This window comes from Pseudopipra pipra, chromosome 5, assembly GCF_036250125.1.
Source record: "Pseudopipra pipra isolate bDixPip1 chromosome 5, bDixPip1.hap1, whole genome shotgun sequence".
NCBI lineage: Eukaryota > Metazoa > Chordata > Aves > Passeriformes > Pipridae > Pseudopipra > Pseudopipra pipra.
In genome coordinates, this window is record NC_087553.1 from 936096 (window position 1) to 1076861 (window position 140766).

A 140766-nucleotide genomic window follows, 5' to 3' on the forward strand; every position below is an offset into this window, starting at 1 on the left:
GGAACTTCTCATTTTATCCATACATATTCTAGTTTTAGATATCCTAAAGAAATGCTCTTAATCACAGACACCTTGTATTTCTTCTGCACAACCATGATAATGATCAGGACATACCTCTGATATGCTCCAAACAGGAGTTTCCATCCCCTTTCTCCAGCGAGGAGCCAAAGGCAGAGCAGAAGGAAATCTGTGTTTAGAGGAATGGCAATACCATGTGGAAAGGCACAAGCAGTAGTGACCCTGTTTTGGTGTCTGTTGTTCTGCCTGGGCCCAGTCCTCAGACACCAATTCACAGCATAACAAGTGGATCCTGACAGGCTTAGGAAAAGCTGGAAGTTTCAGCTTGGGAAAAGCTGGAACTGTTCCAAGTGAAGTTCTCTCCCTGTCTAAAAGCAGGATTGCATAGAAAAAAGAGTGAAACTCCAGAAAAAACCATCACCCCAGGTACTTGCACATCCATTTCTAGTCAGAAGGACAGCACTCACCTCCCCCTTCTCCCTTCAGCCCTCATGTAGCTGAAAAGAAAGGGCAGGGGAGCTTTACCATGCTGTAGTCAGAAAACCCAAACACCAGGAGCTCAGGTACAAATCCCTTCAGTCCTGAAGTTTAAAATGCCCCATCTTGCAGTCACCAAGCTACAACTCTTGACAGAAGACTTTTTAATTTTCATAATCCAAAGAGAATAAGTCCCCCTCCTTGAAATAAGCATCAGTGAAAGGCCACCCAGTAATTAAAGTGATAGCAAACTACTTGTGTTAGAACAGAACCCTTATTTATTATCTGACACCATTTAACAAATTTACTGAAAACTAGGAAGAGAATAACCAGTGACAGCTTTGTGCTTATCCCAGATTGTTGCTACCACAGGACAGTTGCTTCTACATACTCAAGAGGTGTAAAGAAGGGCTTTGAATTTGGCATCAATGGAAAATAAAGCAGTACATATTCCTCATCAGTTCCTCTGGAGGAACACAGACACAACCAGCTCCGTCCTGTTTGTCTGACTGCAAGGAGCAGGTGAGGGCTGCAGTGATGCTTACTCCAGATGAGATGTCTCTATCAGACAACCTCTGACCAACTCCTGGACCTGAAGGGTCTCAAGGATTTTTTTCTTCATTCCAGGCATTTGATATTCACTGTTCATATGTGCTATATGCTATGCAAGGTGATTAACTACATCAAATCTCATTAGGACAAGGTATGATGTACTGCAAGACTTCAAAACAGCTGTCCTTAATTCATCAGTGCTGCTCATCTCCTGTTGCCTGGCTGTGTTCTGGAGCTTTTTTGGACTCATGTTGAATAGAAGAGACAGTCCTGTGGGTCTCAGCACATGGAGCAGTTCAGCTGCAGTCCCATCCTGGCTGGAATCAGGCTGGTCACTCAGAGCCCAACTGTGGTCTTGGGTCACTTGGCTGAGCAGTCTGAGGGGTGCACCTGGTCTCTGCAGAAGGACCTTCTGGTCTCCTGGTGGGCAAGAGAAAGGCTTTAAGTTCCAGTAGAGACTGAGCAGAGCTCACTGTCAGCACATTTCACAAAGGCTTAAATTTGGTACTTAAATCATTCAGCACCTCAGAGGCCCATAGATTTATTTTTTAAATGAACATTTGCAATGCATCCTTTGCTTTTCCATCTGTAACCCAGGACAGCCTGGCAGAGCTGAGTGAACCCAGAGCACTTGCATCACTTTCAAGTGACTGAAAGAGGGTGAAGCCCCAATACCCACTATTCCTAAAATTGAGTTAATTCCATCCCAAAGTTCAGTTTAGGAATCAACCAGGCCTCCTGGATTTCCCTGGGCAGGGGGCACACCAGGCTGGGAAACATGCACAGCTGTGTTAGACAGCTCCAGCAAAGCCTCACTCATTTATTGCAAGGGGTAACTTATTTCCTCTGGGCATGAGCCAAATAAAGTCAAGGCATTAATTAGGATATTATGCAATCTTTACGAATTCCTGCACTCCTTAAGAGTTTCCCAACTCCTGAATAGATGGAAAGCTGCAACATGTGAGAAAGAATATACAAGCTTTAAGTAGGTGCAAGTCCACTGGGTTTTTTTTTCCAGCAGTCCTTACTAAAGTCTGGCTTAAGTAACCTTACAGCTGTGTAATAATTCCAAGAGCTGCTGATCTTAGGGTAGGTCATGGTGACAGAGTATTTTCCCGTTACCAGCTTCAAGATGTGACCAGCACTGGTGTGCCATCCCAGACCAGAGCAGCAGCAGTGGATGGTGGCAGGGCTTGGGGGCTCTCAGTGCAAGCTGTGGGGTGCTCAGTACTCACATGACAGCTGAGGACACAGCAGCCAGGATCCCAGCAAGCAGGAGGAAGAGGAGCACACTCAGGATGGATGTGATGACAATCATGGCTCCGCTCCTGCGGCCAGGCCAGGTGTCAACTTGCAAGGGAAGTTTAACTAGGAGAGCATGGAAGGAATGTTCCTGGTCATCTCTTTTTGACCATGAGCACTCCCACCAAGCTGGTGATTTAGGAGAGGCAAAGTGATTATATCTGTACCTGAAGACATCAGTGATTTATGAGAAACAGGTTTAAGACTCAACGTCAGTATTTAAAGTTTATGAGCTCTGCTCAGCAGGTTTGCCATGAGGGCAAGTATCTGTATTCCTGAGAAATGTCAACAGCACCAAATACCATGATCTGCATCAAATCTCAAACTGCAGATACAAACCTTATCTTTACTAAAAGAATTGTTTTGAAGTACACAAAAGTAGAAAATTATTCCATATTTAGCTATTCCAATATTGAAAGGCTGAAAAGAATTGCTAAAACTTCAGGAAAGGACTAGCTGTTGCTCCTAGAGCAGTATTGTCCTAAGGCAAGCACAGCTATTCGAAGGAGCTGAGCAAAGCCAGACTTACCTCTTCTGGTTTTGATTGGATCAGACCAGAGGGTTTGGTCTTTCACAATCCCTTCAGTGCTCTCTACCAGGACATACTTAAACCTGCAGGGGGAAAAAAGTGTTAAATGAGGTATTGGTAATGGCCCCCTCACTACCAGGTTTAAACTGCTGGATTAGCTGGCCAGTCTTCAGGTTTTGTCAAAGCATTAGGTGGAGACAGTCAAAGGCTGCTGATTACTTCCAGAGACCTTACAAAGAACAGATAGAATTAATTATGGAAAAGCATTCTATGTTTTGTCATGCACAGCCTGCACTTGGTTCTTGTGAGCCTTGGCAGATGACAGATTCCCAACAACAGTTTTCCCCAGCTTGCTATTCCCTGTTTGAAGAGCTTTGTTATTTAGGACAGCAAGTGGTTCTGATTTCCATATGGAGGTCAAGGACTTTGTCCAACAACAGAGACCTTTGGCACTTTCCCTGCTAGAGGAGACTGTTGAAGAACCAGGCCAACATCAGATTTGGCAAAGAAATTACATTTCCAGTCCACGATTTCAGAAATGAAGAGAGAAGACAGTTTTTTGCAAAACTAAGAGCCCACAGACTTTTCAGAAGCATTTATGGCTCCATGTGACTGCCATTTTCACTCTGGTTTTAAATAGCTGGCAACAGCAAAACGAGTGTTTGGGTAAGGGCTGTCAGGGTGCCCCAATTCCCTGGATGGCTGGTTTCACCAGGCAGCAGGGTCAGGCAAGTCTGCAAGCTCCCTGGCCCTCACTGGGCAGTCTCCAGCAATATGAGGGGCTTCCTGGAGCTGGAGAACAAGGAGAACTCTGGCTGCCCAGAATCCCATCAGAACAAAGCAAGCAGAGCCAGATGCACATCTGCAGTTCAGCAGAATCATCTAATACAAAATACATGGTGAATAATCTCGACAACTTTCCAGTCAAACTCCTTTTCTACCAGCAGTTTCAAATGAGGTGCTGTCACAGAATTACATAGAAGTAGATCTAGCAGGTCACACAGGAATTTTCCTAGTGGTCCATGAATTTGCCCTGGCAGAGCTCGGCCCTGCTGGGGCACCACAGAGCACCCTCTGCAAGGTGCTAGAGCAAAGCCAGCCACCTTCATGGCTACACCTGTGATAGAGCACTTCAGTTATGGGCTTGTAATCCACACTTTACCTTTGCTGAGGAGCTTACAGGCTCAGTGCTGCATCCCACTGTGTTTTAAGAGGAGCAATCACCTTTTAAGAGCTAAGAAGGATACCTGTAAGTCGTGCCTGGTGCGAGAGGAGGGTTACAGACATCGAGGAAGTTCGGGTCGTACAGACAAGTCCCATCATCCCCAACTCTGAAGAGGTATTGTTTCAGGACATCAGAAACTTTGCTGACATCTCCTGCGTCCACAAGCCTGGGAGGGGATGCACAGCTGGGCACATGGAATGCAGCAGCCTTGTAGGGCCCGAGCTGCCCCCCGTGTGTCTGCTGGAAGGTGCTGTCCAGTGCTTTGCTGCTGCCCTCAGTCACCAGGGAGCTCATGGCACCTGCTGCAGGAGAGAGGCTTCTTAGCAAGGCTGTCCAAACAAGTCCAGCCCTTTCCATTCACCCTCTATTTGGTTGGCATCTTGCTCTTCTACCCCAGAACACTCCCAAGAGAAACCAAAAATGAGCTACCAGTTTGGCTGTGTCATGATCCCACCCCTTCCTGCATAGTTGTTGGTGAAGTTTTCATACTTGTCCCTCAAACTGTGAAGGATCTTGGAGCAATATTTGCCAGTAGCTACCCTCCCAAAATTCCTCTTTTCCCAGGAGAATGTGATGGAGCAGGAAGGAGGGTGGCAAAGGCTGCTCTTCCCACACATGGCTCTAATTCACATCCAGTAAATCCTGCCGTTCCAGATTTGATCCTACAGCCAAGGCAGAGCTCCTGAGTCCCAGCTCTTGTCTCCTGGCACACAAACCCTTCAGCCTCTGGTCACACAGCAGCTGGAGCCATCCCAGACCTGCATGGTGTAGGGGCTGCAGGAACACATGTGTACCTCCATCCCTGGCCAGCCAGGCACTCCAGTGCTTCCAGGGGAGTCTGAAGGCCCTCCCAGCTTCCAGCAAAGCATGACTCTGCATCCAGCAGGCTTTGGAAGCTTAGTTGCACCTCTCAGCCCTTCCCTGCTGCAAAGGCAAGGCACAAGTCCCAAGGGATGCTCCCAAGTTCTGTAACTGCAGGTTAATTTTTTCTGGAGAGCCCCTCCAACTGTTCAGTGCTGTCAGCAGCACAGGAGTGCCAGTTTTTCCAGAGCTGTGGTACAGTGGGAACCATTTCTGCCTGGAAGCATTCTGCTGCAGCAGAGTTCCTGCAAGTGCTGTGAGAAGTTTTTAGCTATGATCCAATGTGAAATTTAGCCTGTTTTAAAACTGACACATTTCTGGCACAGGTTCGAAATACAACTTAAGGGTCAGTGGTAAGTTAGAGGAGTTCTGACACCCCTCCCTTCAGTGGGAGCCAATAGCAGGAAAACAGATACTACCTAAGACTTTCTCTTCCCTTAGGTTTGTTTCTCCACATTATTAACCTTCTCACAGTTATGTTTCCCTGCTCTCCCAGTGTCCACTTTCATAACTCTTAGTCTGGCTCTGTGAACAAAAGTTGATGCATAAACAGGATGCTTCCATGGGAGGGTTTCTGGGGTTTGTTATGTTTTGTTTGCTTGTTTAGTTTTGTAACCTTAGTGGGTAGATCAAGTCTCATAGCAACATTAAGGATAGAGCCAAAAGCTACATATTACTTCTTCAGAAATCCTTTTATCCTCAAGCTTTCTCATGTGCTGATGCATCTCCTTACCAGATCTGAGCATAAGGTGTTAAGAAAATTAAGTTTTTTAAAATTTTTCCTTCTCCCTGCTCCAGGAGACATCCAAGGGTGAGCCAATGTCTTTCCCTGCAGACCAGAGACAAATCCAAACAAAATTCCTCCCAGTCTGTCAAGTAACAAGTTTGCATCTTCTTGCCTTCAAAGCAGCATTAGACATTTCTGTGTGTGGAGCCCATTTTGTACAGATTCACCCAACTGTGCAGGGATCTGGGCTGGCTGATGTCATTTCCAACACAAAGCATACTTGCAGGTGTATCTACTTGTCAGACTTACATCATTCTACTGCAATTGTAGCCTGGCTTAGACACACCAAGCTGTGCCCTCCAGGCACAGGGCAGGTCTCAGGAGGCCACCCAGCTGTCTGGGATGGGCTCTGTGCTCACAGCTTCCACCCACCCAGGGCCTGCTCCTTCCACTTGGTCCAGAGTGGCAACAACCAGCAGTGAAAGATTCAAGAGCTTTTTGCCTGTTGTCCAATTTCACTGCTGCCCCCTCAAGGTCCCTATTCCTTCAGAAAAAGAAGCTGCATCCGACATTCAGGGAGGAAGGTGTGACATAAGGAAGGCATTTATTCCTGCCAGCTCACAGAGCAGCTCCAGGTAGCATTCCAACAGCCTGCCAGAGCAGCAGGGATCAGGGGAAGCAGCTCCTGGCCACTGCCAAGCACTTATGAAATTCATTTTGTGAATGAAGCCATGGGCCAGGCATCTGTGACCACGGGTCTAGCATGACTTGCCTTAGTCTAAAAAATAAATCAATTAATTAGTCCTTGCAAGGGCTGGCAGATTTTTCTCCTTTCCCTGTTCAGGCTCATCCCCATCCAGCTGTGAAGGATTCCATGCAAAGGTCAACCAGGTAGTTACCTTCTGGAGAGCCATAATGCCACGTACCTGACTCCTTCATTGCATACAAGTAGATGGAGTAAGACTTATTTGGGTGCAGTGAGCTGTCAAACACACAGAAAGGTTTTTCTAGAGCAACTGTAGTAAGAGTGGGATTGTTTGTAGCAAGCTGAGGGGCTGCAATTTGAGGCTTCAGCCTTTGATCTGGAAAACAAAGTTACCAAAAAAGCATATTGAAAGAAACCAACAAAACCAGAAAATCTTTCTCTTCTCCCTGTGCAAGCTCTGACTTGAAAGAAGGGGTCTGGCTGTTCTAACAAACAACACTGAAGCATAAAAAGGGGAGGATGCAAATTGCAGCTGAGCAGGAACCAGCCCTGGGGCATTCTGAGTTAGGGGTTTTGCTTTAAAGCAAGGTGGGCAACCCAAGGATTTAGTGAGAGCAGGAAAGGATGTTGCTTCTCCAACACAAGGGCCACATCAGCTCAGGGGGACACAGTCAAGGCATCATTACAGGAGAGACTCAGATCCCTGTAATTAAGGTCCCACATACAGCCTCCTCCAGTGGCAGCACCAGCACAGTCAGTTCTGCAACCCTTTAGCAGAAAAGAGTGTTAATAAGGTTTTCAAGACCAAACTTACTAACATACAGAGCAAGAGATTTAGAAAAGCCTTGCAGAAAAGAAAACTGTCTGGGAGAAGCACTGCAAAAAGCAAGTGGTATTGAAAGGAAGTTAATGTCAAACACTTCCCCCCAGTTTCATTAGGGAAACTTTAACAGTCTTCCAGCAGAGTACTGGGCTGAATCCCTCAACTCCCAACACAGGTCCTACAGCAGAGAGAAGACACCCAAGACAAAGCAAACAAACAAACAAAAAACTAAGAGAAACAGGCACAAAGAAGAGCAACAAAAAAAGACAAGAGGCAGCACATAGATGTTTCTTACCTGCACACAGCTGTCCCAAGCAGCAAAATGCTACTACAATCCAAGAGCTGCCCATGCCTGAGCCCTCCAGAAACTTCCACAAAAGGAAAGACTGTTGGGATGCAGCCCCTGCTGAAGAGCTCCCACATCCACTGCCTCCCTGCAGGCAGCCACACCTCCTTGTCCCCACCAGGTGCCTGCAGGCAGAAGCTGCCCACCCCTTCAGCACCTCCCTATATTCTCAGTGCCCCCTCTGCTCAGGTGCTGCCAATCCCCCAGCCCTTACCTGCTCCAGGTGAGGAAGGTGTTGCAGCTTTTGTTTCTACCTGATAATGGGTACCACTGGAGTTCTCAGTGCTGTGGGTGTAAGGGGAGGAGGTTTTTCCCCACCCAAATCACTGATAGCTGGCTTGGCTCTTTACCTCCTTCTCTCTAAAAACTTGTGAAACTTCTCACGTAGAGAAAATTTGGAACTGAATATCTGAACCCTGCATTCAGTCTGTGCCATGGATGGTTCTCATCTGAGCAGCCTTAAGTGAGGTTACAATTGCCTTCTGAATTGTTTTCTGGGTTACATCCTGAAAAACACGAGCCTTCTGCTTCTGGTTAACCCTAATATGACTCAGGACAACTACATGAGGAGCAGAACCACTGGAAATCTGAATGTGACCTGTTGGACCGAATTGTTCAGCTGAGAATATTCCTGATGAGTAATTGCTGTTACAAATGGTGTATTACGTAAGAGCTCAAATTAAAAAATTATTAATCATCCACTTAAAATAGGCTGAGAGGAAAAAGAAAGTATCAGGGAGGTCTTACAGAATTAGTGGGGCTAACGTGGTGTCACTTGAGCAACTCCAGATTTACATGGGTATCATCACCCAGGTTACATTCCCAAATCCATCTCCTTTGTGGGTATAAAGGCTGTGGGCCCCAGAAATCTGTTTGAAATGTGTAATCAAATGGTTAGAATGCAATTTCCTCCCCATATGTGTCTCATTGCCCTCCGAATTCTGCACATCATCCTCAGTGTGTTTGGTCTGACTTTGCTCTCACACAACTTTTTAGGAAGAATATGGAATACAGGAGGCACCCTGGATCTGTGCTGCTGTAGAATAAGAAGGAGTTGTATTATTCCTTCACACTCTACAATGTACTCTAAACCTGTGCTGGCAAAAGTACTCAGGTAAATCAGATTAGGCCAGTAAAGATCTTACCCTTCTCTCTTTTATTCCCAGGAATCTGGTTTGTAACACTTGCACTGTGGTGTTAGTTGTACAAGCTTGGTGCTGCTCTGCTCGAGAGTTTTTATCCTTTAAAGCAGCACATAATGATGCACAGAACCTGTAAGGTTTCTGACTCCACAGTAAAGCAGAGTTTAACAACAGCAATATCTCTTTCTCCATCATAAAAGCAATACTTTCTCTAAACAGTTTCCTGTAAAACCAGATCCTGAATTCTTTAGACAAGTAACCCTTCCAGAGCAACCAGCAGTGGTTTTTTTTCCCCTTAGGACAGCAAATAGACACATTATATGCCTAATCAAATAAAAAATAGACAGCAGGACATATTGAATGGCAGAATAAAAAGAAATATTCTACTTTGTGGCATGCAAGCCACTTTCATGTGGTACAAAATACTCTTCCAACTTTGGTTAGAAAGCATTGCTCCCTCGTGCACTTTCTAAAGCATCAAAACAACAAACAGGGGAAAAAAGATACCAGTTTTAAGAATCAACTGCTTAAGGCTGTTGATCATAAGGAAGTTTTTGATTTAAAGATAGAACTTTTTTGATTGGTTAGTTGTTGTTTGGTTGTTTGGGGGGTTTTTTGGTCACAGGGTGACAGTTTTACCCAGTTTTCCATGTGGCAGTTTTTCTAAGCCATCATGTTTCAGCTGGGTACCAGCCCATCCTGTAGCAGAACTCCCCAGCCAGGAGGGACAAACTGCCTGTAAGATTCTAAAATTGTGGAGTTCACTCCATGCTCAAAAAAGGCTCGAACAAAGGTAGACAATGAACGTGACAATGAACTCTCTCAGCACCATCTGCACTGGCAGATGTGTCCTAAATCAGGGCCAGACCTCATCCTTGCTTACATTTGTGTGAATCCACATGAACTGCACGGAAGTCAAGGAAGCTGGTCTGGATTTAAAGGATGTTACCCTGAACAAAGGGAACCTCAGTATAATTCCAGTGTTCCCTGAAGGAAGTGCAAGAGAAGACATCAGTGCAAACTCCTATGTCTTCAGTTAAGCAACAATGACAATTTTCTTGCTCTGTGTTGCCTTGTGGGCAATTCTGGAGTCATTTATAGATGCCTCTGGACTCAGTTGGGATTTATTGCTCCATGACAACAAAATTTTCAAGGAAATGAAAGAGCATTATCATAGAATCATCTCATGCTGATATTATTTCTTTTTATAAATGGCTCAATTTAGATGTTTACACAGCAGAAGACAAAAACTGTATGTTTTAACTGAAAGAAAAATATGCATTTTAATTGTCGGGCAACAAAGCTGGTGAAGGGTTTGGAGCACATGTCCTGTGAGGAGCAGCTGAGGGAGCTGGGGGGGCTCAGCCCGGAGAAAAGAAGGCTCAGGATTGAGCTGATCATTGTCCAGCTCCCTGACAGGAGGGTGGAGCCAGGTGGGGCTCTGCTCCCAGGGAACAAGGGACAGGGAAGGAAACGGCATCGAGCTGTGCCAGGGGAGATTCAGGCTGGGCATCAGGAGGAATTCCACCATGGAGAGGGTGATTAGACACTGGGATGGGCTGCCAGGGGAGATTCAGGCTGGGCATCAGGAGGAATTCCACCATGGAGAGGGTGATTAGACATTGGGATGGGCTGCCCGGGGAGGCAGCGAGGTCACCATTCCTGGAGGTGTCCGGGGCAGGACTGGCTGTGGCACTCGGTGCCAAGGGGTAGTGGACTCTTGGCAAGGTGGTGCTGGGTCAGAGGTTGGACTCGGTGAACTCAGAGGTCTTTTACAACTCGATTGATTCCGTGGTTCTCTGATTTGTTTGCTGACTTAAACTCAAGGAGAACAAGGGAAGAGAAAGCCCACGTCTCCCTTGGAAACCCCCATTCAGTACAGTGGCAGCATTTCAACATATGTAACTGATTCGTACCTCAAGAAAATGAACTATTTCTTCCTTCCCCACCCCTGAGCTGCTCGATCGGGAGGGAATTCCTTACACCGCGTTGCCACCTGGCGGACTCAAGGGTGACTCGGTGCCTGCTCCGCATTTGGGGTCTGGGAGCATCGGGGGCTTCTTTGTTTTCCCCGTTTGCGATTTCTTTATTTTGTTTGCTGAGGAGAAACAAAAGGGAAGCCCAGAAAGTGTAACCATCGCAGGGAAGGAGCGCAGAGAGCATTAAAAAATGCGACAACATGGCACAGGCATCCCAGAATTTGTCAGCAGACAGGGAGTGTCTGATAACATTCACCCCCTGCACTAAACAAAGCCTGGCACATTTCTCTGTGCCTCTGTTGCCACCTCGGGCTCATCTTGCCTCGATTTTTCCACTCTTTTCCTTATGCTTTGGAGTTTTCAAGGGCTGTATGGAGTAAGTAAAAACCCCTGAATTTCTGCTGCTTAGGAAAAAAAAGAGTCAATAGACTCATCATAGTTTGACACCATTTCTATTAGAAATAGCAACCTCATTAATTTGCACTGACACCTAAAAGATTCTTTGAGAGACATTGCATTTTACACATTAGCAATTTGATCAACAGAAGAAAGATCTCAACAAATTAATGCCTCAAATAAACATCCCTTGTCCAATTTAATACTAAATGAAGCAATAAATTACCACAGTGAAACACCTGAAAATCTAAAGAGAAAAAAAAAAAAACACTCCTTGGGAATATCAAACATTGTTTTAACTGTATCTTTGAAGGGGAAAAGTTTGGCTGCAGAGGTGCTTCATTTCTAAATTGGAAAAAACCTTCTGGTCAGAAAAGCCTATGGAATTAAGAGATCATTTTCCTCAAAGAAACTACACACTCGTTTTAGGAGAACAGTCTTTCTGGAGTAGTATCTAAGGCCACAAGAATTGATTAGCTGAGAAAATTAATAGGTGTTTTCATACTTTGCACTTCCAAGGCATTTGGTGGCTAAAGATTTCCGTGCTCAATGCTCACACATGGTTGTGTCATTGCTACCTATAAAAACATCCTGGAACATGTTCAGCTCCAGAAAAAGGTCTGGAAGGTGAGAACTGACATATCTTTGGTGCACAGCAGGGGCATCCTATGGGTGCATTCCAGTGATGTAGGGCAGGAGTTTCAACATTTTTGTCACTTCATTTGCACATAACAATTTCTTCCACAGCCCTGCTGAAGTGGCCCGAGTGCAAGGAGCCGGAAACTGCCGTTTGTGCCGGGGAATGGGCACTGCTGAGGACATTGCAGGTGACACTAAAGCTGGCAAAAAATGTGTAATGGTGGAGGTAAAGCAACACACAAGCTGACCTTGGGAGGATCAAATGTGCAGCCAGCTGCAAATAATGCCCATCGGGACAAGGGAGGGAAACCTCGTCCCAGCGGTCACCGGGGAAGGACCGAAAAATCACCGGGAGGAAGGGACTGACCCCACAGAGCAAACTGCCGCTGGGAGGCAGGGACGGAGACAGCTCGTGTCATCCTCTGTGAGCAGAAATTGGGGGGTGTTTCTACTGAAATATTTGCACAACATGCTGGAGACCACTGGAAGCTATGTCTGCACAACATTCCATCAACTCGTTATGGCAAAGATTTCACTTTGTCCCAAAGTGCTGCATGGAGAGAGGACTTGGTTCCAGCGTGTGAGAGCCTCAGCAGGAGGAACAGACCAGGTGATCTCATCTCTTACTCTCATCTGTGAGAAAGGCGGGAAGGAACATGAAGCCTGGCAACCTAAATGATTCCAGGATTCTGAACAAGAATAATGTTCAGGTCACCTGAGAACAGTACCATCTAAATCAGTGTCATCTCTCATCCAGCCATTTCTCTGTACTGGAAGGGTTACAAAAGCTGAATTTATACCAGTAGAGATATTATTCTTCAGGCTTTAACCTTTAATATTCAGAATTTATTTCCTCACAGTACAGGATCCGATTCTATTTTTGCTTAGGAAATGTATCTCACTTTATTTCACATCCATTACTCTAATGGAGTTACTTCTGAGGTGAGCAACAGTTGGCCTTTAGCTACAATCATTTTTATTTTCTTCTAATTAATGATTTTTAGAGGTTTATACATTGCCTAACAAAACAAATTACTATTCATCTGTTCTCTAGAGACACTGCCTTTGACTGTGAGTTTTTCTAGATAAGGTTGTAATGTACTTTTCAGGAAGAGAGGGAATACTCTGCAGAGTCAGTAGAGGAAAAACTGAATTCCAAATCTTCAGCTCAAAGGCAGTGCAGCCAAAGTACCTGCTGTGCCAAGAGTGTCTTTGGGCACTTCAAGCACCAGAAGGAAGAAGTCAGGCAATCAAAGAATCCTGCTGCTGAACAATACTGAGGAAGGGAATTAAAGGAATATTAATTTTAATCTGGAAAATATGTAGAGCGTGGCCTGGGATTAATAGGGATAGCAGAACCTTGTTATTTTGATTTTTAATTAAGAAGACATTATCCAGGGAAATTATTTCCAATAGGAATGACTAGAGGTGACGTAATTTGAGGAAAAGTAGTTGTTCGTTCAGCTTCAGCTTCAAAGTAATCTTGAATGCTTTCTCTAGGAAGAAATATTGCTTTCTCTAGGTCCTCCTGGAGCAGTCCACCCTGCCTGCAGCAGCAGCTCAAGCCATCTCCTCAGCTGGCAGTGCCAGAGGAAATTCCCAATGGCTGTTCTGGTTTTGCAAGTAGCTGTGCACAGCTACTGGTGTTTGGTTATGACATGGGTGCTTTGCACATCAGAACAACTTCACATGTGTTCATCTTTTGGAACCTAAGCAGCTGCAGCTTTTGACTGGCACTTTAGCTGATATTTCCATATTGTCAACTTTTATACCTTAAAACTGTGTGTAATAGGGATGAGTTGCAGGTCATAGTGAGTTTGTAGTCACTATTGTATTATTTTGCCTTTTATTTCTTTGTGATTAAAAAGACCAAGTATTTTCTTCTCTTTTTTTCCACCTAGTCTTCTTCCCCTTCTGCTTTATTTTTATCCCTTTGTTTTCACATGTTCTTACTCAGCTCTGACACTTCCCAAGCTGTTGCTCCCTGAAGTCACATGATAATGTGAAGCATCTGGGTTAGGACAAAACATATATTTTGCTGTAATTTGGCCTATTAAAATGATCAGGAAAATGCAAAAGGGCTTTGCAACAGAAGCCTGGAGAGTTGCAGTCTGATCTCTGCCATGGGGAAATCTTTTAGCACCAAAACACAGAAGGCACCAACAGAAGTGAGTACAGTGTCAAGATTTTCCACAAGACAAGCAAAATCTACTAAGGCAAGCCAAGCTTTGTTGGTTTGTGAAATCAAATTAAGTCATCTCTTTGTGTGTGCCACAGGACTGTGTGGAGGGGTGAAGAGGGAACAGAGCAGTCAGATTTTACCTGGTGACCTTGTGCAGCCCTGCTCGTGCTCTCCTGCCTTTCAGTGCATGTAAAGGTCCTTTTTGCCCTTCACTTCCCCAGAACCTATTTTTAATTATCATCTATGCCCAGATTAAGAGTCTGTTTTAAAGCACAGTCTGGACTGAGATTGCAGAGAGAAGGTGACAGAAGAAAGTGACTCAGTAAGACCTAAAAAAGCAAACCAAATCCCAACAGGCAGAGGAAGTCAGTAGGAGAGTCAAAGCCCAGAAGTGCAGGCCCTCCAGCAAAGCACCCCCTGCTCTGCACTGCACTGGGTGGCTCTTTAAAATGGGATGTTTTGTCTTTAATAGAGAAGGAATAGGTAATTAAATGAAGACAACAGGAAATGGCTTCTGCTAAGTGATCTGCTCTAGGGAATGGTATTCTGGCAGAGAGAAGCTTCATCTTCCATGTAGTACCTGTCACTTTCTAGTTTAAGGAGAATTTAGGAAGATGCATTGGAGAACAATCAGATAATGTAGAAGGAAAGCTACTTGCTGTCTGTCTGATAGTGTTGTGCAATACCACAGGGATATCACTCATGGGCTTGAAACCTCAGAATGAATACTTTAATGAGGACATAACTGAAAATATCAGGGGAAGCATAATAGGTAGTGCCCTATGTGTCTCAAAAAATGACATCTATACCTCTTAAAATAGCTCTAACATCTTCTAGAGCAGGCAGACCTGTGCCACAGCACTCTGTGAGTTCAGGTGAGTGAAGAATAGGGGTTGAGGAATTGAACAACAAACATGTCACACCTCTAATAGTTTCTCAAAGCTTGACTGGGCTGGATACCAATAAACATGCAATATTTCTCAGGGGTAATGGCACATCCAGGTGATTTGGTGCATTTCTATAAAACGTCAATGAGGTCAAAAATTAAACACAAGAAGAGCTCAGATACATTACTGAGTACACAACCCATGATCTCCTCATGTTCAAACACCTGCAGTAAACAGCTAAAAGATATTTTGAAGAGGGGGAATTCTATTATTTTATGTATGAAGATACTGTTTTGTCAGTCTACAAGTTTTCTTCTTTTTCCCTCATCTTATGGCTGCAAACTGCACAGTGAAACAGCAGCAGCTGCTGAGAGGGGAAAGACACAGAGCCAGGATTAACCAGTTGGTTCAGAGAGAAAGGCTTCTTACTGACAAGTTATTTGTAATTTTTTCATTGGGTTTCTCCCAGTTCCTTCAGGCTGGTCCTGTAAAGCCAGACTGAATGACTAAGGACACTGGTGGTGTGAGCTGAGAGGACGATTCCAGCTCAGTGAGTTCATAAGCACAAAAACTAGCAGAGAGGCCACGTGCCTACATCTCTGGTGCCCCAGAAAAATGCAAGGAAAAGGTTTTGCTCTTGGTGTGTAGGAGATTTATCCTCCTTTCTGTGTGCTAGTGGTGGTCAGGCAGGGCACTGATGGGGACATCACTGCAAATTCTCAGCACACAAATGATTGGCAGACACGGGAGAAGCCAAAGCAGAAATGCAGTGATGTGTGTCAACCAGCTCCTGATAAACTCCCCTGGATGCATCCCCTGACCTGGCTCAGCCTCAGGCTGTCACGACTGCGTGGCTGAGAACATGCTTGCAATGATTACTAGTCTGGCATTTCAATTTAAGGGCGGTCGATTGAATCAGCTTAAGTATTAACCAATTTTGTCCCCATTTCAGCTAATTGGGATCTCAGCAATGGAACATCCCAGCCCTTTCACATCTTGTTACGGAGACATATTTCTGGCACAGCTGGATGACTGAACTGCTGCTCAAAACAGCCATTTTCTGTCAGCTTCTCCAGAATGATTCAGGGAGGGCTTTTTTGCCTTGTTTTCATGCCTGAGTCAGCATCTGGTAATTATTCTCTGCGTGTGCCTTGCCAAGCTGTTCTTGTCCTCTGCTCTCTGAAGTGGGTGATGAAGTGCAGTGGCATTGCAGGGAGGTGTGTCTGCCACAGACACTGCCCTCAGCACTTAATTCTCACACCCCAGTGCCAGGAGCAATGATCACTCTGCTTTGTGAGGAGCTTTCAGCCACTTCAGTCCCACCACACACCTTTTCCTGGTCAGCGTTTTCCTGAGCAGAATCTTGCTCAGGACTTTGTCCATTTGCCACTAATTTGCTCTGACAAGGCCTGAGGGAAGGTTACTCTTTGGGGATATTTTTTGTCGAAGACCTTTTTTGTTGACAAGTTGCAGAGCTCCTTAGATTGTCTGTGGTCAGGGCTGATGACAAGTCATTTTTCTCCAAAACACTTCCCAAGGTACTTTGATGAGCAGCTCTAGTTTTCACACTGGATAAGGAATCTGGCTGAGCTTGCTGTATGAATTAAATGTGTACATTTTCTGGCAGGACAATATGGAAAAGTTTGCATCGTGTTGGAAGTTTGGAGCCCTAGAGTGTATCCCTGACTCTGGAAAGGGAAAGTGGGATGTAGCTGGAGGTGGGATAACCTTCACAAATACATGTAATCTTTGCTGTGCTGATACTGAGGAAGCCTTAACACTTGCAACATCTTTCTGGACAAGCAAATCTGAAGTTTGCTGAGTGAAGACAGAAAGCTGTATGAAGGAAGAGGTGCAAGCTGAAGCCTCAAAAATGTCTCTAAAAGGTCTCAAAAATGCCTCTGGAAAAAGAAGCTGCAAAACCTCCCCTGTACAACATAATTTGGGAAAAAACAGTCCTAGGAAAAACAAGCAAACATGTGAGTCAACATTGTCAGGAAAGATGAAGAGGCTTCTGAAAGTCAACAATGTAAATTGCTTATTAAGGAAAGCAGAGTTCTGAGTGGCAAGTTTATATTAACTGGAAGACCTGTTACAAATAAACAAAGGAAAAAATAAGAAACAGAAAAAAACCAAGCCTGTGTACAAATCACCCTGCAGAGATGGAACACTGGCAAGCAGCACAGAAACCCAGTGATGCTGACAAGGAGATTCAACAGTTGGAGCCAAAACTCCACTCACATCACAAACAGAGCTGTGAAAAAGCCTTACAAAACATAAACCCAGTGCAGTTTCAGGTAAAGAGGAAAAGCTTTAAAAGAAAGCAGTCACAAAAAGCTGGAACTGGTAAGGTTATCAGTAAAGTCAGTTAAAAACCCTCTGAGAGAGGGGAAGCTTTCTCATCCATGTCAAACAGCACTTCCTTCCAAATGCCAAGGATGACCTAAGCACAGGCACAAGCTGTGCAGGCTTTGGGGCCCCTTCAGTTTTCTGCAAAGACAGAACTGACTTAAACAGAACTAAGGAACTGAGGTAAAAGTAAAGAAAGAGTAAGTTTTCTTTCCAGAAAACCAAGGCCCCACCAGATTTTGCCCTAAGAATAGTCATCAAGGAGATAATTGAATAGCAAAAGCCACCAAACCTCATATATTTTAGGAAAGCTTTTGACAGGCTTCAGCTTCAGTGTCAGTCTGGAACACCTCAAAGTGCTATGAAATCCAAGGAAAATAATAGGCATTAAAACTTTTATAGCAGGGCATAGCTTTGCATTTTAAGCGAACACGGCTTCAGTGAACAGTTTAACCCACTTAATTGGTGAGCAAATAATTACTTGAAATGTGAAAGTGTGCTTTTGAAAACTTGCTGTTCCATATTAACTCGCAGAATGGCTGAGGTTGACCCACTGCTCCAGCCAGGTTACCCTGAACTGGTTACCCAGGACTGTGCCCAGATATTCTGTTGGTATCTCCAAGGATGGAGACTCCAAAACTCCTCTGGGCAACCTGTGCCAGTGCTCAGTCACCCTCACCAGGTGGCTAAAAACTAATTCTCAGAAGTGTGGGGTGGCTGTACTTTCAGTGAATATGAGAGCTCATGACTAGTTAAAACTGTACTTGCCATGGATCCTAAACAGTTCTTTCTCTTTTAAAATTCAGATGCATTTCATGCCATTTTATGCTCTCTATTCAACTGGCAATTGAACAGACCTATTATAGACTCATATTTTTTATGGTGTGACTCACAATTATTTTAAAAAATCATTATCCAGGTAATGTAACATTATGTATTCTGGGCTTTCTGCAATTAGAGAAAGCTGCTGCCACTCTTGTATCAGTGTCTTTGCTTTAGCTCAGTGATCCTTAGGCTGTGTGCTTCCAGCAGTCTCAGACAGGGATTGTGGCTCACAAGCTAATAATGACTTTCAAAAATGCACCATCAATATCATTCTCGCTCCGTGATAAAGGAGAAAAAAACTGTGAAAAAGGGGGAAAAGAACCCATTTTTTCTCGTGTTCATGGCAAACAAACACTGCAGATAATAACAGTGCTGATTCAGGGGCCACTGCAAGCTGCACTAAATGAGCTGAGATTCTCTGAGGCTGTTGGTTGCCTTTCTCCTGATTCCTGGGGATGACTCCTGCCCTCTGGCCCTCAACAATACCTGGCTCACACTGGCTCCTCGTTTATATCCCAGGTTTCCCATTTGCTCTTGCATGTCAATGAAGCTTCCAAGTCCACCACAAAACCACCCTGTTTTCATGGGGCCTCTCCTGAGGTGCTGCCTTAGGATCTGAGGGATCTCCTAAGTTTGCCTGAGAATGACTGCCTTGAAGGGTGGAGGGATAATTCAGGAAACCCTCTCCTCATATATTTTTTTTTTTTTATTTAGGAAACCTTTTGATTAATAGACTTATTCTACCATATGATAAATGGGGGGGGAGGTTATTGTGTAGCAGGTTCAGTTGCCTTCTGGTTACTGACATTTCAGGGGGGCCATATTTGCACAGTAAAATGCCAGTTTTAAGAGACATCCTGTCCCAAAATATTTGCATCCAGTTTTTTAGCAATGCATAAATCCATGGCAAGTGCTCTGAAGAGAGGTTTTGCCCTCAGTATAAAAGAAGTCCCAATTCTTCCTATGTCAAAGCACCTCTAGACAAAACAACAATCAACAAGTGATGTTTCAGTAATATAACTTTTTAAATTTGGACACTTTACTGTAAATTAAAGTTTTGACTATTCTTTGGGGTTTTTTTCACTTATTTCTGTTTCTTTTTTTGTTGCTGTTGTTTTCAAACAGGAACAAAGTTTGCTATTTCAAAGTTTACTCCTGAGTAAATGTCCTTAGGAAATGTTTATCCACATTACACAAGGGGGAGTGGTTTTAAACTGACAGAGAGTAGGTTTAGATTAGATATTGGGAATATAGCAGCTGTCCTGTACCACTAAACCCCTTACTGGTGACACAGTGCCCATCTTCCTTTAAGAGATATTCGAGATTCTGTTAATGCTAAAAAGGCATTTTGGAAAGGTCTTGCTGGAAGGCATTATACACCTGTGAAATACTTGTATTTGCAATTATTATTTGAGTACCATCTTATTGCTCTGTGTATTTCTCTGCTATGTGAAGTTCCATCATTTAGGGAGTGCTTGGAAAGCTTCTGAACTGTGTTTGTAGCAGGTAATGAGGAACCCAAGGGAAAACAGGCTTTGTGCAAGTGGTCCCCAGCCTCTCTCTTCCCTCTCCAAACAAAATCAGAACCTCAGCACCCACTGCTCACAGTATAACATCATTTCTTTTGAAACCACCCTTCCATGTGAGCTGTCTCTTCTGCTGGAATAAATCAGCAGTGATGCTCCTAATGAGAAGTGCTGCACATGGCAGTGAGGTCTGAGCCTGGGCTTCAGGGCAGGAGAAAATGAATTTTGATGCAGACAACCTTTCTGAGCATAGTGCTGGCTGAGGTGAATTGAGATGACTAAACTGCACTGATTAGAAAGTCTGAAATATTCGTGTTTTTCAGGTGAAAAGAAACAAGGACACTTTGGGACAGTGGAACCTTTTTTTCTTGTTAGTACATCTGTTGTGTTCAGGACAACTCCCCATCTGTTTTAGCCTATTTTAAAGCTACTGGATGAAGTTAAGGAGTTTCTTGAGAAGCAGTGCAATGGAAGGGGTTGAAACGTAAACCAGGGCTGGATTGCAGCTGGAGGTGTGTGCTGCCAGTGGTAGGCAGGAACAAAGCAGGGATAAGACAGGAAGAGCTGAATATTTAGCTATGAAATGCAGTGAGTACAGCACTGTTGGCCATCTCTGCATTCCAGTCCCGCTCCTCTTAGGCTTTGGCTTCATGAGAAACCCTTCTAGAATACACAAAGGGCTGCACTTTGGGTGCAAGGGGTATTCTGCACACATTTTTTTCTCAACACAACATGTGCCCCTTCTACATTTTTAAAAAATTCTTTTTGGAACTAGACTAAGTTTACTAAATGACCCTGCAAAAAAATACTCTTGTGGTGTGACAATGCCAGCAGTGAAGGGTGAAACAGCGTGTCACCAATCAGCCCTGTTGTGTGCACGTGGGCCAAAGAGAAGAACCTCAGGCCAAATGTTCTGTGTCAGGTTCTTAAATCTTCATATTAGATTTAGCAACAACATGCTTCTGGAGCCCAAAAACCTTTTAGTATCTGGCCCCTGAATTAACAGCTTGGCCCTTGGAAGCCTAAGCACCTTAAGCATTTCTCAGACCTGAATATGTGCCACAGATCTTTTGAAAATCAAATCACAGTGACCAGGCCAAAATGGAACTTGGGGGTTCAAACTGTACTTTCCTGTTTGTAAAAATGTGGATATATACCTGTAATACAGAATCTCTCTCTTCTGGGGGGCTGCCAGTGCTCTCACAGTCTATCCAGGGAAGGCACAGGGTGGTCTATCCCCCTCCTTTTTCCTAGAGCTGAGCAGGGACACGCTGTCTGCCCCAGGTACTGCCTCAGGTGAGGGATTCTGGAGCAGAGTCTTTGCTGCACCACTCACCCCCTGCATGGACCCCAGTTCCCAGCTGCTCTGAGAGCCAGGACACAAGCCTGGGTAGGTTGGAAGGGGAGAAGGGGTTAAAGCCAATGCCTTTGTTATTCAGGTCAATCCTTTCATAGTCGCTCCAGGCTTCATAAATTCAGATTCCCCTTCGTGCTGGGCCAAGGGGAAAGGAGAGGGTGATACATCTTTAAGTACTGAGGATGAGATCACCTTCTTTTTATAGAAACTGAAATAATCCAAAAGCTGCACAGCAGCAGGCTGAGCACGTTTCTTGAGCTGCATAAAAACAGCACTATCTGGGAATTTCTTTCCAAATAAAAAGGGAGCACATACCCTGCCAGATCTTATCTTGAAATATGACTCTTGGACACTGCTTTTGTTTCTTGGAGAGAACTGGGGGGTTTGACTGGTTTTATGTTATTACTTCTTCAGTTATTTAATTCTATTTTTACAGTCATGAAAGTGAAAAACAGGTCCTGCTTTTTTCACCAGGTATGACTGAGAAATCATTAGAACAGTTTGAATCTCATCTCAGAGAGGAAAAGCCTGATGCAGTGATAGAGCAATTACTAGCCACAGAGATAAAGCAATAAAGCCCACATAGAAAAGTATTCTGCCCTAATACTTTGCATTTTCAGACAGGCACATAAGAAAAAGAGTGAATATTGTTCCACATGCAAAAACACACACAAACACACACACACACAGACACCCAGCCTGAGACTGGCAGAGGCCAGAACTGGGATTCCTGCAGAAGGGATGACAACATTACAGGGCATGTCTGCAGACGTGTTTGCCCCCCATAAACACCCCAAGAATGTATTTATTCTAAAATTAGAGTCCAGCAGGTGCCTCCATAAATCAGAGCAACGCCTGCATGTAACCACACGTCGTGCAAGCTGAGTGACATCACTTTGTTCTGACTGTTCTGTACCCTCATTGCTTACGTAAGTCACGCTACAATCAGCCCTTCTTGTGCTTCCTAATTTTAGGAAAGCTTTGGTAGCTTCGTGCAAGAGCTGGCTATGTTGGCAGGTTTGTCTCTGGCTGGTTTCATACCCCGTGGCTTTGCCTGGCAGAGGAGAGAGCTCACAGAAGGTGAAGTTATTTGAGCCCGTTCCTTTGGGGGTGGCCGGGTCGGGTCAGCAGCCACTGCCTGGCTCCCTGAGCCTGCTGCTCCCCCTGCCCCCTCAGAGGACAGGCTGCAACCAGGATTTCAACTCTTGGTATGAGTGGGGCTGCAGAGGGTGGGGAGTGAGAAGTGCTGAAGATCTGAAAGTGCTTGTGGAGTGAAGGGGCAAGGAACTGAAGCACTGCTGTGGGGTTCAGTGCCTCGGGTCCGGATCCCATCTCCCAGTCACAGGATCTCTGAGCCACGGAGGAAATAAGGCAGACATTCAGGGTGACAACTGTAAGGAAGTGTTTCTCTTGGTCATTATCAAACCAGGACAGTGACAACAAAAAAAACAGAGCACAAGGGTGCAACTGGGCTGCTGGATCCCTGTACAGACCAGAGGGAATCCATGCAGCTCAGGATATCCATTTCAGGCAAACCCAAACTGCTTAGAGGCCCCGTGCCTGTGTCCATTCAACTGTGCCCTGAGAGTGAGTATCCAGTGGGACAAGTCCTGGGAAGCCTGGCTGTCCTGGCCCTCCTGCAGCAGGGCTGGCTCCACACCAGCACTGAGGGCAGGGCTTCCCACAGGGAATGCAGCAGCCTTCCACTTTGCTAACTGGAAAGCTCTTCCAAAGCCAAGTCCTGCATGATCTATTTGGGGATGTGTAAAGCAAGGAACAGGCTGAGAGAAAGGACCTCCCCCGTTTTTTGAAGCCTCTGTGTGTGTGTGTGTGCACGTGCACTCCACAGTCAGCGTCACCTTGATTTATGGGTGCACTTGCTGAGCTTTCCCTGGTGCAGGCAGACCTCTGAAGGGGGGTATTACAGTGTGCTGGGTCCTTGTAGGAGTGGCGTAGAGCAGAGAACCTCAAAATGGAAAAGGTGGTTACAACAGAGTGTGAACTTCATTTCAGAAGCAGTGTGTTGTCCTGTAGCTGTCCTTTAGGCTTTCACTTTGATAAGGCTCTCAGAAATTCAGCTGTGAAATTTCACTCCACCTTCATTAACAGCCAAACCCCAAGTACGTGCCATGATAGTGCATAACTATACAATATAACCATCCAAGACACTTATATTAAAGATTTATGGTATTTACCAACACAGGGCTGGACCCTTAGCACTTTAGACTGGCACAGCTCCACTGGTACATGGCCAATGCATCCCAGCTGGGAGCCCAGCCTTCAAACCTTACTCCAAGGAAAGCCATTATCCATTTCAAGGAGGTTTTGCTGCTTTGCTCTTTTTTTGGGGGTCTATTATTTTGTAAAGGGAAGGCCCTCTTTTATGTACTCTTGCACAAAGCAAGGTATGTGTGTGATAACTTTGCCTTTGATTGGTTTATTTTAATTGCATTCTCTAAGTTTATAGCAGGAGAGTGTTTTGATTGCAAAAATGTACAGAAATGCTCAGATTACAAAGTCTTTAATTATAGCTCATGTTTTTATTTTTCCTCGGACCCTAAGTGTGTTCACAGAAACCAGATGGATTACAATCAGAAAATGGAATGATTACTGATACCTTGTTTTATCTTCAATAATCATTGCCTAGCTCTGTCTTACCCTGAGGAATTCAAACTCCTTCTACCGTGGAATAATCAGCATTCTTACACAAATTCTTATGGTTTTCGCCATAACTATCTGATTATTTCCAAACAAATAACCACATTTTCATAGAATCTGTGATAAATATTCATTTGATTGTTGGAAGGCTGAGGCACAGAAAGAATCATGAACAAATTTCCGCTCATCTGGAATACCCCATGTGAGAGAGCAGGAACTATATATTTTTCACCTCTGTTGTATTTTGTGTCATTTGTCCAGGCACAAAAACCTCAGACTTAATTTAGGCTGAGCTCTTCTCCAGGAGATCATATTTACTAGGTGAATACCTAGTTTCTGCAACATCTAAACCAGAGATATTCCAGAAAATTTGTTCCCTACCCAGTCCTAAATCAACTGAGCAACAACTAGGAAAGAGTGTACACTTGTGAATGTTTGTTTAAACAGTTTTGGGATTTTTTCGGTGTCATTTTCTAAAAACCAGTCATTCCAGAAGTTACATTATCACTTTAAAGCAGTCATTTCAAAGACATTGTGGCATTGCATTAAATAATTGACCTTTTTTGCTGCCCAGCTAAGATACTGATACTTTCCTAAACTTCAAAGCAGGGCCAATAAAAAGAAGGTACGTGAATATGTGAGGCATCTCACCACTGAACGAGCTTAATACCTCTAAAATGAAAACCTCTGGCTTTTTTTATGAAGGTCCGTTCTGTTGCACAGACAGGAATTAAAAAGCCCACCACAACCCCGGAGGCCAGCACGACTGATTCTCTGCCTTCAGCCATGGCTGAGGTGCTGCAGAGCCTGTGCTGTGATCCCTGTAAAGCCGTGCCTGGAGCGCAGGGGGGGTGTCCTCGGGCACTGCCCTGGCTGCTCATCACAGCGGGGATATCGGAGCAGGGACAGGCACTTCCCGCTTGGAATACCCTGCGGAGATGTGAGACGTGCTGAGCCATCCCTGGCAGGCCCCCCTGGCAGCTGGGTGCAGATGGCAGTGGCAGAGCTGGCGTTCCCACTCCAGCCTCAGCGGCAGGACAGCACCTTGACTTCGGTTTCCTCTGACTGTCACAGAACAGGAAAAGATGGAAAATTATCCTTGTGAAGTGCACTTACCCAGAGAACAGGTTTGGCCGAGCCCTGATCTAAGCTCCCGGTGATATTGTAGGTTCTGGGTTTATAAGCAGTTAATGGGAGAAAATGTGCAGAGCCCTTGTACTCTTCAGCAGAGTAAACGCTGCCCAAGCCCGGGCAGTTCTCAGCTGCTCAGGGCCAGCTGCATTTTCCAGTGGCACACGTGGCAGAGCAGCTTCCAGGCGAGCACAAAGTGCAGCTGAACTTGCCCAGGCAGAGCTGCCTGCAGTGCCATTGAATCTGAACCAGCTTGTTTTGAGGTACTTGTGGTATTTCTACACGTTACACACACTGTAGACATAGGGAATTCTTGGAGATGAAATTCTAAACCAGGTCCAGCACTGTTCCCGTGGAGTTACTTGACCAGTGCAGAATAAATAATGCAGCCATTTTTACTTGTTGCTATTTTCTGTCAGCCTTCCTTAGCGAAAAAACATGCACAGAGATGATAAATTGTGTTGTAGCTTCTTTCAGTTGTTCAGAAACCACAAACCATCATACATCTGTCTCTCAGCACACAGGAAATGAGTGTCTCCCAAACAGCCAGAGTTCAGAGCTGCAGGTTTATTTCCACGTGGCTCAAATACTGATGTCATGACAAATGTGTATTTTTTGAAGGAATTTTGTTTAAACGTAAAATTTCATCTCAGAGTCTGAAAGGAACCAATAGTTAACCATTTCTTTGATCAGGAAGAGCATCAAATGTGTCTCTCCATGTTTTTGTGTGCTCTTATCCATAGTTCCCAAGCTCTCTGCTGACTTTCGTGGCTGTTTTACACAGATTCTGTTATAAAGTAGCCTAACATTTTCTGCAATCCACCCAACGTTGTCTTCAGCACAGCTTCCACTACACACAGCTGTCTACCATGGGGAAGGAAACGTTCTTCTCTGGTATTGCCTCAGTATCTCCATTTATTTTGATTAGGTTTGCTGTAATCTCCACATCAGATTCACCTAATGGCAGCTATTAGCATCTCTCTGATTTATTTGAGAATGGTAATGAAATACATGAGTGTATTATAGCATAGAAACTGAGGAAAAACAGATCTACTGTTCCACCCCACTGAGGAACAGAACATAAATTACTTCATATTTTTGCACACAGGATATTTGCTTTTGTGCAGAAATGTTCTTGTGTCTAAGCAATGACCCAATATTTTTCAAAGAGCTGTATTAAACCAAAATCTCTTTATAACCAAAAATTATTGTATTTAGTTTAGAAACAAATCCTTTCATAAAGTTAGTAACAAATCTTTCAATTAGCCCTCAGTGTCATGGAACCCTCTCAGTGCTGGACCATTGGAGCAGCAGACCCAGGCTCCTCTACACCAGGATGAGTTTCAAAACAAAGTTTTATGTCTGCTTGCTTTCAAAACTTGTCTTATGTCTTTGGTTTGCTCATAAAGATGTGATAAAAAAAACATTTTGAGAGTTATCAGCCTGAGCTGTGAGCAGGGTTCCTTCTCCTCCTGGGCTGCAGGATTCACCCAGGTTTGACAGAAAGGCTGAGGCTTGCAGCCAGCTACGTGGAAGGCAGATTTTTATGGATGAAATGTCAGGTGACATCCCAGTTAAAGACCTGGCACTCTGGGATGCTTTTGTTATGACAGTTTCTTTATCTTGACTGCTGCCACGTGTGACTTCTGAAAGACTTCTGACATGTAATTTCTAAAGCTTTGTGCATAAGCAATAACTAGTGTGTTTAATCTCCTCAGGACAGGCACTCTCTTCCTTTCTACGTGCATAATAATAAGACCCAGCATAATTTAGTGCCTGTGGATGTTGTGTGGGATACTGGAACATCCAAAGCTATATCTGCATGGCATTTTCCCTTTAGTTGCATTTGAGAATATTACCCTCCTTCTTTTCATGCTGCCTAACAAAGAAATATGGTCCTCACAAGTGGAGTTGTCCCTTTCTGCCTGCAAAGTCTCACAGGTGTGTTTGCCCTGCACACAGAGTGCACTCAAGAGGAACTCTGGCAGCTGTCCATGACACTCCCAAATGGAAGCACTTGTCAGAACTAACACCCAGCCAGGCATCCATGGACAGGGAGTGAAACACTCACTAATTACCTCCCAAGCCTTCCCATTTCCTTGATTGAGCCTGGCACGTAGATCCAGCCTGTGAAACCAGCACTCTGCAGGGGCTTGGTGCTTGCATTAGGGACATCAGCTCTTCCTGACAGGAAATCACTTTGCTCCCTTAATGTTTCCACAAAGAACTAGTGAGAGGCAGGAAATCATTCCGTGAATTTGGCATCTGATGTTCACAAACTTCAGCAGTCGCTGTAATCAGCTGGGACTAGGTGTAAGAGTTGGCATGCACAGGAAAGCCTTCAGCTCAGAGCTGCCATTACAGCATGACTTGGCACTCCTGATGTGCAACACTGCCTGGAGAAAGGATTTTCCTGACAACCACACTTTGGGTGCATTGGCAGAGACAGCTGTGGAGGAGGAAGGGATGTTTGCAATACAGTGTTTTTTTTGGCCTTAGCAATCAAATCCACATTTCAAGAGTGAAAAGTTTCTGCCTAAATTCATGGCATCAAGTAATCCTCAATGTTCTATAAGCAATTAGATCTGTGAAATTCAAATTGATGTTCTTCAGCTTATTTATGTTTAATTTGCTAAGGGAAGCCTTTCTTCACTGGAAAGAGGCATCCCGCCTCCTGAAGTGCCTCTTTTTCCATTGCACTGCATCAGGAGAGGCAATCCCACAGCCTTCTGCCTGAGACAAGCACACATAAGCTCCCTAAATCTAACAGATGTCTCTACCTTTTAACCTGATCTGGGGAGCACTTTTTATAGTCTAAAATATTTGGCTAAGGAAGAACATGAGGGGCACCCAGAAACCGTGGATGGCCTGAGACTCTGCTGCTGCTGGGAACCATCTCCTCTGGCTCTGCCTGCACCCGTGTGAGCAGCATTCCCTGGGAAAGCATGGCAGTGTGCAGCTGGCCAGGGAACCACCTGCCACTAAAGGGAAGAGCACTGGACACTTCATGCCTTCAAATATCTCACTCTTTCCTCCTGCCAGGACCCAAATGCCTTACAGAGTAAGCTTGTCTACAAACAGTAAAGAAGCCTTGACTTCTAACACACACAGTCCCCCTGAAGCACCATTTGGGGGATTCTTTAGGCACTGCTAAAGGAGGCTACAAGCCCAGTTAAGATTTACACACACATAAATTGCCTTTAACAGGAGACAGTGTCTAAACAACGTAGGAAAACACATGTACACCCTTCAGAATTAAAACCATCACGTCCAGCCATGGAAAGCTCTGCTGTATTTCAAACAACCTCTGGTTTGTGTGAACTACCAACATGCTATAGGAAAAGGGAAAACTAAACTCATGTCACTACAGTTTGAACTGGTGAACCCTTGGACAAGTCATTACATATTCTAGACCTAGGGAGTGACACAGAAAAGAGAAAGAAATTAAACCAAAGTTGTTAACTTGATATTTAATCACACTGTCTTATAGGTTCCTCTGGAACATCAGTAGACAAAGGAATGTAACAAAGATAAGCCAACCATCAATTGCAGTACTCTAAGTTTCATGATTTAGGATAGCATTTTTGAACAATCTTGGACATTAATGGAATGTGAAAATATTGAAACCCAGGCATTTTGATATATCCCAAAAGCACTAGTTCCACTCCAACTCCCCCAAGAAGTTTGGCTGCATGAGCAGCATAAACTTGAAGATAAGCTGTCTCAGAGAATCTGAGCTTAGCATTGCCCCAGCTGTAAATACCAGGCTGATAGGAAATCCTGGGATTAGCTTAGACCTGCTCATATCAATAGGCTGGGAAGAGCTGACAGGTGAGGACAGGTCATGCAAACCTAGTTCATTTAACATTGACTATTTGCTTCTGCTAAACTTAGAATTATTTTTGGAAAGCATTTTCTTTCTCTCAATGTCCTGCTTCTGCTGGAGAAATTCCAAGGGCCAGCCTATACTTCCAGTCAGGGAAGTATTCCATGAGTGACATCACATTTACATGGATGGGGAAGCCAGAGCTCCAAAAAGAAGCTGGGTGTCACTGAACACTCCTGCTACTGTGATTTGTGCTGACACGTGGTGTATCAGGGACTAAGATGCAAGAGTCCTTACACTTTCTCCTCCCAGTCCACTGTTCCAGCTCTGTCATAAAGCTGTTGCCCTTTGTTGTCACCAATTACACCTGTGTAATTAATTAGGGTCTGTGCTGAAACACTCCTACTACTCTCCAGATTCCTTTCTCTGTACACAGACGATCTTCATAAAGACTGACTTGACTCTTCTGATGGGAAAAAAATATGAAGTTCTATAAGAGCAACCTAGCCTAAAAGTTGTCTTTCTGCCTCAGAATAAGCCAGCCAAACTGACAGGCAGCTTGTGCCACTGAGGCCAGGATAAAACCACTTGTCTGTCACACCTTACGGACTTAGTGCCCAAGTCTGAAACTCAGGAGTTAACTGTTTGTAATTCAGCTGGTTGCCCAAAATTAGGACTATTCGAAGTGACCACGAATTGTTGTGAACTCACTAGATGGGTACCTGTTTAATACATACAGGTATAATTTCTATCACTTTTTTTGCAAGAAGAGCAGGTCCCCCAATTTATGAAAACATTTATTGAAAGGAGTAATAACCCCTCTGGGCCCTAATAAATGCTTTACAAACCCCTAAACAGATGAGACCATTTTCACAGCTTAAGCTACCCCAGCTAATTGCATTTTCTCAGTTCACCACTGGTGGGAAAGGAAGATCCCATGGAGACAACTGAGTGGGCTCCATAGCTCAGTGTGCAGAAAGGCTGGTTACCTCACCTTGATTCAGCCTGCAGAAAAATGTGGTGGTGACTCATGCTCCAAACCAGCACCAACACACTGTAACAGCTGCAGAACCAGCTGCAAAATAACATCCCTGTTTCACAGGGCTCCTTTCCCCCCAGCTCTGACCAAACGAGATAACTGTGTTTAGACTCCAGAGGAAAAGGCAACGTTTCAAGTACTTTCATCTAAACATTAATAGTACCTTGAGCCTTCAGAGCTTCTGGGGAGTGAAATTTCTTTTGCTCTCTGCTCACAGATTCTTTCTGATTTTGCCTGTTATTAAGAATATTAACCAATGTTCATTGAAATTAATACTGAAATACTAACATAATTATGCAATAGAATATAATTAACATAGCACTAAAACCAGTTAAATAAAATTACTCTATTACCCAAATTGTGAGCTTTTCAAACACCCTTTCAGTTAGATATTTCTAAAAAAATTAAAGATTCCATCATTACCACTTGCATTCATACAGTTGTTACTCATACTCAAATTGGATTTTGGCCCAGAAGGTACACGCTAATTCGGGAATTAAAAACCTCATTTCCAAATTCTCACAGAATTATTTAGAAATTACTGCTGAAAAATCAGTTTATTTTTAGAAAGTTGTCACGCATCTTTTCCCAAAAAGAATTAAGGACTTAATCACTGCATTCTTTACAAACTGTGCATGATTTGATCGCTTCTCTGAAGAAGCAGTTTCTGTTATATCTGTGTTTTGGGATTTAATTTGCTCCTTTGAGCATATTCCATGGCAGTTAACTGATGGAGGCAGGGATAGCAGTGACCAGGGTGGGGCAAGGAAAGGGGGAAGGGCCAAAGAAAGCTGAACAGGCAGAACACCTCTGACTTCAGAACTGCACGACCTGAAGGACTCTGCTGTGCATTCAGAGGTGTAACTGCAAAGGATCATTTTAGCTGGAAAAAAAAGAATCTTGTAACATACTGTAGATAGAATTTCCAGTAACTTTAATCATATGTTTAATCCTGGGAGCAAAATTAGGCCTGTGCTGAACACTAGGAAGTTCCAGAAGTAATTTTGAATTATCTTTTGAGCCTTCCAATTTAACACAGTTTATAAAGGGGGGGCCCAAAACTGCCGTGTCCTAAGTCAGAACGCCTTGATGCAGTTAGGGAGGCAATTAAGGAAAGATTGCAGAATTAATTTTTGCATATAAACTGCCTGGATGGCCCACTGACTCATAGATATGCCTTCAGCAGAACACAGCAGGCTGCTGAAGATGGCAATACACCAATTTAAGACTAAAATAGGATTGGAATCTTTAATTTGCTTAATCTCTTCAGCACAAAACTTCATTTCACACCCTGTGTCTTTAAGCTAGATATAACATTCATTTGCCACATATAGCTGTTATTAATCTTAATTTCTTATTATCACTAAGGAAAGCCATGAAATAGAAGAGGCTACTTTGCGTGCTTGTAACAGGTTGGATAGAACTTGCAAAGCCTCAGAATTCCAAAGTGTGTTCCTGCAGGAGTTTGTGCACATACAGAGCTCAGGGCACACAAGTAGCACTGGTCTCTGACAAGCCCTCAGTAGCCACCCAGCTTTGGCAGGGGCAGGACTGTCAGGCAGGTGTAGCATAGGACTCATCCATCAGGCAGACATGGAAACACATTCAATGAGCCCATATCTGCTAACTTGAAAACTCATTTTCACTGTTAGATATTCACACCCCATGTGGTCCTATCAGCAGGCACTGCGGGCTTTCACTATTAGCTGCTGCTAAAATAAATACAGGAAGGAAAATACAGCCATGTATAAATAACTTGCTTGTCTTTTGTGTAGCAAAGCTGGCTGCTATTGCCTGGTGCAGAAGACACACCTCACAACATAAAGCCAGATGGTTATAGTGACAGCATGGTTCTAAGCACCCATGAAGAAGAGCTCTAGGAGCAATATGTAAAGATCAAATAAAAAGCCCCCTCCCCAGCAAGAGCTTGGCTGGACAGAGTGGTTTGTTGTTCTAAAATGTGCCATGGGATCTTTAATAACCAAAATCGATCAGTGTTCCAGATTTCTAACTGATCCTGATGGTGCTTAATCAATAGCCCCTTTAAGAAGGCAAACTTCATCTCCCCTGTTTTCTGATCAAGAGCTGTGATCTGCTAGGCAGACTATTCGGCTAGGGGAGCCTGCAGGAAAGAAAACAGCTGAGGAGCTTGTCTTTGTGTTTTGGTAGAAGCCAGAGAAAGCTGAAGGCAGGGCTGGGGGCTGAGTAAGGGCAGGAATAACTTTTCATTACCCCTGGCATAAATAACTCTCAAGAATGCATTTATAGGGCCAGCAAGTGACTGCAAAGCTCCATTTTCTCTGAAAAAGAGAACTATCAGTTTTAACAATGGAAGAGGTGCTTCAGTCCTGAGATTGTATGACCCCATTTTCCATTGCTTTGTGGAAAATACTAGATATTTTACTAGCAAAACGCTGTGTTGACTTCAAATCTGTCTCCTGTGTCAGTCAGCATAGGGGCCTTTCACAGAAAATACTCTTGTCTGTACCCATGTTATGGGAAATGAGTGTCTGATTATTAGTTTATGGGTGAGAGATTGTTAGTTTATCAGTGTCAGAAGTTGACATGAAACTGAAATTGGAAATATGGGGTAAATGTATGCTATTTTGGACAATGGCCATGCAGTATTTGAAAACTTTTCCTTCCTATTAAGCCATAGCAAAAAGCCCAGCTCTCAAAAGATGACAAGTCTCAAGTCCTCTGTCCCCTTTGCTCCTTCCCACCACCTGCAAGGCCTGCTAAGTTTCAAATGGGGCTTCAGAGAGAAGAGGCTGCCTCACCTTACAGTGTTTATTACAGGAGAGCACAAGGCAATCCTATAAACAGGGAGTGTTGAGCCAATTGTCTGCAGGAGAACTGAGCAGGTGGTTGTATTGCTGTCCAGCTGTGCTTAGAAAATCCTTCATTTCTGAGCTGGACGGGTTGTCCAGGATGGTTGATAGTCAGGGATGCGGGGTGGGCTGTCCCGGGATGACGGGTGATGTCAGGGATGCGGGATGGGCTGTCCCGGGATGACGGGTGATGTCAGGGATGCGGGATGGGCTGTCCCGGGATGACGGGTGATGTCAGGGATGCGGGATGGGCTGTCCCGGGATGACGGGTGATGTCAGGGATGCGGGATGGGCTGTCCCGGGATGACGGGTGATGTCAGGGATGCAGGAGGTGTTATCCCAGGATGACGGGTGATGTCAGGGATGCGGGATGGGCTGTCCCGGGGTGACGGGTGATGTCAGGGATGCGGGATGGGCTGTCCCGGGATGACGGGTGATGTCAGGGATGCAGGGTGTGTTATCCCGGGATGACGGGTGATGTCAGGGATGCGGGATGGGCTGTCCCGGGATGACGGGTGTGCAGACCCGCCTCCTGGGCGTGCCCGGGCGATTCCCGGCGCCGTTCCCTCCCGCGGCCGCTGTTGCAGGAAGCGGGGGAGCGGCGGGGCAGCGCCGGCGGAGCGATCGCGCCGTGCCGGCGCTGGGGCGGCGGCTCCCGGGGAATTCCCTGGCGGAGCGGCGCTGGCGGCGGGTCCGGGCGCGCTGCCGGCCGGGGCCGTGCCGGGCGGGCGGGAGCCGCCTGGGCGGGCGGCCTGCCATGAGCTCATCGGCGGCATGGCCTGCGCCCGGAGGGACGGGGAGGCGGACGGCGAGCCCGACCGCTCCCTGCGGCACATGCTGCGGGCGATAGCGGAGGAGCGGAGCCGCGCCGGGCTCCGCCACGACATCAGCGGCCTCGGTGAGTCGGGCGGGGCCGGGGGGACCCCCGGGGCACGGCCCGGGGTGCCCGCGGCGGGACCTGTTGTGTGCAGGGGCGAGGGCGGGGACCCGCCTGCCTCCCGAACCCCCGGGAGCCTCCCGGGCTCCCTCCCGGCTCCATTGTCTGAAATGCCCTTGGAGGAATACGGTCAGGAGGCACGGCGCGCATCAGCCCGTGTGGTGGGGTTTCGGTGTAGGCTGCGCATCGCCTGTTTTGGGATGCAGGCAGAGCGATTCCCGGTGCCTCTCGCCGGTGCTCTCCCTTGCAAACGCTCTCTGGAGATTCTGAGTCTGACGCCTCCCTCCTCTGAGTAAATGACTTCACGCCGCTTGCCATGGTCTAGTAAGCACAGAACGTTGTGGCTCTTGCTGGTCAGTCCGTTTTGTAAACCGCGGAGGTTTTATTTATTTACCGCCTTGTTTATTTACATCTGGTCCATGTACATTTCTCGATGTACGTGTCACGTGGCGTGGCTTTATTTGGCTTTTGGCAAAGCTTGTGCTCTGTAAAATAGAAGTTTGAGGTTGAAATTCAGTCCACTTTTGGTACACCAACTCCTGAACCAAAACACTTTGCATCAGGAAACTCTTTTGGCCAGGGTAATGGATAGAAATTATTCATTTTTATGTGCAGCAATAGAGATCATAGAAATCATTCCTCACATCCAGAACTTCTATCTACCTTATTCAAAACTATTGTATATCTAGAACTGGACCTGTGCTCCAAAGGGGTGGATGCCCAGAAGTCCTTGCATGGGCAGGGCTGGAAATGATGAACACTGATGTGCAGCACTTCTCTTGTTTCTTCCATGGGGCCTTTATTAATGGCTTCTCCCTCCTCAGCTCATTTATAAGGCCCTAAAAGTCTCCTCTGTTTCTGTGTCTTTGTTAAAAGCTCAGAAGAAGTTTTTATTGAGGTTTTATTGGCTGTGGGATGTGGATTGGCATGGGGAATCTCTGGTTCTCTGCCTGACCTCTATGCACTGTTATCTGCCAGTGCTTGCTGCGGTCTCCCTGGGGAGGAATGGGCTCTCTGTTCTTTCTTTTTGCTTTGCCACAGAGCCAAAGCTCGTGTGGACAAAGAGAGATGATTCTTGATTCTTTATGCTTTTTTCTAATGGAATTGGATCTGCTTTAGTGTAGTGTCAAAACATTACAGGGAGAAATAAAGTGTTGTGGTAAAGAAACTGTAAACAAAACAGGGGGAAAAGCCCACAAAGTCTAAATACCTGTGAGATTGCATTCATTGGAAAGCTGTTGTTGGGCATGTTTGGCCATATCACGTCTGGATGGAAGCAAAGATTCCCGGGAGCAGGAAAACCACCATCACTTTCTTTTGTTGAAATTGGAAAAGCCAAAAACTGTGGTGGCTGGTAAGACCATACAAATACTCCCTCTCTGCTTGTGTTTCAACACACATCCATAACAGCCCACGGTGGGGAGTCCTGCTGTGTAACTTTGGGATGATCACACAAGGAATAGGACAGTGCTGTACCTCTCTTCTGCCAGGTGAAGTCCTGAAAGCCTCAGGAGAACTGCCTCGGTTGTGGCACTGAGGGGCTGGTCCTGGCTGTGTGTCTGTCCCCGTGTGTCTGTCCCCGTGGGGAAATGTGCATTCTCTGGTGTGCTGCGTGTTCCCTGGTCTCCAGTACTGCCACTCCCAGGCAATGAGAGCTCTTTCCCCTGCACTGTGATTTGTTACTGGGCTAGTAAAGAGTTTAAATACCTCTCTGAGGGAGAACACTGAGCTTTTGGAGTGGTGCTCAGCAGGAGCTGTACATGAACAGAAGGTTATCAGGTGTAATTCTGTGGCTTAAATTAATGCATGTCTGCTCTGCACTAGGGAATGCTGTTGCAGGTGAAACCTGTTGTGAGTTTTTTCCGAGTTGCCTTCAAATCAGCTGTCAAAGCCTCCCATGGTGGCTTTTCCCTGAGTGCTGCTAACTCCTCAAGGATAAAATGAGACTCACTCTCCTTCTGTGTGTTTCCTTTAAGCCCCATTGAAGAAAGAAATTGCTGGTTTTGCTGACACTGGGTTTGGGTGAGAGGAATTGCTTTGTTTCAGGAAAAGCACGTAAGCATTTGGACAGGCCTTGTCCAGAAATGTAAATCCCCTTGCGTGGGATTTTCTGTAATGTCCTGTTTGTATCATGTAGAAAATGCAACCAGTCTGACATTGTGCTTCAAAATCACGCCTGGTGTGACTCCTCAGCAGGCTGGGAGGGGTGATGTGTCTCAGCATCTGCTGGATGTGGGTGTCACCAGCTGGGCAGAGCACTGCCCTGGTGTTGTGCACGGAGTGCTCCCTGTGAAATGCTGTTGGTTACAACATTTCTCTGGCAAAACATTTCCCCTCGGGGAGGGGCTGTCTCCCCTTGGCCAGACTCTGTGTAAAGCTCTGGAGTTACCTTTTGGCCAAAGCCCTGAACTGGGAGGATTTTATTTTTGGCTCTTCCTGAGACTACTGTGTAATGTTGTCAGATGCTTAATTTTCTTGTGTCCCTCTGTCCTCCAGTGACAAATTGCCCTGCTTTTAGTGCAGCAGAGTGTGTCTGGGGGGAGGTGTGACTGTGTTCATACCGGGGCTGGAAATGAGTAAGGAAATGGAATAGGTGGATCTGAACAATTGCTTGAGCTGTGGCTGCTCAGTAATGGAGATGTGTAGCCAGGCAAAGGATGAAGAAATAATAGGGATCCTGAAAAGCAGGATCTGGCTTCCCTTAAAGCAGCTGAAAGCTGGTGCTGCCAGGCACTGAGGTGTGTAGTGGGAACCTGTCCCAGGTGCCCGTGGAGAGGCCCAATACTCTCATCAGTCATGAAGTGTTCCCTCTGTTTGGTTTTCTGGGACTCCTGAGATTCCTGAGGACAGGGGGGTGGAGGAGGGAGTGCTTGGCGTGGGGGCAGCAGGAGGGGGAATGTTCATCCTCCTGGACTTGTTTGTGCAGCAGTGCACAAACCTCGGGGCTTGTCATGTGTGGGATGATTCATGGGCCACACTACCTTGATGAATAACTCCTGGAAGGAATTCTCCAGCCTTCCTGAGAGAGGGGAGGGTGAGGTGGCACACAGTAAGTGCTCGTGCCTCTGAGTGTGGGGAAAACATGATGGAAACATGACATGGGAAAACGGGGGTAGAAGGATGAACGGTGGAAGAAGTTTTTGGAAAGCAAAAGAGGTTAAAATGAAGAATTAAAAAGAAGAATTAATAATTTGGATTTGAAAGTACTACATTCGGGCCTTAACTTGTATCGTGGTGTGGTAACTCTTAATTAAATCATAATATTCAAGAAGGATCTATTTGCTTCTGTAACTTTGAAGAAAGTGTAGCCACAGAGTAGGCGGAGGTGCCTGCAGAGAACTTGCTGCAGCACAGAACTGGTTTGACAGGAGTCACTTTCTTGCAGACACAAAATATTCTTCATTCATGGTTCTTCCTGGAGTTAGTTCAGGGAGTTGTGCAGTCAAAGGTTAGAAGCCACAAAAGCAGGGAAGCTTTGTTTTCTTTTGATATATGGATAACAAGAGGGTATGAAAATCACATCTTCCTAACAAAAACTTGAGGGACATATACAACCAAATTCACCAGCTATGGATAATGTCCCCTGGAATGAGGCAATTTAATTTATAACAATTTTATTTCAGTTAAAAATACAGTTTTTATTACTTGTACCTTAATATTTGTAGCAGTTGTTTTGCCCTATTTATAAAGTGTTTTGCAACTAATGAACATGAAATGTTCACAAAAAAATGAATAGTCAAATACTGAAGAGGAAAAAACAGATACCAATCTAAGTAACTTATAAACAGTAAAATAAAACAGTGTTTATAGAGTAGCTTCCTAATAGGCTAAAAAAAAATCACAATGTTCCAGCCAGGAAGACTCTGTATTTCTTTTCAGGAAAAGTTCTGGAAAGTACAAATGCAAAGCGAGATCAGAACAGATTATTTAAATCAGATTTAAAGTAGGTACTTTGAAGTCAGAGTGATTTACCCAGCTCACCCTGGGTGTTGAACCTCAGATTTGTATGGGAGAAAGATGATTTTTTTTTTTTTTTGCCTGGCAGAGAAAACTGTCTGGGAGAGATTTGTGGGGTCAAGGATGCACGGAGACATTTGATGTGTGGCTGAGTGCTTGGATGGGGTGGGGTAGGAAAAACCACAGGAGGAGCAGATTCTGGCACCCAGTGGGTTTGGCCATGGGGTGGGAATGTGTCTGTGCTTATCCACCTGCCCCGTGTGCAGGAGCAGTGGGGTGAGGGATCTGTCTTGCTTTCGATCCCAGCAAGGCAGGGGGGCTCTGTGCCCTGGGATCCCATCCTGTCACTCCTACAGCCAAGCCCAGGGTATTTCAGAGAGCCCAGGTAGGATCAGATCGTGGGGAATGGCAGTCTGGGGTCAGCTCGAGGGCTGCAGCCCTCCAGGGTAAACACCTTTTTTCTGGTGGTTCATTTGAAATTCTGTTTTGGTTGTTCCTTAGAACCTTGTTCATGCTGATGTCACTAATGGCCTGTCAGGCCTTCCATCACTCACCACTGATGGAACCCTGTTTCCAGGGGATTTGTCACTTGGCTGGGAAGGTTTAGCTTCTGTCAGGAGCATGACAGACATTAATAACAATCAATAGCATAATGGACTCTTTATTACAGCTTTTACCTGTTTTTTGAGCTGTTGGGTTATTAGTTTGTTCTTTCTTTTTAATAGAGATGAAGCTTTATGGGATTTTTCAGGTCCTGCTCAGGAGTGTACAGGTTCAAATTGTGAGAGTCAGACTGGAGATGCCGAAGGAGGCAAGATTATTTACGTGCCAGCAGAAGTGCTGGATACCCAGTTTTTTGAAAATGAGTCTCTCTGGGTGAAATTATGAATCTGTAAGCCTGGCAATGGGAACAGTCCGGGTGCTTGGAAACACCCATCTCTTATGTCCATAGTACTGTAGTTCCAGGTGCTGGTTTTGCTGTTCAAGCAAAATCTTGAGTAGGGCACTAAGGTGTAAGTCCGTTTGGAAGTTTGGGTTCTGGGTTGAACTGTCATGGGAGGTCTGTTTTAGGGATTAGGATACAGCTTAACTCTGAGGTTGAGAACAGATCTTTTAAAGGTTGGACAGCGTGTCTGTGGATTCGTTCTGAGAAATGAGAAATTGAGTTTCCTGAAGGATGAAACATGTCCCCCCTCTCACCACCACTGTTCAGGGTGCTGATGAACAGCAGAAACTCAGAGGATGCAAACTTTTCAAGAGTTGAAGTACGTGGTGTCTTGTGTTCCAGCTACACTCCTGGAAAAATAAACCCCTGCAGTTAAGTAGCTGGTAATGATTGTTCCATCTACTTCTCCTTGCAAACCGGCTCAGTAGGATCAGGGTAGCAGCTCACTGACATTGAAAGTATTACCAGGAAGCCACCAATGAGGTGGGAGGAGAAAGTCTTGGACAGAATCAATTGGTGGTGTCAGGAGCCCAGCCCACTGAATAGTGAAGCTGCTTTCTTCAGCCAGTGCTCAAAAGTGTGTGAAACAAGCTGCTTTTGGTCTGTTTGCAGCCCCTGGGGCTCAGCTGGGTGAATGTCAGGGAAGCAAGGTTGCCCTGTTGGTGTGTGTGATCCCAAAGAGTGTATTGATTACCTTTCTCTGGGCAGGAAATACAGTGCAGTCAGGATATGGGAACAGCAGACACAGCATCATGCTGCTGCTGGGGAGGAGCTGTGGTGGCCTGGGCACACTGCAGCAGCACTTCTGGTCCCTCAGTCGGATCCAGCAACAGTCCTAAGTGATTTTTTTCCCCTGAATTCTTACTGTTTAAGGCATGAATACCGCATGTGAAAACTGACTGGGTTTTCTGCAATCTTGTTTTAGAAACAAGGCTTTAAAAGTGAAGTTGTTGTTATTTTGGTTTGCCTGTTCTCTAGTTCAGACTGTGTACTAGTACTGTGCAGAAATTGAATCCTGAAAACAGTAACATTCTGTATCTGGGTGTTCCTTAGACATATTTGCTTGGGGTCACCAGTTAAATCCCTTTAGGTGAATTTTGCAGGCAGGTAGTGTGTTGTGACATGAAGAGCAATTCCTTTTGGGGCAGAGTGAGGAAACAGCCACTGGTGCTGGTATTTAGGCTGCATTTGGTGTTTCAGAATATTGCATAATTGTCTTTCTTAAGTCAGAAAGCAAAGCTCATGGCAGGCAATCAACAGTCCTTCACATTAGGACCAAATTTGAAGCATTGCAGGTGTTTCCAGGTACGCCAGCGTGCTGTGGATGTGCAGAAGTGCATTTGAGGTGACCCAACCTGTTGTACTGTCTGGTTTCCCTCGTGGGAAATACGTCGTGGGACCCTCTGGATGTGCTCAGTGGGTCGGGCTGAGACTGTCCCTGGCTTTGCTGTTGCTGTTGGGATGATGAAAATCTTTATGGCTCAATAATGGCCCAGCTCTTTGTAAGCAGCCACACAGAGGTCCTGTGTCAGGAATTGCCCAAGGCTGCCTCCATGCCTGGATCCCAAAGGTCAGGAAGTATGCATTAGGTGTAGTTCCCACTCTGGCAGTTTGTTGGGATTGCAGTGTGTAGGGTCTTCTGTAGGAATATCAGTGAACACTTGGGTGGGGTTTCCCTTGGGCAAATGGATGTGGAAGGTGATTACTTGTGATGATCTGTGTCTGGCAGTAACTGGGATATAGCTCCAGTGTCTGTGTGTCTGACTGCCAAGCTTGGATGGAAGGGAGAAGTGCCTTGGGAGTCCTTGGTCCTGTCTCACAGGGCTTCCTGTGAGCAGCAACAACTTGACAGATGGATTCAAATGCCAGTGAAGTTTGAGCTGTCTCTGCACTATGAAGAGCTTGATTTAATTGCCTGGAGATGGTGGAACATAATCCAGATGAGGGTGGAACATCATCCAGATGAGGGAAGTGTTTTGAAATGGATTTATAGTATTCTGCTAAGATCTGTGAAAGATTTCATTGTAAATTTATTCCTCTGCTTTGCTGGAGCACAGATACAAGAGAACTTGAATGTCCAGCAACACTGTATTTTCAATAAGGAACATGTTTACTTACCTGCCTTAAAGGACCCTGGGAGGTGGGTTTCACATTTCCATAAAACTCAGTGCCCCATAATAATGCACAAGGTGTTCAGTCGGATTGAAATACTTAATCCTGAGGACATGAGTTTACTGCCTCATGAGGGTCACTCCATCTTAGTGGTGGCCTGATCTCATCCTTTCAGGAGCAAAAAGAAGGCTCATCACGGGACACCTTGGAGATAAAGCTCTGTAAACCCAGACACTTTCCTGAATGATGATGATCCAGCTTTTTATATACGTTGTAGGAATGTTTAAGTGCTTTGTTTTTCCCCTTGGTTTTAGTGAGTAGTTTAATTCTGCCTAAATAATGAAGATGCAAATAGATGAGCCGTGTTCCTCATACCAAGGATGAGTAGTCACCACATCATGTGAATTGTTAGTTGGCCATGTTTTACATGAATGAAGGGGAACTGATTTCACCCTCTTCAATATTACAAGCATAGATTATGTTATGCTGAGTTCATCGACTCTGCAGATTCATTCTGGATTGTGTTTCATAAGTGGTTTTTTTTCCTTTCAGTTAACAAAGGAACAAAGATTTAAAGGTTTGTGTCAGGTGCTTTGGGGATGCAGGTGCTTTAAAATGTTCCAGGATCAGAATAATTCACTTTCTTCTGTTCAACAGCTGTCAGGCCAGCTCACTGGAGCACTTGGAGCAGGCTGGTGTCCCGTTTCTGGAAGCTGTGCTGTCCCCTGTCCCTCCCTGTGCCATGGCCAGCAGCACCACCTGCCCTACTGGCACCAAACTTGTGCCAAGTGTTGCTGTCACCCACCTGATGCTTGCTGGAGACAGGGACCCACAGTCCCCCTGAGGTTTTTAATGTCCTAAAATTGACAGAAAACAAAAGGACTGGGGAAATTGGAGTTGCTGTGGCTGTGTCTGAAGCCTTGATGTGTCTCTTCAAGTGCGAGATTTCTGCCTCAGTGCTCTGATGATTGAATAGAAGAATATTATATATATAATAATATATTATTATATTCTTTACTTCAAAGCTGTATTGGAACAGTAAACTATGTAATCAAAATCCCAGGGGAAGTTGTTCATAAGCCCAGTGGTGGGGAAAGGCAGAGAAAGACATTTCCTCGTGGTGCTTGTGCTGAGGAGTTTTCTAAAGAAGACCTTTCTTTCTCCACTCACATGTTCCTGCATGAGGCCTTTTAAGTGTCATGAGAGACAGAAGAAGTGATTTCTCAGCAGAGGAAGATTGTGACCGTTTGTGGTTGTTTAGAAACTATTTTCTGTAACTCTTTTTGGCCTGGAGAGATTGCCTGTTGAGGGTCCTGTGGTGGGTGGGACAGAGACTCAGGGCGGGAGTGCAGAAGAACCAGAGCTGAAGTATCAAAGCATGGCCACGTTGCAGGTTGGAGCCCAAAAGTGAGGAAATCCCGTAACTCTTTAGGCCAATGTCGTGTTTCCTGGGCCAGGTCACTCTCTAACACCCATGGACAGGCCTGCAGGTCTGCAGGGACTGGGAGCTGTGCAGGTCTGTCCATGGGGGGGGAAGGTGGAGCAGTGATGCTGGTTACCTGTGGAAAGGAATGGCATGTTTGCAGTGGCTCAGATGTTAATGGCAGACTAAACCTCTGTCTATGAAGTAGAACAGCAGCTCTGCAGTACTTGCTCTGCCCTAAGGACTGGGGTTCCCTGGCTTTAGGGCAGGGTTTAGGTTCTCTCTGAAGGTGGTGTGTCACAGGTGTTACTGAAGTTCCTCCTTTTGTTCTCTCCTTTAATTGATAATGACCCTTTCTGCAGAGAGCCATTTTTTTTCTAGTTTCCAGTTGCCCTGTTGTGGACTAAATTAAAATCCTGTGCTTTCCTTGGGGCTGTCAAGAAACAATCCTGTTCCTCACACGTATGAGGTGGCTGCAGCACAAAAACCTGGGGTACTGAGGGGATCAGTGGTGTCCAGACCTGCAGTGCCTGCAGGACAGCCTGGGAGTGGTTCCTTGTACTTGGATGGTTTCACAGTGAAGTGATCAGCTGTTAGAGGAAACATTTTTCTTCCTCCTATGAGTGTGATTTGTTTAAAGAGAGGGTTCTGCATTGGCTGCACGAGGAGGTTTCACTGGGATGTGTGAGTGGGCAGGCAGTTCACTTTCATTTTTAACTGATCAGCTATATTTGTTATCTCAGAAGCCTGCATTAATAACAGTGTTAGTGCTGAAGGGAGTGCTGCCTAGTTAACTGAAGTATCTTGGTGCTGGCAAAGACATTCCATTTGTTGGACAACCCAAAGGGGGGTTTGCAAAGCGCTTGCTTTTTAAGAAACACATCTTTCTCTAGGCTGGTTGTCTTACATGTGCATGTCAAGTTGGACACCCAGCTGAGAGATGCAGTGTCAAGCAAGTTGTTTTTTTTAAAATCTTGGCTGCAAGATGGGTGAAAGTGTTGGTTGTCAGCTTCTCAGAGCGAGTGGGTTTGTGGTGTAGAAGGTAGGTGAGAATTATGGCTCCCAGCGTAAAGTTGCCAAGTGCTCACTCAGAAGCTGCTGCCGATGTTTCTGCTCAGGACAAAGAAACTGAATTTGGAAAATGCCAGTGTGTGGTAGTAGGCATGTGTAGGAAATAGCTCTGCTTCCCTGCAAACTGCTGTTGTGATGGTTCCTCCTGCCTTGCCAGCACGGTGCTGACCAGCAGCCTGCAGCAAAGATAAGGTGCTGGGGCAGGCACATACATGGAAATATCAGTAACAACCACGCTCTTGGTAGTTTTGCATGGCTGGAATACTGCCAAAATGCAGTTTGCTGGGTTTACCTGACCTACCCCAGTAGCCTCTCAGCTAGGGCTTTGACAGTGGTATTTATTAAGCGTGAAAACAGAGACCTTGGATGTCACAAATTTACTGGACCAGCAGTCTTTGATCCCAGGGATTGCTTTGGCAGGGGACAAAAATAGCACTTATTTTAGCAGTGAAAATGCACATTTGTACTGTTACAGAGAAGGTTCTGCACTCCAGTAGTGCCAGCATGCTTTGTGAGTTGCCAAGTGACCTTCCCAGGTTGGATTTAGGTCCTGGCAGGTTTGGGACTGTTGCTGGGTAATCCTGGGAGCAGTGGTGGGGAATGTGTAGCCATTTGGTCCTCTCTCACTGGGTTTAAAGTGATGCATCCCATGAAATCAGAGTTACCTCTGTTGAAGGAGGATGGTCACACCTGCACTAAATCCCCAGAGTTGCACCAGCTGTGAAACACAGCACCTTTCTGCTGTAGTTTCTTGTGAAAGGCATCACCGGGTGATCCCACCTGTGTTTCCCTAAGGAGTAAATTAAATCTGTGGAAGTGATGCTCCAGCCCCTTGTGGAATTGCATGTGGTTTGAGAGAGCTTTGGGTGCAGCTTCTGGGGGGTCTGAACTACCACGTGCTCTGAGAGGCTGAAGTACAGCAACGTAGCTGATAACTGGTGGGTGAAAGTGGGTTTATTATTCCTCTGCATGCAGTAGCAGGTAACTGTGTCCTGTCCATTGTGTTGACCCTTGCCAGGATTAGATATTTAAAGATGCCTCTAAGATACTGTCTCTATTTGGTGTTTCACACTGACCTACGATATTTGATGATTTCTCTCTAAATTTAACATCTAAATTAACATTCCTCTCTAAATTTAACAAATTGCTTCGTCTTGGAAAATATTTCTCAAATTAGTTATGGCTCTGTTTGATTTCCACTTTTTCAAAGTGGATACCTGTAGACAGTGCACAGTAGTTTATGCCTTTAAATTCTGTGGGCTTTGATTCAATGTTAAGTGTTAACTAAAATGATGTGTATGAAGTAATAGCAAAGAGGAGACCTGCAGGAGGAGATGTGAACTTCAGGAACACCTTTTACAATTCTTTTCCTAGAGGAGATTGTGTTCTCAGCAGTGATGCTATGCAGCAGTTTCCTGCAGTTGGAGAAGAGCAAGTGCAAATGGAAACGGAGAACTGAAACAAATGTGGATCAGAGAAAGTAAGGTCTGTCCCCCCTTCCACTTCTGAGTAACACAGAAACCATCCCAAAGGAAATTAAGGATAAAACCACAGTGCCCAAAGTCCACTTGGGCCCAAAGTCCACCACTTCTTGGTGCTTTTGTGTGAGGGAACAGTTGGTTTCCTTCAACATCCTCATCGCCTGCATGAAATGAAGTAACAGGCAAGGTTGGGGGGTTTTCCCCCAGGATGCAGGGAATCAAAGGGTCCAAATTTGAGGAAGCTCTGAAGCCCCAGCCAAACTGTGTGGCTGCTGTTCAAACTCTGGCTTGTTCAGTTATTCTCTGTCTCTTTTAGTGGCCTTTCAAAACCCTGCACAGTTGTGTGTGTCCTTTGCACTTTGCAGCAGCAGCATCAAATATCTTCCAGCACTAATATCTGGCACTGCATGGCTGGGGTGTAAACCTCAGCAAGAGCTGCAGGGTCAGCTGAGTTGTTCTCTTCACCTGTCTTCAACAAAAATGTTTTGAGGAATTGGGCTTGAATAATACATGAACTTGTGCTGGACCTCTGCAAGGTCGTTCTGTGCTGCTCTCAGTGAGGGAAAACCCAGGGAAAACAAATGTGGGAACGGTGATCAAAGTGGCAGATGATGTGTGAAGTTCAGAAAACAGAAATCAAAGTGTTCCAGGGGTTTTCTGAGGTGACCAGAGGCACTCTAGAAAGCAGCTGAGGATGCAGGTAAGATGTGTCATTGGTATCTTGAGTGGTGAGATGAGTACTGGGCAGAAGACCTTAGTTTGGTACAAAAATAGGAAGGAGAAAACCAAAACTACAAGAGGATGCTTGATAACCGTAGTATTTGACCTCTCACAAGGTAACAGCTCTTCATGGGGCTTGTTCTACTGTTTTTCAGCTGTTTTCTGGATAAGGAGGAGCTCAGTTTGACCTAGAAAAAGCAGTTGGGTCCATAGCATAACTTCTCCTTGTGCTGTGTATTGTTCTCCTTGCACTGTACTTTGCAGATGTGCCTAAAGCCACACTCAGGAGAACTTGTGTGAATCCCTTCTCTTCTGGGTGACATTCAGTAAATCAGAAAACAGTGGAAAAGGGTGGTTTGGATTCAGAAACAGCTGAACAGGATCTTAGGTGTAAGGAGGCAACTGAGAAACGTGTGTTGATTGATTGCTCTTCAGTTTGGAGGGTGTTCCTCAGGTGGGTGAATTGTTTCCATTGCTGATGAAGTGGGTTTTTTATAAATCTAATCTTGGAAAACCAAAACATATTAAATATTGAGCTTTCCTGCACGTGGAATTTTGGATAAGGAGGCGTCCAGAGCGAAGAGCTCTGGGATGGATTTGGGTAATTCAAACCATGGCTGTGTTTGAAGTGTTGCCTGTGGAGGCTCTGGGGTACCCTCCTCTAGTCCTGTCATGTGTCCACTTGTGCACGAGCACATTGGAAATCTGGAGTGTTGTCCTGGCTCTGCACGAGGGTGGATTAGTCCTTTTAGTTGTGCTAGAGCTCTGCAATGAAAAGATTTGAAAAGCAGGGAAGAAGAGGAAACAGTTTTGTGTAAAGGCATGTTTCTGCCACTGGGTTTGGCTGATTTACAACCATCATCTTCACAGAGCAAATTGGTATCACCTGGTTTGGGGGCTGTAATCATTCCTCTGTTCAGTGCAGCTGAAAGAGGACATCAGGTGTTAGAAACTCTGAGGGAAAGGATGGAAATCAGTGTTCTGCCACGGAAAGTTTCCATGGTGTGTGCTCATCTTTAATAGTATAGACTTGAGAAGGCTCAGAGGAGGGCAGTGGAGGTGCTGTGGGGATGGGTTCTGTTCAGGGGATGCTTAACTGGTAGACTAGGCCTTCCCAGCCTGGAAAAGGGATGTTGTGTGCCATAGATGCTTGTGAGGTGGGTGGTGTGAATGCAGTGTGTGGGCAGTAGCTGCTCACTGTGTCGTTCTGTGAATAAAGCCATTGCTTAAAGTTGGAAATTGATAGGCAAAAAAAACACAACCCCCCAAAAAAACTCACAAACCAGACAAACCACCCGATGTGTGGTAAAAGCTGTGGGGTTTGTGGTCAGAAGGAAGTGGAGGTTGTGAAGGTTTATGTGGGTCCAAGGAGGTGATGAGCAGGTGAATAAAACAGAGCTCCAGTGGGAGCTGCCACGTGCTCAGGTCTCTGGGACAGAAGCACTGGGAGCTGTGAGGGAACTGGGGAGAAGGGTAACACACTCTGCTCCTCCCTGCCCTTCTCCAGGGTGGGCAGTTCTTACATGCTGGGTTTGTATCCCTTGGAATTAAAAGGAAAATGTTCTCCAAGGGATTGCCTCATCAGGAGTGCCCTGTAACAGCATTTCACTAGGTAAGGGGTCACACAGAAAGAATTTGAAATATTGCTTCTTCGGTTTCATGCTTTGCAGTTCTCGTTTCTCTGAATTTAGCTACTTTGTGGTAGCCAGATTTCTGTGCTGCTCTCTTTTCTCCTCTCCTCTATGGGCTTCTTCAGCTCTGAAGCTGCTGGGGAGAGGAGAAGCAGCTCATCTTCCCAGACTGAAGTGGAGGAAGGGGGGCTGAGTGTTCCTCACTTTAATTAGGAGAGGGTGGGGAGCTTCTTGCCACTGTCATCCTCTCCAGACCCCTTGTCTGGTGTCCAGCCCCAAACCTGGGGAGATGTGGCAGACACAGTGGGATGAATTCCTGAATTTGTGCCTGCACAGAGCCCTGTGTGCAGGTGTGCATTTCCTTGAAATCAGTCCTTGCTTGCTTGCAGCCAGGTTCCACACCCTTTTATGGATTTCTTGGCTCAGCTCCAGCTGTTTCCTGGATAAGCATATGAGCTAGAGAACCCAAGTTTTTCTGGCTGGGATAATACTGAGTGTTCTTGGTATTGCATGGAGTGTGTGCATGCCACACTCGTGGGGTAGGAGAACAATTCCCTCCACTTCAAGGTGGGGAGGAGGGTTGTGTCTGCAGCAGAGTTGGGTGTTTAATCTGTGGCATCTGTCTCACCCCTGTCCCTGCTGTGGCCATGATGCCTTCCTTCCTTTTCTAGCAAGAGTTCTGCCAGAAGAACTTAGGTTGGGAGTGCATGTTGTGTTTTCTGACAGATTTAGGCCTTGTGTGCTTGCAAAAGCTGCTCCTTTGCCAGCCCCAGGATTTTGGAGAGAGGAATGAGCTGCAGGGCTGTGCCCTGGGTGCTCAGCCCTTCCCTCTGGGTTACCTGCCTTCCAGCTGGGGGCTGCCAGTGCCCCTCTGAAAGCTCCCCCAAGTCCTGCTCCTGTAAGGTCAGAGTGAAGGCGCTGCATGGTGTCCCTGCAAGGATGGGAAGGAGCCTGAACCTTGGATTTCTGAAGATCTGGTTGGCTGGCAACTGTTCACTGGACAGGGAACATCCATCCTGATTTTATGCAGTCATAATTACAGCTTTATAACATCAAAGGTAGCTTTAATCTGGGTGAAGCACTTCTCATATTGTCCTTGCAGAACTCTTGGCTGAACTCAAAACAAAAATGAAGTACAGTGTGAATTGCTTAGAACTCTGTTTCCTCTCCATGCCGGGGCTGTAAAGACCTTCATAAGCATTTAATTAACCCCTAAACATCTAAGGATGCTCATTTCACAGATGATCACACTTGCACTGTGGCAGCATTGGATGAAATGGGTTTTGTGATGTTTCCCAGTGAAGAGTAGCAGGCTGGAGGAATAAAAGCATAGGAGGAAATCTTGTCTAGCTGAAATTACTGTTCCTCTGAGCTCTGAGTGGTACGTGCTGAAAAAATGATTATGCACTGAACGGGAAGTCTTTTCTTCTATTGCTTTGAGGCAAAATAATATCCTGACACTTCTCTTTATCCACTGATTTTTTTTTTTTGGAAAGCATTAATTAAAAAAAAAAAAAATCACAACTTCTTACATGGATCTGGAGAGTCAGTTCCCCGAAATGAATGCTCAGTATAGAAATCTAATAGGTGAAAGAAAGACATTTATTACATAGCAGTTGGCATAAATTTGCTTCTAATGAGGATAAAATTCATGTAAATGAATAATTACAGTAAATTGTGGTAATTAGGATTTATTCATGACAAAGGTCTCATAATTATATAATCAACTTTTGGTGAATTAAGATTTATAGTCTGAACTCTTAATTCCGTTTTATTCCATTAGAAGTAGGATTAGCTAGGGGAGGAGTGTTTTCAGGAAGCTGACTTGCTGTGTGCTCTCAGCTATGGGTGTTTCCAAGTTTCTTCTTGGAAAAGCTGAAAGGTTTCCAGTGAGATGCTGTAAACCATCAAAATCACTGTAATGTGGGGATCTAATAGTTGGAGGCATTCCTGAGTGGACATAATGGATCTGACAGTTTAAGGCTTCCAATTGGAATAGATTTTTACCCCCTCTCAAGTTTTAAGAAGTTCTAGTTACAAATAAAAAGGTTGTTGTCTCCTTTCCAAGCTAATGCTATTTCACAGTAGATTTTTAAGGCTGATTCTCCTCGTGTGCTGTTGCACATCCTCTCTGCTTCTGCTAAACTGAATAAAAGCAGCTGCTTTGCTGTGATTTGGCTCTTTTTGGCTCCAAGACAAGTCCTTCAGCCACTGCAGTCACAACAGTCAGAGCATCCTCGGGCTGCTTTTAATTACAGCAGTGTCTGCAAGTATCCCTGAGGCTTGGAGGGGAGCCGTGCCTCTCCTCAGCTGGGCTTGGATTGACAAACAGCCCGGGTGGCTCTCAGGGCTCCCAGGGTTTTTTTCCCCTGCATTGTGCTGCAGTGCTGGAGTAGCTTCACTGCTGCAGCACTCCTGTCCCCAGGTTTTGTGTTCAGACCAAGGCTGAGTCCCTGGAATCAGCTGGCCCTGCTTTCCCCAGCATATGTGGGTTCTCTGCTATAACCACCTGTGAGTAGTTCAGGTGAGCATGTTCACTCCTGTGCTTCATGGCCTAAAACACACCTGATGTGTCAGCAGCTCGTGGGCAGCTTCCCAGAGTTTTGCAAAAATCTAGGAGTGGTTTAACCCTTGTTTCTAATGCTGGGGTTAGATCTTGATTTTTGCATTATAAATTTAGGAGTGGCTTAACTAGAGTGATTTCGTTCCCTTGTGTATGAAATAAACCCAAAGCACTGTACTTCTGAGCACCAGAGCGCTTTCAGAGATGGGTCTTACAGAATGTACATTCCTTTTGTTTGTTTGTTTTTCCTTTGGTGTTCTCAGAACTTCACGTGAACTTGGGGCAATCCTCTTTCCCCCTTTCCTCTCTGCCTCTCATGTAATTAAGGCTGGGAATCCAGGTGCTCAAACCCTGTGGGATTTAATAAGTGTCTTGGAGCCCATTAGTGACTGTACTGAGCAGTGATAATCCTGTCCTTTCCCAGCCTGGTTTTGGGAGTCTGAACACGCTGGAATCCACCCTTGCCTGGTGGGCTCTCAGGTGCTGTGCAGTCCTGTTCACCTGTGCCCAAAGGAGGGGATCTCATGGTGCAGATGCCCAGCATCCTGTACCTGACCCTATCCAGTGTTTGATTCCATTTCTCTGCTGGAAAAAACAGATAGCACGTAAGTACTCAGGAGTTCAGCGGAGATTTTATTTGGGATTGCACATTATGTTCTCTGCTGCCTTAAGTAATTGCAATTGCTTCACTGCAGCCATGCAAATAAAGCAATTGCAGCCTGGCTTGGAATTAACCTGCACTGGGAACTGACTACTTCGGCCCTTTGCTGTTCTCCCTCAGCCTTTTTGTGTGGTTTTTTTTTAATATAATCAACCATATACATATTTTCAAATACCACCCTGCTCAATGTTGATTAACATATTCTGTGTACAGTCCATCAGTGGGATTTCATTTTGTTTTCAACATTACGTTTTGGTTTAGTTGGAGAGACCTAATATTTTGCTTTCAGTCACCCTTTTGTCTGCTAAAAAATTTGCAAGTCGAATCTCCTGCCCACCACAGTAATTAAAGATTGGAAGAAAGATTTGCTGTGCAAATAACGCACACAGAGTGGAGTGGGGAGATGTGCTGAGTTACACTTCTTCTCTTGCCTTTATGTGAGCATTAGGGCACAGAAGAGGTGTAGCACCCTTTGCTGTTTCACTGCAGTTAAGTGCTTTGAAGAGTTTCACAAAATGAGGTGTCAGCTCTCCTGTGCCTCCTTTTCCTGGGGAGATGCCAAGCGTGGTGCTATTGCTGATGTCATTTGTCTCCTTGAACAAGAGCCTTTGTTGCCTCTCCCTCTTCCCGTTTTTCCCATTCTCCTCCTGCTTTTTCTTGTGTAACTCACAAGTTTCAAGGGGATTTAAGACTTGGGAATTCATCATTCTCTCGAGGAAGAGCTGAGTTCTGTTCCTGGTTGGGAACTTACAGCTGAGCTCGGCCGCAACGCGTGCGGCAAAGACTTCGGGGGGCGTGTTAAGCACAGCCAAGGGGGACCTGCTGATTCCACAGCTCTTATCTCTCCTTCCTTCTGTGCCTCCCAGGGTGTTTCAAAGATGACCGAATCGTGTTCTGGACGTGGATGTTCTCCACGTATTTCATGGAGAAGTGGGCCCCCCGGCAGGACGACATGCTCTTCTACGTCCGCAGGAAGCTGTCCTACTCCGGCGGGGAGAGCACCGATGGCAAAAAGGTGAGCAGGGACGGGTTTGAACGTGGGAGGCTTGGCCTAGCGTGGGATTTGGTGCTGTGGAGTGCCTGAAACATCCCAAGAACTACAAACCAAGGATAAGGAGCCTCCAGCTCTGCCCAGCGCGCGGTGTTGTGCGAAACCGCCTGAGGAGGAGATGCTGTGGTTGGTGCTGTGAACACCAGCAGCCTGTGAGGGACCTGCACGGTCACAGGCCTGAGGAAATCACAAAGTTTGCTTGCTTTTTGGGGGGAGTTGGCTTGGTTTTGCTTTTTGACGGTGATGCTTTGTAAATTTGAAGTGCGAATCTGTAGAAAGGGAGGACAAAGGAGGAGGAAGATGGTCGCTCTGGAATTCCTAGAAGAGCCCTGCCTGATGCCAGAGTATCAGGAATTACCACCTGTTGGGTACTCAGTAGCAGAGTACAAACAGCCTCCTGGAGCTGGGATGCAGCAGTGACAAACAGTGGAGAAAATACTGTATTCTCATCATCTACACTGAGGACAACATGCCCTCCTAAAAAACTGCTGTTCCTTGCAAACACATGAGCAGGTACCCTCGAGCTGCTGCACAGGTATTTCCCCTCTGGAGATCTGAGAAACTGCTCAGCATTCCATGCCAGTTTTCATCTTAGGTGGGGAAAACAGAAGGAAGGCAAATCCATTCCCAGGCCCCTGATCAATCTCTGTTTAACACATTCATCAGCTTAAAGTGTTTGAACCTCTTGTGGAGAGGATTCAGGGATGTAAAGCCTTGCATTTGCTCTCAGAGCTTTATTTAAGCCTCCTGAAAGCACCATAAATAATTTTTGTTTGTGAGGAGGTTTCGTAAGTGGTAGTTACTGCAAAATCAGCATTAGTGAGCTGCTTGCTGTGACAGCTGGGCTGGGGAGTGGGCCTTGCAGAACACACAGCATTTTGTAACTCCCCCTTGGCTGCTGGCATTTTGCTTGACCTCTGAGAATTGAACCTCTCCTGTGACTTTGAAGTACTTCAGGTTCTTTGTGAAACTTCGTGGTTGGTGACTCTTTGGTACTTGTGCAGCCTTGCTCCTGTTTGATTTTAGCTGACTGCTTTGCAGTTCCAGCTCCTCTTTTACCTGATTTTTGAGCCTGTCCAGCGCAGTAAGACACAAAAAAACTACTCTTACTCTTTGAATTATGACTGCATGGGGTTTTATTTTACTTTGTAGTTTTGGACGTTCTTTCTTGAAAGATGGTGTCAAAATAGCAAAAGTCATGTCATTAAAGGGGAGGGAGCTGGAGACTGGTACCTGTAGCAGCCAAGTAGAACTGTGGTCCTCCCTGCCACTCACCAGAGTGCTCTGGCTGTTTGTGTGAGTGCTGACAGTGGTGGTGTTTGTTCCCTGGAGGGCACACTCACGTGGTGTGTTCACATCATCTGCATGCCCTGGTGTGGTGGGCTGTGTCAGTGGGAAACAAATATCCATTCATCCAGGGTTTTCAGGTTTTGTCCTGTGTGACTTAAAGCAGTTCCAGTTCCACAGGTTTTTTTTCTGTGCTTACTGGAGCTGAAGAGTGTCAGCAGTAACATTTGACTTTAAGTTGAAGTGCAGTAGAGGACAGGCAGGGAAAAACCTGGTGGGATCGAGATTAGAAGTTCTGTTCAGTTTTAAGACTGAATGAGAAGGGCTTTGGATTCAGCTTAGTCACAACAGCTTGAAGCAATAAATTATGATTTGGTACCATTTGGTGTGTCAGTAGGTGCTGATGGTGAACTTCTCTACCATCCTAAATTTCATTTTAAAAGGCCTTTTAAATTCTCTGCTTTGCAGACCCACTGCTCCAAGTGACTTTCCATTTGCTTCTCTTTTCCATCCCACCAATCTCTAAACTGAGCATGTATGGGTGAAGCAGCAATTAAGCTCCTAATATGTGAATGCCAGTGCAGAACTGCCATCTCCAGTTCTGGCCTGTATCCATGGCACACTCCTGGATCCCAGAGAAGGGCGTTCAGCTCCGTGTTTCCTTGGCATGTCGCAGTAACGCTCTTGCTGTTTTTCTTGCCAAGTTTTGAGGAGACTTCTTCTCTCAGTGCCTTTAAACAAAACCAGAGACCCCCTGTGTCAGGTTCTGTGCAGGCCAGGGCACTGTGGAGCATAGCTTTTCCCAAGGTTAAGGGAGTTTGTAGGCTTTTGTGAGGTGGAATCCCTCTGAGTTGTTGCTGTTTACGAAGTCAAGATGCAAAAAGCCCTTTGCTGCTGCCTCACACGTCAGCTGATGTGACCTGCTGGAAAATGTAAGGTCTGATCCTCACACTTTCAGAGTGCCCTGGGCATTGCCTAAACCTACAGGTTTGAAAGGTTAGCATGGTTGGACTTGGGATTCTGATTTTCAAGTGATGTTAGGTCAAGGTGGAATGTTTCTGGCTCTTTCTTTGGAGTTTTTAAAGGATTATGCTTTGTTACAGCTGCAAGCTGCTGATCTTTCTGTAGAGAGCAGCTTTACTTTGCCCTGAGACTGTGGAAAATGCAAGTGTGTGGTGTTACAGCTGGGAAATGAAGGTAAAGCTTCAGCAATAGGCCAGCAGGGCTGGGTTGTATTCAGCCTTTCATCATGCCTGCTCATCTGAAAAGGGTGCTGGATTTATAGGGCAAAGCAATAAAAAAAAGATAAATTTAAGACACCCTTGGTATATGTTCTGAGCTTGCCTGGATTTTGGAGTAGGTCCTGTTTCCTTCAGCACCCTGTGAATGTGGAGGAGTAGAGTTGCTGCCAAATCCATGGGGTAGTCATTCGGGCTGTTAAGGCCTCAAAAAGCTTAAGCTGCTGATGTTGTGGCTGCAGCTTCAGAACCAGAACTGAACAGGAGCCATGGTTTGCATGTTCCTGTGCCTCTGGACCTGTGACACCACACACACTGGCCGTGGGGGGACACCAGTCCATTTCCACAGCTGAATCCACGGCAGTGCCACACCACCACCTGAATGCAGCAGAGAAACAAATGGCCAAAACCGGCATCTTTTTGGCCAGATAAATTCTCTCCTCATTCGTGGGTGGTAAGTGGGTACAGGCAATGATGGCAGCACGTGCAGGCCAGTGCAGAGCCAGCTGTTGTGCCCCAGCCCATCCTTTGGGCTGAATTCAGGGAGGTGTTGCAGGGAGCAGAGCAGTGGCTCCTGCGCAACAAGGACAGTGAAAAAGGAACCCTGGTGTTACCAGGTTGATACTCTGATTTTCTGCAAGGAGAACAACATCTTCAGTGCAAGCATTTGGCCTTTGGCAGTTCTCTTTTCCAGAAATCCCTGTGTTACTTTGCTAAATGTGTGAACATAAAGGAGCTGCTACCCAAGAGCCTCTGCCCATGGTGCACTTACAAAATCATAGAAGAGAATCATCAAGTTGGAAGAGACCCTTGAGATCCTCAAGGCCATTTCCATTTCCTCTGTGTGCTCTGGCAGACTGCTTGGCAAAAGCCAAGGCAAGGATGCTGTCCCTGGTGTGACAGGAACATCTCCTTCCCACACAGAACTGGATCCAGCTGTCTGGGAGCTGGACTGGGCTTGAGACACGCCTGGCAGGCTAACAGCAGTCAGGGTGGTGATGCTCTCATCTCCTGCCCTATTTCCAGAGTGAATTCCAGTGTGAGGCAAAGCAAGTGTGCAGCTGAAATGTCTTGTCACAGTGGTGTCACAGTCAGTACACTCCAGGCTCAGGAAGGGGTGTGGGCTGCAGGGGCATTTTTAATGAATTGCTTTATATTTCTTCCAGCCTCTGAAGAACTCATCTTAAGCAGTCAGAGAGGGTGACAAGAAGGCTGGAATCAGAAGTGAATTTAATATGAATTGCACTGACTCAGGTGGCTGAGAAGGTGCTCTGTTCTCTGCCACACAGAACAACTTTGCTGGGAGGTGAAGAAGCCCAGCCCCAGTTTTCCCATGTGATGAATTATAATGAATAATTCAGCATCAGAAATGCAGCATATCTGTCTGAGGCACTGGGGAGCTGAGGGGCAGAAGAGCACTGCTGGGCTGGGCTTGCACCCTGGAAAAGGCAGAAGTGGCTGCTTGGAGCTCCCTGAGAGCCTCTTCAGGCCACGAGTTGAGCAGAGCACTTAGTGTGTTTGATCTGTGGGTGACAGCCAGCTCAGCCTGATTGTGAGAGGTCTGGGAATGTCTGGCTTCCATGTTGAAATCAATATGGAGTTGACTTGGAGCTCTGGAATAGCATAACCGTGTCTCTAATAACACCAGTAATTAAAACTTTAATGTCTAGTCTGTGTGCCAGGGTGTTTCCCCCCAGTTTTCTGGTCAGTAACCCAGTGTATGCATTTCTGCATTCAACAGGGATGGTTTGCAACACTCTGATTTACTGCCATGCTGCAATGTTCCTTCTCCCATGTCTGTGTGTGTTGTTATGCATGTAACGTGCCATCCCAAACTGTGCTGACTGGATTCAGCAGAAGGCACACTGGGTGTTGCAAACAGTTCCCACACCCTGTGTGATTTAGGATTTGCACATTTTTGCTGCAAATCTTCATTTTTTTTATGATAAACCTATGTAATAATGAAGAAAGAGAGTGAAAATTCAGTGAGAAAACAGAGTCTCAAGGCCGTGCAGGATCCAACAAACCCGTGTTTGGTGTGTGCCCTCAGATGAGGGGGCCGAGCAGTTTTCTGGATACAGGAGAGAGTTTTCTGCCTTTGCAGATGGAGGAAGCTGCTGTTTCTAGCTGCCAGCTGACAGTACAGATGGCCCTGTGTGCCTCTGACTCTTGTCTCGTTAGGGATAAATGGGGCCTGACTTTTGAACTTCACCGCTCAGTAATCCCCGTTCACGTGAGGTGGTTGCTGCTATTTTAAGCCCTAAATATGTGCAATAGATGTTGCAAAATGTGCTTTCCCATCCTGTTCTCTTTCTCACCAGTTCTTCTGTTGCAAAACTTTAACTAGCTTGGCTTCTTCAGAATGGGAAATATTGCAGCTACTCTTGGAACCCAGTGGGGATTATTGGCCTGAATGTGTCTCCTGTTTACAGATGAGTGTGACAAAATGCTTGTTTGCATTTCTCTTTAGAAAGCGTGTTTGTTGGTAGCCACCCATGAACCCCGTGGAGTCTGAGACATCTTCTTGCTGTTCTGCTCCGTGCAGAGACACCAGAAATTAATCATCTTTTCAGATCATTTACTGCTCTTTCTCTCTTGGTTTGCCTTTGGGTCATGCAGAGTGGCTGTGGGCACAGAATTCAAGGGATTAATAGTGAAGTAAATGTTTTGAAATGGATGGGCTTGTCCATAGCTGCACTTGGCCTCTTGCAGAGTGTACAGCCTCTGATGCAGTGGGCTTTGTTTCAGCTTTACAGCCACGGTGGGTGTGGAGTTGCCATGGCTACCGGGCATTCTGCTGCCTTTCCGTGGGCTCCAGAGCGTGTTCCAGGAGGATCAGGTGCAACTCCTGAATAATTAACGGCATCCAGGAAAGGGGGGTCGGAATTCTGTTTTGGAGGGTGTTTTTCTCGTTGTCCTCTGCAGTTACTGCCCATGAAAATTTCAGTAGCCATAATCCCAAGAGGAAAGCTCGGGATGACCTTGGTGTCTGCAGGGCTGTTTCTCACTCAGCCCTGAAGACACTCCCTGTGCATCCATGATTTTATTACTTCCATTTTTGTTAAAACCTGCTAGAAGGAATAAATGCAGCTGCTGTCCAAAGCTGAGGTTCTCCTGCACAGACCTGCCTTTCTCCCCTGTTCTCCTGCACATCCCACGTTTCCCCAGTTCAGTTCCACACAAAGCCTTGCACAGTCAGCAAAATCCGATCCTGATGGAAAACTGGGAAGCTCCACAACATGCAGCTTCTGGTGTCAGTTTTGTGCTTGCAAATAGGTGCCTCTGAGTAACAGTTCTCAAGGAGAGGTGACGTTTCCTTAGCAGGTTGAAGTGGAAGTTTACCGGAGAGATTCTAAGAAGCTTCCCGGCCTGGGAGACCCTGACATTGACTGGGAAGAGAGTGTCTACTTGAACCTCATCCTGCAGAAGGTAACAGTGATGCTTACCTCATTCTCATGGGCTATTTGTGCTGCAGAGGGTTGGGGGTAGGCTTTGAGCTGTCCCCTTTCCTCCCTGGCTTGGAGGATTTGAACGCTCCTGGAGGACAGAAGGAAACACTGGCTGTAATTTTGCCTTTCAGAATCTAAATGAACATAAACTGAGATGCTGATGATTTTCCTCAAAAAACCTGAGCTGTAAGCATTGAGGCTGGGCTGAGTTTTATGTTCTGTCACAGAGTTTTACAAAAGAAAGGCTTTGTCCAGTTTAATGGTTTTTGAGAGGGAAAGGGATGTTAGGCAAGCAATGTTTCCATTAGAGTCCACAATGGTGGTGCAGCTAAGAGGGGAGGGGACTGCTAAGTGGAAATACAGTGTCATATGTTAGACTGGGGGTTTGCTGCTCTTGACATCAGAACTTTAATAAAACTCTTTTTCTGGTGGTGGAAACATGAGGCACAAGTTATTTCTTTAATTAACTCGTAAGTTGTTTGGTTATTGTGTGTGTTATTTTGGTGCTTAGGGAAGCTGAACATTACTTTAGTCACTTGAGGTCCCTTAAAAGTTTGCTGATTATGATCTCAGAATGGGAGACATTGCACACATCCTGGAAGACAAATTGTTTTCATTCTCCCTCCTTCCTCCCAGAAGTCTCATTGCAGAACTTCTCTGCAGAGAGCAGCTTCTGCCTTTATTTGATGCTCAATAAAACCAGGATCCATTTGCCACACTCAGAGTTCAGAGATGCTGTTGCAGCTGGGCTTTGCAGTCCAGACCTGTGGCACTGGGTCCTTACAAGGTTTTTCAGGTTGCTGCCAGGCTGTGTCAATGTTTTCTGACCTCTCTAACATGTCACTTGTGTTCATTACTGTGTCTCCTTTTCCCATTTTGGAGGGAGATCTTTTCCATTTCTACCTTAGTGTGCTTGAGGGGGGGTGGGTGTGCTGCTCATTCCCCCAGCTGACAGGAACCTGGTGCTAAACAACATTGGCAGGAGTGTCCTTACCCAGGGCTTGTGCAGCAGAGATTACAGTGGCACTGGGTCAATATTGGCAGGAGTGTCCTTACCCAGGGCTTGTGCAGCAGAGATTGCAGTGTCACTGGGTTAATATTGGCAGGAGTGTCCTTACCCAGGGCTTGTGCAGCAGAGATTGCAGTGGCACTGGGTTGATGAACAAACACAGCCTTGACAATCGCAGGAGGTTCAGTGTTGCAGAGAAAATGGCAACGCCAAAACGTCTTAGTTTTTAGACAGCCAGAAAAGACTGAAGACAGCATGTGTTCTGCTTCCTGCACACGAAGGTTGTGTTTTGCCACCCCTAACCCTGAGTTTCTCTCCCTGGTGCCCCGTTTCAGCTGGACTATGTGGTGACCTGTGCTGTGTGCACGCGCTCCGACGGAGGAGACATTCACATCCACAGAAAGAAGTCTCAGGTGAGCTTCCCCTTCTGTGGTTGTGGATCAGAGCTTGGTAGCCAGGATTACCTAATCCTAAAAACTGCTCCAGAACTCGGGGAGTGGTTCTCAGGCTGTGCTCTGACAGATGTGTCCTTGTGAGGCATCTCCAGTCCTTGTGTGGTGACATTTCTTGCCACTCGTCTAAATGGGAGATGTAAATGTCCTTTATAGCCCCTCTCACAAAATTGGGAGGGTTCCTGCATGCTCTCAGGGTGTGCATCGTTGCCTGCTGGATTGGGGGGGAGAGGGAAGGTGGTGCTGGGGAGGGGGGAGCGTGCCCAGCTGTTCCCCAGGCTGAGGCTAAACCTAAAATTGGGTTTAGCTTTAGTCTTAATGAGCCTTCAGGATAAATTTGTGATGTAGTCAGGATAAATTTGTGATGTAGAGCTGTTAAACAGTCGAGAATTTACTGGTTACCCATGTATCTCCTTATTCTATGAGATTCTCAGTTTCTCTCTTAAACTGCTCGTTCCTTCCATCTCCACACCAAAGGCTTTAATCACTTGCTTGTGTGCAGTAAATCCAGGGTTTAGCACAGTGGAGGAGACTGAATAACAAGCATGGAGGGGATAGGAACAGGAAACCTGAGGCTTCTTCACTCAGCTTCCAGCAGACCTGGCAACAACTTCTGGTTAGCAGAGATTGTTTAAGAGGCTGCTGTTGCCTTTCAAAGGCTGTTTTTCCCAGGCATTTCCATTCCCTTAGCTCATGCAGCTGCTTGTGTGGCTTTACAGAAATAAACCGGTGCTCTTTAATCCCTTAATTTTGTTTTACCATTTTAAAAGAACTTTTATTTTGCCTACAAAACTAGCGCTGCTGATTATTGTCTCTGTAATTTGCATTGGTTAGGCACAATTAGGAATAATTTCCTTCTTCTGGTGCTGTTGAGACACCACACTGCACTGCTGATGTAAGCCAGTTATTTCTCATTGCTTTTTTTCAGTTTTTACTAATCCAAGTTTCACCCTCAGTTAACTTCTGCAAAATTTTTTTGAGAAAAATCTGTAAATATTATTTGCAGATTTGAAAACTATGAGGAAGAGGGTGAGGGATGTCCCCTCACTGCATGTGAGCAGAATGAGGAGGAGGTTTTTTGTTCCTCACTCCTAGAGGCTCCTGCTGTGGGACTGCTTGTAAATTATTGGTGCAAGTATCATTTTTGGAGGAGTCTTATTACTTTCTAATGATGTTTCTGGTCTTGAAGCAACCTTACTTTTTAATAATCTATATTTAAATGTGCATGTAGGCTTCATAAGTACAAAAAAGGCAAAGCACCCCTGTCATGATGTAATATCCTGTCTGTAGTTATGTTTTGTGTTGAATGGTGTGCAGCAAGAGTGTCACAAGCCTGTCAGCCTGGGCAGATCCAGAGCTTTCAGCACGTCCACAGTGGGCTAAGATTTGACAGAGCTCTTTGATTCAAAGCTCTGTTTGAACAGGGGTGAAAGCAAAGAAAGCTGCTTGGTATGAATTCTTTCTCCCTCCTTACCTACTTGTTAATCTTGCTGGAATGATAACATTTAAAGCCTTCAGCTATTTAAATACGTTTTGTGGTGTGAAGTCACCAGAGGAACTCGGGAACTGCTGCAGAGGGAGAAGTGTGCAGGAGGAAGCTCAGCGGATAGAGAAAGGAGCAGGAGCAGAAGATGGGGATGAGAAACCCAGTGCTTGTCCTCCCGAGGGCCACACTTCCCATTGCTGGGGAGGTTGGTCCTGGCGAGGCACTGAGCCAACAGTAACAATTAAATGACCTGAAATGGAGGGTGCTGGGTCAGCTGCTCCACCGTAGCTCTGGTGTGTGTGTGTGCTCTTGGCAGTGCATTGCAGTGACCTGAGGGCAGCTGGGGGGGGGTTTCTCTGTGATGACATGTGGGATGCCTCAGCTGTGCCTCAGGAGGGTGAGAGGTCAGCTCCACACGGGGACATTTACTGTGGAGCCAGCAGTGTTTGATAACCTGCCTGTGAAAATCCAAGGATTTCTCAAGGGTCATTATTTCAGATCTGGCCATGGGCAGAAACCAGCCCAGCTTTGCTTTTGCAGGATGTCCAGCACCTCTTGTGTAAGTGAGCAGGGCTGGGCTGAGGTGTTTTGGTGTTCCTTGCCTTGTGTTCAGGGTGTCCATCCCTGAGCACACCTAACTGAGAAGAGGTGTTTGTCCTCTGTCTTCCTCAGCAAGTGTTTGCATCTCCGAGCAAGCACCCCATGGACAGTAAAGGAGAGGAATCCAAGATCAGCTACCCCAATATATTCTTCATGATTGACAGCTTTGAAGAGGTGAGTTCCTTGTTGCAGCAGCAGCAAAGTTTTGTCCTATTCTGGTCTTATGTCTGATTAGCTGGTTTCTTGTACCTTCCCAACAAATGTTCGTGGCTGGTTGAGGGGTTATTGAAGCTGCCCTGGGCCTGAGGGCAGCCATGGGAATCTGCATGTGTTTCCATTGGAACAACTGCAGTTTGCCTCCAAGTGTTTCCTCTTGGATCTCTGGCAGGTTTTCAGTGACATGACCGTGGGAGAAGGAGAGATGGTCTGTGTGGAGCTGGTGGCCAGTGACAAAAGCAACACCTTCCAAGGGGTGATTTTCCAGGGGTCCATCCGCTATGAAGCTCTCAAGAAGGTCTATGACAACAGGGTAAGGAGCTTCTGAAGGACACTGCCCTTTGCAGTGATGGTGCTCTGACCAGATTGTCTTTGTGGCTGAGGCTCTCAGCTTTTTGTCCTGTTAGATCAGGTGTATCAGTCCTTTTTCTGGCTTTGAAAGTTACCTGAAAGCTCCTGCTTTTGACTCAGACTCCAAAAGGAGTGAAGGTGATCAGTAGTCAGGAGCATGACACAGGAATGGACCTGAACAACAGTTTTCTGGGAGCCCCTTCATTTTCTTGAAAGGTCATAGATGTTCCTAGTTACTTCAGAGAAGGTATGACCTCCTGGGACATCTGAAACTCTGGTGACTACCTTGCTTTATGTAAAGCATATTTTTCTCCATTCTGTTTTGTGCTCATGGCTGTTTTCAAAAGACCACTGTGGTCTCACTGCCACAGAAAGAAGCTTTCTTTGCTTTCCTACAGAAACATGAAATGCCAGCACTTTCAGCTTCAAATTCAGTACTTAGCACTGAAATCAAGAGTCAATAAACTTGTCAAATGGTTTGTTATGAAGACAATCCTGAGATCTTCAGAAACAAAAAAAATTCCCACAATATCTACTGTGACTGTAAAATTCATTTCCCTTTGTTTCTACCCTTGTCAGGAGAGGTCCTGAATAATTTCCCTTCTCCCTCTTTTAAATGTGAGCAGTTATACTCCTCTAGCAGTTTGAGAGAACATGAAAGAAAAATTGTTTCTTTCCCACTGTCACCTTGTGGCCTCACAGAATCAGCAGGAGGGTTATTAAAATACGTGGGAATGCAGAACCACTGCAGACACCAGGAGAAGAAAGCCCTGCCATGGAAAGACAAGATTTGATGTGGTAAAGGCACCTCATATCCCAGCAATGTCCTGACTGACAGCACAGCTGCTTGACACTGTTTTGTTAGATGGAGTGAAATTGTTGGCTCTTCAAATACTCCACTACAGCCACAGGCAAAACTTGAAATTGGATCATTCTTTTTACAGAACTTTACAGAGGCTACAGAAGTAACCTCTCTATGCTTTTGAAGGTTCCTTGATTTCAGTTGTTTCAGGGGAGGTTTAGATTGGATATTAGGAGAAATGTCTTGACCAAAACAGCTGTCCAGCCCTGGCACAGCTGCCCAGGGAAGTGGTGGAGTCACCAGCCCTGCACGGATTTACAGACACGTGACACTTAAGGACATGGTTTAGTGGTGGGCTTGGCCTTGTTTGGTCAAGGATTGGACTTGATCTTAAAGGTATTTTCTAACCTAAACTATTCTACAGTTCTGTAATTCTCAGTACAATATGAGTCATGCTCCATAATGGGCATCTCAGCCTTTCATAAACTGCTGGAACTTGCCATAAACTGCTCAAACTGTCAGATAAGTCTGACTTAGTTGACTTGGCCAAACCTTGACTGTTTTCATATTGGTCTGTTCCTTTTTTCAGTTCTCAGTTCAGCTTCCAGTTCAGTTGTGGTAACTGGAAGTTGAGCCCTGGGCCAGTTGAGGGGGTTTGAAGGTGCTGAGGGTCAGGGCTGTGCATGGGGCTGGTTCTTTGGCCTCGACAGTGTGGACACACAGCTGTCTGAAGTGACTTGCCACAAAGGAGTGCCAGGGTCGTGCCGTGTGCTTTGCTGGCTCAGGGCATCTCATGTGTGTGTCTGTTGCTTTTTGGACTCTAACAGGTGTCCCAGCACAGGCTGCAGTGAGGTGTGCACGTCCTTGTGCTCAGAGCGTGGGTCTGGATAAAAACCTTCTGGTTTATCTCACTGTGCCATTGGTAACTCTGCCTTTTGCGTAGCTGAGGGAGTCGGTTCTTCTCGGAGCCTGTGTTTGGCTCTGTAAAATCACTTCAGATTTTGGCTTAAGTGCTTGTTAAGAATCACTGTCCACTATGGTTTTGACTCGTTCTTGGATAACTGCTTTCAGAGATGGCTGTTTTCACATTGCAGGGCTGGTACTGCATGTTCTCCTCTCCTGTGCTGTGTGTTGCAGGTGAGTGTGGCAGCGAAGATGGCCCAGAGGATGTCCTTTGGCTTCTACAAGTACAGCAACATGGAGTTCGTGCGGATGAAGGGCCCGCAGGGGAAGGGGCACGCCGAGATGGCCGTGAGCAGGGTCTCCACAGGGGACACCTCCCCCTACGGGACAGAGGAGGATTCAAACCCAGACTCCCCAGTGCACGAGAGGGTAAGCAGCAGACAGAAATGCTGGCTGAAGGTGGAGCATGAACAGGCTTTGTTCCAAAGCCGGCAGAGGGGCTGGAGCTGGGCTTAACTCACAGCCAGGTTCTGAACCGAGGTTTGCCTGGGTGTGTTTTGAACACACTCAGTACAGGAGATGGGTTTTTAGCACAGTTTCTCCTGAGCGAATGCTGGATACAGAGATGACTGGATGATTCATACTTCTGGAGGAGTGCTTTGTTGAAACAACAGCAGTCTTGATGCCAGGGAAACTGATTCTGCCTGTTTTCCATGAAAATAATAGATTCCGTTTCTGTAGGAGATGGGATTTACCTAGGAACATGGGATCTGTGTGTTATGTAGGTTGCTTGCTAAACCTCACTGGAAATGGATGGTACTGTAGAGTTTGGCACTGAGGAATGCTGCCAGTGTGAGGCCTATGAACAGTATGGATCTAGATGCAGTATCATATTCATATGTATGCTTAATTTTAGTGCAAGTGCAGTAAAATGCCAGTAGAATCAGACTGTAGATGCTGATTTGGCCCCTGTTCTCTCCCACACAAATACAGCCTGGAGGAGTCAGGCCTGGAGAGGTGACATGATCTTTTTGTCTCCAAGGCTGCCTGTGTGAACTGGAAAACATCAAATTGGGTTTGATACTGTGTTATCATTGCTTTTTGATGATGGTTTTAATGGTGATGTGTCTGTTTCTGGTTTTCCCCCTCCAGCTGTGATATGAAATGGCCCCAGAATTAAAAACAGAGACGAGCACAAATTAGCAATGAAGTGCACTAGGGAGAGGGTCAGTTGGTGTTACAATGCCTTTTTTTTTTCTTTTAAATTAGTGATAGAGGGACAATGTGGAGTGTTTCTGCAGTGTAACATCAGCCTGGTTTGGCTGCCATCCTCACTCCATGTATTTATGGGGACAGATAGGGGCAGTATCAGGTGCCATCTCAGGGAGAGTTATGTGTTGTTAAATTGGCTGCATGAAGAAGGAGGGATGAGATAGAAGTTCCTTGCATCCATTAGCAAAGTAGCTATCCCTATTTTGTTTTTCCATTTGAAATGAAACTATTAAAGTATTGTTGTCAAAGCCAGTACATCAGCCATGCATTTTAGCTCTCTCCAAAATAGATGTGCTTGGCCTTAAATGTGGATTATTCAAGGGCAACTACTGCTCTGAAGGAAGGGTTTCTTGACAGTTTTGTCCCTGTGTTTCACCACAGACACTTCTGTCCCTGTATTTACCATCACTTGGACTAATCAAATCAACAGGGCATCTCAGTTTGGTTTTCTCCAATCCTGTATAGAAACATGACACACACACACAGCTGGACATTGACTGTGCTTCTGCCTCAGCACGTTGGGCTCAGTAATGGCCTTGTGACCCAGCTCCCTGGGGACACTGTGACATTCCACAGGGATCCTGTGGGACAGCCCTCTCAGCAGGGAAACCACTGCCTTGTGCTTGCCAGAGAAATGAAGGTGCACCATTGGAGTGTGTCCAATACAATATGTTCTTAGCATAATGAGTCTCCTCAGTTTCAACATGCAAAAGTCAGATTGACATTCTTGCTGCCCAGATGATTGATTTTGTTCCTTCATGACTATAAACCCTGGGGAAAAGTGGTCATTATTTGCACGACAGCTGAGGGCGATGATGTATCAAAATATTTTTCCTCTTGATGGGCATCTTGGAGCTGAGACGGCTCTTCAGGTGACACTTTGATTTTTTACACATGTGGTTCATGGAGGGAAAAGCAAGCCTTTGTTTGTCCTCCCCTCTCAGGTGACCTCTTTCAGCACCCCCCCGACCCCGGAGCGCAACAACCGCCCGTCGTTCTTCTCGCCGTCCCTCAAGAGGAAAGTGCCCCGGACCAGGATTGCAGAGATGAAAAAGTCCCACTCGGCCAACGACAGCGAGGAGTTCTTCAGAGATGATGATGGTGGAGGTGAGGGACCTGCTGCCAGCTGCACACACTGGGCTGGCACAGGGCACGGGGCTGCGGGAGGGGATCCCAGCGCCGGGTTCCCGAGAAGGTTCACAGGGTGGGTAAAAGAGCTCCACACAAGAGCCAGTTCCTCTCTCAAGGTGGGGCTTTTCACAGGCTTGAGCATCTTTTTGAAGGTTGGAGCCCACAATTCCTAAATATGTTTAAACCTTATCTCTCTCCTTTATATTGGTCCATTTGAGAGAAACTTGAGCAGCAGAGACCCTCCCCTTTCCCAGATGCCACACTCTTCCAGGTGTTGTGGGGTAGGGCACACTCTCAGCTGCAAGTTCTCTGAATTGCCTGATTTTCACCCTATGGGACAGAAGAGGGTTCAAACGCAGACTCCCCAGTGCATGAGAGAGTAAGTAGCAGAGCTGCTTGATCCAGAGCTGGTTAAAGTTGGTGACAAAAACATTTACTTCAACTGGCTTTGAACCAGTTCTGAACTCTCTAAAGAGAAAACCTCATGAGTTTGTTTGTATTACAGTTTAATGCCTTGTGGAACTCTTCCTTTGAATTTTAGTTGCTCAGCAGGAAACAACCACCAAGATAAAAAAAATGGAGCCTGACTCAGAATATAGTTTTGTAGTATAAATCCAATCACATCGCAGTTTTGTGAGGCAGGAAACTCACAAACGTCAACGTGCAAACTGCTTTTCATATGTTTAAAAACAATTCAGTCAATAAATGTCTGTTGGCGTGCTCACAGATAAACACAAAGGTGATTTTCAGGTCATGAGTTCTGCCTGTAGTAGCAAAGATACTGCCCATCAGCAGGACTGGACCAGCTTAGCTAATAAAGAACTGCACATGATAAAACAAGCTGAAGTGATAATGTTTAATGCAGATTCTGTGCAGCTCAAACTGGTTGTCAATAAAAACTTTCCCCCTTTTTACTTAATTTGTCTAATCAAAACCTGTGTTTTAACCCATGTTATTTAGAATAGCTAGATACCATGTGTTCTTTTTGTTTGGATCAGGACCTGCTTTCAGTCCCAGACCTTGGATCACTCTGATCCAAAACTGATACGTTGACTTCAACATCTGCTTCTAGCACTGTGGGACAGGGCAGAGTGTTACAGGGCACTGGAGAAGAGGTTTACAAACAGTCCAAAAATGCAGCATATGGCTGTGGGAGAGACCTGCAGTTGTAAAAGCCACGTCTGACTTACAGAGGACTCAGTATCCTTTTGTTTTAAAAGTTACTTGTGGTTATGTAAAGTAGTTATGAAAAGAATGGCTCTGCTGAAGGTGCCAGGTCTGCAGGAAGCTGGGGCTTTAATGCTCACTCTCCCCCGTGTGCTAGATGTCAGTTCTCTTCAAAACAAACAATTTCTCTTCTGTTACTCTGGTGGATCTCTGCATGAGCAACTACTTAATTTTAGGGATGTTCTGTGATTCTGTGTGTGAGGGAGGACTGGGTCAGGGTGCTGCTTGTGCAGTGTGGCAGCAGAGGGTTCGTTCCCTGTCCTGGCTGCTCTGTCAGCAGGAGGCTCTTTGCACTGCTGCCCTTTAGTAGCTCCAGTGTAAATGGGGAATTCTGTGCCGGGCAAGGTCTGACTGATTTAAAAAACCAGTAACAGTCATGTCCTGCATGTGGTTTGTCTCTGAACCTTGGATAGGGGGCCTTCCTCTTTTTTTTGACCTTCAGAAGTGTTGCAGTGAAGCGCAAGAAGTGCAATCCCTTGAAGCTCTGTGCCTCTCTGTGCCTTTGCAGATCTGCACAACGCGACCAACCTGCGCTCGCGGTCCCTGTCGGGGACGGGGCGCTCGCTGGTGGGCTCCTGGCTGAAGCTGAACAGGACAGATGAAAACTTCCTACTCTATGCACACTTAACTTACATCACTTTGCCATTGCATCGAATTTTAACAGGTGAATTTTGGCGTGTATTGTGCAAAACCAGAGTCCTTTGGTTCCTAGGCAACCTTCTGCGTTGGGGGATTTCGCTGCTAAGTCAGAGGAACAAGTGTTTCTCTGCAGTCCCACTGTATGCAGGGATTGATTTCAGTTTGGAAGAAATTACAAATTCCAGTAAAAGTTGCTCCTCTGTAATTAAGGATGGACTTTGAACAGCGTTTCAGCAAAATAATTATTCCTTATGATAATTGTGTTGATAATCTTAGAGCAAGTTAGCTGGAGTTACCAAGCTCGCTCCCTCTCCCACCACAGGCCTTTTGGAGTTCACAGAAGATGTATTGTTCCTGCTGGCATTTAATAGTTGCTCAAGTGGGTGGCACAAATGCCTCCCCACTCAAATATTTGCTTTGAGCTTGAACATCCTCTCTGAGACTCCATTTGTTGAACATACGGTTGCAGGAGTTGGAGCATATATTGAGATGCACAGAAATAGGACATGAAATGTCTGGGCTCCAGGGCAGAATTTTCCTCTGCAGTTTTTCACTACCCACATTTGTTTTAGTTTGACACATCAGGTAGAGCCCATTTCCAAGGCCTTTTTGTGATCAATGCACTTGTGCCAGTGGCAGCTTTTCCAGGAAGCAGGAGCATTGCACGAGGGGCAGGGTGAAGTGGGAAAGGGGCTCATCTCCCTAGGAGAAGCCTGTACTAAGATATTAAAATCCCAGTGACAGTGATCAAAGTACGTTTTAAAATGTCTTGAGTTTATACATATTGATAAGATTTCTTTCTGTGCTGGATAGTCCCACTTCTGTCAGCTGCTCCTCGTGTGTCAGGTGATCCAGTCCCTTAATCATCTCTGTGGCCCTTCACTGGACTCCTCCCACTGTGTTTAATTCTTTATAAGCGTGGCTGGAGCCCTCTGGAGCTGCAGGTCAATTTTTACTCATGTCATCCTCTTTGTGCAGTTGTGTTTGATCAGCCTCTTAATCGTGTGCTCCCTTCTCCCATGTTCTTTGTTCTTTATGCAGCCTTCAAAAGGACATAGCCCAGTTTCCAGTTTTCCCAGTGTACTGTCTTTGCCAGCATGTTGGTTTTATTGTCATACTTAGAAAGATGCCCATGATCATGACAGAAGTTTTACAGGTTCATATTCTGTCACATTTGGACAATATGGAGCTGAGGAGCCAAAAAAAGGAGTGGCTTTTATGGTAGCTTTTTGAGGGCAGAAGTGTAGGCTTTGGGCTGTAGAGAAAGGATGAACCAGCTGAATGATTTGTCCCCACATCTTCAGATCCAGAAGTCTCTCTAAGGGGCTTGGGGATGTTGCATTTCTCCCTTCAAGAGGGGGAAAACCCTTTGGCATCTCTTGTTAATGGCACTTCATAGAATCGTAGAATCAGCTGGGTTGGAAGGGACCTCTGAGATCATCAAGTCCATTCCTTGATCCATTACCACTTACACTTGTTTCCCTGGAAGATGCTGCGTCCCCGTGTCTGACACGTGTTGCTTCATCCCAGTGTAAACGAGGGTAGACCAGCTGTCCTCTCCACCTGCTGGGCTGGATTTGCAGTTTCCCATCCTTCAGTCCCTCCCAGCTGCATCCCGGCGAACTGGGACGTTTTAGATTCCCGGTGGGCTGTGCTGCAGTCCATGTGCTTCCCGGGGCTGGGGCCGCTTCCAGGAGCTCCCTAAGCTCGCCGTGTGTTTGTGTCCCTTGCACAGATATCCTGGAGGTGCGGCAGAAGCCGATCCTGATGACATAGCCGAGCGGACCCTGCCTGGAGCCGAGTTGCCAAGTGCCTATGCACAGCGGGTTCCCGAGCCAGCACTACCACCTAGTGTCGGAACACAACCTCCGCGGGAAAAAGGGAAGTCCAGGAATACCAGCCGATCAAAAGTGCCTCTTTCTTCCTTCCTCTGCTGTCACACACCGAATGCCCACGTCGCTGGAGTGTTTCTGACTGGGAGGGGACTCTCTCAGCAAGATAAAACGAGAAGGGGCTGCGTTTAAACCGAGTCAACTCTTCATGGACAGTTTGCTACTGTGTTTACTTTATAACTGAGAAACCAACCACATGTACAGAATGTGCTAAACTTTATACTCTTTGAGAGAAACATTCTGGGAATTTCCTACTGACTTGCTGACGGACACAGTCCCACAGACTCTGGCCATGCCCTCTCCTCCTGGGAACGGCTTCGTGCGGGTGGGGGGCCAAGGGATGAGAGAGTCGTGTCCTGCTGAGGGAAAAAGAGCCTACAAAGACACATTGCCATTTTGGTACGTGCAGCAGGCCAGGCCAGAGCTTAAAAGAGGCTGAAAATGTTCCCATTTTTCGTGTGTCAGTGTTAGGGCAGGTGAACCCTGCTGACGGATTTCCGTATCTACCAAAGAACAGCAACATTTTCATCCTCAAGAGCTGGCTAAGAAAACGAACCAGGGGAAAGAAGGCTAAAATGTGCTGCTATAGTAAAGCTGAGGTTCGTCTCCAGTACTAATGCTGCTTCTCTCTCTCTCAGCTGAGTCAATGCCAGTTTGAGTCTAAAATGGAAAAACAGGAGGCTGTGATCGGACTCCAGGGCCTAAAACCTTCCCAGTAACCAACATCCTCCTGCATGCACTGGGCTTGAGAGTACGTAGAGTCATCCTTGTGGTGCCATTTGTAGCCAGGAGGGCATGAGAGCTGATCAATGGTCGGGCAGCTTGCCCAGATCCCCCATCTCCTGGTTGTTCCATACTGAAGCACAGAGAGTTTTCTGGAAATACAAAAGATGGAAGCATAGTTCTGTTCTGAAAAGTGACTAAAAATTGCGTAATGGGAGGTCTCAAAGTGGTGTGTCAGGAGCTCTCAGGAAAACAGCCTTATGTTTACACATGAAGTGCAGCTCTCTCTAAACAGCAAAACTCTGCTGTCCTGGATATGAAAACAAAGTGATTGAATACTGAGACTACTGTGCTCTGGCTCACTCTTTTGATATGGGAGCCAGTCCGTACTTGAGTTTATTTAGGACTGCACAGCTGGCACAGCAGTAGGAGGGCTGACGTGTCTTGGGGCATGTCAGACTCCCCACACGCACAGAGGGAGAGCAGAGATGCCATTTTTGTCACTTTTCAGACTCTGAGCACCCAAACCTGACGCTGTTGCTGCAGTTACCAAATGGCACGTGCTCTGAGCCTGGACCTTTGTCTCCCTCATACCTGGCCTTGCCCAAGTGCTTTGCTGTTGTTCTCTCAGTAGCATCCAATGACTTGACCTCTCAAACAGGACTTTCTGCTTTTTTTCCTCAGGCTAGATGCCATGGAAATAGCTCCACTTCAGCATAAAGGCAGACTAAATTTGCCATTCAGCCCAGCATGGTGACTCCAGCGTGGTAAGGAGGTCTGTCTGTGCTTGAGGCCAGGCCTGGGGGCTGTCACCTCAGCACGGGGTGGCAGCAGTTCTTACACCGGCAGCATGAGTGTATGACAGGGACAGCTGACCACTTCTAGTTGGCTTCAGATGTGTTGCAGCAGCACCAGGAAGGTGTTCACTTGGTCACTGGCAGCACAGCCACTTTTCAGTGCAGCCTGTGGCCCACGTGGTTGTGTGAGTGTGCACGGGAGGGTGTTCCCACCAACCCACTGCCCCAGGCTTTGTCCCTGGGCCAGGGCACAGGTGGAGGCCTCACTCAGCAGCTGAAGTGCCCTCTCAAGGACCTTGCCAGGCAGCCTGGTGCTTACCTGAGATCCCCAGGTAGTCAGTGCCTGATGTCAGTCCGTACAAGTGTTCTCCCTTGGCCCAGGCTGGGAATTAAACCACTCCTCAGCTGGAGAACAAGCCTCTCAGTGTGCTCCTCATTCTGCACTTTCATACTGCTGGACTGGGCAAACCAGTGCTTGGTTTTCCTTTAGATATTCACTGGGGAGGGAAGGGAGAGAGGGTTGGTGTTTGTGCTCCTAATGACAGCTGATACCTTTCAGTCAGCCAGCCAGAGGAATAACAGGTGAGAAAAGGAAATGTATCCAGACAGGAACTCCAGTGGTAGGTGCCTGAACACTTCTCAGTCGACAGGAGTTTGTAATGCTCCCTTGGTGTTGTGTGTTGTGTTTAGGTAGCTTCATTCTGTGTGATTTGAAAGACTGAGCAAACCTTGCTGTGTAAGATCTCAGAGCAGGTGAGGGGTGATGCAGCAAACAGTGCAGTAGTTTGAAGGCAGTGTTACCGAGGGCACAGCTCAGATCCCACACCTGTCATGCAGGAGGTGTCGTCTGCTTTGTTACATGTACGTGGGTGCATTTTGGTGTCTAGTGTTTGAAGGGCTGCAATGTCCTAAAAAAATCGGTTTGTTTCTTGTATCTTGCTAGTGGGATATGCTATAGGTATGTGGAAGACTCACCTTTTCTGGTAGAAAAGGACTACAGGTATGCCCTCGTGGCCATCCATGGAAAATAGAGGTCAAACAGTCTACTGAATGTCAATAGTGCTTTTCAGAAACAAAGATGTGCCAGATTCTCAGTTATTCCTTCTCTAAACAACTGACTTGGACTTCTTATGTATAGCCCATGGTTCCCACTTTCCGTTATCAAATTCCACATTTTGTTCTGCTTTTAAACAGACCCTGAAAGTTATAATTTATTGTCCTTGTGTGGACAGACTGACAGGGAAGTTCATCAAAGTTTTGCTTGGGTCAGGATGGCACAGCTGGCCCCTTAGCATGCTATTGCACTACACCAAAAAAGAAAAGGGAATGTTAATAGGAACCTCTCACCCCATTAATTTGGAGGGTGGTTAATTCTGTAGCTCCTAAGCAGTAAACCATTTTAAGCCTCTGTTGGCCATTTAAATAATTGCTGGGGATGGAGCTGGTGTGTCCTGCAGGCCATGAAGGCTCTTTGGCTCTGAACTGTTGGAGCACAGTGGGTTCCACTGGTTCTGGTGGTGTTTGAGGATGCAGCACGGGGTTAACATGCTTGGGAAGCTTTGCAGAACAGCTTTATTTATTTATTTACAGAATCCCACCACACCTCCTTGCTCAGTTAACTCCTTCCATCCTGCTGCCCATCTCCCCTGAGGAGATGGAGGCTTGGGCTCTTCATGGGTGTTGTGTATTGTTAGGTGTCAAATGCAAGGATGTGCATCTTCTCACCCTTTGTAGGCTTTTCACTGCTGTCAATTTAACAAGTACAAAGCCTTTTTTTATTTTCATTTTTTTCCCAGAAATCTCTTAAATCAGCTATTTTGTATTAGCAGATTATTGCTCTGCCTTAGAGACACCACGTGTGTGAAGTTGTGTTCTCTGACTGCCAGCCAGCACAGGGTGGATTCCAAGTCTCCTCTCAAAAGAAGCTGTTTTCAGAAGCGCCACAAGTCTTTCAGCTGTCTGGGCTGACCCAGTCTGTGTGGTCCCCATTCCTCCTCTTTCCATTCTCCTGGTCTTCACTGTTTACAAGGCCTGGCTGTGTTGGGCTCTGGGTCGCTGTCACTCAGTTTTCCATTTCTGGGCACGGTGTGCTCTCCAGAAAAGAGATCTGTTTGCACAGGTGGCTTTTCACAGTGAAGTGGTTTTCCCAAAGTATGTTCTTACACAGGTTTTAATTTAGACAGTGAAGTCCTTGGCTCTGCAGACAGATTTCTTCCAGCAGACCCTCATGTGCAGAATCCCATGTGGTCACTGAAGTTCTGTGTGGATGTGGAGTCCAGAGAAACAGTCTGTGCTCTTAGACTATTGACCTGCTTCTTGCCAGTCCTTAATTGTTCTCGTTCCAGATGATTTCTTGTCCTGTATTTTGTAGTCTGAAACTTCCCCATATTGAAGACAGATGTAAAACAAAACCTTCAGAAGTGCCTAAGCCCTGTTGTTACCCAGCAGGGTTTAAGAACAAATTTTTATTTAGGAAATTAATGTATTAGTCTTAAATCCTGTCTGTGTTGTGTGTAGCAGTGTCAAGGAATGACAAGTTTAAAGTTCTTGGAAGAACAGTCCGTCTCTTAGGGACTCGCCCTTTGTGTCTGAAAGGCTCTCATGGTTTCCAGAGGTCACAGCTGAAAGCTCTGGAAGATGGATTTCCTGTGGTCACAGCAGTCAGAGGTCTGTGAATGCCTTACTGTGTCCTGTGGGGTGTGACTGGCAGTGTGTGGTGCTGGTGTGTAGGAATTCTGTGTCACAAGTAGGTGCAGTAGAATCCAGTTAAAGGCATTGTGGAACAAGCAGCTTTTACACCAAACCTTAAAGAAGAAGGAGTATTTTACACCAGAATGTAGCTGTTGGGATACCTGGTCAGGGGAACACGAGTCTGCGAGCGGGTTGCAATGTTGAACGTTCTCTGTGTAAATATATAAATATTCTCAGCTTCATTTTCTCAGCCTAACACATGTTGCATGGTTTGGGTTTTATTTGCCCCATTGGTTCATCAGTGTTGCTTAAAAGGTGATGGGTTGGAAATCATGCTGGCACTGTACTGAGCCCTGTGAACAAAGAGCAAGGAGAACGTTGTGCACCAAAAACAGAGGTGACTTTGCATATGGCAGCAGTGAAGAAAATGTTGGACCCTGCAGCCAATAAACAGACCTCTTAAACGACCATGGGCTCTGTTAATCGTGTTTTTTCTCAGTGGTCAGTCTCTGACAACTTGGCATTGGGTAAGGGAGAAGAAGGTAAGAGTCAGTGTGGTCCTGAATTTGTTTGGAAAAGCTTTTTGCCTTTAGAACAACCCTTTTAAATTGATCCATGTTTAATTACATAGTCATTAACATTTAAGTTTTTGCAGTGCATGGTAGTGAGGACTGATGGCTGTAATGGTTTCTTCCTGATTGGTTCAGGAAGAACTTCAGTGAGGGTTTGTGCAGTGGCACAAAAATGAGCTCACCCTTTATCCCTGCGCTGCCTGAAACTGTGTGTTCTGAGCATTGCAGCACGTGCTGACTCACCCCTGCTCTGTCCCCTCCCATCTCCCCTGGACACTGAAGTGTGCTTATGTTTGTGGTTCTGCTTTTCCTGCTGGGGAGATTCAGCAGGAGCAGTTTACAACTCTACAGACTTTTCCAAGTCCTGCACTCAGCCTTTAATTCGGATGCAACCCTTGTGTTCATCCAAACCCTGCTGGAAGCAGCGAGTGCCTTAACCCTGCACCCAGTGTGGGGGCTTTGCTTTGCTCCCCAAGGACAAGAGGGTGGCCAGAACCTTCTTTCATCACTGCAAGTGTCAGAGTGGGTTTTCCTTGGAAAATGGCAGTGATGGATGTAGCATCAAGGAGCAGGAGGAGTTATTATCCAGGCTCTCAGCACGAATTGGGAATGCCATGCTCCCTGCTATGGATGTCCATGGTGCCCTGCCCAGCACAGGAGATCAGCACAGGTGGTTGGTCACATTTCTGACCTCACTGTAAAGGTAAGGAAACACAGATTTCAGGAACTGCCAGATTAATTAAGTTTGGTATGTAATCCACCCTTTTCTCTTCAGCGTTAGGATTTTGCTTTTTACAGTGGAGAAACCACCTGCAAGTTTTCCCTGGAACTGCAGTCAGCAGAATTGCCCCAAGCACCCACCAGCTCAGGTGGAGCTCCAGAAGTAGTTTAGACAAAGGGTTTTGTACTGTGTTATTGCCATCTGTGCTCTAAGGTAGTAAAGCAAAGTCACACTTTCTCCTCAGTGGTACTGCCCAGACAGGACGTTTCTGTTCCTGTCTTCAAAGCCTTTGCAGACTTCCAGCCATGATTCCTTTCAGTGTCACCCCTCAGTAAAGGTTAAGATGTCCCTAACAGTAATACCCACCAAACTCATTATGTTCAGGATGCTCAGGTGCAAATAAGACTTTCTAAACAATGCCTTAAAAAAATGAGCAGTACCACAAACCTACCAGAAACGTGGGTAAGTATATTGATGACTACTTCAAACCATGTAAATTCTGCTTCTGTTTCTTTATTCAAAACATCCTGAGCAGTTTGGGTAGAGATGAGGCTCTCTACTGATGCAAACTCCAGGTTTGAGTGAGGAAGGGCCAGGGCAGGACATTCCTTTTTTTAGCAGCAGGGTTTTCCAGGCAGCAGTTCACCTGCAAGCAACTGGTTGTAAAATTCATTTTATTAATGGTGTTGTGCACTCAAAATGACTGTGACCGACACAAGACAAATGAATCTCCCATTCATTTATTCACATTTTCCATGGATTTTTGTACACGTCCTCAGTGTATCAGAACTAATGAAAACATTGGTACATGACAAGTTATGTAAAACTTAAGGATCCACTGAAAAATTCAGAGCATTTTGAAATCTATTAACAACTAACAAATCATCACATTCAGCATTTTCATTGGATTTAGACTAGCTCATGCCACTTCAGTTGTTTAATGTCAGGTAATTTCTGCACACAGGCACCAGCTACAAAATTTTCTCAAATGCAAATAAGTTAAGGCATCAGAAAGAAAGTCTTTAAGGACATTTTAAATGTTACAGTGCTGCAAAGGGAGCTGAACTGCAGTTTGTAACAGCAAAGCAAACCTCCTGATTCGTTTATGTTCCACAACACGTTCGTTTGAACTGTAAATTTAAATTAAACTTTTACATCCATCAGCCAGAAAGGATTACAGGAACACACTGCCGTGCTCCCAAATAGATAATTTTAAGTACATTACAAACAAACAAAAAAATCCTTGCATGTTGCAATTAATATTTTAAAATGAAATTCAAACCAAGTGTAATAATCCTCCCTTAGCGATGATTCTGAGAATTAAAAAGCAGAGATCTTGATTTTTCTGGGTGGGGAGGTGGGAGGGAAAGGAAAGATTTCTAAGCAGCTGAAACTCCAAAATCAGAGTAGCAGGAGGAATGGATGATCCATAAGACACTCAAACACCTACGGGCAGTGAAGGCATTAATGCAAACGAGGGCAGGAACTTGCATCTTTAACATCAGGTGTCTGATATCCAGCTGTTAAATACATCAAATGTCTCCCAAGATACAGGAATGCCTCCTGGAGTAGCAATTCTGACCAAAATTCCTTCCTTGGATAGCATGAGCCACTTTGTTATGAAGGCATTACTATGTTGATGTCTGTGCTCTCCACTAACGTTGGCTTTTAACTCATTTTAGGCCTTTATTTCTATGTCATAATCTCTGACCTTTTACAGCATTTGTGTACTTTAATATTTCTCGACTAGAAACTGAAGCATCATCAAAAATGTCTTTGTTCTGACAGTGCTGCAGAAGGGCTGTGCTCTAGACCTGAGCACCAAGGGAAAAGTGTGTGACTCCCTGCTCTGTAATCCAGATAATGGCAGGGTCACCAGGAACTGATGCTGATTAAAGTCTGACCTGCAGTAAAATTCTTCCCTGTTCTTTTAGGGGCAACTTTCCCCATGTAAATGTTTACAGTTGTATGTTTGTGCATATATTTGACAGGCTAATGAATACAACATCCCAATTATTTACCTTCCCCTGCCTTTGCTGATAAATGCACACACTGAAGAATTCAGGTGTCTCATCTCAGTCTTTCCCACAGCTAGAATACCTGACTTGCTACCGTGGCTATGGTAAGGTTTAATTTTTTCCAACACCATTTATTATTATTCTACTTATTTTCCCTTCCCCTCTGTGCTCCCCCTTGGAGACAGGGCAGAGCTGCACTGTCAGAGCTGGGCCACGTGTGCAGAACCCCAGCCTGCCCCACTGCACAGGCACAGCACGAGGAGAGAAGGGCAAGGTCAGCCTGTTGGTCCACATTTCTCTGGATGAAGGAGCAGTTCCACAGCCAGGAGCTTTGGGAAGCAAACAAACAGAAGGCTGAGCCATGGGCACACCTGGACAGAGCTGCTCCTCAGGGGATGCACAGCCAGAGCTCTGCTCTACCAACCTGCCTGCAGGAACAGGGTAAGACAACACTCAAAAGACAAATGCAAATTTAACTGAGCCCTTGGACCCAAAACCTGAGCCTGGACTGAAGTGGCAGGTAATGTTCTGCTTTCCATTCATGCACAATGAGCACACACACCCTCCAATTCAGGCAGCAGCAAGATATTTTTTTTTTTTTAAAAAAAGCATCTTATTTTGAGGAAAGTAATGTCACTGACTTTTTATGGTTTAAGTACTGAGCCGGATGCAGAAAGAAACCCCCAAAGGCACCAGTTTATATTTCAAATAATACCTTAAAATCTCCTCTTACACTTCAGTGTTAAAAATGCAGTTCCTGTAGCCAAGCGTAGCTGAAACGTGAGCAAAGGCCTTTGTTTTTGAACTTTGGTCAAGAGGGCTTTAGATCCTATCAAGTTTTTCCTCCTTTTAGTTAAGAGGGGAAAAAAGGCCATAACCTGAATTGTGCAGTAAATTAGGCCTAGAGGCAGCTTTTGTCCCCCCAGAGCAGGGGGGACAGGTGAGATGTGCTGCACCTCAGCAAATGGTGCTACTCCTTTTTCCCTGCCCACAGGATGCCAGTAGGGTGGATTTCCAGATGGCCTGTGGGAATTTTTTAAGGAAGGGCAGGGTTTTTCCTGTGTGTCACATTAGCCAGAGGCAGGGTGGCATGTTCATTCCATCTTCCAGAGCTGAGCCAAGAGAGCACTTCAAGTTTAACATGAACCCCGAGCTCTCGGAGAGGTCCCAGAGCTGGGAGTGCAGTAGAAAAACAATTACTAGGGAAGGAGTTTCCAGCAAACAAGATTTGCAAAAGAAAAGGATTAAACCAGCAGAGTCTGATATAATGCTGAGATGGAAACCAAGACCAGAATCAGTGTTCTGATCCATCAATTATTGCCACATGGGTAACTTTAACACAGCTGACAACTAAGTTGTAGATTAACCCAGCGCTCCCTATGTGCAACAGAAAGCTTGTCCTAAAGCTGCACATTGTGCAGCACAGCACTGCAGCTTCAGCACAGGGGCAAGGAAAGGCCAGAGGCAACACAAAGGTCTACAAAAGCCCTGAAGTTTGGCTGTGGGAAGAGCTCTGCTCAGCGAGGACCAGCAGCAGGACAAATACAACACGTACAGCTCTGCCTCAGCCGGGTTGCAGGTGTGGCCCAAGGAGGGAGGACAAACACCTTGGAAGGACCATCGTGGAAGTGCAGCCCTTGGCCTCTGGTGTGTCAGGAGCCAGGGGATGCTGGTGTGGTCCCAGATAAACTGTCTTCCAGTTGTCTGCTTCTACTATTGCACATCATGAGCTTGTTGCTACAGTAAGGACAGAAGTGACAGTTCTTCTCTAGAAAACACCACTGTCAACAGGACTACACAAGCAAATTTTCTTGTCACCATCTGCAGTCTCTGAGTCCCAAAAGCACGTGGGTCTGTAAGAGTTCAGACACAGCACAGTACAAATCATCTGTGGTGGGGTGCAGCGTTGTCACCCAGTCAGAAACCAGTCTCACCAGAAAGAATACAACAGACCAATCAAAATTAAAAACTGGAGTCTACAAACAGTTTCAACAGGTAAACTTGGACATCCTCCCTTCTCCAAGCAGGAGGTGGTTGCATTGCATCAGTCTGTGAGGAAGCTCTGGTACCGTGTCTCTGTGCTCGGATTTCAGTCCGTTTGGTCGAGCGGTGCTAAAAACATACGCCTGGATTTATATCCATGTGCTTTATCCAGAAGAGGTCCTGCATTTAGACACTGAAAAATGAGGGAGCACAGTCCAACACTTGGGTTCTATTAAAGCTTTTATTAGCTAGTTTAGCTTTTCCTCACATAATTTTTTCCAGAATTCCTATAACAGTTCTTAATATCAGAGTAAAGAGTTAAATGTTCAAGTGAAGTTAGGGAAGGAAAAAAGAGCAGCAGCAGTTTGGCAATAATTCCTCAAATCACTGACTGCAACTTATTTTAAGCCTCCTTTTTCTCCAGTAAGATTTTGTGCAACTCATCTGCATCCTCACTTGTTTTCACCCTTATTAACATGGTGACAGGAGCAGTCGGGTTCTTCTCGTCGATCGGTGGATTGGGGACACAAACTATGAGAACGTTGTTCTTCCCAGTTCTTGTGCATGGCATCTTAGGTGGAATTAGGACATTCAACAGTATGTTCCCTGCGGGGGAGGAGGGGGGAAAAATGACCATTAGCCACTGTTCAGCTTTTACTGCAATGCAGTGTTAGTACAGGTACTAAACAGGGATTCAGGAGGGTTTGGAAGGAAGGCAACTCACAAACATCAGGTATGTTTGTCTTATTCTTCCCTGAGCATCTGCTCAGGGCCATTGTTCTCAGATTTCCTTCCTCAGCAGGAATGAGGAAATCTCTGAAAATACTGCACCCTTCTTTTTTAGAGGGAGGAGCCTGAAGAATATGATAGCAGGGACACACAGGGAAAAGGCAGAAGGAGCAAGTGTGGAATCCAGTCCCAGTGCTTAGTTCTGACCATTGGGTGCAGTTCAGAAGCAGAAACAAAATGTTAGTTCTGATGCAGACAGAGGTGTTAATGGGACAAACCAGGGTGCAGGAAGTACTTTGTATCCCCAAATCCTCCCACAGAGCTGGTGTGGTCTGTGCCAGGTTACTGACAACAGCTCTGTGGCAACTTGTTAAACCACTTCATGAGTTAAGAGGGAAGTGAGTGCCAGAGCTCCAGGGTTAGTGGGCTACTAAACAGCAGCAAACAAACTCCAGTCTGGTTCCACAGGAGACACACACATTTATAGACCTGGGAAATAGCTCAGAACATGGCAGCAGAATTAGGGAAAAGTCAGTCTTCGCCTCCCTTTCCAGTTCAGTTTTTCAACACAGTGAGATTTTAGGAAAGGAATAGAGCACTGTGTGAAGACAGCAAAAAGGAAAGTGCATCACTATGACTGCAGCAGCTTCTAGAAACCCCAAGCTTGGAATCCCCAAGCTCAAATGTCTTAGTGTGTGAGCTGGAGAAAGACTTCCTAACACCCCGCTGTGGATGAAGGCAGGAGGGAGCTGAGATGTACCCTGCCCTTCAGTGCAGCCTGGCTTTAGTCCTCAGGGATTCTACAACCAGATACTCAGTTTTATGGAAGCTGGACCTTAAGCCAAGCTTCAAGGCCACTGAAGCCAGGGATGGAGAAAAGCTTGTAAAAAAGTGGGGGGAAGGAATTCCCAAACATACACCATAACCTTTTACTCCTTGCACAGCTTCACATGCTCTCTTCTGTAATGCTCAGGAGAGGCATCCAAGTGCTTGTTCAAATACTTGAAATTATTCAGAGAAAATAAAAAGTAGAAAGGTTTTCACTAACTGTGTCTGTTATGCTGTGTAACCACAAAAATATCCTAATGCTTAGCAAGGAATTTCACATCAACACTTGCTACTGGAAGAACTTTACTTACCTAAATTGGTATCTGCTCGGACTAGGAGCTGAGTTTTTTCATTTCCTGCTGGTTTTAAGTGTAATGTTCCTACCCCTTTTTCTTTAAATTCATTATCCTTTTTGTAAAACAGTTTGCACCTGCGGGGGAAAAAATAAAACAAACTCAAAACCCTTGTTTGTGCAGCCATGTAGAGATTAAAGACATAACAATATCTCTCAAGTACACCAAGTACAGGCACCCATCTGACTCACAGTAACAATAACCAGGAGTTAACATGATGTAAAATAATCTTTATTCTTCTTGACCTTGTTTCATGGGCTAACAGACAGCACTTGCAGTTCAAAGAGAAAGGTAATTATTTCTTTCAGTACTGGAATGACAAAGGTACTGCCTTCAGGGAAAAGTAAAGTGCAGAGCAACCTGTACTCAGGGTCTGTGAGGAGCAGTAACTGTATAAGCTACTTTAAAAAACACTAATTACAAAGAACTTGCTGTCATGTTCTGAAGTTATGGGAGAACTTTTATGTACAATTCATAAACATTTTTAAGTGAAGTTCTAATAACCTAATAAACCATTCCTAATAAATTAGCACACACCTTCTCTCAGATAAAACTAATGGCTTTTGGTAGCAGGACAAATTCTGTGCTGAGTGTCAATTACTTGGACTACTGAACATGCCTTGAAAAACTGCCTCTAGTACAGCTGCTCTCATTTTGAGCTTAAAAGCACAGCTTGTTCACTCCTTCACACAACAATCAGCATTTTCCAGCTGAAGAGTCTTATTTTAGGCTGTGCAAATAACTGAGCAGCTGGTGGATTTTCCAGCAGCACAGCATGAAATTTTTGTGGTAGCCCTGCAGTTTAAACTCACAAAACCTGACAAAGGCAAGAACATCTTCACTTGTAAAAAACAGATCACAACCAGAACACAAACTATTACTGTTGTGTCCAACATACAGAAGAATTTTAGTAAGGCATTGCAAATTCTTGCCTGTAATTAACTTTTTTACAAGTTCATACTCTATATGGATTCCCACCAAGCTTTATCAGTTAGAAAGTAAAGAACATGTCCTTAATCATGCACTGCAGTGAAGAATAGCAATATGCAGGTATGAATTTTGCTTTCCAAGTCAGAGTCACTTACTTCTTTGAGTAGAAAGCATCATCCTCTTTTATTTCATTAACAACGACTTTTGGTGGTTCTTCTTCCTCCTCTTCTCCTCCTTCAAACAGAAAGTTTGAATATGTTAATGTGAGCACAGAGCCTGCAGGGTGTTTTTGGCACTTAGAGCTCCCTTGTGCATGCCATGTTTGACATGGACACATGTGGCCAGAACACATTTCAGTCCCTCTGGGCTCTGCAGCAGCTTCAGCTACAGAAAAAGAAGTGTTACTTGCTTTTCCTTCAGCCCCTCAAACAACTCCATCCTCATCTTCAGTTTAAGTGGGGTGAAAATACCCAACCCCTGCCAGACAATCAAACCCTAAAAATACAAAGCTTAATTAGTCAAAACCTTCAGGTTTGACACAAAGCAGTTTTTGCATTTCAAAGAGCATGCTCCACAAATTCAAGTAAAGTACAATAAAAACTTCCAACAGCCAGGTTTAACTTGGGGGAAGGGAATTCGCTGTGGGAATGACAGCCAAGAGACAGTGGCAGATTATGCCTTTCCAATCCCTCAGCTCCTAGGAATTCCATCAGCTCACTGTACCCAGTGTAGGCAGAACAAAGCTGTCAGGTACCATGTAACTTTGGTGGCCTTACAGTCTGTTAAATAAAATGGACTCAGTTGTTCTGTATCTCATGCATTTTACCATGGGAATCTCTTCATAAAGCTACTGGGAAAAGCATAGGGATCAAAATGCCCTGCAGACTCAAAGGAGAACATACCAGCTGCTTTAAATGTCGCCTTTTCAAGTCCTGTCTCCAGGTGAAGGATTATATTCTATTACAGAAAGTGTAAATCTGACAGAAATACGTAGGTTTTGATAAGCACAAACTTTTGGTGTTGCTTAAACCGTGTGCATGGCTGGGATTTGCAGATTACTGGTGTGGGTCTGCACTTCAAATTCCAGAACAATTCTGATCACAGAATCATAGAATATACAATGCCTGAGTTGGAGTGACCTACAAGGATGAAGTCAGGCTCCTAGCCCTGCACAGACACCCCAACAATCCCACCCTGGCCCTGAGAGCCTTGTCCAAACCCTCCTGGAGCTCTGGCAGCCTTGGGGCTGTGCCCACTGCCCTGGGGAGCCTGGTCAGTGCCAACCACCCTCTGGGGAAAGAACCTTTCCCTGAGATCCAACCTGACCCTGCCCTGGCACAGCTCCACGCCACGATCTCGTTCAATTTACTATTGCTGCACCTTTGCAGTATCCTTAAGTGGCACACACTCACAGCTTACCACTAAAGTAACTATAAACAGCAATAAAAAGAGTTTACCTTTCTCATCGGCATTGCTGCTTTCTGCCTGAGCTTCCAGTAAACTGGTGGGTGCTGCAATGACAGACTTGGCCTGGTTTGCGTCCTTTCCAAACAATCCCGAACTCCCGGGAGAAAAGGAGAAACTACTGAGTGTTCCTGAGCCCAGGGAGCCCAGAGCAGGGCTGTCGGCGCTCTTGCCAAAGTTAAAGGAGACGGCAGAGGCGGCTCCCAAGGACGGTTCCTTCTTCTCGGGCGCGGCCTCGGCCTTTCTGTCCGCCGGCGCCTCCTCGGCCTTGCTGCTGTTGAACAGGAACGCCGAGCCCTGGAGCTTCGTGCCCCCGAAGGCGGGGGCGGCCCTGGCGCCGGGGGTGCCGGCGGGCTCGCCCTCGGAGCCGCTGTCGCCGCCGTGCTGCTGCTCGATGCTGGCCAGGTAGCGCTCGTAGTCCCTGAAGATGGGGGTCAGGTCGCACAGCGGGTTGGAGTTCACGTGCTTGGCGATCCAGTCGCGCACGGAGCAGTTGAGGGCGGCCAGCTGCTTGTGGTAGGAGCCCTGCCTGTCCCCCCCGGCCTTGGTCTCGGCAAACGCTGCGGCACCGGGGCCGTTGGACATGGGCGACCCTGGCACAACAGGAACGTGGCTAAGAACGTTGTCTTCCCCCAGAAAGCGGAGTCCTCAGAAAAGCCCAACCAGTGTTCCCGGTATTTCTTACCAAGTCACTCATCCCTGCTCAGTTATGCTCCTTCTGGGCCACAGGATATGCCCAGTTGGAAGGGACCCACATGGATCTGCGAGTCCAGCCCTTAGCCCTGTGCAGGACCATCCCCAAGGGTCACACCCTGTCCCTGAGAGGATCATCCAAACCCTCCTGGAGCTCTGGCAGCCTTGGGGCCGTGCCCACTATCCTGGGGAGCCTGGTCAGTGCCAACCACCCTCTGGGGGGAGAACCTTTCCCTGAGATCCAACCTGAGCCTGCCCCAGGTACTGCTGTACCAGTGAGCACACCGTGCTGTGAGACAGACCCACATTTTAAATTTAGAAAGGTTACTTTGTTCAGGGACAGACAAAGTAGATGGAGCATGCTAGTGAATAATAAAAAAAAGAAATCTTGTACAGAACATTAAAAAGTACAAGTTTTGTATTTTGCCAAAACTTTCACAAAGTTTTTACAGCTTTATAACACTGTAACACTTACTAAGTCAAAATAGTCAAGTTATCTCTTGCTAATTACACTTTAAAACACCCTGAGTGCACTAGCCCACAATTTTGCATGCTTTGCAAAATTGGTTTCCATATAAAAAACATAGGCAGCAAACTAAGAAAATCCTCACTGAGTATTTCAGTTTCCCCTAATTTAGTCAAGCTCACTGAAATCTAAGTTACTCCAAAGCTCAAAACTCCACCACTTGTATTCTAGCACATGGCCTCCAAAATCCTGTGGCAGTGGTCACATTTCTCCATCTCCAGCACAAAGGGGCAGAGCTAATATTCCTCAGGGACTTCCAAAGCATGGGAGCTAGACTTGCCAAAGTATTCCAAGTGCCTTAAAATGTAGGTATGAATGTAACAGATACAATTCTAGAAAGACTGTCTGCCATGTCAGGTGTACAGGGGAAAAGAGGTTAAGACTCCAGCTATGCAGCACATATTTACCAAGAATGGCAAAATATACAGAAACAAGACCTTAAGAAAAAAAACCAACACATCAAGAAACTGCAGTCTTACTAAATGGATAACTTCTATTAGCTTTTTTTTTTTTAATTAAATTTAAAGAACTGGGACAACTGTTTAACTGGAACATGTTACCAGCTGCTTTATACTATTCCAAGAGTGTCTTAGGCCAGTATCTTCCATTCCCACTTGTGCCTATAAAACTTCTACCTCTAGTATTAGAGCAAATGCAAATTTAGTTCCCACTTCTCAAGACTGCATGCATTTGATAACTTGTCCCTCCAGCAGCCTAAAATCTTTTCAAGAAATCTCACAAAGAGGAATGAAGTCTCAAAACCTTAAAACGGAACTACAGGGTGGTCTGAACTTGTTTTTTCACTAATAAATACAGACTTTATTGATGAATGTGTTCAGATATGCTTATTTAAAACTTACCAAATGCTGATTGTGTTTCGGGAGTGGTCTTCAAACTGCTGAAAGGAGGAGTGCTAGAGACAGTACTGCTTCCATTAGACAGCCCTTCCAAAGGCTTTATTCCTGCACCATTCCCAAATCCGCCAAAGCCACCTCCTCCTTTCCCAGAAGGCAATATAAAGCCTTTAAACCCTTTAAAAGCTCCTCCACTTTCAGACTGGGGAGAGAAAAGAAGAGAGACAACCAGTTACACACATCTCCTCCACACAAATCCCATCCCTGCTTAATATTCCTGATATCCCTGGTTTATTTTCAGCGTGTCATTCCGTGCATTACTGTGTCAGCTATGCAAACACAGGGAACAGCTTCCCTGTGACACACTGCTACTGCTTTTGGAGGACTCAGATGTTTGGTATGAAAATAATCTGGCTCTAGGAAGTGGATACATGGAAGTTGTTGAGAGCAGCGGATGTGTTTGACTGCCTATTTAGAGACTCGTAGCACGTTGTTTTCTTTAAATAATTACGCAGCAATATACAATTGCAGGTTTATTTTCAGCAGCTCTTAGCACTTAAAACCGCAATTAAGAGTCTTAACACTTCAAGCCCCTCATCCAAAACAGCCTATTTTGGAGTCACCTACGAAACATTTGTGATTTACCCAAAATATTTCAATGTGACCAGTGGGAGAAGCAAAGACAGACTGTACTCGATCACAAAATGTGTGTCTCTGCAGCCTTTTCATTACCCAGTTCTGAACACTGTCTTGACAACCACATTATTTTATGGCATAGTTTCTCATGTTTCTAAAGGGCAGTGTGATTAACATACAAATAGGCACTACCACTTTTAGGTACTTTTAGGCCTTTTGAGGTAATGAAATGTTACTGTAGGAAGTGTGCTTCCAGTGTCTCTGGAAAACCATCAAGAGGAGGAGAACTGCTTCTGAGTTTCATCTGCTTTTGCCACTGAAGAAATGGCAAAGCTTACCAATTTTAGGTTGTATTCTATTCTGACCTTGTGGGCTGCTTCTGCTTCCCTTTGTGCTTTACCTTTTCCAGTGCAGTCCTGTTTGTCATTCCTAGGTAGCAATTTTTATTCTGTCTCTCTCTGATCAGTTCCACCTCTCTCTCTGGACATTCCAGTTAAGTGCAGTCTCCTTCATTACAGCATTGTGCTTGCTCCATGTAGGAATGTCAGTAAAATTCAGGTTTACCTTTTTGCAAATATTTCACAGGTTTCTTATGCAACCTCAGCTGTCCTGTCATCTCTTCTGCTTTTCAGACTTTGTCCAACCTATTGTCCTGGGTTTGGCTGGGATAGAGTTAATTTTCTCCCTAGAAGCTGGTACAGTGCTGTGGTCTGGATTCAGGATGAGAAGAATGTTGAGAAGAGAGTTGTTCTGGTTGGGGCTGAGCAGGGCTCACTGCACTCAAGGAGTTCTCAGTGTCTCGTGCTCTGCTGGGGTTAAACCTGATCCCTGTACTAGCCCTTCTCCCAGCTCTAGCAGCCTGCTCCCAGCCTCCTGACTATTTCTTCTACAGCCACCTGGTCCCCCTTCTCAATCAGTTCTGTTTCTCCTATTCCATCTGCCCCAAATCTCTCCTGCTCAGCTCTTGCATCACCTTTCCCCAGTACAACCCTTTAATGAACACATTTGTGGCTAAAACTACTCAAGGCAGCAGTGGGCTAAGTCAGCTTCCTCATTTACGTGGCCTGGACTGCAGAAGGAAAACCAAAAGCACATGAGAAACTGTGTAGCTCCTAACTGTGCCTGGTCCCATTCCATCCAAATCTGAGCAACAGGCACAGTTCCTGCCCTATTCCTAACAGCCCTGTTCAAAGGCTGGCTGGTAGCAAAAAACACAACAAAGCATTTGCCAGGGATTTCTGAAAGGACAACACTTTGGTTGGACTGGGTTAATGCTTTCACAGGGACTAAACCTGTAACAAAGGCCAGCCTCCTTTCAATTTTCCATTTGTTACTGCAAAGAGTAGGTGGCACTAAAGCTCTTCAAAGGGAGGCAAAAAAGTAGCAGCATTCTTGACAAAAGATATGTTTTCATCCTCAGAACAGTTTAATATTTTGGCTTTTACTAATTCAGCCTCCGAGACATCCCTCAGCCCTCCTATGGATAACTAGGAACTTTCCATTGCCAGACTTCCATCTCTGCAAAGAATGGAAGTAGAGAAGTCCCAGTGCTGTTTTACCCATCTGCAGAGGACACTGTGTCTGAAACACTCTTCATTTTTGCTTCACAAATACTCTCTTCACCCAGCCAATACTTGTGGTACTAATTAACCATTTCTCACCTTTTCCTTGCCATGGAACAATAAGCCAAAACCCATCTGCACATGTGAGCTGGTGAGTGAAATGACAACTTTGTGCAGCATCACCACAAGCCCAGGGAGGTGAAAAGCTGAGCCTGGTGCCATATGCTGCAGCTGAGCCCATCCCCAGCACTCGTGTCCAGTGCCCACGTTACCTCTGAGCCGACGTTCCGGCGCTTTGCCTTTTTAATGGCTCTGTTCTTCAGCACCTCCTCGCTGGCCACTGAGAACGTTCCCACCTGCAGGAGCAAGCCAGGGAATCAGCAGTGGAATTCTCAAAATGCACAAGGGTTTCTGAACACGACTCTAACCCTGCCCCCTAACAAACAAGGGGAGGAATTAAACCACAACCACCCCAAAAACACGGTAGTGATTAACTCGCCGAGGACCTGGACATTATGTGATACCTGGAAACTTGCTGTACTTCCAACATTAGCAAAGGCAGCTAATGGCTCATTACTACCCTGTAATAAGTGAGGAAATAAAGTTTTCTTATATTCAAACTCCTGGAAGAGTCAGTTTTATTTCTTACATTTACAGGCCTAAACATTTAATACTTCCAGTAGGACAGAAGCAAGCACAGTTTGGTCAGAGATAAACACGGGCCATAAGGATGAAACAGTAAACATGAAAATCTCTTTTTACCATCAGATGAAACACAACATTTGACTCTTTGCCTAATTCCTCTGGCTGTGTGGGGACATTAAGCTAAAATTAACATAGTTCTGAAATGTACTATTATTGGCCCTTAAAAAAACCCACACAAGACATAAAGAAAATTTATCTCAAGAAACCAAATCCGCTTTTCCTGTGAATTCAGTAAATACCTCTCACACATTTGAAGAGTCCAAAAGCATTTTAACAAGCCTGGGGTTCCCTCTAGAAATGTAAAGTTCCTTTCCCCTGAGCTACTGATGTCATTTGAAGTCTTAGAAGCTGCTTTGCCCTGGGGTCTGCATACATTGGAAGCTTTATAAAAAGCAATTTTATAAAATTCGCCTGTATAAAATTACCTTCAATCGCTACACTTTTAACCAGTTTTGCTGCAGGTTTTACCCACAAAATGAACAGCACATGTCAATAACTATTCTGCTACCTGCAGGGGTGGTGGTGGGGAACTGATGCTTAACTTACCTCCTCAGCTTCGTCCTCCTGATCCCAGTTTCGGTCAGTCAGTTCCTTCTCTGCAATTCTCTTGGCCATTTTTGCACACCTACGTGGGGGGGGGGGGAAGAATCATAGAATGATTCTTTAATAATTAAATTCTAAGCAACAGTGATCTTCAATTCGTGTTCTTAGAACCAAAAATTGGAATCAGAGTTAATACAGAAGCAGGTCAAAAGTGGAACAACAGTGGAAAACCAAGTGTTGTGGCAACAACAATCAGCAGAACATTCCATGTTCCACTCCCTGCCTTCTCAGGATACCCATGTGAGCAAGAAAAGTTCCTTTACACCACCTAAAATAAATACTGATGAGGACCCACTGAAGCAGCTGGGCAGAAAGCTTGGCTAAGGCTGAGGACAACGCTCTCCTTTAAAAAACAGGACTGGAAGACCATTATTAATTTTAAAATTGAAAATTAAAAAATTACCAATAGATCAGGCTATTTTGCCTCCAAAGGGTACATAAGGCATATCATGGATTTTAGAGCAAACACTGTAAGCAGCCAATCATCATTTTGCTGGTTATCTCTGTGATGGAAGAGAAAACCAGCCCTGGAGAAGGAAATGTCTGAAACAGTAGGACAGTTTATCAGCTGTGTACAAAACCAAAGACTGGATCCAGCTATGCTGCTTTCTAGCTGAAAGGCCTGGCAAGCAATCACACTACTCGAGTTTTACACGAAAAAGCAGCTTTTTACTAATTATGATTATATATTCCGACACTAAATATGAAAACTTTTCATAGGAAATATGAAGTTTTGTGGCAATTTAGCAAGCACAGAAATTAAAACTCTTCAAAAAACCCCCTTGGGTTTGTGATTAAGACCTGCCCCCCAAAAAAAAACAAACCCACAAATGGTTGAATTTCAGAGCCCAAAACAATAAGTAATTACAGAACATCTTGTTTAGAGGGTGAAATGGTTTGGAACAGTAAATCCAGTGGCACTGCAGCCTTGAAGATCACACCTCCACGTCCTGAATTTTGGTCTGACACACTTCACAAATAAGGTCAGGTTATTAGGAGCTTCTGGAAGTACAGGGAGTACACACTGGCTTGTGTATACATATTTAAATGCCCTGAGCCACATAGCCCTGAAAGCTGAGGTCCTACCATGCCTTGCTTGATCCCTGGGAGACTATTTCAATCTAACCCACTGAAAACCGAAAAAAAAAAAAAAAGCCTATTTTAAAGGCCTATTTAATTTGTTCAAATTATTTTATTCTGGTATATATAATTACGTAACATATAATAAAAAATAATGTAATGCGGGTTTGGTTTTTATTAGTAATTTTAAATTTATAATAAATAATAGATTATTTAACATTATATTTACTGTATTACACAATATATTACACTATATTATTATAAGTTATATTATATATTATATACATAATACTATATATTACTGTGAGAAATAGAAACCCAATCGGGCAATTTCCAATCAGAATTTTATTATATGATAAAAGCAAATTCAGCGCTGGGTGATCAGGGAAGGGGTTCAACAACTCCCAACGCCTGTCACACCCAAAGAAGATAGTTGTCCTACATTTATTTCCAGCTACTTCATGAATATTCATTATACATAAGCATAAACATTACACATTGTTGAGTCAGACATTCAACAGATGTTTTTGCTACAAAGTTATAACTTTCAAGAAAGGTCCTATTATCTAGCATCCATAATATATTGTCAAATCAGACACTCTACAGATGTTTGCTAGCTACAAAGTTATAAATTTCAAGAAAGGTCCTATTATCTATCTAACTAAACAAAATTGTCTCACTATAAATCCTACACAAGGTAAAAGGGAGGTAACTTGTTTTATCTCTTTAGAGGGGCCCAATTAAGTTTTACGACTTGTTTTTCTTTTCTCTCGAGGTCATATTGACCCTTCACTGTTTCTTCTCAATCAACTCGAATTATTTTCTCAGTTTATCACAATCCCTCCTCTCTTTCCATAAAATTATTAATTCGAGTTTTTTGTTCTAATCTGGACAATATTAATTTGACATTTTCTTCGTCCCGAGAAGGTGGGGTTCTGGTGACCAACAGTATCTTAGCATTTTGAGCCGTCTTTGGATCTATCGGCATTGTGGATATTTGCATTCCTTGTACTACAGAAACTATCAATCTAATGAAACAAGGGATTAAACATGGTAAAAATATTATACTGGCCAACGCGCATAATAGAAAGAATCCTACTTTCTTCCACCAAGCTGTTCTTAACAAGTTATCTCACCATTTGCTGTCAAGCATGGAGTTCTATTTTTGTACAGGTACATGAGTCAGTTTTCTGATATCCTCTGCAATATCCATAACTGCCTGTCTATTATCATCAATTTGTAAGCAACAATTCGAAGTGTTAAATTTACCACACACCCCCCCTTCCTCGGCTAACAGATAATCTAAGGTACACAGCTGCTCGGGTTTTTGATTGCTGACTTGTGATTAGATCCAGAGTTTGAACTGTCTTATTGGCTACTATTTCCATGACTGCTTGGAGGCGGATAATCCTATTTAGCATGTATATGGGGTTCGATAACCCCAGGACCCATCTTGGGCCCAAGTAGCTGGTCCGTAAGTAGCAATGATTCGTTCAGGAGGCCATTCATCATCGTACCACTTCTGCGTTCCCCCAATGTCTTCCCTTTTTTCTCGGCGTATGGTTCCATAATCATCATACAAAGGTACACCTAAACTCATACCTTTTTCAGGGGGCAGCAAGAAGAACCCTGGTTGGATTATACCTAGTGTACAGACTCCTCTCCAGTCTTTAGGGAGCTGTGTATATGCTCGCTTTCCAGATATCCAAAATAATCCTTCCGGAGCTGCCCATTCTAAATCAGTACTACTTGCTCGGTCCCAATATATTTTTAATTCTTTTATACTCTCAAAAGGGTTTTTCACATCTGTGTCATTACACCACCAGCTTTGAGTTTTATCATGCCAAGTACAATCTGCAGTCTTATTGTTAGTCCAATATCCTAACGGTTTCTTTGGCCACCAGTATTCTCCTGTGGTATTTATTATTTTCACTGATAGGCATGGGGACTCTCCTACTTTAGTTTTATATGTTTCCCTACCTCTTCGTTCAATGCATTCTTGCCCAATTTCGTCAGAAACTAGAATCCAACCTTGGGGCCTAGATTCTGATGCTCTCTGGGAGTGATTCCATTTTAAAAATTTCCCATGGGGTGAGACCAGTACCTTTCTAGGGCCACTCTTCTGTCATCAAAGGTCCACTACAAATCCAGCACTTAGGTAAATTCAGGGTTTGAATAATATGTTCCACTAGATCAATATATAGATTAGTTCCTGCATTCCATCACCGTCAGAAATGTCCCAATGGCCTTCTTGAGTGAAACAAATCCATTCCTCTCCCTTAGGACAGCTAAGTCCCAGCCTGGTTCTCCCTTTTCCTAAATTTTTGCCACCCATATTTGCCGAGAATCCGTGTTGCAAGTATTCATTTCTCTAGAGTCATAGCAGACTTTGTTGACAAATGAGTGGTAGCTTAAGCTTTGAATCATACGACCTTTGTATCATGTAATTTGGTAGCATTTTGCACACTCGTCAGACAGGGCATGAGCCCAAAAGCAGCAGAGTATCCAAAAGGGTCCAGCATAACTTAAGCCTCCACGGCCCATGCCCAAACGGGGTTGCATCCCGTGGCTGGCTGTCAGTGGCAGGTTCAGAGGTTAACCTGGTCTTGCCCCTTTTAGATTTTCTAATTTAATTAAGGCCCAGTTTTTCCGTTTCCAGGTAAAGGTTCACTTTATCTCACAACAACGGATTCTGTCAACAAAATTATTATTCCCACTAATTAGTCAATATATAAATTGTTAGCCATTGTGACATTCTTTACATGGGGTCTATAAAGTTAAAGTCATCCAGCGGGCAGTCAATTTGGGCTGTTTCTTCAGAGAATTTCTTCACACTGTATCTTAATGCTGCATACCAGTCAGTTTCAAATATTTCCCAATTTACTGGTAATAACAGTTCCCACCCACAGAACAGCTTATTTATCTGTACTGACTCCAATTGGGGTTGACCTCCCCGTGTGTCACGACACACAGGGCAATGTATATGTCGGTTAAAGGCCACACAGGACCATTTACGGTGACAGTGCCTACACTGACACTCTACCCAACCATCATGCTGAGCTCACGGATGTTTTATACAGCGTATGCGATCTGGTGGTGGTGGTCCAGGAGTTAAGGGATCTTCTTTTTCATGGTTACAAGCTAACACCAGGATTAGGTTAACTAAACGATTAGTAAAATATGCACCTGCCCCTCCACTCTGCCAGGGGATGGCTCCTTCTTTCCAGGAAACAAAACGCTGTCTCCTAAGAATTTGTCCTGGGACTAATTGAAACTAAGATCTCAGGCTAGGTTTTATACAGAAACTTTCAGGAAATACTTCTCGGGTCTTTAAGTCTCTTTGTTCTGGGGATAACTCATTCCAGCCTTCGATATGTTTTCTCCATTCAGGTGATGGATTCATAAAGGTCCTTTTTGGAGTTTAAGTCGTAGGTCCCCAGGCGCTGACGACACAGTCCACTCTTTCAGAGGTGATGGAGCAACAAGTCCCTTCACTCTGGTCGCGTGTTTGCATTTGCAGTTGAGACACGTGTCTACTCCTGCATAAAAGTTGTTCTCTTGGCTTCTCAGTTTGAATTTTAGTGGTACAGCTTCCAGGGTTGTTTGCTGGAACAAACTGCCTGTGAACATTTAACTCCTGACACATTGTTAGTTTACATTTAAGACAAAACCCCTTTCCGAATTAGGGTAGAAAATATTCTTTCACAAGTTATGAGCCTGCGGCAGTTTTAAAAGACAGGGGATGCAAGGGTTAGTAAATAGTTTCTTTTCTCTTAGATAGTTCTCACAGTTTTCAAAGCATCACCTTATTACCTTATGATATATATTGCACCGGTGGGTTTTAGTTTCTGTGTTCGCCGGGAATTTACACTGCTTTTGTCTTCCCTCCCCTTTCGGTCTGATGGGGGAGCAGAGGGTCCCGAGTTAGACTGGACTGGGACTCTAGCTACTGCCACCGCTCTTTTGTTCTCTTGCAGCCTCTGCACCCCAGCCGATCTCTTGCTCGCAGCCGCTAAGGTGTTATGAGTTGCTCCGCTCGTGTTGGCCACAGCCAGGAAATAATTTGCCTTTGCCCCTGCTACGGCCCCCGCTCTGTCTGCGAAGGTGGCAGCAGCTCCTGTACTAAACTTAGATTTTGCCTGTCCCACAGTTGGATTTATCCTTTCTGTGCGCGTGGTTAACGCTGTCCCGGCACTCGCATCTGCTGTCTCTGCCTGGACCACACTGGCAGGAACTAAAACTTCTTCACTAGTCAGAGCAACAACTAGGACTAGCTTTTCCTGTCTTCGCTTTATTGTGCTCGCCACAGTTTTAAACCTCGGGATTGCTTTCTGCTCTAATTTCGCTCTCTCTGTCCCCAGATCTTTTCCTGTCACATACATTCCCACTGTATCACACACAGGTAACACTTTTTTCTTCACGGCGCCAGCCAGTTCTGTCGCCATGGTAACGGCCATTCCGGAAGCCTCCCCTGCTCTCTGAGCCGGGAGTTCTGTTGCCGCAGTAACGGCTGTTCTTATAATCGCCTCACCGCCCACCGTACTAACTTTCTGCTTTCTGTTCTGATATACTGCTCAAGCTATCTCTAATAATTTCTTCTTTATATCGTTTGTGGACTGCCCCACAAACAGGTATACCAGCTGTTTCTTTCCCAAGTCTCATTCTAAATCAATAGCAATATATTTTCTAACAGCATCTTTCAATCTGCTCAAAAAGTCTGTGGGCTTTTGCTTTTGCCTGGTTTCATACATTTTGACCCAACTTATTTCTCTTGTCGTTTCCTCTACAACAGTACAGCCCGCAGCAAACTTTGGGGTCTCTCTTGCACTCTCTTACACTCTCTTGCACTTTCTTACAGCTCTCATATCAGTAGCGTCACCGACAGAATCAACTGCCTGAGCACCCATCAGTGGTGCTGGGCTACTCGTTCTCAGAAACACCTCTACATTTGGGGCCGTCGCCCCCCCCTGGGGCCGACGCCTTCTCTTCACTGCTACTGATACAACTATCAACCTTAGCTGTTACTAGTTTCTCTACTTTTGAGCTCACTTCTGCCGTTGTTATGGCAACTTTATCTACCCCGGCAAAGCTGCCAGCTGCGCCAGAGCTACAGACTACTTCCCTGCTCGGTGGAACAGACAGGGCAGACCCCGCAGCCATTGCCCCTGTGGGGCCGGGAGTTTCTCTTGCTGTTACTCCCGTTGCAATCAAACTAGATGTTATTTCTGGGCTAGCCAGCCCCGCAGCGTCCGCGTAAGCCTCCCTCTGCTCTGCCGCGCTGAAAGCGGCTTCAACAAAAGTTGATTTCACCTGCACCTCTGTGCGTACTCCAACTAAATCGACAGGACTCACTCCCGCTGGACCCGAGCTAATTTCTCCAGAGGCTTTAATTTGCCTAATCCCTCCCGGTGCAGCCAGATCCGCACCAGGGGGTCCTTCAATGGCTCCTTCCTGCTCAGCCAGAGCCGGTCCAGGAGGAGCAACCACCACCCCGGCAGCTCCAGCCCCCCCCACCGCTGCTGCAGCAGGGAGTCCGATTTGTGGAACTCCCGGGCTACTCTCTCTCCTGTCAGGTGATATCAACATATCTAAATCATCCTCTCTGGTGTTCTTAAATAGGATTTGTGGGATAGGAGCAGCTTTGACTCGATCTTTCTTTTTCCCTCTTTTTCTAACTCTATTTCCGATTTTTCTGCCTTTTCTGAGCTTCCATTTCTCTTACCTTCCACCCCCAATCCAGGGCGTGTTAATAGGAACAAAAACAACTCTGCGTATCGAATTTCCCGCCACCTCTGTTCTACATGTAAAAGCGAGATTAACTGAAACACTGTGTTCAGTTCAAACGGACCAAATTCCGGCCATGCTACTCCTCTCATTTGTCCAAACAACGGCCAAGCATTTAGAGACAGCCTACACAGCTCTTCCTTCTTTAAAGATGTCTCAGAACCAGCTAACGTCTTTCAATGTTTTAAAACCAAACTCGGGGGGATTCTTTAGGGATCTTAAATTTTGAATCCACACCACCCATGCTTGCAAAACAAAAGCAAACCACAGTCACACACTGGGTTTCAAACTTGCTACCTTTAGGTTACAAGGCTGTTTCACAACCTCTCGGCTATTTACCGAGTCACACCGACTGCAGAGCCCCACTGGCTCTCCCACAGCGTCAGAGCACCGGAGGGCGTCCCCTCCAAAGCACACAGCCCTAGGCTGACCCGCTCTGACCTGGGTAACTGGCGAACCCCCGTTCGCCTCCCCTGAAAATTGACTCTCTAGACTGTTCCGAGGGCCCAAGTCAAAATTTTCAGGAATCCGTGCCCCCTATCCCGGGACACAAAACTTTCCCGCAGCTGCTAACTAACCAGATAGGTACCGTTTCCTTATTTTTCTTTAGTCCACCCAATCATGCAGTACTGAATCATTTTTGGTTTTTCTTTATTTTTAGTACTCTCCCTCTTTTCCCAGTTTAAAATCCTTACCCCTAGCGGACTGTCTAAGGGTATATCCGGCAATGCCTGCCTGCTCCTTTCCTTCCTGGGGCAACTTAATTTACTAATTCCCTGCCCCATATTCCCGAGGTCCCTTCTAAATTTTTCCTACCTTTCCACCGATCCTCTGGGATCCCCTCTAAGATTTTTCACCGACTCAGTGGTCCCTTCTGAAAAACTCCCACCGACCCCAGAGGTCCACTCATCAATTCAACCGCTTCGTCCCTTCACCTGCCGCATTCCTCGCGGAAAAACGGAAACGAGGTTAGAAGGACTCCACTATCGCTCCGCAGCTACGCTGCGTCTCATTCATCATTCACTCCGACCTCTTTATCCGCCCCCCGAAGTGATACTCACAGTCCGTTGTTCTCACTCGGGTCTTCGTGCACAAGAATTATGGGCTTTTTGCTGCAGCACTCCAGGAGCTTTTAATTCCTTGCTTTTATCATATACATGTGTTACCCTTGGTCCTTGTTGAAATATTAGGCCTGTGAATAGGCCGCTGAAAAGCAGCGGGCGCGCTCCTATCTCAGGCGCTAAGTATCTCCCAGAACACAAAGGGTATCACGTCGGGGTCACCAAGTTTGTGAGAAATAGAAACCCAATCGGGCAATTTCCAATCAGAATTTTATTATATGATAAAAGCAAATTCAGCGCTGGGTGATCAGGGAAGGGGTTCAACAACTCCCAACGCCTGTCACACCCAAAGAAGATAGTTGTCCTACATTTATTTCCAGCTACTTCATGAATATTCATTATACATAAGCATAAACATTACACATTGTTGAGTCAGACATTCAACAGATGTTTTTGCTACAAAGTTATAACTTTCAAGAAAGGTCCTATTATCTAGCATCCATAATATATTGTCAAATCAGACACTCTACAGATGTTTGCTAGCTACAAAGTTATAAATTTCAAGAAAGGTCCTATTATCTATCTAACTAAACAAAATTGTCTCACTATAAATCCTACACAAGGTAAAAGGGAGGTAACTTGTTTTATCTCTTTAGAGGGGCCCAATTAAGTTTTACGACTTGTTTTTCTTTTCTCTCGAGGTCATATTGACCCTTCACTGTTTCTTCTCAATCAACTCGAATTATTTTCTCAGTTTATCACAATTACTAATTATTATTTTAATGTAAAATACTAATTTAGTTAAATATATTTTGCGAAACAGCTCAAAGAACTACAGAATATCCTGAGCTGGAAGGGACCCATCAGGACCATGGATCCAGCTCCTGGCCCTGCCCAGAACACGCCAACAATCCCACCCTGTCCCTGGGAGCGTTGTCCAAACGCTCCTGGAGCTCCGTCAGCCTTGGGACCGTGCCCACTGCCCAGGGGAGCCTGCTCAGTGCCCGATGGGGAGAAGCCTTTCCCCGATCTCCAACCTGAACGCTGTTCTGCGAACGAGCCCTTCTCGTTTAAAAACAAACACCGCACAACCGGGCACAGCGCAGGAGCTTGGCCGACCCTCCGCGATCGCCCGGAACGTCCCCGCGCTGTTCAAGGCAGCCGTTCCCGGCCAGTTTTCCCCGCCGGTCCCGCGGACCGCAGCCCGAGCCGCGGTGCGGGCGGGAGGCAGCGGAGGAAGCGGAAGCCGAGGCCGCCGGGGCCGCCCCGCGCTCCCCTTTCCGCCGTTCCCGGCGCTCGCCCCGTGCGTTCCCCGCACCCCCCGCTCCGCCCGACCCGGCCCGAGCCCCCGGGCCCCGCACCGCCGCGACCCCCGAAGCCCCCCGCACCGCACCGCCCCGCCCCACCGCCCTTCCGCGGCCCCGCGGCACTCACCGGCCCGGGCGGGCGGCTCTCCCGCGGCGGGGCCGACGCTGCGGCGGGCGGGCTGCGCTCGCAGGCTGCGCGGCGCGCTCAGCATGCCCCGCGGTGCCCCGCAGTGCCCCCGGGCCCGGCCCGGCCCGGCCGCGGTGCCGCTCGGGGCTCGCTGGGGCTTCGCTGGGGCTTCCCTGGGGCTTCGCTGGGGCTCGCACCGGCACCGGCACCGGCACCGCCGCGTCCGCCGCCGGCCCGCGCCTGACCGCACCGCGCGTGCGCGCGCCGGGAGAGGGGCGGGGCGGGCGCGCTGTGGTTCCCCCGCCTGGGGCGGGGCGGCACCGGCGGCACGGAGGGGGGACAGGGAGTGTGCGGGGCCCGGGGGCACCGAGCGGGACACCGGGACATGGAGCGGGGGACAGGGAGTGTGCAGGGCCCGGGGGCACCGAGCGGGGCACCGGGACACGGAGTGGGGGACAAGGGGCGTGCAGGGCCCAGGGGCTCCGAGCGGGACACCGAGACACGGAGCGGGGGGAATGGGGTGTGCAGGGCCTGCTCGGGCACTGAGCGGGACACCGGGACACGGAGCGGGGGAATGGGGTGTGCAGGGCCTGCTCGGGCACTGAGCGGGACACCGGGACACGGAGCGGGGGAATGGGGTGTGCAGGGCCTGCTCGGGCACTGAGCGGGACACCGAGACACGGAGCGGGGGAATGGAGTGTGCAGGGCCCAGGTTTGGGTGCGAGACGCGAGTTGGCATCACTATTCTCCCTAAATGTCCGTAGGGCCCTAAATGTGCCTGGGGCCAGGCACGAGGCGGAGAGGCCGCAGGATACAGAGCTCTCATGCCAACAACTTGCCACTGGCATCTGCTCACTCAGGTCGGGACGGAGGTGACCTCAAGCCTCCTCCTCCCCCGGTATCCTCTTCACTGAGCACCACGTGGGAAGCACGTCCCCATTCCTGAGGGGCAGGATCAGTGCCAATCAGGCCTCGTCTGTGGTTCAGTGAACTCCTGCACTTCATGGCCTGCATCCCAAACCTGCTTTCTGATTCCCCAAGGGAGAGGGATTTACATTTGCAATTGTATGTCTAGTTAGTTAAAGAGCCATTACTGTCCAAAGGATCAGCAGCTTGCAGTTAAATCCCACAGGATTTATGATAAGGAAGAACCAAAGGGTGCAGAAGAAAACATCCCAGGGAGGCACAGGGAACACAGAGGGGCTGGCGGGTCCTCAGTGCTGTGACACTCTAGAACAAGGTGACTGCTCTAGAACAAGGCTCACCCCATCACCTCCCCTACACACTCTACCAAGTTTCTGCCTCAAGTATCTCCTTTATAAACCTGCCCCCAAAAACTCGCTCCAGGCTGGAGCAGGGCAAACAAGGTCCCCTTCGCCCCAAGCAGGGAAGTGTGACTTTCTTTTTATTGTGCAAACGAGGAAACAATCTTTTTTCTGCTGGCTGAGGTTTTCTGAGTGGTGCCAAAGAGGTGGAGTTTGGCTGGAAGGGGGACAGGAAAACACTGAAGTGGTCAATGAACAGCTGCATTTAGCAGAGGCTGGAAATGGTGTTACAAGGCTGTAATAATAATACATAAATAAATAAAAATTAAGCCTATTAAAAGAATAAAAATTAATTAATAAAAATATTAAAAATAATAAAAATGTAAATAAAAATGAAACGAAATAAAAATTAAGCCTATTAAAATAATAAAAATTAATCAATTGATAAAAATAAAAATATTAAAAATAATAAAAATTTAAGTTAAAATAAAACTAAAAATATTAAAAATATTAAAAAATAAAAGTAATTAATGAATAAAAATTAAAATATTAGGAAATAATAAGAATGTAAATGACAATAAAACTAAATAAAAATTAAAACTATTAAAATAAAAAGTAATTAATGAATAAAATTTAAAATATTAAAAATAAGAATGTAAATGAAAATAAAACTAAATAAAAATTCAAAGTATTAAAATAATAAGTAATTAATGAATAAAATTTAAAATATTAAAAATAATAAAAATATAAGTGAAAATAAATCTAAATAAAAATTCAAACTATTAAAATAATAAAAAGTAATTAATGAATAAAAATAAAAATATTAAAATAATAAAAATGTAAATGAAAAAACTAAATAAAAATTAAAAATAAAAAATAAAAATTATAAACACAAAAATAAAAATTAAAAATAAATAAAAATTAAAATTAAAATAAATAAAAATAAAAATTAAAAATAAAAATAAATAAAAATAAAAATTATAAATAAATAAAAATAAATAAAATAAAAATGTGTTAAAATAAAAATATTAAAAATAAAAATAAATAAAATTAAAATAATTTTTTTAAAATAAAGGTAAAATTAATAAAGATAAATAAAAATAATAATTAAAAAATCAAACCCTGCCTTAGCAATGGCCTGCAGCCCGCGGACAAACCCGAGGACTCCTGGGTTGCAGGATGTCCCTTGTTCACCCGCAGAACAGCCCTGGGGGTGCAGCCTGAGCTCCCCCGCCCCGTGCCCCCCTGCCCAGCGCAGGGCACTGCTGCCCTCCCGTGGTGCCCGGCGGGACAACACCCCGGCACCCACAGCGGGACCTGACCCCGCACCCCCGAGAGCCGCACGGGGAAGAGGGGCCCCCGTGCTGGCTGGGCACCCCCTGCCCAGGGTCAGGCCACACGTACCGCCAAAAGCAGCGAGGTGCAAGGGCCGTGCTGGCACTCACCTGTGCAGGACACGGAGCTGTCCTCTTCCCCTCCTCCTTTTAGCTGCTTTCCGTGTAGATTCCCTGGATGGCGCTCTGAGAAACCTGTTCTAGTGGAATGTGTTGGACCGAAATGAGCTTTAATGTCCCTTCCAGCTCAAACCACCCGGGGGTTCTGATTCCTCGTGTCTCTCCGAGCAAGAGCAATCCCTGTATTTTATGAGGAGGAATGGAGGAAGGAGCTGGTGCTATCAAGCTTTGTGTGAGCACACATGGCCCTTCACATATGATTCATTCATATTGACAATGCTTTGCTTCACCTGACTGAAGCCTTTTGTGATTTCTTTCTAATATAGTTGCAGAAATGTAGCCCTGGCCTGCCAGCACAGACAGGAACTCCATGAAAATAGGCTGTGGGTTGGCTCCTAGCACTTGTTTACTGTTCTTGGAGTAAGTAGCAGGTTTTGTTCTTCCTGATGCTTAATAAACCCATTTTGTTAACTGGCTGTTTATATGTAAGTAGAGCCTTCCCCTGTGCCTGTGTGGATTCATGATTATAACAGCAATGTTTTCTTCTGACAGTCCATGTTTTTCATCTAATTCTTTCCCCACCTTTCTCATTTTGCCCATCTTTCTATCCCCACCTCTGATTTACACCTACAGAATTTTCCATTTGTCCTTTGATTGAAAATAACTTGCTTTTCAGAGGGGGCTTTTGAGTTTACTAATGTGCAGCCTCAGAAATAAAGAAGTACTATAAAGCACTTCCTTCAAGTCAAGAAATAAAAGGAATCTTATGGAATAAGTTGTACAGAAACTTGTGTATTTTCCCTGGATAACAGCTTCAGAGATTCCAGTGACATGTATTTTGGGGAATACATTCTCTCTGCTATTTCCTAGCCTTAGCCTAGATTGCGGTCATGATCCTAAACATGGCTTTTTGGAATATCTTGCCCAACATTTTTTGACTGAAATCTGAATCTCTTCAAAACAGGGATTCAAACGTAAAGAAAAAAAATAAGTCACAGCATAAAAAAAAATCCATCCCATGGAAAGAGTAAAAGGACCAATTGTGTTATAACTGACTTGTCACAAATACCTTCCACTGTTCCCATAGTAAGGAACTACATAACTATAGTTCATGCTTATATGTTAATAAACATAGTGAGTAAAGTCAGTCTTTGCGATAAAAAGGTTGGAAATCTGTTCCAAAGGTTTCGAAGCCAGCATATGAACTTCAATAGGAATTTCTCTCTTTTTCTTTTTTTTTTTTTTTAATAATCCCATGTTTCTGAGTTTGCTTCAGGACTTTGAATATCTCAGAGGGCTCACTTTTAGCAATCTAGGAGAATATTGTGATACTCGGACTGGCCAGTGCTTTGTACCCAGGAATTTTAAGGCAATGAAAAGTACAAATTCAGTTGCAGGGAGAGGAAGGATACAGGCTTGAGAAGCAGTTCTAGCATAAATCTTTTTTTCCACATTTTGCCCTTATTTTTTTTTCCATACCATTACGGGGGAAGAGTAGAGAAGTAAAGCTTCTTGATAAGTTGTTTTTTAAGAAATACCAAAGATACCACTGAAATATAGCTGTAAGTTTCTGGTCACATACTACACAATGTCAGAATTTCTGCATGCAGAGAGACCAAAACATTTTGATTAGAAATCAGCTCCAAATGCGAGATTTCTGGATTTGCTCAGGCTGTATTTGCTGCACCTGTGTGCTGTTAAATGCTCCTCAGGTGCTGCCAAGGAGCACCTGGCACACCAGGAATCCAGCTGGGATCCCTGTAAGTGCCTTCCCACCAGTAGACAGAGGTGGATCACTGGCAGTAAAGGTGTTGGCCGAATACATTTTAGTCCCTTTTGCTGGCACACAGAGAGCTGTCTGTCCTTGCTGAGTCAGCTGCAGCAGCACAGGTGATCATCTCTCTGGCATAAACCTGCTGGGACAAAGCTTCCTCCTTCAAACCCCAAACAAACAGAAACACACCTGAATCAGGGAGAGTGAATTTGCACTGATTTCAGCATTTTATGTTGGTATGGTATCTCGAACCCGATAGCAGGCACCCAAGGCCTGGATGTGAGCTTCCAGTTCCATTACACATCAGATCTTTAACTCCTAAGAGTGACAAGACTCTCTAGAAAAGAAAATTAATGAATCAGATGTGGGGGCCCTGCTTTGCCTTGCTCAGGGGTTCCTCTCGAGGCTCTTGAGTAGTAGAAACTAAAGTCCACTGGAGCTGAGATCACTAGGTAGCTCACCACCTTACCTACTGAAATATAATATAATTTGAGTTGGAAGGGACATTTTAAAGGTTACCTAGTCCAACCCCATGCAATAAGCAGGAACACCTTCAACTAGATCAAGTTGCTCAGAGCCCCATCCAACTTAGCCTTGAATGCTTCCAGGAATGGGGCATCCAGCACCTATGCCAGTGTTTCACCACCCTCACAGTAAAAAACTTTTCTTATATTGAATCCAAATTGACCCTTCTTCAATTTAAAACCATTCCCATTTATCCTAATCCCGGCCTGCCCTTTGCCTATGGTTGCCAGTCTGGTCTTGAAAGCCTTTGTGAAATCACTTTTAAATTAAATGCTTTAAAATGTGTAGGGAACCAGCCCTATTTCCCTAATTTTATAGCTCTTTCTGATGCTCTCACAGTGCAAAGTGCCCCAGTGACTTTGGAATCAATGCTGACAGAGGAATGGCCCTGCCAAACTACTTGTTTTGCGGAAGCAGCAGCACAAATGTGGAAAAGATTTTAAAAATGGATGTGTTATATAAAAACTGCAGGGGTGCCCTGCGTGTCGCTGAGGGGTCTGTGAGGGTCACTGAGGGAGAATCAGGTGCCCAGGGAGTTACTGAGGAGTTCTGAGGGTCACTGAGGGAGAATCAGGTGCCCAGGGAGCTACTGAGGAGTTCTGAGGGTCACTGAGGGAGAATCAGGTGCCCAGGAGTTACTGAGGAGTTCTGAGGGTCACTGAGGGACAGGTGGGTGTTCTCCATGTAGGTGAGGTGCTCTGAGAGCTGCTGAGGGGAAAATGGGTGTACTGTGTATCGCTGACGGGCAGGTGGGTGCCCTGTGTACCGCCGGGGTGCCCTAAGGGCACGGAGCCACACGGGGCAGGGCGGGACGAGCCGGGCACGGCGGCTCCGCTTTCCCGCGCTCCGGGACAGAGCGTTTCCCGCCGCTCCCCTCATGCCCCGCAGCTGAGGCGTCCCGCCCACGCCTCAGGGGCTCTATAAAAGGCTCTGGAGTCGCCTCCCCTGCCTCCCCCGGTCAAATCTGGCTTGTTACGGAGCGATGGGGGTGCAGGGCTGCGGCGTCAGAGGGTAGCGAGTTGTTTCGGTGAAGTTACTGAGGGAAAAGCTCAGGTATATAAGAGAGGACGGAGGGCTTTGTAAAAATAAACACGAGGGAACTTCGGAGGGAGAACCAGGGGACGCTTTGAGGGAAAATCTAAGGTAAAGCCTCAGGGACAGGAAGAAGACCTTAGAGGGGACAGCCTGAGTGGCGGACATTTGGGGGGTGAAATAGGAGGTGTCCCGAGTGTCGCTGAGGGGCTTTGCGGATCCCTGAGGGAGACGGGGGCGTCCCGTGGGTCCCTGAGGGGGGAAAAGGCTGCCCTGAGGGGGGGAAAAGGCTGCCCTGAGGGGGGGAAAAGGCTGCCCTGAGGGGGGGAAAAGGCTGCCCTGAGGGGGGGAAAAGGCTGCCCTGAGGGGGGGGAAAAGGCTGCCCTGAGGGGGGGAAAAGGCTGCCCTGAGGGGGGGAAAAGGCTGCCCTGAGGGGGGGAAAAGGCTGCCCTGAGGGGGGGAAAAGGCTGCCCTGAGGGGGGGAAAAGGCTGCCCTGAGGGGGGGAAAAGGCTGCCCTGAGGGGGGGAAAAGGCTGCCCTGAGGGGGGGAAAAGGCTGCCCTGAGGGGGGGAAAAGGCTGCCCTGAGGGGGGGAAAAGGCTGCCCTGAGGGGGGGAAAAGGCTGCCCTGAGGGGGGGAAAAGGCTGCCCTGAGGGGGGGAAAAGGCTGCCCTGAGGGGGGAAAAGGCTGCCCTGAGGGGGGAAAAGGCTGCCCTGAGGGGGAAAAGGCTGCCCTGAGGGGTAAGCGGGTGTCTCGTGTGTCCCTGAGGGACTGTGAGGGACGCGGAGGGAAAAGGCTGCCGTGAAGGGTCCCTGCGGGGCTCTGAGGGGTAAGCGGGTGTCTCGTGTGTCCCTGAGGGACTGTGAGGGACGCGGGGGGAAAAGGCCGCCCTGAGGGGTCCCCGCGGGGCTGTGAGGGTGCCCCGAGCAGACGGGACGCGGCGGGGCAGTGCCGGCTCCCTGTGCCGCAGGGGAAGGCGTTTCCCGCGCTCCCCTCAGCAGCGCCGTCCCTGCCCCTCCCGCGGCCCGGGAGGCGAAGGGCGCTTTGAGAAGCTCCCGTTAAAGGTTTTGGGGTCGCCCCGGCGCAGATTTTAGGTTGTTGCAGAGGTAGGGAGTGCTAAGCAGCGGCGTCAGAGGGGCAGCAGGGTTCTTCGGTGGAGTTACTGAGGGAAAAGCTTCTTGAACTCCTTCAGGCTTGGTGAGGTAACTCAGAAGGGACAGAGTTTCAGAGAGGTAAAGCTGAGGGAACTTGGCAAGGACATGCAGGGCAGGTTTTAAGGGAGAATCTGAGAGGACATAATTAACATCTTGGACATTTGAGGACAAAATCAGAAGTAGCTTAGGGAAGACACTGGCAGCATTTTTGTAGAAGGGATCTGTAAGTTTGCAAGATGATTAAAGTATCACAGACAATAAATATTTTAGCAGTGTGAACAGTTTGGATTGGTGTAGTTGCAGGAACTGAAAGTGCAGGCTGGGTAAAGGCAAGAATTTTTCTGAAAGTAAATCACCATCATACAAGAATGACTTAATAAACTAAAAATACTCTTTTCAATTATTTAGAGTAATGAAGCTGAAGTTTAAGAGAAGATCATCTACATAATCTTCCTGTAAGAAGGGGAAAAGGAGGATAACAAGTACTTCATGTTAAGTTCAGCAATAGAATTTACAGCAGTGAATGGCCTAGAAGTCTGGAAAAGGAAAAAACAAAGGAAAAGAGAAGGGATAAAATAAAAATTAAAACTGATAAAATAAAAATTAAAACTGATGTGGGTTAAAGAGGGAATACATAATGAAAAGAAGCAATGCTCCACTAGTGAGTCCTTCCACAACAGTAGAGGTTGGGAGTCAGAACACAGGTCTAAATGTGTTCCCCTTGCTTGGCAGAAGCCGTCAGAGAAGAGAACAGAGGCATCGAGTGGGACAGCAGTGTTGACTGGGGAAGACACTGAGTTGAGAGGAGCTGAAGTTGGAGGGCTGTGTAGAGATGTGAGTACTGCAAGTGGGCAGGTGAAAGCTGGGGCAGCTCCCTCGAGGTCCGAGTTTCCTTCACTTGAGGGAGCTGAATCTTCTCACTGTCAACTGTGTCAGCCTGCCTTGACAGGAGCCATCCGACAAGAAAGCACAGACATTGCTTCGCATGCCCAGCGGCCTTTGCCTAGTTGGGACTCCCAGCAGCAGATGGGACTGCACCAGGCCTTGCTCTGGTGAGACCAAGAGAAGTTTGGAGGAGTTTGTGGAGGTGGGGGAGGCTGTGGGTGAGTGGGTGGGTAGTGGCTTGGAGATGACCCTCTGGGGTGTAGGGACTGGGTTTCCTTCTTAGGGAGAAGCTGGTGCTTCTCAAGCCCAACTGTGTCCTCCTGCCTTGGCAGAAGCCATCGGAGAAGAAAGAAGAGACAGGACTGGAAATTCGAGGCAAGAACCAAGAAGAAAAGCAGCAGCGTCGAGCTCAAGAGGGAGCACGACAGAGACCCTCTGGGCAAAGGCACCTCCCTGGCACCCCTGGGGCAGGGATCCGTAAGAGTCGGGCGGGCACCTTCAGGCTGCCCTGCTGGCTTTGTGCTGGGTGACCTCCCTGTAAGCAGGGCTGGGTCTTTGCTTTGCTGTCGCTGGCCTTTGGCCATGACGCTCCTTTGGCTGCCCGGAGAGAGGGGCAACCCTGTAAGGAGGGTGAGAGCCCCAATCTCCGCACCCAAGGGGAGAAACGGAGCTCTCCTGACCCCCAGCCCACCCTGTAAGCAGGGCAGGGCTTTTCCTGACCCCCAGCCCACCCTGTAAGCAGGGCAGGGCTTTTCTGATCCCCAGCCCACCCTGTAAGCAGGGCAGGGCTTTTCCTGACCCCCAGCCCACCCTGTAAGCAGGGCAGGGCTTTTCCTGACCCCCAGCCCACCCTGTAAGCAGGGCAGGGCTTTTCCTGACCCCCAGCCCACCCGGTAAGCAGGACAGGGCTTTTCCTGACCCCCAGCCCACCCTGTAAGCAGGGCAGGGCTTTTCCTGACCCCCAGCCCAACCTGTAAGCAGGGCAAGGCTTTTCTGACCCCCAGCCCACCCTGTAAGCAGGGCAGGGCTTTTCCCCTGGCACCTTTGTGCCTGCTTGTGGCCCCTGGCCAGAGTGACCCCTCTAGGGAGGGTGTGTCACAGCCTTGGTCCCTGGGCCAACTGTGAAGCCCCTGAGTGTGCTGAGGCCCCTCTGGCCTCTGCAGAGCCCGGGGCAGGGCTGAGGCTCTGCTCTCCTGCCCAGCGGGAGGGATGGCTCCCCACGCGTTGGCTGCACAGAGCTTGCTCCCTCTTCTGGGACGTTCCCCCTCTGTGTCTTTGTCTTTGTCGGTGTGAGTGAGCAAGTGAGCTTGTGCTTTATCCCCCGTAGCAGAAATGAGGCTAGTAGGATAGTGTAGCTTAGACTTCCCAGGAGGGAAAGAGGGGCTCTGTGCAGCAACCGGGGGGTGCCCTCTGAACCCGCGGGCGGAGACAGGGCCCGGCCTTGCCCCTTCTTGCCCCGGACGGAGCGAAGCCCGTTAGTGGTGGTGCAGGCACCGTGACCCGCCTGTAGCCAGGGCCTGGGCGTGTGCCTGCACTGCGGGGCTGCCTGTCCTGCTGGTGAGGTGCCAGCGTGGTCCCCCCCTGTCCTCGGGGCTGGAGCCTCGTCCCCCCGGCCTTAGGCCACTGTTGGGAGTGCCGGGCCTCGGGGGCAGCCCTGTAAGTGGGGCTTTGTGCGTCCCCCGTGCCCGGCGGGCGGTTGGAGGGACCCTCTGTAACCAGGCGGGTGTCCCGTGGGGTCCCCACCCTTTGACAGGCGTGGGGCTGGGCGTGTGCCCTCCCTGTCCTCGGGGGAAGGCCGAGCTCCGTGGCTCCCTGGGTGTTGTCCCGCCTGTAAGCAGGGTCCGGGTCTGGGAGCCTTTGTGCTCCCTCAGCTGGCAGCCTGTGCGGGGCGACCGCCCCGTTAGCGGGGAGCGGGTCAGGTGCCCCCGAAGCGGAGAGAAGGAGCCTCCGTGGGCCTTTGGGCCCAGGGCTGCCCTGTAAGTCGGGGCCAGTGCCCTGGAGTCCCAGGCACTTTGTGCTTCAGGCAGCGGCCGGAGCCCCCTGTAAGCAGGGGTGCAGCCTCTTTGGCCACTGCTTTGCCTGCCCAGCTGCCTTTGCCCAGAGGGCCCGGCTCCCAGCAGCGAATGGGACTGCGTCGCTGTGGTGAGACCAAGTGAAGTTTGGCGGGGTTTGTGGAGGTGGGGGGGCCTGTGGCTGAGTGGGTGGCTTGGAGATCTCTCTCTGGGTTGTTGGGACTGGGTTTTCTTCTTGGGGAGGAGCTGCTGTTTCTCAGGCTAAACAGCGTTCTCCTACCTTGACAGGAAGCCGTCGGAGAAGAAAGAAGAGACAGGAGTGGACCTTCGAGGCAAGAGCCAAGAGGAAGAGCAGCAGCCTCGAGCTCAAGAGTGGACCTTCGAGGCAAGAGCCAAGAGGAAGAGCAGCAGCGTCGAGCTCAAGAGGGAGCACGACAGAGACCCTCTGGGCAAAGGCACCTCCCTGGCACCCCTGGGGCAGGGATCCGTAAGAGTCGGGCGGGCACCTTCAGGCTGCCCTGCTGGCTTTGTGCTGGGCGACCTCCCTGTAAGCAGGGCTGGGTCTTTGCTTTGCTGTCGCTGGCCTTTGGCCATGACGCTCCTTTGGCTGCCCGGAGAGAGGGGCAACCCTGTAAGGAGGGTGAGAGCCCCAATCTCCGCACCCAAGGGGAGAAACGGAGCTCTCCCGACCCCCAGCCCACCCTGTAAGCAGGGCAGGGCTTTTCCTGACCCCCAGCCCACCCTGTAAGCAGGGCAGGGCTTTTCCTGACCCCCAGCCCAACCTGTAAGCAGGGCAGGGCTTTTCCTGACCCCCAGCCCACCCTGTAAGCAGGGCAGGGCTTTTCCTGACCCCCAGCCCACCCTGTAAGCAGGGCAGGGCTTTTCCTGACCCCCAGCCCACCCTGTAAGCAGGGCAGGGCTTTTCCTGACCCCAGCCCAACCTGTAAGCAGGGCAGGGCTTTTCCTGACCCCCAGCCCACCCTGTAAGCAGGGCAGGGCTTTTCCTGACCCCCAGCCCACCCTGTAAGCAGGGCAGGGCTTTTCCTGACCCCCAGCCCACCCTGTAAGCAGGGCAGGGCTTTTCCTCTGGCACCTTTGTGCCTGCTTGTGGCCCCTGGCCAGAGTGACCCCTCTAGGGAGGGTGTGTCACAGCCTTGGTCCCTGGGCCAACTGTGAAGCCCCTGAGTGTGCTGAGGCCCCTCTGGCCTCTGCAGAGCCCGGGGCAGGGCTGAGGCTCTGCTCTCCTGCCCAGCGGGAGGGATGGCTCCCCACGCGTTGGCTGCACAGAGCTTGCTCCCTCTTCTGGGATGTTCCCCCTCTGTGTCTTTGTCTTTGTCGGTGTGAGTGAGCAAGTGAGCTTGTGCTTTATCCCCCGTAGCAGAAATGAGGCTAGTAGGATAGTGTAGCTTAGACTTCCCAGGAGGGAAAGAGGGGCTCTGTGCAGCAACCGGGGGGTGCCCTCTGAACCCGCGGGCGGAGACAGGGCCCGGCCTTGCCCCTTCTTGCCCCGGACGGAGCGAAGCCCGTTAGTGGTGGTGCAGGCACCGTGACCCGCCTGTAGCCAGGGCCTGGGCGTGTGCCTGCACTGCGGGGCTGCCTGTCCTGCTGGTGAGGTGCCAGCGTGGTCCCCCCCTGTCCTCGGGGCTGGAGCCTCGTCCCCCCGGCCTTAGGCCACTGTTGGGAGTGCCGGGCCTCGGGGGCAGCCCTGTAAGTGGGGCTTTGTGCGTCCCCCGTGCCCGGCGGGCGGTTGGAGGGACCCTCTGTAACCAGGCGGGTGTCCCGTGGGGTCCCCACCCTTTGACAGGCGTGGGGCTGGGCGTGTGCCCTCCCTGTCCTCGGGGGAAGGCCGAGCTCCGTGGCTCCCTGGGTGTTGTCCCGCCTGTAAGCAGGGTCCGGGTCTGGGAGCCTTTGTGCTCCCTCAGCTGGCAGCCTGTGCGGGGCGACCGCCCCGTTAGCGGGGAGCGGGTCAGGTGCCCCCGAAGCGGAGAGAAGGAGCCTCCGTGGGCCTTTGGGCCCAGGGCTGCCCTGTAAGTCGGGGCCAGTGCCCTGGAGTCCCAGGCACTTTGTGCTTCAGGCAGTGGCCGGAGCCCCCTGTAAGCAGGGGTGCAGCCTCTTTGGCCACTGCTTTGCCTGCCCAGCTGCCTTTGCCCAGAGGGCCCGGCTCCCAGCAGCGAATGGGACTGCGTCGCTGTGGTGAGACCAAGTGAAGTTTGGCGGGGTTTGTGGAGGTGGGGGGGCCTGTGGCTGAGTGGGTGGGTAGTGGCTTGGAGATCTCTCTCTGGGTTGTTGGGACTGGGTTTTCTTCTTGGGGAGGAGCTGCTGTTTCTCAGGCTAAACAGCGTTCTCCTACCTTGACAGAAGCCGTCGGAGAAGAAAGAAGAGACAGGAGTGGACCTTCGAGGCAAGAGCCAAGAGGAAGAGCAGCAGCGTCGAGCTCAAGAGGGAGCACGACAGAGACCCTCTGGGCAAAGGCACCTCCCTGGCACCCCTGGGGCAGGGATCCGTAAGAGTCGGGCGGGCACCTTCAGGCTGCCCTGCTGGCTTTGTGCTGGGCGACCTCCCTGTAAGCAGGGCTGGGTCTTTGCTTTGCTGTCGCTGGCCTTTGGCCATGACGCTCCTTTGGCTGCCCGGAGAGAGGGGCAACCCTGTAAGGAGGGTGAGAGCCCCAATCTCCGCACCCAAGGGGAGAAACGGAGCTCTCCCGACCCCCAGCCCACCCTGTAAGCAGGGCAGGGCTTTTCCTGACCCCCAGCCCACCCTGTAAGCAGGGCAGGGCTTTTCCTGACCCCCAGCCCACCCTGTAAGCAGGGCAGGGCTTTTCCTGACCCCCAGCCCAACCTGTAAGCAGGGCAGGGCTTTTCCTGACCCCCAGCCCACCCTGTAAGCAGGGCAGGGCTTTTCCTGACCCCCAGCCCACCCTGTAAGCAGGGCAGGGCTTTTCCTGACCCCCAGCCCACCCTGTAAGCAGGGCAGGGCTTTTCCTGACCCCCAGCCCACCCTGTAAGCAGGGCAGGACTTTTCCTGACCCCCAGCCCGCCCTGTAAGCAGGGCAGGGCTTTTCCTGACCCCCAGCCCAACCTGTAAGCAGGGCAAGGCTTTTCTGACCCCCAGCCCACCCTGTAAGCAGGGCAGGGCTTTTCCCCTGGCACCTTTGTGCCTGCTTGTGGCCCCTGGCCAGAGTGACCCCTCTAGGGAGGGTGTGTCACAGCCTTGGTCCCTGGGCCAACTGTGAAGCCCCTGAGTGTGCTGAGGCCCCTCTGGCCTCTGCAGAGCCCGGGGCAGGGCTGAGGCTCTGCTCTCCTGCCCAGCGGGAGGGATGGCTCCCCACGCGTTGGCTGCACAGAGCTTGCTCCCTCTTCTGGGACGTTCCCCCTCTGTGTCTTTGTCTTTGTCGGTGTGAGTGAGCAAGTGAGCTTGTGCTTTATCCCCCGTAGCAGAAATGAGGCTAGTAGGATAGTGTAGCTTAGACTTCCCAGGAGGGAAAGAGGGGCTCTGTGCAGCAACCGGGGGGTGCCCTCTGAACCCGCGGGCGGAGACAGGGCCCGGCCTTGCCCCTTCTTGCCCCGGACGGAGCGAAGCCCGTTAGTGGTGGTGCAGGCACCGTGACCCGCCTGTAGCCAGGGCCTGGGCGTGTGCCTGCACTGCGGGGCTGCCTGTCCTGCTGGTGAGGTGCCAGCGTGGTCCCCCCCTGTCCTCGGGGCTGGAGCCTCGTCCCCCCGGCCTTAGGCCACTGTTGGGAGTGCCGGGCCTCGGGGGCAGCCCTGTAAGTGGGGCTTTGTGCGTCCCCCGTGCCCGGCGGGCGGTTGGAGGGACCCTCTGTAACCAGGCGGGTGTCCCGTGGGGTCCCCACCCTTTGACAGGCGTGGGGCTGGGCGTGTGCCCTCCCTGTCCTCGGGGGAAGGCCGAGCTCCGTGACTCCCTGGGTGTTGTCCCGCCTGTAAGCAGGGTCCGGGTCTGGGAGCCTTTGTGCTCCCTCAGCTGGCAGCCTGTGCGGGGCGACCGCCCCGTTAGCGGGGAGCGGGTCAGGTGCCCCCGAAGCGGAGAGAAGGAGCCTCCGTGGGCCTTTGGGCCCAGGGCTGCCCTGTAAGTCGGGGCCAGTGCCCTGGAGTCCCAGGCACTTTGTGCTTCAGGCAGCGGCCGGAGCCCCCTGTAAGCAGGGGTGCAGCCTCTTTGGCCACTGCTTTGCCTGCCCAGCTGCCTTTGCCCAGAGGGCCCGGCTCCCAGCAGCGAATGGGACTGCGTCGCTGTGGTGAGACCAAGTGAAGTTTGGCGGGGTTTGTGGAGGTGGGGGGGCCTGTGGCTGAGTGGGTGGGTAGTGGCTTGGAGATCTCTCTCTGGGTTGTTGGGACTGGGTTTTCTTCTTGGGGAGGAGCTGCTGTTTCTCAGGCTAAACAGCGTTCTCCTACCTTGACAGAAGCCGTCGGAGAAGAAAGAAGAGACAGGAGTGGACCTTCGAGGCAAGAGCCAAGAGGAAGAGCAGCAGCGTCGAGCTCAAGAGGGAGCACGACAGAGACCCTCTGGGCAAAGGCACCTCCCTGGCACCCCTGGGGCAGGGATCCGTAAGAGTCGGGCGGGCACCTTCAGGCTGCCCTGCTGGCTTTGTGCTGGGCGACCTCCCTGTAAGCAGGGCTGGGTCTTTGCTTTGCTGTCGCTGGCCTTTGGCCATGACGCTCCTTTGGCTGCCCGGAGAGAGGGGCAACCCTGTAAGGAGGGTGAGAGCCCCAATCTCCACACCCAAGGGGAGAAACGGAGCTCTCCCGACCCCCAGCCCACCCTGTAAGCAGGGCAGGGCTTTTCCTGACCCCCAGCCCACCCTGTAAGCAGGGCAGGGCTTTTCCTGACCCCCAGCCCACCCTGTAAGCAGGGCAGGGCTTTTCCTGACCCCCAGCCCACTCTGTAAGCAGGGCAGGGCTTTTCCTGACCCCCAGCCCACCCTGTAAGCAGGGCAGGGCTTTTCCTCTGGCACCTTTGTGCCTGCTTGTGGCCCCTGGCCAGAGTGACCCCTCTAGGGAGGGTGTGTCACAGCCTTGGTCCCTGGGCCAACTGTGAAGCCCCTGAGTGTGCTGAGGCCCCTCTGGCCTCTGCAGAGCCCGGGGCAGGGCTGAGGCTCTGCTCTCCTGCCCAGCGGGAGGGATGGCTCCCCACGCGTTGGCTGCACAGAGCTTGCTCCCTCTTCTGGGACGTTCCCCCTCTGTGTCTTTGTCTTTGTCGGTGTGAGTGAGCAAGTGAGCTTGTGCTTTATCCCCCGTAGCAGAAATGAGGCTAGTAGGATAGTGTAGCTTAGACTTCCCAGGAGGGAAAGAGGGGCTCTGTGCAGCAACCGGGGGGTGCCCTCTGAACCCGCGGGCGGAGACAGGGCCCGGCCTTGCCCCTTCTTGCCCCGGACGGAGCGAAGCCCGTTAGTGGTGGTGCAGGCACCGTGACCCGCCTGTAGCCAGGGCCTGGGCGTGTGCCTGCACTGCGGGGCTGCCTGTCCTGCTGGTGAGGTGCCAGCGTGGTCCCCCCCTGTCCTCGGGGCTGGAGCCTCGTCCCCCCGGCCTTAGGCCACTGTTGGGAGTGCCGGGCCTCGGGGGCAGCCCTGTAAGTGGGGCTTTGTGCGTCCCCCGTGCCCGGCGGGCGGTTGGAGGGACCCTCTGTAACCAGGCGGGTGTCCCGTGGGGTCCCCACCCTTTGACAGGCGTGGGGCTGGGCGTGTGCCCTCCCTGTCCTCGGGGGAAGGCCGAGCTCCGTGGCTCCCTGGGTGTTGTCCCGCCTGTAAGCAGGGTCCGGGTCTGGGAGCCTTTGTGCTCCCTCAGCTGGCAGCCTGTGCGGGGCGACCGCCCCGTTAGCGGGGAGCGGGTCAGGTGCCCCCGAAGCGGAGAGAAGGAGCCTCCGTGGGCCTTTGGGCCCAGGGCTGCCCTGTAAGTCGGGGCCAGTGCCCTGGAGTCCCAGGCACTTTGTGCTTCAGGCAGCGGCCGGAGCCCCCTGTAAGCAGGGGTGCAGCCTCTTTGGCCACTGCTTTGCCTGCCCAGCTGCCTTTGCCCAGAGGGCCCGGCTCCCAGCAGCGGATGGGACTGCGTCGCTGTGGTGAGACCAAGTGAAGTTTGGCGGGGTTTGTGGAGGTGGGGGGGCCTGTGGGTGGGTATTGCCTTGGAGATGTCCCTCTGGGTTGTAGGGACTGGGTTTCCTCCTTGAGGAGGAGCTAGTGTTTCTCACGCCCAGCTGTGACCTCCTGCCTTGACAGAAGCCGTCGGAGAAGAAAGAAGAGGCAGGAGTGGACCTTCAAGGGAAGAACCAAGAAGAAGAAGAAGGAGAGCAACAGCATCGAGCTCAAGATGGGACATGACAGAGGCTCTCTGGGCAAAGGCATCTCCGTGGCACTTGTCGGGGGTTGGAAATTGTAAATTCCATGTGTAGTTTACTGTCTATTTTATAGTTTTACATTTACTCCTTATGTTTTTGAGTCCTGCATTTTCATTGATCAGTTTTGGTGCAGTATTATGCATATTTATGTTTTTCCTTATACGGTCATTATTTGAATACTCTGCCTTAACTCCACGCCTTGTTCTGGCACGTTCCCTACCCTGCAGTATATAAGGTGGGAGGCATTTTGTGTCACAGTTTTTTCTACCCTTATCCTGCACCTGTTCAGTCCTCTTCCCTTGAAGACAATAAAACCTTGTAGCTGCCTTCACTCCAAAAGGTTGTGGGATTGGATTCTTTTGCGTACCCAACTCCCCCAGGTGGTGACCCCAACGTGATACAGACCCAGTGGCAATAACTGCAACGACAGCAGCAGGTAGAAGGTCTCTCGAACAGAGAGAACTCGCCTGCTCGCCTCAAGAGCTACAACATTCACAGCTGGACATCCAATGCAGGAAGGTGAACAAAAATTTTATGTGCCCCTTCTTTAACTAACAGCAACGTGGCAGCTCGCCCTTCAAAGGAAGAGACTGAAATGTATAATTATTTGAAATGCCTAATCAGAAATCACAGACATAATTTAAACAAGAATGTGAATTATGAAAATAATACTATTGTCCTCAAGATTATTGCAGATGATACAGCCAAGCACACTGCAACATTAGTAGTTCACCAAAAAGTAAGAAAGCACAAGACCCAGCAAACTATCTCCAACAGACAAGGAATAGTGTTTCCAGAAGAAATACAACATTGTGATTTACTAATAATAATGGATATTGGATGTTAGTGGAAAGCTCAAGCGCCCCTTGGGGGGAAATGATAGAAAAGAGAAAAGAAAAAGTTCATGTGAGTCGATAGATGGTAAGAGAGGGGAGACAACTGACAAGAAGATGTTCTAATAAGGACAAAACAGCGGTTATAAGAAGACTGTAAAAGTTGTGAGAGGAAAAGCATCTCCATTTCAGTAGAGAATATGGAGAGTGCTGAAGCCAGAAGGAGAATTGGTAGGAGACCCACTGTTACAATAACGTGGAGTTACACATTGGTAAACAGAGTGAGTTAAATGTATTCTGAAACAAAGAGCCGCTTCCTTAGAGCTGTGTTGTCTTTAGGTAGTGAAATCTGAAAGCTGCTCCCTCAGCTGTGTAGTGTAGCCCTGCCCCCCTGAAACTGCAGTCCCTTTGCTCTGCGAATACAGTGCTGTGTGAAAAGGGACAGCAGATGGGACTGCGTCGCTGTGCTGAGACCAAGGGAAGTTTGGAGGGGTTGGTGGAGGTGGGGGGGCCTGTGGGTGGGTGGGTGGGTGGGTGGGTAGTGCCTTGAAGATCTCCTTCTGGGGGTGTAGGGACCAGGTTTCCTTCTTGGGGAGGAGCTGGTGTTTCTCAGGCCCATGTTGTCACTGTGTTGAGACAAGCTGAAATTAGAGGAATTTGTGCAGGTTGGGACAGTTGGCAAGTTTCTCTTTAGAAGTTTTTTATGGTTTGTTTCTGTTGGGGTTTGGAAACTGTCAATTCAACATCCAGTTTATTGTGTACTATATTGCTCTATATGGATTGTGCTTTATTCCTTATGTATGTGAATGCCATGTTTTCACTGGTCAGTTTTTGGTGTAGTGCCACATATGGTTACGTTCTCCCTGTATGGTTCTAATTTGAATGCTCCACCTAAACTCCCCCTATGTTCCAGTACTTTCCCTACCCTGCAGTGTACAGGGCGAGAGCCATTTTTGTGTTACAGCTTCTTCTACCCTTCCCCTCCACCTGTTCACTCCTCTTCCCTTGAAGCAATAAAACCTTTTAGCTGCTTTCATCCCCAAGGGTTGTGGGATTGGCTTCTTTTCTGCGCCTACTCCCCGCAAGTGGTAGCAGAGGATGGTTACATCTGACATTTTGACATTTTTCGGAAGAGTTCCAAGTTCCCCTGGAAGTTAGGGTTTTTTTATGCCTTAGCTTCCCCACAGCGTGGTCTGGGGGTTAGACTTTTGCTGAATCTCCAAGTAAGCCTTCCCCAGACCTGCTTGCTGCTGACACCTCAGCTCCAGAGACTGGAGTTCTTTCAGTATGGAAAATGTTCCCAAAAGGAGTGTTTCTGTGGTGCTCCAAAGGTGCAGGAACACTTGGCAAAGTCTCCATGAGAGGTGCTGTCTTACAGCACAAGGGGTTAAGGCTGGGCTGTGGTTGGGCCCTCTGGCCTGTCCTGGGTGACAGTGGGGTGGAAAGAGCCTCAAGCAGCCCCATTCTCAGGCATTTGATGTACCACTTGTGATAAACAAAGTCTCAAGTTTCTATAAGTTTTTGAATAAGAGTTTATTATATGGAAAAAGCAAGCAGCCGGCTGGGTGACAGAGATGGGGACCAGTTTCCCAAATCTGCACACATACTACAGGGTACATTTAGTATTTATCTTAGCTACTTCATGCATATTAATTATATCATATACATATACATTCTACAGGTTTCTGCTAAGTATTTAATATATGGCTTTTCTTACAGCTAAAGCTAAAAGGGTTATCTCTACAACCAGTCATAATTCATGCATTCTTGGACCAACAGGCGCCTAAAAACCCATATTTTATTTTTAGGATAGTAGGGAGGTTTAGGGCTTCTTGACCTTGTAAGGGTCTGTTTTATTTCTTTATGGGGGTGTAATTAAGTTTTACAATCCGTTTGTTTTATTTTGATGTAATCACCCATTTGTTTCACGAATCACAATGATTTATTTATCACACAGTGTCTCTGCTACAGCACAAATGAAATGGTTCCACAGTGTTTGCTGGAGGGTCTCTGTAGTAATGGTGCTTGTAGCAACTCTTAAGAGTATATTGCAGAGTACTCACACCAGCACAGCTCTGTGGGTGTCTGGGTAACTTCTCACTGCTACAATCCCGATATTCACACACCCCCCCTTTAATTTCTAACTTTTCTAACATGGTTTTGTGCTTCTCCTTACTGAATCTCAGTGCTTCTTTCTGTCAGAACTGCCTTTATCCACAGCCTCTTCTGTTGGAGATACCCAAAAGACAAACACATTGCTCCTCACCAAGACAAGCAGATGTGGACTCTTGTGGACAGTTTGAGAATACGTGTTTCAAGTCTTATGCTGTGTTATGTTGTACTTTGTATTTTATCGTATTATCCTTTCATGTATTATCTCTCATTTCTCATGTGTGTAAACCCTGTTTTCCTTTTGGTCTGTATTTGGTGCATTGCAGCAGTTATCCACATATAGTTATGTTTTCTCTTTATAATTATAGTTTGCATGCTGTGCCTTAACTCCTCCTTTTGTTCTAGCGCCTTCCCTGCCCTTCCTTGTGTAAGGCAGGAGCCATTTTATATGGGAGCCTTTTTGTTTGCTTTTGACTTGTTCAGTTGTGTTCTTTTACATTTCACTGTAATGGAGCTGTTGTGCCATTCTCACCTACGAAGCTGCAGACCTGCTTATTCCTAACACACACCACACTCTCCTAGACTAATAGCTCAAATCAGAGTTGAGCTGGACCAAAAAAAGGAAATAGTTTCTTAGGATGTGTTTTTCTGCGGCAAAACTGCTCCAGAGGGGCACGAGGTGACCCACGTGCTGTCCCTGAAGCGGTGTGGGACTCGGGCTTCCAGCTCCGCTGCACGTTGTGGGTTCTCCAGCCTAACCAAACAGAAGCAGACAGCACGAGGTTGCTGGCAGCCCTCGGAAATCCCCCTCTGTCCTACCCAATCTGTCATTATGGGCTGGGAAGAACTGCTGAGTGCCCGCTCTAAGCACAAGTGGTTGGGTGTGGCTGGAGGGCTGCTGGTGTTTGGGGTGAGGGGGATGAGGGCGAGAGCCGAGGGCGGACCGGACCTGTCCTGCGCTGCCAAGCGCTGCTTCCCTGCTCTCTATTCCCTGCTTCTCTGTTCCCTGTTCCCTGCTCCCTATTCCCTGCTTCCCTGCCCCGACTCACCGGGCAGGGCCGCGCTGAGCTGTAGCGCCTCGGCTCCCTCTCTCCCTCCCTCCTTCCCTCCCTCCCTCCCTCCCCCGTGGGGCCTGTGCGGCGGCTGGAGAGGGGAGAAGGTAACGGGCTCGGGATGAAACTGCGACTCCCAAAGGTCTCCCCATCGCTCCCGCGCTGCCTTCGAGCGGCGACAGCGAAAGTAAAGGCAGGCGGAGTAAACCTAAAGGCTGCACTTCTCATGTCCAGCCCTCGGTGCTACCTCATGGCTAATCAGGTTAAGGGGGGCTAAGCTTGCAGGCTGAAACACCTCGGTCTGAATACAGACTTTAAATATAGTGTATTCATGTACACATATGTTTACTCATTTGTATGTATAAAATAGAGCCACAGAATGGTTTGGGGTGGAAGGAACTTAAAGCTCATCCAGTCCCACTCCCCTGCTGTGTACAGAACACCTTCCACTAGACCAGGTTTGTAAGAGCTCCATCCAGCCTGGCCTTGAGCACCTCCAGGGAGATGCATAGATGAACATATATAAAACATACCGTATAAAATTAAGAAAGATTTAAATTTTATAGAGCACTTGCTCTTCTGAAGTATATAAATTCCTTAAATGGCAGGGAAAACACCAACCCGACCACCCTTTAGCTGCACAGAAGAGGTGGTGGACTGGTATTTATCCCAGATCTGCTCCCCAGGCATGTTACCTGGTTTCTGACCTTCAGTCAATATATTTTCACCGTGCAGTTTTTTCCTAATCTACAAAATGTACCAATATTTTGAGCCATCTTCAGGTAATAATTTGGAAAACCCATCTCAGCTGCCCTCCTGGGATTTCAGATACACTGTTTTAAAGCTTGTCTCGCTGCATAATGATGGAATAAAACCAGCGTTAATGCCTTGAATTTAAAATTAAATGTTTCCTAAGTATCTTGTTTCGCTTACTCGCAAAAACAGCACCGTAGCAGCGCCGTTAAAATTTTTCTTTAACTGGCATTCGGCTGCTTTAGATCCCATCAGGGACTTCAGTGTTTCCTTTAGCCCAGGAACACAGACACATTCTCCCTCAGCCTTTCGTTGCATTGCCTGTCTCTCAGCCCCTCTGAGACACACTCTGGCTTTAAAATCCTTGAGATAGCCCTATTACGTGTGGTAAATACCCCGGCTGTCCTTGCCCTCCCGCACGCTCCTGATGGCTCCAGGTTGTCCTCTCCCGGAGTTTGGGTGCGTTCCCCTCGCAGTTTAGAGAGAATTTCTAAGCTAATTGTTCTCTGCTTCCCTAAGCACAGACGAGGCGCGGGGCTCTGTCCCTTACAAACACGGCGAGCCTGCTGTTCACCCCCGGGAGGTTGTACTGTGTCAGCTCTGGGTTCCTGCCCTTTCCTGCCTGAGCCGGGAAGGTTTCTCCCCGCGTTTCGTTGGTGTTTGGCTCCTTCAGCCCCGAGCCCTCAACGCCGCTTCCTTCCGCAGGCGAGCTCAGGAGCTCCTGCCCGGGCAGCTTTTTTCCCCTCTCGGATGTCCAAAGGCTGGGCTCGGTGCCGATGTTCCCCCCGGGCTGTGCCGGATCCCCCCGGGCCGTGCCGGATCCCCCCCGGGCCGTGCCGGATCCCCCCGGGCCGTGCCGGATCCCCCCGGGCTGTCCCGGATCCCCCCGGGCCGTGCCGGATCCCCCCGGGCTGTGCCGGATCCCCCCGGGCTGTGCCGGATACCCCGGGCTGTGCCGGATCCCCCCGGGCTGTGCCGGATACCCCGGGCCGTGCCGGATCCCCCCGGGCTGTGCCGGATCCCCCCGGGCTGTGCCGGATACCCCGGGCCGTGCCGGATCCCCCCGGGCTGTGCCGGATCCCCCCGGGCCGTGCCGGATCCCCCCGGGCTGTGCCGGATCCCCCCGGGCCGTGCCGGATCCCCCCGGGCCGTGCCGGATCCCCCCGGGCCGTGCCGGATCCCCCCGGGCTGTGCCGGATCGCGCTCCCCGCCGGCTGCCGGGAGGTGCCGGTGCCTCTCCCCCTGCCAGGAGCCCGACCCTGCCCACGGTTGCAGAGCTCTGTTCTTTCAGGCTGGGCACACGGCAGAGCAAGGAATCCCCCCCATGGAGCGCGATTGGCATCCCCACGCCGAAACCGGCGGTGTTGTGTCTGGCTCCCGTCCCACCCAAATAAAGCTCCGCAGGGTCCTTCCCGGCGCCTCGCCGAGGCTCAGCTGGACGCTGACTGACCAAGGAGGGGGGGCTGGGGAGGCATTTACCGGGTGTTTTGCGTTCTCTGCGCTCGAAAACGCCGAGGTGAGAGGGAAGCTGTGCAGAGGGACGGCAGAGCGGCCAGGGAAGCGGGCTCTGATGCCTGCAGGACTGGGAAGGGGAAGAGCCTCAGGCATTCCGAGAATTCTGCAGTTTTGCCTCGCCCTTATCTGTCCTGTCTGTATGTCCTGCCAGGTCACATGTTTTTTCCCCATTCTTCTTCCATATTCTCTTCAGCTCAGATTCCTTCAGCTTCTCTTTCCTTTTTCCTATGCCATATAGTCGCTATTGACTTTTTTTCCCTGCCCTTGATTGCCTCAGCCTCCCCCACCACATAAAGCTTTATTCGCTATTCCCTGGTTTCCTGCCCCTTTTCCCTCTCCCGTGCTGCTCTGCAGAGCTGGCATTCCGTGAGCAGTGCCTGCCCAGGTCCTGCTGGCTTTCGCAGTGTGACTCAAAAGAGGGGGCTGTAAAACACAGCTCAAAGCAGCCTCGTTAAAGAGGCTGGGGGATTTTATGGGGCATTTTCTTACGATGGTCACGGTAGAAGCGGCTGATCTCACTTTTATGTCGCCTTATAAAATAAAACAGAGGCTCAGCATAGTGAAATACAAGCGTGGGACACTTAGAAATAACTTGTTTGAAGAAGTGCAACTGGCCCGTGGAAATTCCTCCTAGGGAAAGGCAGTGGCTGAAAGGGGTGCAACAGAGGAAAGTTTTGAATAAGCACATAACTTTATAAAGCCCAGAAAGAAAGAAATCCTATCTCAGAAATAAAGATAGCAGCCCCCCCCCCAAATGCAGAGTGGGGAATAACTGGTACAACAGAAGTTGGCTGAGGAGCTTTGGGTGTTCATAGCAGACCACTAGCACATTTTTTTGCAATGTTCTGAGAGTAAGTAAGATTTGGGAGTTTACCAAAGAGTAGAGTCAAATAATTCCTTGGACTCGGGTGAAACACCTTCTCCAGATTTGGGCACTAAGCTTTCAGATGGATGCAAAGTGTCCCCATGCAATCATGTATAATCAAAGATTATAACAGTGAAAAACAGGTGACAGATGAAGCAAACTCAAAATAATTGTCTGTTTAATGAGAAAAAGTGAAGATTTGGAGATTAAAGAATGGTTTGTCCTCTGATATTTAACAGATTGTTATAAAAATAATATTTATCCCTTCAATTGACATAAAGGAGGATTTAAGTAGTAATAGACTTTATTTGTAGTCAGGGAAAGCAAAAGTTGACATAGGTAATTCTGTAAGAACAATTAAATGGTGTTACAGGTTACCAAGGAAAAATCACCAGCTATTCAGCATTAGAACTTTTAATTATAGATAATTATCTTTGAGTTACATTTTGTATAATTTCTGGGCCTCTTGTTCAGCTTTCTGCTGCTATTGCATTTTTTGTTCAGGGGTCCTTTGAGCAGTTTCCAGGTGCTGTGGGGGTACACAAGTCACTTCCAAAGCAAAAGGACGTGTCTGACAGTGCAGTAACTGTCAGAACACCTGTGCACACCTGAAAACGGACAAAGTGGCCCCAAAACGGATCTGCTTCTGGTTCAGAAAGAACATACAGAGTAAGAAATGCATGGGAGTGAACACCACTTTCCTACAAAATAGCAGATTTCTAAGGGCAACTCCTGTGTGATTTTTGCAAGCAGTAACTTTATTGGCTTCCTACTTGCTTCTGTTTTTCTGTTCATTTTCTTCCAGCACTCCGTGTTCTCTGCGTCAGGGATCTGCACAGCTTGTCTACATGTGACATTCACAGTGCTCCTTAAATAGATATATACAAAACCATAAAGTTTTTAGGACAGGCAGTGTTTTTCTTGGTTTTGTGCAGCCCCCAGCACACAGGAGTCCAGGCAGAGGAAGTATCTGTGTGTGGGTACTACGCACAGCAAGGAGCACTCACCGGGGAGGTGTTCCACACAGTCACACCCCTCAGGACAGCCCTTCACACCTGGGGAAAAGAGGAGCTGGTATTCTGCCTTAGTTGTATAACTCTGTGTTCTTCTGCTCCTGTAAAGCAGTCGTTTTGGCTGCAGTTTCAGGAGTGGTTTTGTGCAAGTGTCACGCTGGGTCCCAGCTCTGATACCCCGAGCACTTAAAAACTGACAGAGCAGCCTGGCCCAAAACAAGATATTTAATGTCTCTAGTCAGCCTCTAAACATTCATTTATGAACACGTTTGGCCTGATCTATGGACGCACCTTGTAGTAGAGCATGCTGGACAATTACACAAAAATACAAAGCAATCTATTTCTAAATCACTTCTAGTGAAAATTAAGTCATCTCTGCTTTATGTAACTTGGCTGTTGTTACAGGTCGTGGCAGTTACGTAGCATTTTCTTCCCAGAGTGCTCTCTTGGTTCCAAGTTTTGAAATGCTGCTACCTGATGTGTGATGCATTTTTCATTGGCTGCAGCAGTACTACATGAGGTGAGTCTGCAGTGCTGATAGGTTTGAGCAGCTCGAACTGGGTAGGGCTGTTCCAAGGTGTGGGTGTTGGGAGGCTCAGGGTCCTGCTTTGAGACACCTGAGCTGAGGGGAGCTGTGTATTTGCGGTCCCTGTATTTGTGGTCCCTGTATTTGTGGTCCTTGTCTGCTAAAATAATTGCTGGAGAACCTCGCCCTAAATGAGCTGTGCATGTGCATAGAGTTTAGCTAAGCTTTTAAGTAAAAGTAAAACGAAAAGCTTAAGTATTTAATCCTCTTTAAAAAAAAAAAACCCACAACCCACTGATAGTGGCAGTATCCTTTTTAGGCTCCACCACCACATTTGTTTATATGCTGCTTCTGGGAAGGAAAGAATAAAACGAAATAAGCTTATTGGGTTTGATCACAGCTTGTTTAGTCCTGCAACTGTGTGTTATAATCTTGTTAAAACAGTATATGTAGGCTGGATTCAGGCAGTAATCCTTTGAGCAAAGAGATAAGTTCTGTCAGGGGCCCTGCAGTCCTTTATGTGTTAATGAAGCCCTTTGATTTTCACGGGAATGCCAACCTGTGTGTCGGTTTGTAGAACTGGCCCAAGCTCCCCTGGCACGGGGAATGGTACCACTGTGATCCCAACTGGGTGTGAGCCAGAGGTGACTCCTGTCCTTCTGTAAGGACTGTTTGTGGTGAGGGAGAACACTGAGATGATGGTTCATTCCTAGTGTAGCGCAAGTTGTACAGATCTTTTGTATGGGGGTCTTTAACTTTGTTATCAGACTGGCAAACCTATGATTTTATCACTCTGTCAGTCCATCAATTACACTCTATCTGAGTTTCAAGTATCATATAAATTAAAATCTTCTGGACTGTTGAAAAGTGTAAATATGTAAATGCAAGGAAAGCAGACCTGGAAATTCCTCCTTTGGGGTAGTTTCAATGATTTTTTTTTTTTTAACATTTTGATAAAGCACTTGACTATTTCTGAATTGAAAAGCTGCTCTTAATATTTTAATTTCATGGGAATAATAGTGAGAGGATAATTTAAGTTAAAGTGATTGCTACTTTAGACTCCACTTGGGCTCACTTATGTCCATAGAAAGACTTCTAACGACTGTATCATTCTTTCTAGTTTTTCACTTTTCAGTTTAACTTTCAAGCCAGGATATTCTGGCTACAGCTCTTTTTAAAGTTGCATTTATTTATGCAAAATTTTAATTTGAGAGAAAACGTGTTCTTTTTAAGGACATCAGCAGCCATGCTTCCTTAGGGGATTGAACACCTTAGACCTGGAGAAAAGGGGAGCAGAATGTTCACGGCAGCATCAGGCAGCACTGATGGCTGCAGTGCCTCAGCCCGTGCAGGTCCCTGGGAATCCCAGTATCCCATTAGCAGCACCTCTCAATCATCCCCTCTCCTGCCTGCAGCATCTGAGGTCCCTCCAGCACTGTCAGGCAGAGGTTGGAGCTGGTTGCTCCCTGGCAGGCAGGAGCTGGCTCGGGTCACCTGCCCTGGGCAGAGCTTGGCACAGGGGCAATTCTGGCCCATCAGGTGTTTGCACTAAGCAATCAAAGAGCAGGAGTAGGCAGATCCCAAGGTTAGTGAGGCAGGAGAGCTTCCCCAGGGAGTGTGGCTGGGGAGCTTTCAGCCTGCTTCCACTTCAAACACGTGCTGGGGAAGTGGGGATTCACTGCGGGGCTGGGAGCTGAGCTCTCTGTGCAGCCTGGTTAGACCGAGCTGCTGGTTCAGCTACACTGCAGCTGTAGGGAGGCCTGATCTAGAAACTGCTGGAGAGTGGCTCGTTCCAGCAGCAGAAATGACCCTCAGAAATAAGTGTATGAGACAGGGCGAACGTCACCCGGAGACGGGGGGTGCATCCCGCTCCCTCCAGCCTGAACAAAGACGGTGATTTTGTCTCAGTGGGGGGCGGAGAACACGCAAAGAGGAACTGAAAGACAAATCCAGCGTTGCCCTGGCAAGACACATTCGATTTGAGCTGAAAAGGTCACTGCCCACAGGATTGCATCACCCACCTCGCCAGGGCGCGTGAAGGGATGAGGCTGTGACAGGTCCTCTGCTTTCACCAGGGGTGAGGCATTGCAGGTGGAGTTTGCTGAAAAAACCCAGGAAGCGAATACAGATATCATGCTGAAATGTGACAAACAGGAAAAAAAAGAGGGTTTTTTTCCAATACTTTTTTTCCTTAAACTGGATAAACATTTTCTCCGTTGTTTGCACATTTTGTTATTCCAAAAGTGCAGCTTTTAAAATTGCTTTAGCTGTCAGCTCTTACTCACTGTAACTAAAGCACTCATAGGGCTGAAGAGAAAGTCCATTTGTAAAATGTTCTTTCAATAAGGAGTTTTCCAGGGTCACTTAGCAAGATTCCAGGCATTTCCCCGTTTAGTTTTTTATGCCTGTGTGGATGGACATCGCTGCCTGGGAGGTTTCTGAGGAATTCCTAGCAAGTATTTTAGTTGGAAGTGTGTCTTTTGTTGCATAAGGACTCCTGATCCTATGCAAAAGACTTGCTGATCAGAGTGTTCAGCACTGTGTGACCATACAGGGCTCGGCACCTATTTCAGCTGGCAGGTAACAAACTCGGTGTTGATCCAGGGTTAAAGTGTTTTTACAGGTTTTCCTCTTGTCATGGTCTGTGTTTTACAGTGTTTAGCTGATCAACTGTAAAAAAATCCCTGAGTAGTTCAAAATAACTGTCTATAAAAAGGCTTTGTTTTCTTGGCTGTTTCTTTCTAGCCCCAAAATTATAAAAGAGGGAATTAATATCTCCCAGCAGGGAATTGGATTTGCTAAAATGTCACCACCAATCTCTTAATTAGCCCCTCAGAACACCGTGTTGTCTCTCGGTCCTCAGTGGGATAGAGTCTGAGTGGAAGTGAATAGGAGTTTATTCTTAAATAACAGAACTAAATAACTCCTAAACAACAACAATCACAGTTGCAAAGTCAGAGGTCATGTGGGAGATTTGGTACAAGAGCTGCTTTTCAAAATATCAGCTGACTGACTTAGAAATCTGGAAGCTGATGAAAAAATAAGTATTAGATTTGATTCTTAGAAAAGGATTAATGTTTGCATTAAACATGACATTTTCCATTGATATGGCTGAAAAATAGAAAAATTTATTCTAGTGGTCTGTGAGATGTGTTGACTCCAGTCATTAATCGATTAATTTATGTAAAGTTGAAACTTCTATCCTGTGCTTTAAATCTGATTTTTTTTCCCAGTTCTTCTAAGATGAGGGTGTCTCGACCAGAGCTGTTCTCCCAGTGAGGGGGATGTTGGAGGGTGTCTGAGAACTCCTCTTTTTTATGATACTCGTGGAGGGAACGAGCACAGCTGTCATTCCTGTTGTCTCTTCTTAGGATTGTCCCTGCTATAAACTCCTCCTAATGTGTTCATCTCCAGAGCACCAAGGACCAAAGGGGGCTGCCTGGGCCACTCAGAGGTTTCTCAGGGATGATGCATAAGGAATATTCATCTCCAGGCATCAAAGACCTCTGGAAGACATAACACCCATTTCCCCGAGGAGACAGAGCTCTACAACATCTTACCGAGGGTCAGTGCAGTAGAGGAGCTGTGTGAATAATTAATGGTTCCTTCCCTAAAATATTCTAAAAATGAAAATTTCATATTAACCTGAAAAAATTTCGTTGGCAAAGAAAGGCAGAAATTACAAATGACTGAGGACCAGTTGACATGCTTTGTCCCAAGCAAAATTAAATGTCCCCATTCTTTTTTTTTTTTTTTTAGGTGTTTTAAGACTTCTTCTAAAAAATCAGAGTAAAAAAGAAAAATGTAGGATTTTTTGCACTCTTATTTATATTGGGAGAGGGGGTAAAATTTCAACAAAATATTCCTCGACTAGTGTGCAGTCACTTGGTAGATACGATGGAGTTGTCCAAGGAAGTCACAGTTCTAAGTCAAAATTCAAAGTGAGGGGTATATCTGTTCAGTTTGGTTTCTGCTAATTCAGTTGGGAAAAAGTCTGTGAAAAAACTCGATTTCTTTGATGCCATTTTCAAGATTTTTCTGTACATTATTAGAGCTCTACTTTAGCATCATTGTAATAGTAATTACTCACTTCAAAGTGGGGTCATTAGCCCTAATTAATATTTACAAATACACCAGCGTTGAGGTGACTCTTGTTCTGAAAGACTGGAATATTTTGTCTTAGTAACATATCTCAGCACTCCAAAAGTGCTTACAGCACTTTTCCGCTCAGTCTTAGCTGCAAAATAGGTCAAGACTGTCAATTTTCCTCCTTCCCTGACTGTAATGTAAATTCTGCTCTACCAGACTTCAAACAAAAGATTAGTTTGTACCAAGTTTGCAGATCTTTCCAGCAGTGTCTTAATTTAAAAAACACTAATTACTTGAGCTATTTTTTCGCATGTAAAGCTTCTCCTCCTTGTACAAACAGATGCCATCGTTTTGGCTGCATCTCCGTAAACTTTTAGGAAGCCATCAGTTTATTAACATTTTCTGTATTTATAGAAAACTATTTCTTTGTGAGTATCAGGCTGTGCTGTTATGTGCAGATGATGGTTTGTAGAAATACCGTGCCTGCTTCTCCCACGGTGGGGCTGTGGGCATGTTAGAGGAGCAAAGCTTTAATTCTGCCTTTCAGTGGCCAGATGGCCAGAATGTTTCTGTGGGATTTTTTTTTTTTTTTTTATTGTTGTTGTTGCTGCTTTCCATCATCTCCGTTGGAAATGTAAGTGTTGTTATTCTAATCCTATAGTCTTTGTGAGAAAAGTGAAATTCCATCTGCTATTGACTGAAGGAAGCTGGGGGGAAATCAGCAGAAAACACTGTTTTCTGGGCAGCATTTGTTGCCAATTCTGAGCCAAAAAACCTCCAGCCACTGTGCATGAAGAGCTCTGGCTAGCTGGTGATTTAACCTGGTGGCCAAGGCAAGGCACATTTCATTAGGAATCTTCTTTTGTTCCTGCGGTTTTTACTGTGTCCTGCTTCCAAACCACAGAACTTCTCAAGGTTTCTGCAAAATGACAGCAAACTCACCATTAAACAGATTTTATATATATATTCAGTAAGTTAAAGACGTGCTAAATCAGGGGTACATTCTCAATCCATAAAAATATCTTCGCTGTCAAGGGCTGAACTTCCAGCAGCCTCAACTACTGTGCAATTAGTTGAGTAGGAGTTGTTGAGCTGTTGGTGTCTTTCCTTACACATGGCCTTGCTTGTGTGATTGTGACTGTGTATTTGGATAGACTGGGAAAACTCAGGGGAGGGAGAAGGGCAAGGATTCCTTTGATCAGTCCATTTCCCCCTGAATATCTTTCACAATGGCATTTTTTGTTAGGTGGCATTGCCAGTCCTGTTCCTATCCTGTTTCCTTTGCCACTCCTTCCTTTGGCTGCAGCGAGCTGCAGGTCTGGCCTCCCCTAGTCTCACACCCCTACTAAACACGTTTGGCAGACCTTGCACCCTCCTCCTGTATTGCCTCGAGCCTCCCTGCTGCAGCCTTGCAAAGCCGGTGTCGAGGTAAATGGCTGGAATTCCACACAAGGGAGACCATCAGTGGCTGCAGTTTGACACAAGGGGACCATCAGTGGCTGCAGTTTGACACAAGGGGACCATCAGTGGCTGCAGTTTGGCACAAGGGGACCATCAGTGGCTGCAGTTTGACACAAGGGGACCATCAGTGGCTGCAGTTTGGCACAAGGGGACCATCGGGTTTTACCAGATGTCTGCAGTCAGTGATTTGTGGCCCTGCTGCTGCTTGCTGTAGACTGTCTTCCTTGAAAGAGGCTTGCCTGGTCTGTTGGAAAAGCAGGAGCTTACCCTGTCTCCCCTTGTTCCACTGCAAACACTTCCAGCATCCACAAATTTGGGGGTTTGGCCTTGCTTCACCTGCATCTCTCCCTTGCAGGATAATGGAACAGAACCCTGGAATCTTCAGGGTTGGAAAAGACCTCCATGGTCACCGAGTGCAACCTTGGAAGGCCTTCCATTCCCACAGCTCACAGTTTAGGGATGTGCAAGCTCAAAAGCAGCTCCTGCCACCTGCAGTGCCAGTAAAACCTGGGATCTTCTAGAGAATTTGCAGCCTTTCTTGTTCCTGGGAGCTTTTAACAAACAGTTACAGCTCCAGAGCGTTGGAGTGCCATGGACCACAACTGCAGAAAACAGCTTTCAAAGTGTAGTAATGCTCCAAGGTTATTTTATCTTCTCTCTGAACTAATTCAAAATTCTGCCTAGTCTAGGGGAGCTGAGCAAAGACAAGGTAAAACAACAAGTTATATAAATAATTGTTTCGGCTGTGTCTCTTAACTTTGACTTTTTATTTTTTCCCAGAAATCAAGGGTAGACATAATGGTATTTTTCCCTAAGGAATTGTATTTTTGCTTTTAACAGGTTATAAGAGAAGCTGTTGAACAAAGTAATATATAGGAAAAGTGAATTACTAAGCTTAAGGGATATCTAAGGAATGAATTTGGGATTTTCAGTCAGTATTAAGGAAAACCTCTTCCGAAGCTGTGACAGGAAGAATAAATAGCTTAAAAGAAGTTAACAAGCTTTGAATAGAATCAAACCGCTAAGCTTTTTACAAATGAGTGTTTATTTTTGCTCTGCAGAAGCAGTGATGTGTACTTAGTGAGGTGTTTTGGATATCTCTAAGCTTTAAAGCTGAAGTTCTGCATGGTGGTGAGTATTTCGCCTGTTGTCTGAGAATAGCGAGTTTTCCCCAGAGTAACCTGCTTGCCCTGTTTGCAGGAGCAGTCCCAGAGGCAGAATCAAACCAAAGACTTTTCAGTGGGGGTGGAGGGAGCAAATGGAACGTTTTTCTGGGAAAAAAAAAAATATTGTCACCGAAAGAGTTGGTGAAAGATTTGAGAATTTGAGGAGTCCCTGGGAGCCACACACCTTAGTGGCTGCTGTGTGCTGTGGCACGGACACACTGGTGTGGAAGCACCAGCTCAGAGAAATTCTCTGGCAGGAGATATGTTATAAAATATTTATGTGTGCTGGTTCTTGACAGTGACATTGTACCTGCCGTCCAGGAGGAACCGCCCTCAGTTCTGTTTTGTGCTGAAATTATTTACATTCATCTTATTTCTGAGGCCAAGCAGTGTTTCATACTGCATACTTTCATGCTTTTTATGCTATGTTTACATAGAGAATAATGTTTATTCTGAATTTTGTAGTTGAGGCTGTTTTGTTATGATGAAATAGACATTTTTTTCTAGCTAGAAATAATAGTGCATCTATAATGTAGGCAGCCTAAGATTTATACGGTCTTTAAACGCTCGTTTTCTTGCTTTTAAGTACTTGGCTTTTTAAATGAAGTGATAGATAACTCTGTTGTTCACCCAGATATGAGGGAGGGATCTAAACCAGTCCTTCGTACTTCAGTGTAGTTTTTTTATCTGCATTTCACCTGACTGCAAATATCTCCATGCACTTGAAAAATGCACGTTTGTGCTATTAACTTGTTTTGTGATGTGCCTGGATGAAGGCAGAAATTTCAGTACATGTAAATGCATCACACTGTGTATAACCTCCCCGGATTTGTTTTAAATGGATAATGCCTTTTTGGCTTCGTCCTTTTTTAGGAGAGAAACTGAGAGGAATAAATCTCTCAGTTACCAAATGGGGGAAATTTTATATGTTGTTTGTTGGTTTGCTTTTTTTTTAAGTAAATGAATTTTATTTATAAGGTTTTAATGGAAATATTTTCTAATAATTTCCAAAGTAGACAATATGTTTTAAAAGATTTTTATCCATGCTAGGGAAGCTTGCTCCTCTAGGCATCATTATCAAGATGCTGTCCAGTTTTGTATTATGATATACTGTGATATCAATGGACAGGTGGAAGAGCAGAGACAATAGATTAATAAAGAAAGAGAAATTGTAATATACTTTTAACTTAGAAAGATATTAAACTTTTAGAACACTCTGCAGTTGTCACAGAACTGAAGATACATGGTGGTTGTTTGGGGTGGTTGTTAAATCTCTGCGTGTGCTTGGGGTCCCAGATGATCTCTGTAGCGGTTCCCCTACGCCTTAAATAATGGGGGAAACTATCATCTGTGGGACTGGAAGTCCAGCTTCTTCAAAAATCCTGGGTCGTTTTCTTTCTGCTCAGAGAGCAGAAGAAAAATCCGTCTTGTTAGTCAGAACATAAAGAAATTCACACATTTGGGGGTAAGTTTTATCCTGGGCTGATAAGAGGCAGTTCCCACACCCCTCCAGCATTCATTGCTCTGAGTGCTCCTCATTCCACGGGAGGATCTTGCTGGTAGCACACACAACAATCCTTTAAATGAAGTCACCGATAAAACTGATAAATCCTCGTTGTCACCGCCAGTTGAATTCGGTCTCCAGGAGGTCTGCAGAATACCCTTAAACGTTTTAAGTGTTAGGTGTTGCCTTCAAATATGGCTGGCAGGTGAGATTTTAGGGAGATTTAGTTAAGGTGGCGTGGAGGCAAAGCTGAAAGGAGCATTAACAAGGTGTTAAAACAAGATTTTGATGTTTCTTTGTGAGAATCGTTTAATGATCACTCTACAACTCCCTGACAGGAGGGGGGAGCCAGGTGGGGTTGGTCTCTTTTCCCAGGCAATGATCAGCAAGACAAGAGGGCTGGGTCTGAAGCTGTGCCAGGGCAGGTTTAGGTTGGATATTAGGAAGAATTTCTTTGCAGAGAGGGTGCTCAACCGTTGGAATGGGCTGCCCAAGGAAGGGGTGGATTCTCCATCCCTGGAGGTGTTTAAGGACAGACTGGATGTGGCATCAGTGCCATGGGCTGGGAACCACAGTGGGGTTGGATCAAGGGTTGGACTTGATGATCTCGGAGGTCCCTTCCAACCCAGCTGATTCTGTGATTCTGTGATTCTATGACTCAGGAGTGGGGTTTCACAGTTTGCAAAAGAATTGTCCTTTGTCTTCCCAGCAGCCCCGGGTCGTTTGGCCTTTGGGGCTGAGGAGGGCAGGACTTCAGAAAGAAGTTTTCTGCAGTGGCTGCTGCAGGGGTAGGTGTCAGTGTTACCTCTGTCCCAGCAGCTGCCCCACGGGCTCTGCAGCCCTGCTAAATCCCTCTTTAGCCCAGCATTGCATCGCGTGGGTCGTGAGGCAGCAGATCGGAAACTTAAAAAAACAAACAACCAACACAGCAAAGTGCAAAGCGTTGATCGTAAATTAACGAGGAGAGATCATTCCTCCTGATCCTTCTCTGCCATAAATCACTTCTGGGGAATTTCTGCCAGGAGACTCTTAACCCCCCTCTGTGTGCAGCTCACAGCGCAGTCCCGGTGAGAAAGCGGGCTGAGTTTGGAAACGCTCAGCCGGGACTGCTGCCGGAAAAGTAACCCTGGTTCCACTCCCCGCTGCCAGTTCAAGCTGTTGTTTCCTCTGTGTTGGCAGGTGTTTGCTGCAGCTGAGGCTGGAGAACCAATCTGGACTAACACAGACCGGTTTAACTCTGCCAGGATGCTTTGCACGCAGGTGAGTTCCCTGGTCAAGTTCAGCACCTGCTGCAGAAACAGCTCTGCCAGCTCGAGGACATCACAACGTCCAGAATAAAGCTCTAAATGGACTCTATTTATGTTTAGTGGCCACCCTGGCCGGTGCTTTAGGAACACGAGTTAAGCACCCACAGATTTCAGCTGGACAAGTTACAGAGGCTACGTGTAAATTAATTAAGGAGCTGAAAGCTGTCCACAAGTCATGCAGTGTTTGTGTGCATTATTTCAGATGTCTTTAATTCTGAATTTGTGGAGAGAAGAGGATTAAGGAAGTGGATTAAGGAAATTAATGAATTGATGAATTAGGGAATGGAGAATTTTAGAATTCCCCCAGCCTCACTGAAATCCTTTTATTCCAGGTTTCTTTGAGTTACGATGTGACTGCAAGCAGATTTAGCTTCTGCTGCCTTGTTTATTAACATTTTTAGAACCTTTCTCTAAAAATAAATGCCATGGAAAACAATTACAGTAACTGCAGAAAATAAGCAAAGGAACAACACAGGACACACGTCAAACCCACATGTGATTTGTTCCAGGGACACAGGACCTCACACTAATCAAGGTAAAATAGATGGAGCATGTCCTTGACATGAATCTTGCTGCTGGTATCAGTGCCTCAGAACTCGACAAAGCTGAAATCTTCACCAAGGCAGCTGCAGGACAAATTCTTGAAGACATTTGTAAGAGCTATCTCACATCACATGGACAGCAGTCAAACCAGAAGAGATAAAACAGTGTTTTCATCAATGGGCTTATTTTGTTTTCTGGGTTTGGTTTTTTTTGTTTGGTTGGTTTTGGGGTTTTGTTTGGCTTTTTGCTTTGGTTTGGGTTTTGTTGTTTGCTGCAAGGGAGATACAGAAGAAGTTGCAAAGACGAATGTTTGCTCGTGGTTATGTTTTTACAACTGAATCCATTGTCAAAGCCCACAAAATAGATGTTTAATATTTAGCTGTGGCTCTTGAAAGCCTCCAGGCTGTCTCAGGTTTCCTGCTTTGGGGAAGCTGAAAGATTTTGAACTCCATTATCAGTATTTTTTACACCTTCCTATGCTCGGGACAAGTGCCCTTGAAAGGGCAGCACCTTTGGATTGGCTGATTGTCATGTAGACAAGGATGTTTTCAAAATAAAGGCACACAATCCATTTGTAAATCTTCCAGAATATATGAAAGTCTAATCAGACTGACTCAGACAGCCAAATCCTGGTGTATCTCATTTGAATTCTCTCCTTCCCCAGGCCTTGTCTACTAGAAATATGCATACATTGTATTGGAAGTAGAAAGCATGAATGATAACAATACTCAGCCCTGGTGCAGTCCTGAATGTATTGTAGTTTGAAATGCATCTAAGCATTTACCTTCTTCAAATACTGGGTGTAGCTGCACCAGCCTTGTACAATGCCTGTTATTGTCACCAACAATATAGTCCTGAAGCAACCCAGCCCTGCCCTGCCCCACTTTTCCTGGCTGTTAGCAGTTGGTGGTGTTTTCTGCAGTGATGCAGCCATCAAACAGCAATACATGTTTTTGGGTTTGGTAGATGAGCAGGGATCTTGCACACCCTGCTCGTGTGAGTGGTTCCTCCTTTCAGGAGGGGTCCTGTTGAGTGCAGTTGTGTGGCTGTGATTTGTAGCCCTTCTCTCCACTCTGAGTATTCTCCTGCTGCCCTCAGATGACAATTTGATGTACGAAGTGTATTGAGCTGCTGGCTGGTTTGGATTTGCAGCGTTACCTGTCACAGCCTGTATGTAAACAGCAGCACTGAAATCAGTGTTCTCCAAGGCTGTCTCTCTTACAGCACCCCTTTGAAATGTCTTTCTTCTCCATGACAGGCATTTGAGGAAAAACCTTGCTACCCAGGAAGCAGCAAGTTTAGTGTTTCTGAACAGTGTAGGTGGTGAAATTCTGCCACCCTTGGAGGAAGGGGCAGAGTATCCTCTGTGATGGCACTGCTGGCAACAGCAAAGGCCATTTCTGTGGTCATGGCTTGGTGGGAGCCACGGGGAGGCCTCAAGGGGGTTGTTTGGGCTGTGGAGAAGAGGGGCTGGGAAAAATGACCCTGGTAGGGCTGGGAAAGTCTGTAGAAGAGAAGTTTCTTCCTTCCACTGTAGTTTGAGGGCTGCAAGGGCCTTCTAGAGGGACTTGATGGGGCCATTGTTACACTGCTTTGGTCCAGACCTTTTGATGGCAGATGGCCCTGCTCTGAAAAGCAGTTTGCTGATACAGCTGCTTCCCTGCCAGTCCAGTCTCCTCACCCATCCCCGGGATTTAGAGACCCTACCACCTTTTCACATCACAGTGTGGGGCATGAATGTGTGTGGACATTTGGTTCTGCTCTCTCTGCCCCCACTTCCACCTCGCTTGTGCTAAAAGCCCTAATCTGGACTGGTGAGGGAGGGCAAGGATGAATTATCACATGGAATCTCCTGTCCATGGAGAGGGGAGCCCAGGCTGGATCAGATTTGCTGGCAGCACTTGTGACCCTGGGGGGACTCCCACTGGAGCAGCCTGTTCCTGAGGGACTGACCCCATGGAAGGGATCCACACTGGAACAGCCTGTTCCTGAGGGACTGACCCCATGGAAGGGATCCACACTGGAACAACCTGTTCCTGAGGGACTGACCCCATGGAAGGGACCCACACCGGAGCTCCTTGTTCCTGAGGGACGGATCCCATGGAAGGGATCCACACCGGAGCTCCTTGTTCCTGAGGGACTGATCCCATGGAAGGGACCCACACTGGCACAGCCTGTTCCTCAGGGACTGACCCCATGGAAGGGACCCCCACTGGAGCAGTGTGTTCCTGAGGGACTGACCCCATGGAAGGGACCCACATTGAAGCTCCTTTTTCCTGAGGGACTGACCCCATGGAAGGGACCCATTCAGGAGCAGTCCATAAAGCACTGCAGCCTGTGGGAAGGACCCACTTTGGAGAATTCATGGAGAACTGTGTCCTGTGGGAGGGACCCCAGGCTGGAGCAGGGGGCATGTGTGAGGGGGAAGGAGTGGCAGAGATGAGCAGTGAACTGAGCACAACCCCTAGCAGGTAGTCATGAAGAAGTTAATAATTTGATTTATTGCTTTGTCAGCCTCATCTCTGTGGTCAGTGTGTTTTTCACTGGGATGGTTGGGTAGTGGCTGAGGTGCATGTTTTATCCCTCTTTTGGGATTTGGGATTTTTCTTTTGTTTCATTACACTGACCTTACAAGTCAGTCTGTTGCTTTCTCTCTTATTCAAAAATCTATTTGGTCTCCCAAAGAATGGCAGATATTTGACATCTCTACAATATTTATGGAATAAATATGGAAAACCTTGGTGCTAAATTTATTAAGAGATGTGTTTTGATTCTTTTTTTTGGCAAGTAAAAGTCCTCGAGTCCTTTTTTGCTCACTTCTCTGCTTGTTTGTCTCTCGTAGCAAGGAGGTGCCATTGCAAACCTCCCTTACAGAACGACAGAAAGTTTGACATGCTGCCATTAGGCTTAGAAAAGAACTCCTACAGAGTTAGAAAATATTTAGAAAAAGATAAATAGGATTCTTTGAAAATAGCTTTGAAATAAATGTTAAAACGAGGACTCGAAGGAGATCAACATTTAAGGGTGCTACATTTAATGTCTGAATTACTTGAAACCGCAATTTGCTTTTGTCAGAATCGAATATTCCAAGAAAATGGTACTCACAGCTATTGTACAAGATATTTTCTAAGTCCTTGTGATTCAAGTATAGAAAAAATGTCAGGAAACATTGTGATTTGTTCTCATCTTTTACTTTATTTCTCAAAATCCAAGATAATAAAGCCCTCAGTTCACATCTAGAAATACTTGAAATAATATGCTTTACAGGGGGGAAACAGACTGAGCAGCAGTTAAGCTATTATTTTCACTAAAGCAAATAATAGGCTTTAATAGAAAGCCTCTTCTCAGCTGTACTGTCCATTATTAACATGACTACATCAGTCCTGTAATATTCTTATTTTAAAGGACTCTTGATGGTGCTTTTCCCTTGAGAGAGCAGTGATCTGCGTGGCAGTAGCTGGTGCTGACACTCCAGTTGTGCCTGTCCACAGAAAGCCATGTTTTCCAGGACCAGCTTCCAAGCAGGAGGAAGCCTCTGGCAGCTGAGGCACTTGGGTCAGCCATCCCTGTGCAAAGTGCAGGGCATCTTGAATAAGCTGAAAATATTGGGTGCGGTGCCCTTTGGGTCACAAATACTTTGGATTTTCCATGCGCTGGTGGAGATTAAAGAAGAGTTTAATACTCACTGAAGGGATCATCAGTGTCTGTGTTGAACCAGAGCTGAAATCTGTGCTGAATATTTTGAAGGCAAAGCCTTGCATTTTGTTTAACATTGCAGTCTCCACAGCACTTTAGGTGTTACAGTGTAGAGCCTACTGATTCTCTTCCTCTCTGAGTTCAGCATCCTGCAGATCAGAAACCCTCCAGAGTTTGTGCTCAAGTGCCCAACAGCTTCCTTAAACCAACATATTTATTCTTTGTAGCCGGAAGAGAGCAGAGCACAAGAGAAGGGTGATTTAAGGCAATAAAAGAGCTACATGCCTGTCTTTCTCACCCCAAGGCCTTTGCCCTGTGGTGCAGAGTCAGAAGTTTTGTTTCTTCAGATCCTGCAGTAGAATCCATGTCCTTTATTCTCTGAGGAGTTTCTTTAGGAGGTTATTTTAGGCTATCTTCAGGTTTTAACTGTTGCCGTTCTTTTGGGTCCCTTTGCTCCCAGATTGGCAAAATCAGCTTTAACATTGCAAAATCAGTGTTAACATTGCTCCCAGTCTGTCACAGGCTGGAGATTATCACATATATTACTCCACTAGTGTTAGCCCTTGGTCTTGTTTCAGTAGTTGCTGCTTTCTCCCTCTGAGTTCTTTCCAGGTAGATCCTTCTCCAGCCCTGGCTGAGAGTGCAGTCTCAAAACTGTTCAAGTGGCAGTAACCTCTCAAACTGATGAAGACAATGTTGAGAGGAGTAAAGAAGAGTGAATACTGATCTCTTAGTCATCAAATCTACCGTTTCCAGAAAATAAGTGTATTTAGTCACAGTTGTCCAAGGGAAGCAGAAAGACCTTCCAGTGATGCCTCAGTGTGTTTAGCAGGAGGCTGCTTTTTGAAGGCATAGTTTAAGTCAGCTGTCTAACCAGTCATCATTAATTGAATGGACATACAAATACACTGAACACTGATTACCCTATACCATACACTGTGACAATAACCAGTAATTACAAATTCACTTTATGCCCTTTGCAGCCTACCAGACTTCAAGTGATGGACTAACCTGGTCCTTACTGTGTGCCCCTGAGAAAGGACTGCTCAGGGCTCCATTCTGTTTTGATAAGCACCCTGTCTCAAGGGGTTCCTTCCAGAATGCTGTTTGGGACATTTTTTTCCCTTAAGGAAATACCCCACAATAAACTGCCAAAAAATGTTACATCTTCGCAGCAATCTGTGAAAGTTTCACAGTCCTTGGCTGTGCTGCCTCGTCAGTCCACAGGCAGGTTTGAAAGCCACGGGGAGTTTTGTGTATGGAATGTGTCTCCTACTAATGCAAATTGCAGAAGAATTCCCACAGTTGTTGTGGTTTTATGTGTTGTGCTGTAACACCACTGAGCTGCATGATTGGAAATTTTTGTTTTTTATTTTTTTTCCCGTGGAGTACCAGATCTGCTGTATTCAGGAAAACGGAGCCAGGTTTGGATCTGAGGCTGAGAACAAGCAACATTCTTATCACAACTTTTCAGCCCTCTTCTTAGAGCCCAAAACTGTCAGGAGAGGGGCTCGTGTCTTCATCAGTTGCTGCCTATTTTGTGGCTATTCCTGCTGGCTTTTGGCTCCCTTGAGGAGCATGTTCCAGCACACAAGGTGGGTCCTGGCCAGTTCATCAGCTGGAATTGTGCTGGTTGTTTTGCTACCAGGAAAAAAATAAACAGATGGTTGTCTGTGTACCTATCCAGGGATGAAGCAATGATATAATCCTGTCATGAAATGTATGAAATGCCGTTTTCTTTCTATTTGTCCTGTCCTGAAAGGTTTAAAGAGAAGATTTTCAGTGTAGGATTGCCAATTTTCTGGGTACTCCTTTCATACAAACTGTCCACAGCCTAGTTCACAGCTGAGTCCTTTGCCTGTAAAGTGAAGAGATTTATGGATTACATTATGTTGCCTCTTAGCAGAGGAAAGTTATTTTTCCTTGTCTGAAAACCAAGTACATTTATTTTAGAAAGCCCAGAGTCTCTCACTTCATATCCTCAGTATAACTGGGCTGTAACTGCCCCTATGAAATAATATGACAGGAATTTCCCAAGTAAACTTTTAATTTCATTAATTAACCAGAGAAAAGCAAATCCACCATTTGAAGAGCAGCCATTTTCTGCAGCTTTTCACACAACTGCTCTGGGAACAGATGTAAAGAATGATTCAGACATCCCATGACTCTAATTCAATTTTTTCCTATTACTTACCACTCTTCTGTAATACTGATAATCATGTTACTTCATTAAAGAGAGGTTCAGCTCATTTTCCTTCAGAAAGTTGATAAGATATTTAGAGCAGATCAGTTCTGTGCTGCTGGTGCTTGGGTGGAAGGATTTGCTCTAAGGAGCACCTCCTGTGGCAACTCCTGCACCACAGCATAAAGTAGGTGATAAAGCTCAGGATGAAACTGTAATTGTAACGTGCTCTCCCAAATGGAAAGGTTTTCCTGGCAGATTCTTTACCTCCTGAGGGCCCCCCTGACACAGCAAAGAGGGTGCTATGTGGTTTTTTAGGGTAGATCCTCGGGGGTGCTTGCATACACTGGCAGATCCGTGGCTGTGGCACATCAGCCTTTCACACTGCACAGACGCCTTCCAAACTTTTCTGTTCGTGCCCTAAAGGTGGAAAAGCATTTCAGTTGCCTTCTTTCCTTTGGCATTCCCTGTTCTGGAATGAGGGGAAGCACCAGGAGTGGATTGCAAGCTGGAGGCTGCTGGCCAGCTGCGAGGCACCTTCCAGAGCCCACCCAAATTCTTCCATTCAGCCAGAAATCCTCCCTTGGCCCACGGAGTTTATGGAGTCTCTCAGCCTGTGCACTGGTGGCACACCAGACTTGCACAAGAACTGCAGGCTGTGTGTGGCTCAGAGCCACTGTTAGCTGCAGTGTTAAAAGCCTCTGAATTCCGTGAGACCTCAGATACAACTCTGAGCCCCCCAACACAGGCTGGCAAACCCTATTCCAGAGAAACTGGACCTCTCCGGGCTGCACAGGCACAGCCGGGAGAGGCTCCTGGAACTCTGCTCATCTGCATACTGAAAGAACCTGGAGGCCAACTGAGCAATAAATGGTGCTCAGGTAAACACTCCTGCCTAGTCATTCATTCCCTTCAAACCCCGACAATAAGGAATGTTCTAATAATTACTCAATGTCTTAGCCTCCGGAGAAGGAAACAATGGGCTAGAACCATAGTTAAATTTGCCTTTTGCAGCTGTTTAGCACGTCTTTTAGGGAACAGCAAATTGGGTCTGGCATTGCATTTGTTTAAAGACTATGTGTGAGCAGGACTTTATTCCTGCCTGTCCTCTAAAGCCTCCTGAAAAACTGGCAGGGAGTGCCAGGGGTGTTAAATCATTACATCTATTTCTAAATACATCACACCCCTTTCTGAAAGCTTTCCTCAGTTCCCGTTTGGTTGCTTGTTTTTAATTTTGAGTCCATTTTGAGGTCCGAAATTTAATTTCTGGATCTCTGTTTCCTCCAGCAAACAATGCACTGAAGCTGTGCTGGGAAACGTGCTGCAGTTTCATCACAGCAATTTTCCCTGCATCTAATCCCACCTGAGCCAGAGCTTTGAAAAGTACTTCTGGCAGGTCATTTACCTGCAGTCTGTAAGAATTTTGTTCAAAAATGTGTTGTGGTGCTTTTTTGCCTGTTGGTTAACCAGAATTGTTGGAGCCTTTTTTTTCAATTTCGTGGCAAATCAAGGGGCACTGCTGCAGTGCCATCCTTGATTGCCTCCTGTGATGGGTATTAAGAAGCCCAGGCCTGTGTTTTGTTATTTCTGCTCTCTTAGTGGACTATTGAAACTTTTATGGAAGAGTGGAAGAAAATAAGATTTCAAGGGAAAAAAAAAATGCATCCTGATTTCAGTCTGTGTTCCTGAAGTACCTGTGATATTTTTTCACAGCTCGCTGATAATAAACACGACTGGTACAGTCACTCCTGGGAGAGGAAGGATGGAAAAGCAAATTCAAAGGTTTAATGCAAACACATCTAAATATAAATTCAATCCTAGCCAATGTCAGTTATTGCTTGATAATCCTTGCCCAGGCTGATAAAACCAGTGGGCCTTCAGTCTTCTGATTTTATGATATACTGTATTTAAGCCTTATTTCTTTTCTTGAATCAGCTAGAAGTGTTATGAGGAACGTGTTATAACAAAATATAATTTCCTTTTAGTAGGCACTAAGAAAAAATAAAAAATAATAATAATCTAGGCAAGTATATTTATTCTGAAAATCAGGATTTTGGCATGGCCAGTACACACTGGGAAGGATAAACTTTTAAATACACAACAGTGAAACAACAATTAAT

The 140766-nt window shown here is 46.8% G+C and overlaps 3 protein-coding genes across 10 annotated transcripts; 1 reads left to right on the forward strand and 2 right to left on the reverse strand.

Annotated features, from left to right (window-relative positions):
* Window positions 1-389: 389 nt before the first annotated feature.
* UPK3A (uroplakin 3A) lies at window positions 390-25054 on the reverse strand. Of its 2 annotated transcripts, none has more exons than XM_064654062.1 (6): window positions 24623-25054; window positions 6618-6773; window positions 4126-4405; window positions 2879-2961; window positions 2283-2415; window positions 390-1467 (listed from the first exon to the last, which is right to left on the reverse strand). In XM_064654062.1, exons 2-6 carry the CDS (start codon window positions 6628-6630, stop codon window positions 1380-1382), a joined length of 597 nt encoding a protein of 198 aa, XP_064510132.1. In that variant the 5' UTR covers window positions 6631-6773; window positions 24623-25054; the 3' UTR covers window positions 390-1379. The 2 variants fall into 2 exon arrangements, with proteins under 2 accessions (XP_064510132.1, XP_064510131.1); XM_064654061.1 differs by lacking the exon at window positions 24623-25054 and adding an exon at window positions 7516-8114.
* Window positions 25055-32804: 7750 nt separating this feature from the next.
* On the forward strand, window positions 32805-73519 carry KIAA0930 (KIAA0930 ortholog). Of its 4 annotated transcripts, XR_010430507.1 has the most exons (11): window positions 32805-33231; window positions 50702-50850; window positions 56733-56840; window positions 58205-58282; window positions 60480-60581; window positions 60796-60936; window positions 62914-63108; window positions 64896-65058; window positions 66818-66973; window positions 68684-69239; window positions 70248-73519. XR_010430507.1 is itself a non-coding variant. In XM_064654054.1 (10 exons), the coding sequence occupies exons 1-10, from the start codon at window positions 32811-32813 to the stop codon at window positions 68722-68724; spliced, it is 1554 nt and encodes a 517-aa protein (XP_064510124.1). In that variant the 5' UTR covers window positions 32805-32810; the 3' UTR covers window positions 68725-73519. The 4 variants fall into 4 exon arrangements, 3 of the variants coding, with proteins under 3 accessions (XP_064510124.1, XP_064510125.1, XP_064510126.1); XM_064654054.1 differs by having other exon boundaries at window positions 68684-73519; XM_064654055.1 differs by having other exon boundaries at window positions 56736-56840; window positions 68684-73519.
* Window positions 73520-75068: 1549 nt separating this feature from the next.
* On the reverse strand, window positions 75069-97763 carry NUP50 (nucleoporin 50). 4 transcript variants are annotated; one of them, XR_010430508.1, is made up of 9 exons: window positions 97588-97763; window positions 88172-88250; window positions 87193-87276; window positions 84729-84924; window positions 82643-83242; window positions 81341-81419; window positions 80214-80332; window positions 79564-79672; window positions 78865-78951 (listed from the first exon to the last, which is right to left on the reverse strand). XR_010430508.1 is itself a non-coding variant. In XM_064654058.1 (8 exons), exons 2-8 carry the CDS (start codon window positions 88238-88240, stop codon window positions 78749-78751), a joined length of 1350 nt encoding a protein of 449 aa, XP_064510128.1. In that variant the 5' UTR covers window positions 88241-88250; window positions 97588-97757; the 3' UTR covers window positions 75069-78748. The 4 variants fall into 4 exon arrangements, 3 of the variants coding, with proteins under 3 accessions (XP_064510128.1, XP_064510129.1, XP_064510130.1); XM_064654058.1 differs by lacking the exon at window positions 79564-79672 and having other exon boundaries at window positions 75069-78951; window positions 97588-97757; XM_064654059.1 differs by lacking the exons at window positions 79564-79672; window positions 97588-97763 and adding an exon at window positions 97191-97290 and having other exon boundaries at window positions 75069-78951.
* Between the last annotated feature and the right edge of the window lie 43003 nt (window positions 97764-140766).

What these genes read in the sequence shown, in the direction of transcription:
- UPK3A (XM_064654061.1), bottom strand. Translation starts at nt 7,570, where the DNA reads ATGGGCAGCTCTTGGATTGTAGTAGCATTTTGCTGCTTGGGACAGCTG. An exon ending in CTTGGGACAGCTGTGTGCAG is followed by an intron (nt 6,774 to 7,515) that starts GTAAGAAACATC and finishes TTTGTTTTCCAG; the next exon opens with ATCAAAGGCTGAAGCCTCAA. An exon ending in TCCAATCAAAACCAGAAGAG is followed by an intron (nt 2,416 to 2,878) that starts GTAAGTCTGGCT and finishes ATGCTCTCCTAG; the next exon opens with TTAAACTTCCCTTGCAAGTT.
- KIAA0930 (XM_064654054.1), top strand. Translation starts at nt 32,811, where the DNA reads ATGTCAGGGATGCGGGATGGGCTGTCCCGGGATGACGGGTGTGCAGAC. An exon ending in TGAACCTCATCCTGCAGAAG is followed by an intron (nt 56,841 to 58,204) that starts GTAACAGTGATG and finishes GCCCCGTTTCAG; the next exon opens with CTGGACTATGTGGTGACCTG. An exon ending in AGAAGGTCTATGACAACAGG is followed by an intron (nt 60,937 to 62,913) that starts GTAAGGAGCTTC and finishes TGTGTGTTGCAG; the next exon opens with GTGAGTGTGGCAGCGAAGAT.
- NUP50 (XM_064654058.1), bottom strand. Translation starts at nt 88,240, where the DNA reads ATGGCCAAGAGAATTGCAGAGAAGGAACTGACTGACCGAAACTGGGAT. An exon ending in CAGCAATGCCGATGAGAAAG is followed by an intron (nt 81,420 to 82,642) that starts GTAAACTCTTTT and finishes TTCTGTTTGAAG; the next exon opens with GAGGAGAAGAGGAGGAAGAA. An exon ending in CCGAGCAGATACCAATTTAG is followed by an intron (nt 78,952 to 80,213) that starts GTAAGTAAAGTT and finishes CCTCCCCCGCAG; the next exon opens with GGAACATACTGTTGAATGTC.